The sequence below is a fragment of the Glycine max genome, chromosome 11 (assembly GCF_000004515.6).
Source record: "Glycine max cultivar Williams 82 chromosome 11, Glycine_max_v4.0, whole genome shotgun sequence".
Taxonomy (NCBI): domain Eukaryota; kingdom Viridiplantae; phylum Streptophyta; class Magnoliopsida; order Fabales; family Fabaceae; genus Glycine; species Glycine max.
This window is the reverse complement of record NC_038247.2, coordinates 3,991,171-4,108,456: the sequence shown is the minus strand read 5'-3', so window position 1 is coordinate 4,108,456 and position 117,286 is coordinate 3,991,171. Positions and strand designations below refer to the sequence as shown.

Sequence of the window (117,286 nt, the reverse complement as noted above, 5' to 3'; positions counted from 1 at the left end):
ATTTAAAAGGCCCCCCCCCCCCCCCCCCCCCAAAAAAAAAGGTGAGATTGTTGGCGTTCATGTCAAACTGGGAAATTAAAGTATTATATATATATATATATATATATATATATATATATATATATATATATATATATATATATATATATATATATAACACTTCTTGTAGAAAAGCAAAACTGCTAAGAGAACCTCAAACTTAAAAAAAGAGTAGAAGTAATAATGGTGTGAAATATACCTCACTCTCACAATCATAGTCATCATTCTCGTTCTCACTCACTCCAGCAGAAGAAGAAGACACATTTGCAGCAGAAGCACCATGGCCCTTGAAGGAACTGCAAGCAGCAGAACCGGAGACAAAAGAAGCGGTGGAATCAACGGCCAAGATCTTCCCATCTTGGAGCTGTGACGCCGTGAAAGAAGGGTGGTGTGCATTTACGTTTTGTTGAGCAGCGTTGGAGGTGCAGGATCCAGCAGGCATGGAGTGGGAAGGTGAAGATGAACGGAGCAGAATCTGACGCAGAAAAAGTGAGATTTCGTCTTGTGAGGAGAGGTTCTTGTCAAAGTGGTACATGTCACCCATTCTGTGTGTGTGTGTGTGTGTTTGAAGAATGCAGAGAACTGAAAGGGGTTTCGGTTTGGTTGTGGTGGTTTTGTTTTGTTTTCCGTGTGTTGAGAAGAGGAGAGAAAGAAAGTAGTAAATGGTACTGCAATCACTTTCAAGAACTTGTGGAAAAGGAAAAGGAAGAAGGACACGAACATGACATGATATGGGGAATTGTGGGCGGGTTTTGGATCAGAATTTGTGTTATGCCTTTCACGCGCCATCACCTTTCGCAACGCTTCACTTTTCACTTCAAGCCCGAGTAAAAAAATTATACTACCTCCTTCAATTTGACTCTGACAATGTCAAACGAATCAAAATAAATAAATATTATAATTTTTTACTTTTTTATTTCATGTTAATTTTTAATGGATTTTCTCCTAAACTACGATTACTAATTAATAGTTTGAAAATAATGATTAAAAATATATCTTTTAAAAACTATTAATTACATGAGTTATTATGATAAAATAATTATTTTAAAATAAATTAAAAGATTCAAATAAACATGGTATATGAGGAGGAGAGAATATATAATTAACCTTAATCACCACAAATACGAGGCCTGCTGTTCCAGTTGCTGTTCTTGTTTCTGTTTTTGCTGTGTCAGAAAGTGGAGTGGAAGTCCCGTGGTTGCACGCTCCACTACGCGTGGCAGTGGCACGTGAGCCACATTATCATCTTTTTCTACTCCCTATCTTTATTACTTGGGGTTGTTTTATTATATAAAAATAATAAATAAACATCTCCCTATCTTGAATTTGGTTCTCTGGGTGGAGAAATTAATATGATTCTGACTGATTTTTACTATGAAAAGTGTTTTCGTAGTTAGATGGTGTCTCACAAGAATGAGATCTAGCTCAAAAACTATTCAAGAGTGTAATTTCTCCTCTTAGGATTTAGCGTTAGGCTTATATACCTTTAACCCTATTGACGAGGCAGTCATATTGTATTTGTAGGGACAGTTATTTATAACTAGTGTAACGACTATCTCAAGATTCTCAGACACATCTCAAAGGACGTTATCCTCAAGTTACATAACGTCTTAATAGGAGTCAATTCAAAGCTTCCTTAGTCTATGTTCTATGGCTGTTAAGATGCCCAAGCCGATTGTCTCAATGGATATATAATTGTGCAATCTTGAATGCATAAGTCCCAAGAGATTAGAATCAATGAGTTAGTATTTTGAGATTGATCGAGTGTGACTGAAGGGGTACAATAAGTAACTAATTTTTAAATTGATAAAAAAAATAATTAATAATTTATTATATAAAGATTGGTACAAAATCTCAAACAATGCAAGTATGTTTTAGAATTCTTTCCAAAATTATGTTTAAAGCAAAAATGATTTTATCAATGAATCAAAACTTTTAATTTTTAAATTTATTTTGAATTTACATTCAAAAGCATGTAGTTATATTTTTAATTTAAACTAAATATGTACCTAATAATTTCTTTTAGAATGTTAATCTTTGACTTTTACCATCAATAATACCCATACAATTATCTTTAACCGATAAAAATTAATAATTTTATTTCTTAATTTAAGAGATTTTAATCAATTTGAAATATTAAATTATCTATGTTTTATTATTAATGAGGATCATATATAATATAATAATCTTGTAGCAGTTAATAATTTCTCTATTGAGAGGAGAGAATCAATAAAAATGGACAATTATGTTTCTCATGATTATTAGCGACTTTGATTTTCGTTTCTTTTCTATTTAATTAAATAGAAAATTAAAAGAACCATCTTTCCTTTTATTTTTCTTCTAACAAGATAACATAGAAAAAACATCTTACTTTTTAAAGCTTTCCTTCTTTTCTTTTTTTTCTTTAACCAAACAGTGCACTTAATTCGAATTTTAGTAATTGCTCATTATTTTGAAATTAAAAACTTGATTTTTCCAAGATTGAATTCGAAGCATAGTTTAAAATGGGAATGGTGAGATCAGATATGATTACTTGATCAGACGTCTCAGTCTCTACCTCTATGATGGTCTTGTCCGACTCAGCGTCACCTTAACCCGACACACAACTATGTGACAAATATTTATTAATAATATCTTTTGGCGAACCTTATTTATTCGTAGGAGCAGGTGGCGAATTATGATTAGCTTAGTCTATCTCGAAGCCAGCGCTGCAACGGGAGGGACCACCACAGTATCTGCGTCAATGTCATCTAACGTCACACACAGAACAAAGGGATCAACGATCATACACGGCAAGTAACACCTACCATCACTAATCAAACACTTCTTCTCTCTCTCATCCTCTATTTGCTATCCAAAAACACTCAACAGCAAGAGAAATAAGTACATCACAGAGGAAAATTATGTATTTTTAATTTTGTGTGGCTACATTACAAAAAAGTGAAGGTATAGAAGTAGTTTTTTCCCAAGCTTTATATTTTTATATTTCGTTTTATAAAGAGGTACGATAAACAATAGAAATTTTATATGGATTGATTTATTTAACAAACTTAAATTTCATATTTAAGTCTTATAGATATAAAAATATAAATATTTAGAGAAATCTCCCAAAAGTGATTAACTTAGTGTAGGTTAGATTTGCAAATAAAATTATTATAATACGTGTTTCAATACATATTCAATGGTTAAAAATAAAATTAAAACGAAAAAAAGTAATTTTATTTTTCATCAATAGAAATTAGTTATTAATAAAAGTGATAAATATTTTACACCTATGTATAAAATAGTAATTGAAAAATCTAAAACCAAAAGGTAATATAAAAATATTATATTATAAGTATCTAAATTAAATTATTATTTCTGAAATAATACCATCTACGGGAGTATATAATGTTATTTTTGTTAATTCCAAACGCTTGTTGATCTCTCTCGTGAGGAGTAGACTAGATTAGAGAGGTCTATTTTGCTTTTGCGATGTGAATAATGAATCCCTCGTGATATGTATCCATAAATATTGCGTAAAGTATGATTTGGGTGATCGACGGCGATGATGATTGTTAGTTAAAATTGAACGAGAACTTATAAACCAAATGCTGGACTCAATTGTGTATTCCATTCCAATAGATGGTACAATTGTACAAAGAGTGCGTTATTATGATTTAGAACTTAGAAGACAGAAGAAGGATCCGATGGTACGAACGAAATGAAGGCCAAGGGGGAGGTACTCCAGCTCCTGCTGTGGTCCTATCTAATATTTTGTGGGGTAATGCAACTTTTTTACTCTGACTTTCACGATAGGAGAGATGCGAGTGTTGTGTTGTGCCCAACCAAGGGTGAGGATTGAGGACCCAATTGCCTTACGATATGGGAATGGGGATGTTGAAAGCTTATAGAATATCAATGTTTTTTTTTTTTTTATTGTTACTTTCGTTTTAAACATATCAAAAAATATGCAAGATATAATTGAATAATACCACTAAGATATTTGTGAAAATATGAAAGATATATCATATATGCGTGATGCAAATATTAATATATATTTTTCCCAAGTATCGAAAAAATATTAATATATTTTAACAATGAGTTTTCATTCAGTGCAATATAGATGATAATATATTTAAATATTTTAAAACATCACATATATTAATATTTATTTAATATATATGATATATATATTAACATTTTTGGACTACTTTAACACCCATATATGATATATCTTTCATATTTTCCCCCATCCTCTTTTTTTTTCATTCTTTTCCGTCAAAAAATGACTGCACCTATCAGCAGTATGCTTACTAGAATAACAAGGTAATAAAAAAGTAAAAAGCTATCAAATGTCGATCCATATCTTAATATGTCTGTTTGATTTACGAGAAAATAAATTTGTTAAACATGTTTTAAGTGGTGTTTTAACGATAATAAATATAGGATAAAAAATAATGAATTAGTTTTTTATTTTAGAAGAATAATGAATTAGTTATATGTGCATAAAATAGATAATAGATGTAATGGATTGCAGTTCACCTAGAACCAAATCATAAACCTGGCTGGACAAATTGCATACCCAATCCTGGCTGGTGTTGGGCCTTTTCTCTTTTCACTCTTCATCTCAAAATGGATTGTGAAGTCTCAATTCCCAAATGGTGTTACACTGTTGGTGATTGTGGAGAGATCAAGACTTTGAAACGGTCCAAAATTTTGAGCAAATTTAAAATGCCACTATGTATCTTGCAAATTTAAAGTCTCTTGCTTCCACCATAGGGAATGCTTCAATTTTCTATGGCAACCATCAGGTTCGTTGGACTAGAGGTGGTGCCTTTGTTGGTTTGCTAGGTGCCCTTGTCTTGTTGTTCCTCTACCTCTCTTACAAGTCATTTCACGTGAGTGACTGCTTATGGCCTTGTCAATGTAGACTTTATTCGTTATTGAGTTACAGCCTACAGGAATCAATTAAGCATGTTTAAATGCATTATTAAAACATTTAAAATTATTAGTTTAAGTGTGTAAATTTTGTGTACTATAAACACTTGAAACAGCCGTGCAATCAATACATCCTAAATGTATGCTGCAATTGTTACACGTGTCATTTTGTAGACTCAATCTGACACGGGGTTTAGTTTTCTATTTTTTATATAATGTGCCAAGCAGGCTGTTAGGTCAATTCTGATGGAATGTATCATAGTGGTGCCATAAAATCATGGAGCTACTTAGAGCCTTTTAATTCTACCGGGAATAAAAAGTTATATACTGTGTGACAAGGTTGGAACAATCTTAACTAGGTTGACAGCCTATCAATTATGAAACAAATACAATCACCTCAGAAATATCATTAATAAAAAGAAAACTAACAAGTACATCGGGGAGACATAGACCAAACCCAAACAAGTAATATATACCTTAAGTAATCTACACTTTAAATATGAATTTGAAAAATCCGAATATAATGTAGAAACTTTTAGAGGTAGGCTTGGTGGTTCATTTACCCGCTAGTTGATCGGCTTATCTAAAGGTAAGTTTATTAACTTATTTAAAAGTTTTATTATTAATTGTAATGGTATTCGTACACCCTAATTTAGTGTAATTTGGGTGTATGTGGTTGAAGGAAGAGGAAAATAACAAGGAAGAAGAAAAGAAAGAAAAAAAATATAATATAGAGGAAAAAGTGAATATATATTTATATATTTCCTATTATTGGATGAATTTTTGTAATTGGTCAAATCAAATTTCAAAGAATTTTTTTTATGACAAATAATCAATCAAGTTTAGCAAATTTCCCTAAAAAAAATCAAGTTTAAAATTTAAAATTGTGAAACAAATGAGGCCTATTTAAGATGGCCTTAACTTGGCAAATTTACATGCCCATTAACCTCGAATCCATTAGGAATTTTCTTCTTTGTTCTTCTTATTTCCCCTTTCATGCATTCAGAACCTTACGTTTCTTTTTGCATCCTTTTTTTTCTTTTCACACCTCCTCCACATGTTTTTTAATATGCCGAAATCTCTCTTCTCTTTAACCTTTACCCTCCTTCCCTCCCTACAACCTCTCCGCTGTACCCCATCCATGGCCTCCTTTTTTTTATATTTGCTCTCTCTCTCTCTCTCCCCAAGCCATCTTGGACCATCTTACTCTTTTTATTTTTTCCTTTTTCATATCTTACGGAAACTAGTTTTCATAATGTAGTTGTGTTTTAATACATTATGAAAATTATTTTCTTTAACGTAATTAACAGCATTGGGTCATACCTTTTTTTAAAAATATATTCTAGAAATTAGTATCTCGAAAGAGTATTTTTGTATAAAAAAAAAACAAAAAATACATGAGAACGGTGCAAAAAGAATCTCCTTCTTTTGGATCAACTTTAAAAAAAAAAATGTTAGATGTCATATAAGTAATGATGTGATAATTAGTTTATCAAGTATTTAATTAAAAAAATTTATTACTAACTCATTTTAATAGTGAGAAATAAAATAAAAATAAAAATCAAAATATATAAACATTTTCTTTCTAAGTGTTTTTTTTTCAAAGAAAAAATTCTCAAAATTTATTTTTACTTAATAAAGTCCAAATTATGAATCGCATGTCTATAATTAATTTATATATGATGTCTTACCTTAAAGCCTTTACCTACCATTGAGACTATTAATGCTATACAGCTATTAAAGTTCCGGGGCTGCTGTGGCTTATTGGCACACTTTCTTGGGTATGACTTATGCCCATTGTATGTTTATCTTCTATTAATATATTACTTATTTGGCTGATAAGAAAAAAACTATATAAGTTTCGGACAAACTTTTGTTATGATACCACTAGGAGGTTATCTTTCTATATAAGAAATTACATATGATAGGCCGGAAATGAATATTGAAAGCTATAGAGGAAATGATACGCTAACCAAGACATAACTAACTTACTGAATGCTACAGTGAAAAGTATGAACAAAATGTCACTCCTAATTATATGAGACCGAATAAATTAAATAACATAGGTGAGAAGAATGCATACAAATAATGTTAAAAAATTTCTTGTTAGATATCGGGTTAAATGTACTTTTGAAATTGGTTTACTTAAACTTATCGCATGTTTGGAAACTGGTTAAAAAAGAAAGGAATGACGTTTAAAATATAAGAACTAGTATATAACTATTTTCTTTTTAAAATTGCATACGAGATATAGAAAATCACATCTAAGATGTGGAGTTAGACTTGCTTATAATGTACCACAACTGAGAAGATGTTGCAATTACTAATCCCTTGCAATTATCCAAACCAGTATGTATAGACCGGATATATACTAACCTTTTATCAAAATAACACCCAAAATAAAACTCTTCATCTTCGCCTTTAGCCAAGTCCAAGATCTAATCCTCGAACAATTCAGAAACAATGTGAATATCAAATCCTTGATTTCTAAAAAGAATATTTTTCTATGAATCCATAAAGAACAACATATAGATCGAGCACCCTGCCAATTTAGCTTTTTCCCCCATAGAATGCACCGGAATGTTGAAGAATTTTTATAACATATTCTTTTATCTCATTTCCCCCCTATTTTTATTATATGAAAATGTGCAAAAATCAATTATACAAATATATTTTTTTTTTGTTCGTAATATTTTACTATGTCAGAACAATTTTGCAAATGGCAGGTATGCAGGACAAGATCTAAAAAAGTCTGCACATTGTAAAATATAGGAACCTCCCAATAATGTTTATTATACAGTTTATCAAATAACGGGCATGAATATTTGTAGATTATTCTATCTTATATTATTGCTTATTATTTACCTTAATTTATAAATTAAATATTTAGTTTTTATTCTTGAGAATAAAATATTCTTTATACACTCTCTTCTCACTGCATCATATTTTATTTTTTATAAGACAATTTTTTAAATTCAAAATTAAATTAAATAAAATTGATTTTTTTATTTAGTTAACTAGTTATTTAAGAAAATGAGATTTTTGTTTAATTTATTTAATAATATTTAAAAATATTAAATTAAATTAAGTATAATGAGATTTTTTTGACAGAGTATAATGAGATATTCATAAATTACTAATAAATTTTTTTATTCATTAAATTAATTTTGAAAATTTTCAAAGTTCCTATATTTTTATATTTAAATTTAAATTTATATTGCCAATAAAATAGCCATACATTGATCAAATCATTTTTTCTTATATACTCTATAATTCATGTTTTTGATATTTCATTTATATTTAATATTTCCAAATAATGACGCGTATGGGAGGCAGAGTTGTCCAGAGGTCGTGCCTTACTCGTGGAGATGATGGCTTAGGTTTTTGTAATAAATTATTTGGCTAAAGGATCGCATTGTACAATTCTGGATAGCCAAGGGACAAAAGGGTACCAGAAAAAGAAAGAAAGAATATTACTGAATAATTAAAAAGGTAAAAAACGCTCTATGTTTGTAGCAGGGAAAATTTAAGATTTTCAAATACATTTATACTTAAGACAATTATATGTTATGTTGTCATGTGGATCATTATCAATTTTCATTGCAACTAACTCGTGTTATATTGAATTTTTTTAACAATAATTATAATTAATGACCAGTTCACTCAGATAATGGGACATTTAGTAATAATTAGAGTGAGGTGTTAAAGGATTTTCCAACAAGAAAGTTTACTGTATAAATTAAAGAATCTTTCAAATATTATATATAAAGAAGCCTGCAAAATTCCAAATGGAAGCTTCAGCCTACCGACCCCTTAACTACCGTTGACATTCATTATTTCATCAGATCAAAATGAAAGAATTACATACAGAATACTTGCGCTAATATCTATAAATAGGCGTTTTGGGCCTTTGTTTACATAGCAAATATTCAGAGAATTCCAAAGACAGAGATGACTCTGATTAAGGAATTAGAGCAACAACCAAACCAAATTGCTGGCCACAAAGAACTCGCTCACAAAAGTCTCCTTCAGAGCGATGCACTCTATCAGGTTCGTTCAATTACCAATATTTTCATTTTATTTATCAAACTAAACAATTTTATTTTATTTTTTCACTTCACTATAATTAATACACGTATTGGTGGTGCAGTATATACTTGAAACCAGTGTGTACCCAAGAGAGCATGAGAGCTTGAAGGAGCTAAGAGAGTTGACGGAAAAACACCCTTGGTATGTAAGATCACGATTATGTGTACCAATAATTAATTAATTGATGTTTTCTCACTGAGTAAATGCATAACATTGGCTTAATTATTTTTTATGAAAACAATATTAATTATCACATACTATGTGATGATGTAAATTAAACAGGAACCTGATGGCTACACCACCTGACGAAGGACAACTTCTAGGCATGCTACTTAAGCTTATCAATGCCAAGAACACCATGGAAATAGGCGTCTTCACTGGTTACTCCTTGCTTTCCACTGCCCTCGCCCTCCCTTCTGACGGAAAGGTCCCTTAATTACTAATTTGCTTAATAAGCAATTCATATATAACCTTTGCATCAACAAGATTTTTAAGTTTTTAAATGTATAATTACAATTCTTTTCATGATTTAAAATAAATAATAAAACCAATCTATAATACAAATATTACCCTCACAAATATATATATATATATATATATATATATATATATATATATATATATATGGGATGTATTAGACTTAGATTTTAACATAATTTTTTTTAAAGAAAAATGTTATCTTATTCAATCAAATTTTTAAAATAATACAAATAAGTATTATGATATTTAAATAAAGATTTTTAAGATTTTTGAAGAAAGACAACAAAATTTCAAAGGATTCAATTATGATTTTTATAAAAAAAAAAATCTTTTGATACTAAAAAATATATAAATTTTGATGGATTATTTTTTTTAATAAGAATTTTGATGGATTTCTTCCGACAATCTTACTCAAGATGCAAATGTCATATAAATTTCTCCTATTATTTTGGAATAAAAAATGTCAAATATATTCCTCCCTCACTTTTTCCTTTGTTTTCTAAATTAAATTAATGTCTTATGTGCTAAGAAAAATTATATTTTTCTTATACTAACTATGCTTGTAACATGTTGGGTGTAATGTTTTTATGATTATCACCCTTAATTTCGTCATCTACATAATTCAGTAATTCTTCTACTGATTTTTTATCCTCACTAATTCCTTCTAATATATGTTTATTATTACATTTTATTTAAACATGTCATTAAATTTATCATGAAATAATTGTAATAATTAAAAAAATAAAAAAATCAACGTATAATTTTAAATTTATTATTCAAATCTAAAAGTAAGAATGATAAAATGTTATTGCAAGAAAAGTTAATATAGATGGATACAAAGTTAGAATCGATATAACTATTAAAAGATTTAAAAAACTATTTTGATTTTATTTTTTTAATGTAAATCTCATTATTTTTTGTTATTTTTTCATTAAGTCTTATAATTTTGAATGTATTTTTAAAAATTCACATAATCTTTTTAAATTTTATAAATCTATAAAATATTTTCAATCCTTATGATATAAATTTATTAAAGTTTAAATTATTATAAAAATCTTAAAAAAAAATTTGATAAGTCATAATAATATTTTAACATAATCTTTAAAATCCACAAGAACTTTTTATACTAAAATATTCTTTTAAAATCTTAATCTAATATACCCATAATATACAAGTATTGTTTTGATAAAGTTAAAATTCCTGCTGCCATTACTCAGGCACATAATGCATAAGCAGAAAATCGATATATGTATATTATATATACTATAATATAACCAACATGAGTGTATATATGGCTAATAAATGAACTTTTGTAGAAATTAGATCTTAGCTATGGATGTTAACCGGGAATATTATGAACTGGGGTTGCCTGTGATTCAAAAGGCCGGAGTGGCTCACAAGATTGACTTCAGAGAAGGACCTGCTCTTCCTCTTCTTGATCAACTCATCAAAGACGTGCGTTCAATTAATCATCCCATTTTATTATTAACTTTTTTTAGTACGAAATTATGTATATTTATGTTAGCTTGAAATAAAATTAATATTGTACGCATTGCATGCGCAGGAAAAGAATAAGGGAGCGTTCGATTTCATCTATGTGGATGCTGATAAGGACAACTACTTGAACTACCACAAGAGGGTGATTGAGCTTGTGAAGGTTGGGGGACTGGTCGGCTACGACAACACCCTATGGAATGGGTCTGTGGTGGCCCCACCCGATGCGCCTCTCATGGATTATGTTAAGTATTATCGCGATTTTGTGATGGAGCTCAACAAAGCTCTTGCACTTGATTCAAGGGTCGAGATTTGCCAGCTTCCCGTTGGTGATGGGATTACCCTGTGCCGCCGCATCATCTGATCACTCTGCTCTTTAATTCACTCCCCTTTTACCTGCTGCACATGGAAAAAACACAATTTTCTACTATTTTACCTATTCCATAAATAACATATTGCGTGTCTGCTTGGAAGGATTTGAATATTAGTTACTCTACCATTGAATTTTAGTCCTCTACGTAATTACATTCATAATGTTTGTCTTCCTTAAAACAAACACATGTTTTGAATCAAAATCGTGTATGTATGTGTGGGATATATATGGAATGTGTAAGTAATAATCAGCTAAATTATAAATATGTTGAATAAAAGTGTTATCGTAAATTATATTTAGCTAAACACTATATAGAATACATTATTATAATATATTGTTAAATACAAGTGTGATCACCTACAATATATGTTTCAGATGAATGAAAAAGTTTAAATATAAAAAAAAACTATGTATTAATGATTAATCTCATAATTAACATAAGAGATCAATTTTTTTTAAAATACCTTAATGTTCTACTATAGAAGACCAAAAATCCTAGTAGTTATTGGTTAAAAAAATGCAAGAGTGCTTTTCACGTCTTTTTTTAATTTTATTTTTATATTAGAGAGTTGGAGGGTTGAGCCAATCTCATAAGTCACAAATGGATAAAAAAAAATTCTCAAATCACAACAATCTCACATGTAACGTCTTGTGGTTTTGCGTTAAATATAAATTGACTTGACATTTATTTATCTTGAAGCAACTAATGAAGATTAATTAAAAGACTTGAGTGATCCCTTTACTTTCCTCCTTTAGAGACTTAGGGACAATGTTGTTGAACCAAAAAAGATATTGTTAACCCAATAATTTATACTCTTCTTAATTTATTTAATACCTACTGTATTTTTATTTAATTAAAACTTATAATTCATTTTAAAATAGTTATTTAATTAACAAAGAATTATCATAAATAATAGTCAACATGAAAGTGCCAACAGATACTTCCCTAAAAATTAAAGTAAACTTTTCTTCAATAATACATTAAAACATTATATGAAGACTGAATTTTAGAATTAGTGTAATCTGAAATGTTTCAATCTATGACTTATGGCAGGAATGAAAATAGGTTCAACTTTGTCTAAATAGGTTGGACCTGTTTACAAAATTAAAAATTAATTCGTCTATTATTTATTAAAAACTTTGTTTGGTCCAAGGAGTAAGATAGAATACATTTTTATACTTAAGATTAGGAGATCTCTAATCCTAAGAGAATGCGAACAAGTTGTACCTAATCGGTTATTGGAAATTTGGGAAAAATAAGTTAACGTGTCCTTTAGATATCCGATTGAGTTCTAAGTGTGGAGAGGCTGGATGCTTTTTTTTTTTTTTTAACTGTATTTTTTTCAACATTTGATATACTGATTGAAGTTGTGTCCAGTATTGCGCACAAAAGTAATGATGCGATTAATAATCATGTCCACACTTTTAGAACTCTCCAGACTCGGTACTTGATGCTTGACCACTAAAGAAGTGAATGAAACCTCTTTCAAAGGGAAAACCAACTAAAAGAATAAGTGAGAAAATATAAAATCTTATAAAGCAAAACCAAAATTTGATACTAAAAAAATGAATGTTCAATTCAGAGATCTGTACATTTGGCCAAAAGTAGCGGCAAGTAATGTTCCTACTCTATTTTTTTTTATTTTGAGTAAAAAAATTGGCATGCAAAGACATCACAATAAGGACTGGAATTCCAATTAGGTTAACACCCTAGCCATTATTTATCATTTGAAGCACAGCCGAATATCATTAATAATAAAGAAGATTACAAAGCATGTATGGGATGACAAACCAAATCCATGAACAGTTATTTGATCCTAAAGTTTGGGAGATCAGCATATATAATTCTGGAAAAGTTCTCCACTAATCAATTACAAGAATCGACAAACTTGGATGAAATGTAATCCTCATGATCTGATGAATATGGAACAAACAATGCTGCAATTCCAATGGTCTTTGCTTAGTCTGCTACATGTAGTCCGCATGCACGATCCAGCCACGGGTTTTGAACATCCTCTTGCTTCACCTCACACAATCTTTCCTGAAATAAAATAAAAAAACATAGGCTACAACAGTAACTATTTCCTAAAAAAAATCAAACAATAAGAAAATGCTTAAAGATGCAAAAAGGTCTGAAATTTCATTATCTTAACTATACAATCAACGTAACCAAGCAATGGGAGATAAAGAACACATTCTCTGAACTATTGGAACATGACTAACTCGGAGAGTCCCTAGTGTAAAGAGTAATTGAGTCAAGACATTCAGATATTGCGTCAGATAATTAATTAAGGTTATTCTTTTCACTTTTTACCCTAAGTTTCCCGCACAATCGTGCATGGATCTTCCACTCCTCACACTTGGTTTCAAAAGAGTGCCTGTATTAGAATTATTATTTGTATACTAACATTTCCCCAGTAGCCAATAAATCTCAAAGGAGTGTATATATATACTGTGCATTTTTCCCAGTAACCGATGACCTCAAAGGAGTGTTTAGACATATCTCAAAGTTTTTCAAGTTAACAACATACTGCGCATTTCTCCAGTAGTCAAAAAGTCTCAAAGGTACTAAAAGCTTTTTTCTCCAGTAACCTATTGACCTCAAAGGGGTGCTTTTGACACAAATAATACTCCTAAGACAGACAATTCTCCAGTAACTAAGTGCAGTGAGTGTCACCATGGAAACCTAAGATTTAACATTTTTTTTAGGTCGCTTAGTAATCTTCCCCAAATACCCTAATGTCAAGACTCAATTGTGTAGTGTGTGAAGAGACCCAACAAGAAGTCATGAAAAAAAATAGTACCAACAAATGTGCTCAATACACGCCATTACATAGAAGTAGTGGGATGACAAACCAAATCCATGAACAGTTATTTGATCCTAAAAGTTGATGGTGTGTATTGAGCACATATAATAAAACTATAGAAAAATGATAACCCTGAAAATTGATCTCCCTATCTTTTGCAAGAAAGTAATGATAGAACACACTTTTATAACTCTAGACTCACTAATTGATATATACTTGACGCTAGCAAAGAAGTGAATGAAACCTATTTCTTTAAAAGAAAATACATAGAAAAACTTATAGATGGTGATTGGTAGGGAATTCTTTTAAATTTCTTGGAAATCTTGGATTAAAAATGTTAAACTCTTATGTTTGGAATAAAATTTTTAAAAATAATTCACAGAAATATGAATTTCTATGAATTAATCTAAGTTTCAAGCTAAAACTTTTTCATGAAAAGAGTGAAAATTTAAGATTTTCATGAAGGGATAATTTTTTTTTATAATTATGTCTCTTAATTTAAAAAATATTTTAGACATACCAACAATTTCAAGAAATTAAAACATGATTAATTTTCAAGAAAAATAATTCCAAAAATAATAGATGATTCCAAACAAAATGCTTATAAAATGAAGGAAATTTAAAACATTGATATAAAAAGAATCTGTGTACACTACTCCTATTCCTACTGAATTCAGACCTAATGAAATACAAAAACAAATTAAAGAAGGGGATGGAATGTGATCCATACTTGGTAACGGCTGCGGCAATGGGTTCTTGATGAAAGGGTGATTCAAAAGCATGTGAGCAGTCCACCTCTTGTTTGGATCCTTAACAAGACACTTGTCAAGAAAATCCTTCCCTTGTGATAACTCTTGTGGAATCTCGGGCAATTCTTCTCCTATCCCAATTCCATTCATCAACGTCCAAGTATTCTCGCAGCTTCCAACGTACCCGCGTGTTCTCCTGTGATCATTTCCACGATGGTGCAGCCCAAAGCCCATATATCTACCGGCGACTCGTACACGTTATCGGTCAGCGATTCCGGTGACATATACATCGGCGTGCCCCTGCACACGTACTCTCTATTTATCTCCCCTCTCCTCTTCGCCAGCCCCAAATCCGCGATCTTAACAACACCATTGTCGAAGACAAGAATGTTCTGAGGCTTCACATCGCAGTGGACGTAGCCCTTGGAGTGAATGTGCTTCAGACCCTCCAAGATGGATTTTGTGCGTCGTCGAACGTAAGCCTCCGGGAACCTCCCGCCGTACTTTCTGAGTTGATCGGCGAGGGAACCGCCCGCGGCGTATTCGAGAAAAACGTTGTAGTATCTCTTGCCGTTTTCGACGGTGCAATCGTTTCCGTAACATTTAATGATGTTTGGGGAAGGTCCAAGAATGTCGAGGACGTCCTTCTCGGTTTTGAGCGAATACGAGGTTAGGAAAAGGGAGGATTTGACGGCGGTGGGTGAAGGAAAATTATGCGTGGAAGGGTTTGTTGGTATGGCTATGTTGACGGTGGCGGAGCTGCCACTACCAAGAGACTCTCCGCGAACCCAATTCTTCTTCATGGACGACGACGACATGGTTGTGTTGTGTTTGGGTTACGAAAGCTGTGTGATCGATGAATGATGCATTGATCGATTGGCGCTTCTCTCTTTTAAAGAAGAATTAAAGATAACACTAGTGAATTATCTAAAGTTTATTTGATTGTGAATCTTGCATGTTTGAAATTTGAAATTGAATTCATCTTATTTTTGAAAGGAACAGCATTTCAAACACCTCTCGTGGTGTGATACTGTGATGTGAGTTTGTGTTTGTGTTAGTAAAATTGGCGGGAAGCACGTGATAGGTATAGTTAAAGGATGTTTGCCGCGCTTCCTGATTATTGCGCTGTTGTATCGTACACCTGTCCTCATCGTACTCGTTTAGTTATTTTCATTGTTTTCTTCTAAAATAATCATCTCTTAAAATAGTATTTTATTTTTCTTATTCAGATTATGGAGGGATAAATATAAGTCAACAACAAAAATTTATCTGTCTTTTCATTCTTTTTCTAAGATAAATTTCTAATTTTTTTCAAACTCCTTTGAATTATTTTTATATATTTTTTCTAATATCTATTGACATATATATTTATTAAAATCAAAACTAAATAATTGATAACATATTAAAAATCTAAAATAATAACAAAATTACTCTTATAAATTATAAAATATGAATTTTAAACCCACGCAAGGCACGAGACACAATAGCATAATAATAAAATTAATATACAATTCAATACATAATAGATAAATTACAAAAATATATTAATTTTAGTATATGAAAACACAATAGCGAAATAAAAATGCGGACACACATATACGACAACTTCTTTTTTCCATTAATTGTTGTAATAAGGGTTGAAACATGTAATATCCTCATATAGATCCAAGCGAGTTTACGAATTGAAGAGTTAAGACAATATTTTTAACCAACATTTCAATTTCAGTTTTTTTTTTCTCTAAACTCTTTTACTTTTTTCAATCTCCATTTTTTCTCAAAATCTTACTTTTTCCAATTTTCATTTATTCTAAAAAAATTTAGTATTTCAATCTCTAGTTCTTATTATTATTAGAATTACTATCAAAATTATTATCGAAATTTTTATTAGAACTATTATCAAAATACTATTAGGATTATCATTGGAATCCATATTATCAAAACTCATGACTTTGTTGTTTATAATTTATTTCAATGACTAATCTTTGATATTGATAGAAGTTTAACTCACAAACCCATGATGGAGAGCCTACCAGGAGGATAAGAGGTCTCCAAAGGAAAAATTGTTTCCTTCTTCAAATATATCTATGGGGCACAAACATAATTATATGTCTCTAGAACTATTTTCAACATTTTAAAAGTAAAAGCTTAATTCAAACAATGTAGGCCAGTGCTTTTTGTTAACACTTCGGGCCAACACATAAATATTTTTCTCAAGGTAAACAACAATCAAGTTATTGCATAATTCACAACTCACAACACAAGTATTCTCACATTAAGTATTAATCACATACTTATTCACAATCATATCCCATGTTCACAATTTAACATCTCATAATGTCACAATCCATCATCACACGTTTACGTGTATCTCACACATTAACGCATGTTTAACTTTACAATTATATTCAATCTCAATAACAATATTATAATCTCAAAGTAACATATTATCTCACAATTTATCACTTACACACAATTTCAATCAGAATTTTATGATTTAAATATAACAATTTATCACGTTAATCTAGTAAATTTTGTCCAAAACACAAACAAATAAAACAAAAATTCTTCTCACAACATGGAAAGTAAAACCCCTCAAATAATTTCATATAATCATATCAAAATCATATGTCAACAACACAAAAACACTAAGAGTACTCAATTTTATCAACCAATTCGCATCAAGATATCAATTAGTCCGTCAACCACAACAATCTTGTAATTATAATCATACATGAATAATTACAATACAATAAACATCCTAAAATAAATTCTAATTTGATCCTCTAAGGATCCATACGCATGTTCATTCTAACCACAATTACGATAATTTCATCTCTTATCTTTGAGCGGGCTCACGTGTGTAGTCTAAAAGTGATAGTGACATCTCTAGCGATTCCCTAAAATTTCTCAAATTTTTCCTATGGTTGTTCTACTAGGATTTCCAAACATTAGAGAAAAACATAAAGGATTGAAGTCTCCATTTTACTGTATCTGTGCGAGAGATATTTCTCTCACTAAATACATTATTTCCCAAATTCCAATGGTTAGAATGTGCAAAAATGAGTTATCAACCTAGTGTTCAAATGTCACAATGATCCAGCGGTTAACAAATCCAAGATCATAATTTTACTGGGACTAGTTTGGGTATATGCGAAAAAAAAAACTATGTGCGAGGTATATTTCTCTCACCAAAGAAATTATTTCGCAAATCCCAACGGTGGAGATGTGCGAAAACGAATTTTGAACATGGTATACAAATTTCAATATGATCCAACAGTTGATAAGTCTTAAATAATAATTTTACTGAGACAAATTTAAATATATACAAGAAAAAGAAAGAGAGAGAAAAAAGAGAATTGAGATAAAGAGAAACCACAAAGAAATGTAAAAAATAATATAATATGTCTCCATATATACTCAGCTTATTATTTATTCTATTTGATTTTTATTTTATAAAAATAAATTCTATTTTACTTTCTATCAAATAAATAAATAAAATATTTATATTTTTTTATTTTCTAAGAACATATATTTATTTTATTCACTTTAAACCCTTATTTTAATTAATAAAATTATTTCTTCTTATTTATTTAATTAAAAAATCTTATTATTTTTTTAAAACTCTAAAATCTTTATTAATTTATTTTATGAAAAATGGAATGTTAAACAACTCATTATCATTTCCAAATTCCAATTATTTAATCATGTATTAAAATCAATACTATATGATTCTAATTATTTAATCATGTACTACTATATGATATGATATTGCGAAAAAGAGAGATTGATGGAAACCATAATACACTTATCCACTCACAGACATATTTAGGATCCACAATTAAACAGAAAGAGAATCTGAATGTATAATTATTTAGCAACATATTCCATAACTTGTGTGTATACTTTTTGTGGAGATGACAGATGAAAGGTAGTATATTTTAAGAGAGAGAATCTAATTCTGAGTGAAGGTAAAATTATCCCATAATGGACAACAAAAGAGTTGTACGCCGGCGTTTAGTAACTAATAAAAGGAAGAAAAAAAAAAAAGTGGGTAAACACAAATAGGAAGGACGTGGCAATTCAAACGATGACGAAAACATGAGGACACTTTTTCACTTGGCTTGTTCGGGTGTGTGTATTATTAATTATATTACTTGGCTTTCCATCAGAACAGAACAGAAGTAGGAAGAGTTAAAGGTTTGATCTTTGAGGTGAAGGTCCAGTGGTTTGAGTAGCCAAACCTTAGTTATGGATGTTGAGGCAGAGATTGATCGCTTGCCAATTGACCTGTTGGCTCATATTTTTGTTCTGTTCACTTCCTTCACTGATTTGGCACAGTAAGCACTAAGCATATATGAGTGTTTCATTTCATTGTTTTAATATATAATTCATTCACCAATCGTTTCGTGTGGATGTGGTGTTTGCAACAAGGGCAAGTGGTGTTTGCAAGAAATGGAAACAAGGGGTGAAGGAGTCTCTTGCTCGGAGACACAATCTCAGCTTTGCCGGTTGGAAGATGGATGATGACTCCACTGCTCGCCTTGTTTTTCATGCCTACAACCTCACTAAACTAGAAATGTATGCATATATATTATATATGCCTTTCTTTCTTTCTTTTTCTTTTTCAGACCCTCAATTCCTTTCTGTTCTATAAGGATGGTAAAATGTTTCTGACATCTTCCCTTTGATGTTGATGGTCTTTCTTAAACATCAAAGTGAACTTTCTGTATTGATTTCCCGAGCTTTGGAGATGGATTGTAAATTTGAGTTTATAAATTTTGATTGTACGAGGAGTTGAATTGGCAATTACCTCTGGTGACTGGTAGTATTTGGAGAAGGTTGATAACATGCTTATTTAGGGATAGATGGATAACATGATGCTTTGTTTGAAAGCATAGGCTTTCACTGTGACTGTTGTAGTGATTTAAATTGCAACTGAATTGTGTATATACGTAAAATGGTAATCAGAGAAATGGGATTCTGCTAGATTTTTGAACTCTTAAGTAAAAGCCGTATTTGTGTTTTATTTGAATCCGCACCATTTGCCTTAAGCCATATCTCTAACCTTTTTTTCTCCAGATATGTGGTGGCACTGTGGGAGGGTTAGGGTAATAGAACAGTAGTCATTTTACTTTATTTTCTCTTTTGTATTAAGTTTTCTGATATGGAGATGCCTATATTGAATAGGAGTGAGGGATGTTTCGTACAATAGCAAATAGTGATTAAAAAGACTAGATTATCCATCTTAGGTGTGCCATTGACTTCGATACTTAAAATTTGGCACCTGAAAAAAGCAATAGTTGAGTTTGATAGTTTATCACCGGTTATAAGCTGACGAGTTGTCATGATGTCAAGAATGTAGATCTAAGATGAACAACATTTATTGTCTTTTGTATTTGCAGACCGAGGAGCTGCTGGGGTTGCCAAATAACTGATGCTGGACTTCTCAGAATATCTTTTGCTAAGTGTATCAGCAATCTCACATCTATATCATTGTGGGGTTTGACTGGCATCACAGATGAAGGTGTTGTTCAATTGGTATGTTATTGTTCTGCTTTTGTAACTTAAAATGTTTGGGGTGTGGGAAATATCTGCTTGGAATGACTTGTTAGGAAATAGGATGGGACTAAAACACAATACTTGTCTTCAGCTCCCGGAAAATCTTTATTAATGTGTCACAAGCATATTATACAAGTGAAATTGACATTACATCCAATCTAAAATCTCATAGCGTTAGGTATATTGGTATTCCCGCATATGTTACTCAACTTGTCTTTTTTTACTCAATGAGACTTCTCTCACACTTGTCATTCATTTTTTGTATTGAGAATTTTGGTTTTCTACAACACCATGAATGGGATGACATTCATTTTGCACCAGATTATGACAGTTGGGATCAATTAGATGAATCTTGGGAATTTAAGGCTATTTATGACTAGATTAAGCAGATAGTGTCAGGTTGATGAATTGTTATTTTGGGTGTTTCTACATCCTTTGCAAGGCTAATAGCGTGTTTGGATTTCAGTTGAGAACCCAAAACCGTGATTTGGGCAAAAGTTACAGCAGACAAGCTTTTGCCACCAAACCAATGTTTGAGACTTATTCCAAAGAAAAACCACACACACACTATAAGTCAATGGAAGTATTGTTCTATCTTTAATTCCTTTTGCTTCTCTGATGACAACTATTCTAACAGATATCCAGAACTAGATCTTTACAACGTCTGAATGTTGGTGGTACGTTTATCACAGATGAATCTCTGTTTACCATTGCAAGAAGTTGTCCAAAGTTGGAGGTAAGTTGTAAGAAATCAAATGTTAGGCTTTTCTGTTGAATTATTCTCCTTCTCCCATAACAAAAGGGTGGGAAAAATAAGTGCATTCTGCAAAGGTTTTTCATTGATGCTCATGGTCAACAGAGAAAATAATCATTCCAATTTACCATTGAGTTTCATTTTATGCACTATTAGTGCAAAAGGTTTGACATTGTCATACAATCAGAAACCATGGTGCTTATGACTTGTAAAATAGTTATTGTAAACGTTAATAAATTTATCATACTTGGCAACTTATGATTGAATAATACTGTAAAAATCATTTTAGGTTTATCTTCTTCTTCATACATTAGTGCATCAGACTATTTACTCTTTATGTTGTTTAGAAATGGCATTTCATTCATCTCACTCTGTCTATATTTAGTGTATGTTAGCCTGATCATCAATCTTTACTGGCTTTAAATGTTTGTGGTATTCCATTGCATTAACATGATTGCTTCTTGTTTTTTGTTCAGACCATTGTTCTTTGGAGCTGTCGTCATGTAACGGAGAATGGGCTTTTTGCGCTAGTTGATCAATGTTTGAAGCTCAAATCAATGAATGTGTGGGGAACAAGAGTTCCTGTGGAGTGCCTCAATAATTTACTTATTGTAAGTCCAGCCCTTCAGATAAAAGTTTGAAACTGGACTGCCTTTATAGAATGGAGTTCAAGGTGCTCCAATAACAGCGGTATTTTCACTGCTTAATTTTTTATGTATATGTCAAAATCCACTTCTTATAGGAAATATTCTGTGACAGTGTATATATATTGTACTTAATCAAGTTGCTATTTACTGTAAAGGATCAATTCATAAAACAAGTCATAATCAACGTTTATTGTACTTTATTGATTCATTTAGTGTATATATTTGAAAGTCTCCATCTACCGACTATATATATGGAAGTTGCATTAAAAGTATAGAAGTGTATTATGTCTACATACTTTAGATAAATTGCTCAACAAGTATTTAAGAAAGAAGAAAATAAAATAAATTAACAAGCTAAAATAATTAAATTTTTTCCACAAGGTATTATTAACTTGTACGCCTTAACTTTTTAGCAACTTTTTTACACAAAGTTTGCTTCTTTAATTCATTGCATTCTGTGTTTGTTGAAAAGTTTACTTAACCTGACAAGACAAGTTGATTTTCCCATTCATATACTAGCATATATTGATGATTCTGCATTTTTGCATATTTTAAAAGATCTTTGTCTGATAAAGTCATATCAAGCGGGAAAAAAAATAAAGAAATCAAACACCGAACTTTGGCATAAGTATTTAAGATTATTATGTTATTCAGTTATTACTATGATATTTCTATATGTTATGTTTTTAAAGAAAATTTTATTATTTGAGACACTTATTTTTTAAAAAAATGTAATTAACTGAGATTTAATTAAGATTATTATAAAATATTTAATATTACATGTACAATTAGTTATATTTTATTTCATATATGCTATTGTTTATTTTAGACATTTATTATATCTAGGCCTTATATTGTATTCAACATTGATATTGATACCATTTCTATTTTCTAATCCAAGAGAACAAAAGCCGGTCTGAAATCTGATAGCTGATAGAGATATTGTCCTAACAGATGGAATGGATCAGGTTATTGAGTTGGAAACTCAACTTCCAGATGGTATTTGCTCATGATTAAATAGTGTAACAACAAATCTACACGATGTTCTGATTTTGAAAGCTGCGCAAACCTCATGCAAGTCCCTCTGTTAAACTAAAATATCCATGCTCCATATTAACTGTTAACTATTAACTATAAGGTTATATGGTTAAAATGTAGGAGAAACCACTATATTGTTTCAACATCAATACAGAAGTGGAAAGGGAAAGGCAGGTGATAAGAATCATCATTATACAATTGCAAGAAACCGTAAGCCCGTAACAATGACCAGGAGCTTTCAGCCATCCTGATCCTATATTGCAAATTTCCTATTCTGTCGTTGACTAATGTTACCTTGGTACAAATCCTGAAACACAATAAGGGGAAATATTAAAATTATAATAAGGGGGTGTTACATAACATTAGTTAGGGCTACCAGCTAAGACATCATATCCACTATCACAATGGAGAGCCATCATAGTATGAACCATAAACAACAATGTAAGAAAGGTTTTTCAACCCTTGGAAACTTGAACCAAGTAAACTCAGCCTTCTAGCTATTCGTGTGTAAATAAGGGTAGGTTATCAAATATTGCAAATTGCAGGTTGAATCCCAAACACCCTAGAGAAAAAGAATTCTCTGATCCAACATGATCATGATTCATGAAGATTGGTAGCAAAGCTTAAGCAAGATGATTTTTAACTTGTCAAATTTGTGACATCTTAACATATCCATATAAATAAAATTGAAAGAAATAAAGCACCTAACAAGAGCTTGGTCAATAACTTCAGGCTAACACATGTAACTATTTTATCAAATCATTTTTCCAACCATGTTATGCACCTAAATGCAATAACCGAAAAGGAAATGTGGCCATCCAGAGTTCCAACATCTAGAAATTGAGTTATATACTGAAAAACATACGACATACCTGAACTGCTCTGGATGCGTTCTTAGCCTTTCTTGGTTACCATCTACCTCAGATGACCTCACTGATCCTTGATTATAGCCTCAGCAATTCCAAAATTTTGTTTTATCTAATTTCTAGCCTATAAGCAGTTCTATGACATTTCACTGTTGGAGGCAGTATTTCAGTGTACATACTAAAACACTAGAAACCCCGCTTATAAAGAAAGCTCACTTATGATACATAAATACGTAAATATTATAACACTAAGAGCTTCACTTGAGACTTAGCTTGCATATGGTATACAATAATACTCGTCACAGTTACAATAAAACAGCAATAAGCAGGAAGTAAAACACGAGGAAACACCAGCAATTTGGAGAATGGACTGGTGAAGCTGATCTGGAGAACTGAACAGATCCTGTAAAGCTTCCAGCTGTGTTGGTCACTGGACTTGTATTAGGTACAGCAATGTTCTTGCAAGATCCAAAAGGTGCTCCCTCCTGTAAAATCGCAGTAATTATGTAATTGTCTGCGATAAATTTTTATGATCAAAATGCACAGGTAGAACCAGTGCTATGATAGAAATCCATGCACATCAAGAATTCCACCTTGTCATATGATGCAACACCAACTTATCATACACCCAAAATTCTGCACTTTTTATGTGAGGGCCAGACACCTTGTCAAATGATGCAACACCAACTATACCCAAAATTCTGCAATTTTTATGTGAGGGCCAGACATCTTTGGTAAAGAAAGTAGTTATGCAGAAGCTTATTTCTCTCTTTATTTTAGAGTTTAACATAGAAAAATAGAGGCAGAAATAATAAAACCATCATAAAAGACTCCCAAGAGCTAAAAGTAAATTTTTAGTAAACAGTCAAAGGATACCATGATTTTAAATTTTGGCTACTTTCAACAATAACTAAAACTAAACCTTTCTTTCCCCAACTCTAGATTGATTATCTCTTGCATTATGATTGGCTACTTTCAATAACACACTCACAGAATTTCATATGGGGATATTTTAAATTTGATGACTGACCAACTGTCTTCCTCAAATTCAGACAGAGTATCTGAATCAAATTGATATAATGTTATGTACATAAAGGGTCAGGCTAGAAAGTATATAATCTCAAGGCCTGATGTTTCTTGTTCATGTGTACAATCAACTATCAATCAAAGATGAATTCCATAAAGTTGGCCTGAAATTATTCTAAATTAGGTTCCACTCACTGAGAATACAAGACGTATGAAATAAGAAATTATCAGAATAAAGAAGAAAGTTCACAAACAAATGGCATCAAGCCAATACATATCTGGATAAGAAATGCAAGCAAACCTGGCAAGCAGAGATTGTATTACAGCCACACAATGAATGGCCATTCATTTTATCCACGATATCAAAAACACCACCACCATCACTCCTCTGCATGAAATTTCATTTAGAATTCTAAACTGGATATGCGAGGAATTTTCTGTATTATTGAATTGGAATAAACAACACAGAAGAATGAGGAATACCATGTAAAAATTAACTGCTAGGAAGTTAGGCAACACATTCCCTGCAGCTTTGTAACATGTGTTCACCATATCAACAAGTGGAACCGAATGCTCTTTGCATGAGTCAGCTTCAACTGGATCTGTTGGAAAGTAATTCTGCAAGAAAAGTGATGCACTTCTAGAATTTAGCGGCTTTGATTCTTTTCTATGCGGGCAAGAACCCCCTTCAACTCCAGGATCTCCAGCTGCAAGTCAGAGAAAATTATGAGGTTGTCATTTCATATCATGCAGAATAGAGATATCCATGTTACAATGACATTGCACTTACACTCATTCTCAACCATGTAAGACCACTGATAAGCTATTCCTTCTTCAGCTTCCTTTGAAGCATCCGAAGTGAAAACAAGAAGTCGGTGATTCACTTGAACCATCTCTGTTACAGTGGGCCAATCTTCTCCCTTTTTAGGCATATCAGACACAGGAAACCAATATTTATCAAGTCCAGCATTTCTGAATAGATTAGTCAACCCCTTCGGAGTATGCACATAATCCTCAATTACAATGGTGACGATCTCTGTCGGGTTTTGAGTCAAGAATGCCTCCACTTCTCTCAAAGTATTTATTGCAGGTTGCTGAGAACATTTTCGGCATGACACATTAGACAAATCCCCACAAAAGCAAATTTAGATAGTACATTGAATAACAAAGAGGGGGGTTACAGTTAGATTACAAATGCAGTGAAGTTGAAGCATTGCCCTCGAAATGAATGACAAAGCCAGATATCATTCTCGAAGTCGTACATATCCAACATCAATCCTCTCGCTCCATTCTAAGCAACATTCATCAAACAAATGAATAAGAATCACTAAAGAAACAAGTAAATTATAAATACCTATGTGCATATAATAGTTAATATCACTAAATTTCCTTCATCCTGAAGCTATGTACATATAAAATTAAAATCAGTGACTTCCCTTGATGGTGAGGCTGAAAAAGAATCCAGAAAATGCAAAATGAAGAAGAAAACGATGTGACGTTTTGTTTCTCCGAGGAATCTCACAAAAGAGGACACAAGAAGACATACCCTCAACTGGTTAGTAACAGTGTCTTCTTGATTGTAAAAGGTGAGTCTCTGAACTCCTCCAGGCAAAGGTGGCGCATCCACGATGCTGAACGAATTATGAGTCATGATCCACGAGTACTTGTTGAAGGGCAAACCATTCACCTGCATGTCCCCAACAAAAATAAAAGAGACAGTTAATGCTGTTGTTATCAGTGAGACATGTTATGTTGTGTTGTTGGAGGTTACGAGAGATGTAACGATGGTGGCTTGGCCTCTGGTGCAAACGGGCCGAGTCCTGCCCAAAGCGGGGCAATTGCCGCAATAGAGGCCTGGCCCACAATCGGTGGCAGCTGTACATGCTTCCAGAACCTGCGAATTATGGCAATAATATTTTCATTTCAGCTTATGAATCTTAAAACAAGCAGTAGTTGTAGTTTGCATGGATGGATCATATCATATCATAACTCAGTGGAAACCTTAAATACCTGGCAATTTCCATTAAAGCATGCGGCGGAAGAGGTGAGGAAGAGGGAGAAGAAGAGTGGGGCAAAGATGGTAGGGGCTGAGGCTCTGCATTTGGTACGGGAATCCAACAAACGCGAGCACATGGGCATGGCACCACCACCACACCAGAGAGAGAGAGAGAGGAAAGGTTGAAACTTAAAAGTTGAAAGGAAAAGAAAGAGATTTTACTGTGCAAGAGGAGAGAGAGAGGTTGATCAAAGTTTCGGCTTTGTAACCTTTAGTTTTTCTCGTATTTTGAGGCGATTGCTTAACGTTTATGTGTGTATTATGTAATGCACTTTATTATATTATTTGAATTAAGATAAGAAAAATGTTTATTTAATACAAGGCCGACAACATGGGTTAGCCTTGACACATGGGTTCTGTTTGGTAGGAAAAAAAAGAAAAGAAAATAAATATAAAAATATGAATCTGACAATAATTTTATTCTTATTTTTCATTCTCTTCCTCTTCAAATAAATGCATCCTTAAGTTGCTTGTTCTACATACTCTGCTACTTTCTGATATTGCTCTCCCTAGGGCTGGGATCTCTCTCTTTATTATGCTTTTTCACGTGGTGGGGTACGTTGCTTCTGCTGGTGGTGGCTGGAGGCACCGTTTTATGATAGGCAACAAACCATGCAATTTCATGCCCGTATTCATATGTCACGTGTACGTGTACAGACAACAGGCTCAGCAATATATCATAATTTGGTATTCAAGTTGTTTAATATCAATAATCTCTGGGCAAAAAACAGGTGTTTATTATCAATGTTATACGACACTCCATGCCTATGATTATTTCTGGACTAAACAAGTATTATTTCTAATGGAATTTTTGCATTCAAGAAAGAGTCTCAATTCGATGGTTTAGACTTTTGGATAAACTTTAAGTTATATTATAATTAATGGGTAAAATACAATTCATAAATTCATAATGATCAATTACAAAGGTATTTGAAAAAAAAAAATCATTCATTCGTTAATCATTTCTAACATTCAACTTATTCATTTAAAAATAACTATAGGCTTCAAAAAATTATGTTTAATTATTACAATATTATTGTGAGCAGAGCACCTAATGACGAAGTAGCAAAAATAAGAAATGAGCTTTCAACTTCACATTAAAAAAAACAAAAAAAGCTTTCAATAACATTGGGAAAAAGAACAACTCAGCTCATCTTAAATAATTTAATAATCTAAAAACTTAACATATATATTATTAACTATCGATGACAGCGTTTGTCAAAAATATTTTATGCAATTAAACTATCTAAGCGGATAATTATATCATGCGTATCATTCTCATAATGTATTACGTTAATGAAAATTAGTTTGTACTCCGTTGTAGTGTCTTAAAATTTAAAGCATAAATGCTAATATGATCCATTTGATTATAAAACAGTTATTGTCTTCTTGTTTTTGAAAACCTATATAAAGAAATAGATTGATCAAAGTAATTGTTATAGAAGTCACTAATTGGGTATATACTTACCCAAATGGATGCATGCTAATGTTTTGTGAACTAGGCTATGTTGAAATCAACAGAAAAACTTAAGGATACATATAGAAGAACTTATCTATACTTAATTTAAATTTATCTTATCGCATAAACACTTATTTAAATGTTTAAGAGTTTATAATGTGTTCGTAAGTTATTTTTACTTATTTCAATAAATTCTCAAAATAATATATAAAAAGAATTACAGCTTGTATAAAAATAATTTAATTATATTATTCTTTGATTATAAAATACTTGGATATTTGCAAATAATATTTATTTAATAAGAGCTTAACTAAGTAAACGATGGCAACACATTAAATCTATTTGTTGTACACCAATTTTTTTTTAAAAAAAAAAAACTTACAACATTTACCTAGTATAAAACTATCATACTCATCATGCTTTTACAAGTACATTAGCCTAGGGCATTTTACAATCTAAATATATTTTGGTAATGTACATTATTTAAAAAATATATATATATATATATATATATATTTATATCGTAAAAACATATTTACCACTAGAAATGACTTACAAAATCTTCATAATTTTTTTTTTTTGTTACAAAGAGGGGCAAAGCCCCTAAGCAACAACATAATAATTTGTTAATTTCAACGATTGAATCGATCAAATGTTATTGTAAGAATTGTAAACGATATGCGCATCTCTGATTTGCATTTGCCCATTTCCCTCCGGGAAAGAATTGCATGGAATTTTGATTAAGCTTGTATTTTCCGTTTGGAATGGTGAATATACAGTCGATTAATATTAAAATGAATTGTTTAAATGTAGTTAGTTACCTATGCAGCAACAATTGCACGGCCTTGCTACGAACAAAAAACTTAAAACAATACTTCTTTCCGCTACCAATGAGATTGCTTCCCCTACGTGTTAAAGAATAACTTAAAAGAATTGATTTTTGAAGAACAAACACCCATTAAGCAAGCTTCTTTGCACGACCACTTGAAGGAGCCCCATCCTCTTTTTTTGATCCAGATGCCTCTGGCTTCCGAGCCCACGCAGGAGCCCTATCTGGCTCATAACGATAATCATAGAACAGCTCCTCCCCGGCACAAATCCGTTCCTTGGCAAAAATGCCTACCCTATGATCTCCAGCAACCATAATAACCTGCCAGTTTAAGCATTTAGAGATTGTGAATGACGCTGAAAACCTAGGAATACTCAATGCAATGTGAAATAGAGCTCCAATAAATAACACATTTGAAAAAGGTCAGAACTCATAAATACCTTTGCATAACAATTTGGGTCAGGAGAATGGTTCGCAAACTTCAATTTATCACCCTTTCGGTAAGCATCAAGAACAAACTGCATATACAACAATCTTGTTCATCCTATGTTTGATACATGCATATATATGTAACATAAAGAACTTATCACCCACAAAAGATGCAAAGTCGTAAAAGCTTGCCTGATCATTCAAATTAAAGAGAAAAGATGAATTTTCACGGTCATATATCTTTCCTCGCTTATCTGCTTCCCGATGAGAAATCAACTCTCCAGTATACTCTCCAAGGTATTCATGCTTACCAACACTATTCTGGAGGGTGAACAGATTGCATTAGCAAAAGGAAAAACAGTGCATAACCATATAGGATCATTTACTGGAGAATACCTTTAAGAAGGCTCCCCAGCCGGATACATCAGACCTTCCAAGAAGAACCTGTGTAAGCATATTAGATGTTAATTGCCATCACAGCAAATATAATAGAAAAGAACTGATCTTCAAGTACAATTAGCAAAACAAAGAACAGACACAGAAAATATTGAGAACAAAGAAGATTGTTATATTGGATAGACCAAAGTCCATGCAAAATCACATCCCCATGAGGAGAATTATATGTCTACACAGGGAGTTTCATTTCTAAGCATGATTCCATCCACTTCTCTCAATCATAATAAATGTCTCTTATTTTGATAGAAGCATAAATTTGCCAGACAGAAAGTAAACAAATCTAAATACCAGTGTAAGATTTCAAAGAGGTAAGACAGGAAAAGGCAGTCAAATAATTTTACCCTTTGCTGTTGTTTGAGAAGAAGCTTCATGTTTCTACATTCATAATTGTCCCCTCTTTGGCTAGGAATCCCAAGTGTACCATCGCCACAACTGCAACAATAATAAGACCCAAATAGCAAAATGTATCATAGCAAACAGAGACTTGAGATAGACTAGTAATCAACGTAACAGGAATAATATAGTATAAGCACTTAAGAAGAAAGGCAGAGAAGTCCTGAAAACAGACATAAAATCAATTTTTTTCCTAACAGCCAAATAATTATTCAGATCCATCATTGTGTGAGGAAATTATAACAGACATTTAGTTGACGGAACAATCAATTCAACAGGTTAAAATTATGACTAAGTTTATAATGATGAGGCAGGTCTGAGAAATCTTAAATATACACATAAAATTACTATCAAGGATCAACATAAAAACTAGGAAGTTAAAATTAAAATTATCGGAGCACACTAGTTCAAGATTCTATCTTTTTTATCAAGATCTCACTTAAGGATTGATAAAAATCAGCAAGAATACAAACACACATAATCTGCTCTTTCATAAACATAAATAAAAATTAGCAATGAAAAGCATAAATCATATTATATCTCATCCCAAAAAAATAGCAACGAAAATTAGCTCTAAAAACTTCTAATCAGCACCGATCATTCTTAATTAAGAAACTCATTAGTCAAAAAATTATTTTGATCATTATCGCATGTTAAGATTATATATCAAACTATGTTTTGCAATACTAACTCAGTAATCACCTCTACTTATTTTTCTTTTCATCCCATGAGACCTGTTTCTTTAAGTCAACAATTACATGCTTGTAAAATAATTACTTCCAAGGAATATAAGAAATCATACCATCCATCCCATATATGAAAATTAATTATTGCCATCTAAAAGCAAAAGGTATGAATCTTACAGATGACAGAGCAATGCTACACAAACACAAACAAGTAAATCTCACCTGACCCAACAATTCCTACAAACATCTGGATCACATTCCCTATCTGCAGCAAAACATGGACATTGACGGCTTCTGCATTGACTCTTAGCACAATGACAGCCACGAAATCGATTCTTGCAGCTCTTGGGGCATCTTGATATGAAAAGGGGGAAAAAGGAAATCATCACAGGAATTAACGGATGTTGGATGCATGTGCTGTCAGGTAGGCAAGTCACAATAAAATATCCGTGTAAACTATAAGTACAATAATCCCTAGAATTTGTGAAACCAGCGTGGAATGTAGAAAATCCCCAAACACTACAATTCTAAATGCCTCTCTTTCATCAAGGTTCTATTTAGCAACCTCAAAAGCTTACCCACAGTACTTCTCACAGCAGGTTCCATTTTGAAGACAAGGACACTGCTTTCCACAAGCCGTTTGGCAACCACATGGATTATACTGTCGGCAGGGTTGATCCTTTCTCTCTGTAATCCTTTTCCTAATTGAATGATAAGCAGCAGATTTCCAGGTGTACTTCAATCGACGGACTCTTCCTCTTCTACGTAAGAATCTAGACCTTCGTCTCACTTCATTATTACCCTTACATTCATTTTACCAAAATTGGATCGGTTAAGCACTATTTGCAAGAAAGAAAAAGCAAAGTGAAAAGTACACTAAGTATAATTGCATTAAATTAACCTTGGAATAGCCGTCCATGAGGGAATTTGCAACATCCCCAGGAGGACCAGACATCTTTCCATCTTCACAATTTATGTATTGGAAAACATCCCAACACGTCTTTAGGCCATTTAAGAGATTTCTAGCTATTAAGCAACTGCAGTAAGAAAGCAAAAAGTTGTCACTTAATAGGTGATTTGACAGTCAAGAAAGAGAAAAATTATGTTTAAAGATATTGGGGAGATCACTATTAACCCGTCATAGTTAAAAGAGACAAATTCAAACATAAGCAAGCATCAAACAAGACACGAGTGGGCAAAGTGACGCATTCTAAACTACATGTGATAAAATTAAAGTTGACCCAACCACATGAAGAATCTGTAATTTACCCTGTATTTATAATTTATTAAATCAGAAGTTAGAGCTATAGAGAGAACACCTCATTTATTCTTTAAACATCTTCCCAGTTTTCACTAAGCTATTCAATATACCAGTTTCGTTCACTTTCTCATTAAAGGAATGGACCATCAGCCATTAAATTCAGAATAGTGGCAATAAATACTAATTTTAGGTTCTACTAGAACTTTGGTTTCATGGTTCATTGGAAGGTTCTAGGTGCTTGAAGCATACTACCAACATATTGAGAAATGGAGATAGATTTACAAAATACTTCCAGTCCTTTACATAAGAAAGGAATAACCAGTTCACGAAGACCAATAAAAGTAGTTAATTTTAATTAATAGTGTGATGAGTTTAAATTTTATTCCAAAAATACCCATAGAATTAAATAGTCTGAGTAGTAGCTATATTTAATGACACTACACATAATTAAAGGAATAATTTTCCCACAATGAATGTGGCTTATATTGTTATTAAACCAATAAATACATCCACCTACATGGGTAATGAGTGGCTGTCTCATTAATAGATTTCACAATAAATTAAGGGTATAAAAAAATTACAACTAATACACCTAAAAGTGGGCCCATGTTTCTTATATAAAGGACCGGAAGGAGTATTAATGAAATAGTTTATCATTGTAACAAATACGTAGGATTACAAATTACAATAAGTAAAATAGATGTTTGGTATAGTTAAGTATATGAATTTAATCGGTATAAACAGTTACTTAAAATAGTTTCAAACTGCCATTCACTGATATTTTAATACATCATTTCTTGTTACTACTTCAGATTTGGTCTTTAAGTGAGTCAAATGGCATAATGTGATCTATCTAGCAGATCTCACCTAGTGAGATAAGGCTTTTGTTGTTGTATTATTTGTTGCCACTCCACTCTTTATAAGAAAAATAAAGGTAAAATAAAGAATGACATGTCCTTCAGGTGGATACTGTAAAATTCTTTTATACTAACATATACCAATTAAATTCCAAGTATAGAGGAAATTGATTGTTTAAATTTGATAAATGTTATGCTACCAAACTTTCATTAGGCAAAAATTCTAGACTTCAGAAAATTCAGATTAAGAAAACCCTCAACAACAACAAAAAAAACAGGCATTAGGTAAGTGGTTTTTCTACTTTTACTTTATGGTGTATTGGATTTAAGCAATTAAAAACACACAATCCTAAAAAATTCCACATTTTAAAAATGTTCGACATAAGTATGAACCTGACCTTTTGCTTTTTATAATAGGTGTCAGTCCAATGCACAGATGTACATTTAGACTTTCTTTTCTAAATGAACTAATAATTTGCATAACTATTTAGAATTAAATATTAAATAGGTTCTCTCATAAAACTAACCCTAAACATTTTTGTCTAACCTCCCATGCATCGTGTAGGTTTAATCTGGTTAATAAGTAAGCCTCAAACACCCCTGCCAGTTTCCATTTTAAAAAGCTATTCCTTATATACTTGATAAATAAAAATGAGATATATATTTCCATCATCATGCAGCTTGTGCTTATTTCAAGTAGCCAAGTATAGAGACTGTTTTCAAGAATATGATTTAAAAAAATGAAATCCTATCAACCAAATCAATCTGTGCATTTTGAACCAGAACAATTATGAACAAAGTTGACTCAGTACTTCAAAATGTTACCCATCCATTCCCCATGTAATTGACTGAAGACATGCTTGACTTCATATAAACACTTGGACAAGTGGTCATACTCTTGCATGCTTAATTATTTTCACACCAGCACTAATTACACCATCCATGCATTACGTTATATTATATACTTATAAAGAAAAATAAGCCAAGCATCCCCAATCCAAACATAAGCTAACCTGTTTCTACCAAAAATCTCCATTCCTTTCTCTAAAAGTCCCTTTTCAAGAGCTTTCCAAGATTTATTATCAGTGATTTCTGGTTTACAAACATTGTCATCTACAAACTCTTCTTTCCTCGTGTTGTCTTCACTGCTCATGGCATGTGGGTCAGTGACCATATCATTCGATGAACGGTCAAGAGCTTCACTCTGCATTATTTACAGATTATTATGAATCAATTCCTTCTATATCTTGCCGTCCAAAGAAATTTAACATATTTATGTGGTAAAATATTGTTTCTTCATTATCTGGTTTGGTTATAATTGAATCAAAATGCAAGTTTCTTAAACGAAGGAAGAACATTACTTACAATGGAATCAGAATCAGAAACCATTGTTTTCTTCTGCCGCTTCTGCATGCATACTAGGACTCGTTCTGCCACTCGCTTACTGTTCCTTTTACCAATTCCACCTTTCCCCACAGGTTTAGTTTTAGGAGGTGCTGAGTGTGAGGCTGAGACAGCATCTTGTCCAGGACCATTCTCTGAGTCACTACTCTCTGATATGTTTTTTGCATTAGATGAAGCACTTTCACTTTGGCTACATTTTATCCGCCTCTTAGCAGAAGATTTTTTCCTAGATAAAGCACCACCAGAGGACTTCTGTTCATCAGCCTGGGCAGAGGATGTTTTGGCAAATCTTTCCGACTTAAGTACCTGAATCAAGGTTTAAGAAAATTGAGTATATTGTTAATAATAATAATAATAATAACGATAATAATAATAGATGGATAGATCCCTAAAAACAGACAAATGCATACCGATCGGAAACAATTTGGCCCACAGGATGCATTTTCAGTATCAGGAGGGTTCCATGTAGGTTGCTTCTCAGCCTGTTAAAGTACCAAGTCATGACTCAATAGATACTGTAGACTACATGAAAAATAACCAATAAATAGTAATTACAGGGAAGACAAGATCTTGTGAACATCCATGTAATCTACAATCAAAAACCTGCAAGTAAAATATGGCAACCAGTGAGATATTGAGAGAAAGATGGTGCAAGCTATCAGAGCCTTCATGGGAAAAAAAAACTTACAAGGCATCGTCGACAAAAGAGGTTGTCAAAAGAGTCAAGAGCTGCTTCAAGATCCTTTTCCAGAAAAGAATTGCCACTTTGAGAATTCTCTTCAGAATCCCCAGCCTTGGAACAGCCACCAGCATTGTCTTGAATACTGAGAGTTTCATACTTTGCCTGTATAAGATGTTTGACGGTGTTTCATATCTCTGTAAAGCCAGCACAAAGCAAATGGGAAACAGCTGGACGAAAGCTTACACTACGACCAGTTTTCATCAGAGTAATCGGGAGAGAGATGGCAGAAGCAGAAAATACATGGAGGAACAATTCAATGAATGACAAAAATTTACCTTAATTTCACTAGTGTTTCTAGAAAAACACTGAGCCAACGACTCCAGAACAATGTCAGTTAAACCAAACTCTTTGACAGTCATGCTGTAAAATCAAATCAGACATTATGAAATCCAAAAATCTGTCTGTCATGCAACACAAGAAAAACAATATGTAATATGATGCAACATAATGGCTAAACATCCTAACATGAAATTCATGACGATACAAACATGACAAAAAAAATGCTTCTTCAAAGAAAAACCACAGCAGAAGGGTGCAAAGTAACTGAAGAGTTTTTTATCTTAACAAGATCAATTGGCAGGATAAACCAAGCATATAATATTTCTATTAGTATAATAAGTGTATGCAATAGTTTCTTTTCCTAATAAAGGATTGAATTATACACTCAACTAATCAAGGATCCTCTTTGATCCCTTCTGTAAACAGGAAATATAATAACAAAAAAATAACTGTCAAATCATCCTATCAGAATCTTCTCTCTTGGTCAACTGAAAGGCAACGCAACATATGCTCCAATGTATAAATAATCACAAAATAGTAAACTCATGTGATACTTCAAAGACAGTGAGCAATGGTCCAATGGGAAAAAAAAATGCTTAAACAAACTAGAGTCTTTCTTTTAGTGCATAAATAAATAACTTCAGAATAACATTAACACAGAAAGAGAAAGAGACAGAACAAACACATTGCTTCCTACTCTAAAAGCTTAACCTCATGAACATGACACAATACAGTCAGGCATGCATTTCAATTTTATTTTACACACTAACAGAAAAGATCTGACAAGGAAAAAGAAACGGTGAAAGCAACCAATAATGGTTTACTAAGCTATACCAACCGAAGTATATAATCTTCTGATTCTATAAATTGTCTTTTCTCCTCTTCATCGTCCATAGTTTCCTCTTCACTGTCACTGCAAATAAGTGCTTCTCCACCATTCTGATCATAATAAATTCGTCTCCGGCCTACAACTGACTGATCCTCGGTCATTCTTTGATTTCTGTACCAGAATGAACACAAGTAGCAAATATCTTCAAAAGATCCAATTTTTTGCATCAATATAGAAGAAAACTATAGAGATGAAAAGGTGAAACTACGATAGAATAAAAAGAAAGATGAGTGCTATGTGAAAAGGTAAACACAAAATAAGTAAAGAGACTTGAGTGCTTAATAAAGAACTACAAAAATATTAAGTCCTGTCATGAACCAAATTCTCAGAAAGTACATTTATATCTAAAAGTCCTTTCCAATGGTTTTACCTAGAGTTTTCCTTGGCCCACTCCACTATAGGGACTCTACTCCATCCAATCCACTCTTCTCTTAATGGATCTTTTCACATAACCAAACCACCTAAAGCAAAATTCAATTGTCTTTTCCTATTTTCTACCCCTACTTTCTCTCTAATGCACTCATTCAAGATCCTTTTATTGTCCAATGTCAACTCATCAACCACAACTGCCTCATTTTTGCAACACTGAGTTTATGCTATTGTTGGCTCTTGACCACCTAACATTAAGTACCATACAGCTTGCAGGTGTTATATATGGGAAAGAAAAACAGATTAAGGCAAGCAAACCTGTCCAAAAAAATCCATGTAGTGTAAGGAGGCAATTTTTTTACTTCAGGTAACTTGATAGGACGAACAGCATTCTTTACAGCAACATTAGACCCTAGAAGAACTGCTGTGGAACCATGGCTATCGTCATGATAGCCATTGCTCTCCACATCACCATTACTCGCATGAACACCGTTGTGCATATCAATTGCATCTTTTTGCCTCTTTGTAAGTAGGTCCAGACTTCTATTCGTATCAGTAATGCTGAAGTTCCTTCTCTCCATTGACATTGTGCAGACATGGTTAGTGACACCAACCAGCTTCTGTCTGTTTTCCTCTATTCTTTTCTGATATCCAAATGCACATCATGAGGGGAAAAAAAAGTCCAATAAAAATAAAAAACGAACTACAGCCATAAGTTCATCTATTACACCTTTACAGAAACAACCCGTTCTGCAGCAACTTGTTTCTTCAAAGAATCAATAACCAGTAACACATCTTTACCAGCGGGACTTGAATCCTCCACTTTATTTGACTGCATTGAAACGATAGCAGTCACACTCACAATTCAAACAAATCCGCTAGTCACTCTCAGCATGTAATGATTGCAGGAAGGAATTCATCTGACAACAACCAATGCACAGACTCCAACTCAATAACCATAATCTTCCGTAACCAATAGAACCAAGAAAGTTATAAAAGCTCATTAAGAACTCCCGTAAATGCTGGAAAACCGAACCACATCTCGAATATCCTTCACTATATACAATGCAGGTACATCTCCATTTTTTAGCCTATTTTAGCAAGCATTTACTCAAAAAAAAAAAATGTAGCAAGCTGTTTTATGTTGAAGCAACATCAACAGGTTAAAAACGCAGCCAGAGAGAGAAACGCAAATTAAAGACATAATTAAAACCAGATCGAAGCAAAAACGGAAATAAAACTAAAAATCCGAAGCAAAATCAAGTTAGCTGGCATGAGTTAGGGAGAGGATAAGATAATGAATGCATTGGAGAGATATAGAGAAAGAGTACGGAGAGATCAACGAGAGGCTCTGATCTGGAAGAAGAGGGCGAGGGCGAAGGCGGAGGCTTCGACGCCATTGACGGCGGCAATGGTGGCGGAGCTTATCGGAGCCGAATCGAAAATGAAAATCGGATCGAGATCCGAATCATGCAGGTGGAATTGACGATGGAGAAGGGCTTTGAGTTTGGGGAGTGGATTTGGCGGGGCGAGTTGAAAGTTGAAACCCTAAGTCACGTCTCAAAATCCTTAAAAAACAAAATTAGGGAAAAACGCTTTCAATTTTTTTCCGCCGCTTTTGACGACACCTTTTCTTATTATTAATCTTTTCTTCTCATTTTTTATTTTTCGGTATTTTGGTTGTTGGGGGAAGTGACTGGAATGGGGGGAACGCGATTTTGAATTTATATGCACTGTGGAAACGCAAACTACGCTTTTATCCCCTCCCTCGCTAATTTTCTTCCCTTCGTTTCTCCTCTTTTCTTCAATTTCGTTGTTGGAACTCACGAATAAAAAATTATATCCTTGTTTTTTTTTTTTAGTATATCCTTGTTTTTTTTTTTAGTATATCCTTGTTTTCGGTTTTCACACTTCAGATTATTTGTTTGAATAAAAAATACATTTCTGAATCAAGTCATCAATTCAAATATAAAGGATTAAAGCTGACTCTCTTAAAAGTATTAAATGTCTATATTTATTTGGTTCAAATAAATTTTTCTATTAATAGTTAAATATATTATATGATCCTCTAAGTCCATATGTATGAAATAATATTTAGTAAAAAATCAATTTTATGTATAAAAAAATAATCTCTATTAAATAAATTTTAACACTTCAAGAAATTAATCTCTATCTCTTGATAATACTTTTTTTTTATGTTGTAAAAATACAAAAAATAAGAAGAAGAAAATAAAAGACTAGTGGTGTCGGATAAATAAGATTTCTAATATATCAGTCATTAACATAGATTTCAGTCTAGAAGGACAAGTGTCCAAAATAAGAAAATGATCATTCTTCAAAGTTTCCTTTTTTATGAGTGAATCAGCATAAGTGTTTCATTCACGAATGGAGTGTCTCAAGGTGGTCTTCCAATGAAGGTGGAGGAAACTTTTAATATTCTGAATAAGAGGATGGAAGGAATAAGATGAAATGACTCCATTCGTGATGAGTTGAAGAGCCACTTTTGAATTTGATTCACAAGTTAGATGGTGAACTCCTTCAGGCCAAGCCACATTAATGCCACGGTATATAGCTTGAAGTTATGCATGTGTTGGATGAAATTCCACATGATCCATAAAAGCCCACAATCCAATGACCATGATTGTCGCAAATAAGACCGCCAAACCCCACCTTGTCCAAGTTACCAATAGAGTTGCCATTGACGTTGAGTTTGTGCTCCCCAGGTTGAGGTGGTTGCCACTGGACGAGCCTTTACTGTTGTCAACTAACATTCCTACCGCAGGCCCTAGTAACTATTTTGAGTAAACTATGGATATGCATGGTTCATCACTTATATGACAAGAACAACATGTTTCGAAAAAGACTTTGTTGTTCCTCACCTTCCAAATATGCCAACAAGAAATAGCAAAAAGAACTTCTTGATCCGCCAAGCAATTTCTCTAAAGCTAAGTTGAGCTATTATCATCTAAAGCATGAACTTTAACATCGAGCTGAAGAAATTCCAAATCCTAATAGCCTTTGGGCAATAATGAAGAAGATGTAGGATATACTCTTGCAAATAACCACACTAGCAACAATAGCAATCATTAGCAATATGCATGTTAGTGCTAAAAAGATTCATCGAAAGTCTCTGATGATCAATCAACCAAAGAAAATGTTTAATATTTTTTGGAAGCCCAAGAGTTCACACTTAAGAACCCCTCCCTATGGAGCTAGCAGTGGATTAGTGAGCTTAAGTTAGCTAACGGAATGCATAAGAGGCAGTGTAAGCACGATTAGAGGAATGTCCCCATGTGATCTCATAAAACACTATCATCATCACATTGAGTATCTTTAATCATTAGACTCGTGATCTTGTTTCTTCTTCTTGATCTTTTTATCACGGTCTGGGTATGAAAAAATATTGTATTCTTATTGTCAAGCTCCACCCAATTCTCTCTTGATTTCTTAAACCACAATATTTCTTCTTGAGCTAAGACCTCGTCATAAAGTTTTTGAAGATCTTTTTCAAGCATAACCAAATTAGAAGAATAAAATTTATCAAGAACCTTGTGTATCCCTCTCATTCTTGCCTTTATATGCCTCTTTCGATTGAAAATATTGCAAAATTTTTCAAATTAAACTTTGTGGAATTATCTCTAATTGCCCACAACTTACAAAAAGTGTTACCTGTAGTGTTTTCCCAAGTATTGGCCACCATATGATTATAAATTGGGTTACTGTTCCAAGCTGTCTGAAGTGAAAAAGCTCTAAAGTTTTTGCTCATCTCCTCGAGGAAATAGACAATAATCGAGTTGTTCTAACCCATGGGGAGGAAGGAGCTCCCTAAGTGCATGAGGAAAATGCGATTCTCCAATCTGGATTAGTTAATCCACGATTCAGCTTCTTGCGAACATGAGTATCATCTCTAGTATGTCTCCTCCACATAATAAGGTCGCTCACCAAGTTAGTATCCATAAGACTACAAACATTAAGACTACATATGATACTACAAATGGTTTTTTTCCCATCTATGTTATTTCTCTCTTCATAATTTTTAATCTATACTATTTTTCAATTTAATTCTCAAAATACATTATTTTTTAAAATAAAAAATCAGATTGAACCAAAATAACTTTTTACCTGTGTTGTATTTTTTTAGTTAAGAAGTCAAGTTGGACCAACCTAACTTTTCACTTGGGTTTTTTTAAATATTATTTTATTAAATTAATTTATTTTTTGTTTATATTATTTTTTAAAAAAATAATAATAGTTCCAGTTTAATAATTTATTAATAATCTTAAAATAAATAAAAACAAAGTGATTAAAAAAAATATTAATTAAAAACACAATAAATATATAATTACTACATCTTAGTTATATTATATGAAGAAATTAAAATACTCGAAAAATATTAACAATTAGAGGGACAAATATAATAAAAGAAAAATAATATAACATTAACAACTAAACCATGAAAAATGATGAAATTAATCATAGCTTGCAAGATGTTGTGCACCAGAAATGTTTTTCCATTTGAATTATTCTAGTGAGTTGTTCATCATGTACAAATATACATATGTTGATCGGTTCGAGATGATTGGATTACTTATTTGCTAGAAATAATTAAAATTTCTATTAGACAAAAATGCTTTTGATCTCAAATCGCATTTCCACTAAAAATAAATAAAGAAATTGAACTAAAAAAAAAGAGTAGAATCTACCGACAATAAATTCATAATAGAAAAAATTATTTCAACATACTTTCATTTTTAGTTTTTTCATAAAAAAATATTATTATTTATATATTTTATTTATGATGTATTCTGACAAATAAATTATTAAACTAAAAGTATTATTATTTTTTAAATTAAATAATATAATTAAAAAATTATTTTTTATATTAAATTTATAAAATAACATTAAAAAAACACAGGTGAATCTACCTTGATGATTTTGCTCTTCTAGATTTGCAGCGTCGATCGATATTACATTTGTAATGACCTTCAGCAGACTTCGTACAAATTTCACAAGACTGTCTTTGATTAGAGTGGTTAATTTGTTGTAATTAGTGGTAAAAATTGTCATGAGCCAATTGTATGGAGATGTGAGGTTGAAGCATAACATCATTCCAATTTATGCTTTCATTTTAATTCCTTATAATTTTTCTTTTATCTTTAGTCCGTGTAAATATGTAGGTTCTCATTTTAATCGTTGAAAATATGTTATTTTCACATGATATATATAGGTAACTATCACGTTACCTAAGTAGTCTAAATGATAAGGCTGACAATTAATTTATTAGATACATTAATATTTAGATATTCATTAGTTTCAGTAGATTTTTTTTTAAAAAAAGCTGATTGATTATCTTTAATAAAATATTGTCTTTTAATTATATATTTTTTTCTCTTAATGAAACTTTAATCCAAACTTTACTTAAAAAAATTAAATTTAATTCTAGACAAACTAATGATTTATTAATATTTAAATCCATATTTGATGTAAAAAAATGTTAAACCACAAATAAATGAAAAGACTAATGTGATAAAAAAAAGGCTTAGAAACTAAAAGTAAAAAATGAGACATGTATAAAACTAAAAACTTAATTAATCTTCTGTATATACGTTAAAAACCTAGCATAGAAATTAATTTTAGATGAAAAAGAAAAGAAGCTGTAAGTCTGTAACTTGTAGCAGTTAAAATGGACATGGGCTAACGAAGGCCTAAAGGCTGAGAAGCACACACATTTGTGTAAATATGGATCATGTAATTATGTGGCAATGTTTTTTTCCGAGAAAAAAAAGAGAAGGAAAATAGATAAAGGGAGTGGGAGTGGGAGCAAATGAGGCGAATAGACAATGAAGGTCGGCGGCGTGGTGTTATACGGCGGAGTTCCACGTGGCAGCGTCGTGCCTCTGCTTCTCAGCCGCCGCAGAGTTTCTCTTCGCGCCTCTTCTTCTTCTTACTCCTCCATTTCTGGTAATGCATTCTTCTTCTTCTTTAAACCGTTTTGCTCTTTCCTTTTTCATTTTTCACTCTCTCGTGGCAGACCACGTTTCTTTCGTGAAGGATGTAGCTGCGACTCAGCCTCCTCAGCATCTTTCACAACTCCTCAGCATTTTGAAAACCAGAGGTAAACCATTTTTGTCATCTTACTAGTATTAAAAACTGTACCATAAAACTTTATAATCTCAAGTTTAGAATAATCGTGAATCTGTATTTTTCAATGTACTTGAACACGTGGTTTACATTATTTTGGATTTTTGGTATATCCAATTGTTCTATGCACGTATGTGTACTTTGAATTCCTTCCCTTGAGGATTGATTTTGATAATTTAGTTAGGTTTATTTTTCTTATGTTTTTGTATATTACACAGGTGAATCTATTATCTCTCCGGGTGCCAGGCAAGGATTAATTCCTCTTGCTATACCACTGTCGAAAAGTAGCTCTGGTATGAGTTTAGGCCATAGGGTTAAGTACTTTGATAATTTTTCAAGTTCAGCACTGTTTTTGATTATTTTCTTGACAGGTAATGTAACTGCACTGCTGCGGTGGCCGACGGCTCCACCTGAGTAAGGCTCAATGACTCTCCTCTGCTGTGGTTAATTTATTACTGTTTTAATCATCTTGTTGATATGAACAAATACCTGCAGGATGGAAATGCCAGTGGTGGAAGTCAGAAACTATGGAGTATGGCTTTTAGCTAAGAGTGTAAGTGGAGCATGCTTGGTTATTTGACTGCATCAGTGTGTTTGGTTTTGATACATTGTGATGTTGATTGATTGGCACTGAAGATGGTATTATTTAAACTGTCTGTTTTCTAAATACAGGTAGACCAATTTATACACCGAATGTTAGTTGAGGAAGATGCAAAGAATGGTCAAGAGAGAAATGAAGAAGTATTTTATGCTTCAGGTGATGCTGGGGAGAAACTTTACAGAAAGGGTGATTTTGCAGAGTCTGGAATCTCTAACCTAGATGTCTATCTTTTGAAAAAGGTATTAATAAGTATGTAGACTGTGTTTATGACTGTCGTGGCAAATCATTGCAAGAATCTAAGTTCTTTTCAGGTTGGTCTATTTCCAGATATCATAGAGCGCAAAGTGGCACGGCATTTTGAGGAAGGAGATCTTGTAAGATTCTCATGCATTTAGTTACTTCCTCAAGCAATAGTCATTAATATAAATTGAGACATGTTGGTTATGTCTATGTGGGAAGGTTTCGGCATTAGTAACTGGGGAATTTTATACCAAGAAGGAGCATTTTCCAGGATTTGCTCGACCTTTTGTGTTCAATTCTGAGGTTTTGTTGAGGTTGGTGTAAACATTTATCTGTTACTTTCAAGATGGGTGAGCTTACCGTTTTCATCCTCTAAGAGCCTTTCTTTTCAATAATTTTCTATAGAGTTGGACGTAAAGTAGAAGCTAAAGATGCTGCCAGAGGAGCTTTGAAATCACCATGGTGGACCCTTGGCTGCAAGTATCAGGTATGAAATCATCATCAGTCTGATGATTTTCTGGTTTAAGTGTAAGCTTCTGTACTTATTTTCCTCCGTGTCCCTCTTGAATTTCTTTTGTCATATTCGTTTTTGTTAGGACGTGGCTAATATAGCACAATGGGAAGATGAGCAAATTGAGTACATTAAAGAGAAAGTGACTGAAGAGGGAAGGCAAGAAGATCTTAAAAAGGGGAAGGCCCCTGCACAGGTGCTATATAGTGTGAACTATTTATCGATTTCATCCATGGCTAGGGTGTATGCTGATATTCATCTTAATCTTGCTTTCATCTTCAAATCAATTGCAGGTTGTACTAGATGAAGCTGCTTTCTTGTTGGATTTGGCTTCTATAGAGGGAGAATGGGATGAGTATTTGGAGCGGATTGCCAAATGTTACGAGGAAGCAGGACTTCAAGATGTCGCTAAATTCATACTTTATAGAGATTAATATTAGCAGATTTCTTTCCACCAACAGGCTTCTGTACATTTCCATTTCGGCATTTCCAGTACTTCATAGTTCATATGAAGTTTTGAAAATAATTAGAGGAAAATTATACGATTTATTCCGCAGGCTTGGATATTTTTCCTTCAGTTCTCATTTGTTGCAATCAATTTAACCTGAACTCCTCATATGCCTATTATGTGTCATGCTCTACATATAAGAATAATGATATTTTTACAGTCTTTTTTAATTCACTTGTGTCGGCCTTTTTTCCCCCCTCTCAAAAATAATTTATTATGTGTTTACATGCATTTAGTTTTAACTGGTTGGTTCAACACTTCGAGAGGCTCCTAATAAACTGATATCATTTATCAAAGTGATTATTATTTTTTAAAATATTATTAATAAGTAGATTAGTTTTTGGAAATGTACAACCTTTTTTATGGGGCCCTTCAACAAGGGCTTCGTCGGCCTTACCTTGGGCCAAACTTGTTTTTCATAATCAACCAATCATCTCCACTCCTCCATCCCAACACCCTTTTTCTCTATTTTTCAGTTTTAATGGACTACATGCTTAAAAAAAGAAAGGCTAAAATGTAAAATTTGTTTTTTTATTTTTTCAAATTCGTGATTTTATTCTTATTATTTTTCAAATGAGACATTTTATCATTCATTTTTAAAAATATTGTAATTTTAATCTTTCTATTTTTTAATTTAGACATTATGTCTTTCACTTATTGTAAAAACTTACGATTTTAGTCTTTTTTTTTTTAATTTCAGATTTGACTGATTTTTTTTTAATAAATTAAGCTTGTTAGCAATTAAATAATTAAAAAAAAAACATGTCATGTGAATAATAAAAATCATGTGTTGATTAATGTTTACAAAATATATAGATTAAGGTTTGAAATTAGTACATGATTAAAATTGTGAATTTTTTAAATGTGAGTCTCAATTAGAAAATAAGAAATTAAAATTATGAACTTTTTAAAAATAAAAAATAAAATGTCTTAATTAAAAAATAGGCAACTAAAATTGAACAATTGAAAAAAATAGGAAGATGAAAATTAAATTTTAGAAGAAAAAAAATGGACTACATGGTACTACGCAAAGAGAAATGGGACACGCAAATAAGTTTTCCTCCAGGCATGACCTTAATCCATGAGGAGTGTTTGTCAATGCTAAAACAAAAACATACCCGATGCCCTTTGACATCGAGATTGTAATTTACTTGTGCTTGTGCAAGCCAGATTAGTATTAAGGAAACTTTCGTCCTTGCATGATTTTGGTAATTATTTCGTCAACGAAATTTATATAGAACAACCACTTTCTTATGATGAGCTCACTCACAAAAAAGTATATATGCCACAACAACTGTTTCATGCATCCAATAACTTGAATAATCAGTTGTTAATTTTCAGTCGTATAAACAAGAGTCAAGACACAAACATCACTTCATTAGAAATATAGCAAAGGAGATATAACTGTTACCCCGTCACGTGAAGTACTAAAACAACACTAGAACAGAATTTCACGTGTTCAATGAAAACTGTGTTTTCTTCTTGGATTTCTTTCTCCCAAATAGCCTTCTCCAAAAATTTCGACCACCGGATTTCTTGGCTGGTACAATGGCCATAGAATCAACACTGGCACTGTCATCCTGGCCTTTAAGTTCATTCAAAAGTAAAATCTTTTCCAGTGGCTGTTTGAAACCTGGAATGCTGGTGGGACTGGAGCCTCTTTCACTTGCTTTGCTAACCTTAGCTTTAGTATCATCATCAGCCAACATCTGATCAAATAGAGAAGATCGATTTTTCACTTTCATGTCTTTTAGGGGGACAGTATTTGTGTCTGTAACTGTATGACGTTGAGCAGCAATGGCATTGTCAAAAAGGGACGCATCCTTTGGTGCAGCTAATGCCTTCAACTGCTTCCCAAGGTTAAGGATGGTTTCTTGACACTCTGCCAACTTTTCTGATGCAGCAGTTATCTCCCAGTCCTGCAGCATTGGTAAACAACCTTCAAACCAAAACCAGAACACATTGCAACAGAGATGGATTTGCACACATAAGCAATCAAATCAAAATTTTAGTTACTGCAAAACAGTGATGTTAAACTTGTACTAAATGGCAGTCATTATTTATATACCAGGGTAGATGGCTCTTGCTTTTCTCAGTTATTGTCTAAGGTTCTGACTTCTGATCAATACTCTCCAAACATTAAACACATAATCAGGGCTTCATTTCATGGTATTTCTTAATTTAAGAGATTTGTATATTGGATGTAATTCTGGCATTCAATGCTTCAAAAGAATTTGAGCAATCTATGAACTGATGAAGTAACTTTCTCATCATGCTCCAGTCTGGGATCACCCAATTTAGTTTAAAAATCCAAGTTAAACTAATAGAATTATATACTATTCAGTTCCAAATCTATGTCTAGTTGATGAATAGTGCTTCAAATTGATTAAATCTTCCAGAATACTATATAAGAAGATAGTAATAGTAATCTGATCTGAGTTTGAGCCATTGAGTAAAGTCCAAAAGGGAATAAAATGAGATCGAGAAGAGCTTACAGTTTGCAGTGGCTCATCTTTCTGATAAGCATCATTGTCTGACCACTTCTTTGTCATGCTGTGAAGATAAATTTGATGATATGAGTGTGCCAATCTTGAAATAAGAAATTAAAAGCTAAATGTTTGAAAATCATATCATAAAGTAACAAATATTGAAAGATTAGATTACAGATACCTTTCAAGCTGGAGCTGAAGTTCAATGCATCTGGTCTCTAATTCTTCACAATATTGATTTTTGTTCTCCACTTCCACTTCTAATGCCAAAACCTTGTGATTAGCTTCTTTTAATTCAGTTTCTGTTAGCTGAGTGTCAAGATCTGCATTTATGAATGCATGATTTTGTACTTGCTCCTCAAGCATTCGATTCAATTCTTTCAAGGTTTGCAATTCCAATCTCAAGCTGCCAATAGTTTTCTCTGATTCCTGAAGTTGATTTATAGCTGATTGGAGCCTCCCTTCTTTCTCAGATTCAGAACTGATTACTTCATCTTCAATATTTTTAATTTCTTCCTTATCAACATATTGCATATCTTTAGTTGGAACATCATGACAATCTGAATTAGTTAGCACAGGCAAACATGATAACTGTTCTATGGGAAGATGCAACTTATCTGCGTCTGCAAACATCCCTGTTTCAGCTTCATTTTCACTTAGTGTCTCATCCAAATCAAATTGTTTTTTAATGGCATCCCTCATACTAGAAACATCCTGAAGTGAAAAGCAGTGATTCATAATCCAATTCAAAGATGTCGTTAGTTCTGTGGCAAATTTTTCATGATCAGCCTTGTCATTGAGTAAATCATAACACACATGGAGAAATTGCTGCAAGACATTACTGAGTTCAGACGTTTTCCACTGGAAAACACGGACCATGTAGTCTGTAGGAATTCCTTGATTCTTATGTGCACGGATATTTCCATCTCTTTTGTACAAGGAATCTGAATTATCATAATCCTCAGCAGGCATGCTAATCCCTTCAATAAGCTCAATTATCTTACCAATTGACTGGCTCAGATCTCTTTGAGATTTCTGTTTAGTTCCCTTTATTGATAAAATCTCAGCATCATTTACTTCACCACATGGATCTACCACAGAATTATTCAAAGGTTTCCATGAAGTGAGCTGACTAAAATGGAGAGGCTTAGATCCATCAAATGGATGACCTTTGCTTGAATCAAACCGGCATTGATCTGCATTATTTAGATAGCTCAAAGCCAATCTAATATCCTCACATATGTCATCAAAGTTCTTATGAGTGACACAGTTTTGTTCCAATATCGCTTTTACTACATCCAAAAGCCAACCAGGAATATCACCATTTAATATGTCAATGGAACATGATTCCTGATTTGATGTAGAGAACTCTGACAAATGATCAGAGACAGGAATGATCTCCTTACTTATCACTTCAGAGCTAATCCCATTCGGTCTAGCCTCTGGCAGGCCATCTATTTCATTATTTTCTTCTAAAGAAGCACAAGAAATTTTGGGGGCTTTTTCAACAGAGACCACTGCTAATTTTTCCATTTCAAGGAAGTCATCCATTAGGCTTATATCTGAAGGTCCAACACTTTTGCATGACATTGATTCCTTCTGTTTTACACTTCTAAAGTGCTCCAATTCTGAAATCAATGCAGAAGCCCAGGAGTCGGCACAGCTAACCTTGTCATCACTGCCAATGTCAGACATTGATGACAAAGATATATCTTGCAATGCAGGATTACTTTTAGGCAGCTCCATGTTCACATGACCTCTAGATTCAATCTCCGACTCAAGTCGCATCAGTTTAGAAGCTGTGCGAGCAAGCATTACTCTTGAGAATTGGACTTCATTTGTTTTCCTATTTAGCGATTCTTTCAAAGTCTTGTTTTCTTCTTCCACAGTACATAGTTGATCAGTCAAAGCAGTGATTCTTCTAATGGTAGTCTCAGGAGAACTGTCTAGTGAAGATTCAACCACTACACTGGTTGAGTTCAAGTTTTTCCTTCTCATTTCAAGTGAATCATGTTCCAACATTTCAACTTCATTTTTCATTTTTGCCAGGGAAGCTTGACTTGGTAACCGTTTTCGAACCAGAATACGCAGTCTTTGACATTCTGATTCTAAGTTGGCAATTTTTTTTACACTCTGTAAGTGCTGCTTATGAGAAGCATCAGCTGCTCGACGATTAAATTCTCTTTCCTCATTTCTAATTGCAAGTTCCTTTTCAAGCACTTGAGCTTCATACTTCAAGGATGCATTATCTTTCTCAATGGACTCTAATCTAATCATCAATGCATTATGATCAGCCTCTGCATGAGCCAATTGTCTTTTCAGATCTTCAATCAAATTTTCTTTAGCAATAATAGATTTATTAAGACGAGAACTTTCAACCCCAGATTTAGCAAGCCCTTTACTGGTCTCTGATAGCTGCTCCTCCAAAACTATGCGTGCTTCTTCAAATTCTTTAGAAGCCTTCATGACAGCATCATGAATCCTTTGCTCTTGTTCTTCTCTTACAAAACGTAACTGTTGCATACATTCTTTGAGAGCACCATCCAATTGGGCCACTCTTTCTTTATAAACTAACTGCTGTTGTATTGATTCATCAATATGTTGCTTCATAGACAATATTTCAGCTTCTGCTTTCTCCCATCCTTCAAAGGAATCTTTAGTGAGAAACTGGTAAAATTACTCTTAAGAATAATAAATGATTGATGATTATTATAGTCCAAATTCACGAACTGAAGGGAAATGAGAAACAAACACACACAGCAATGCATGAATAATTGAATATTACCTGCCACTGCTTCTTGTACAATTTTCGTTTGTTTCTTGATCTGCTCATCTTTAGAATTACATTCAGAAAGTGTAAAAGCAAGCTTATCATTTAATCTTTTTAAGTCTTTCTCCAATTTTTCTTTATCAGTTAGAGGAGCCTGTACCTAAAAAAAAGAAGACAAAATACTAGTTATTTTTATCAAGTAATAAAAAAAAGCATTATATTCCACAAAGTTCTGTGGAAGAATTCCAGGTTTCTATCAAATAGGTACATACAGAATTAATATGTCCATTTTGTAATTATAAAATATTTCAAGATAAAGGGCCCAGGAAAAAAGCCCTTCTGGATTAACACTTTTACTAATTAGTACTCTTAAAGATGTGAGACGTTAAAGAGGAAGGGAGACTATAATAGTAATCTTAATCAATATATGAACCTAAAAGTTCCATGGCATTTATGAGAAGAGCAAAATATATATGAGAACAGAAAAAGTTGATGTGAGATATAATCACATTACCTCTCCATTTTCTTTTGAAGTGAGATTTGTTTTGTCAGTGACTAAATTTGTCTTCAGTGTGGCTTTTTTCCCCCAAAGCCAAGACTTGTGATCCATAATGATAAGAATGCTTCAAATGTGAGAAGCCTGCATGGAGATTTTGGTTAGGGAAGTATGTTACTGCAGTCTAATTGGAATGATGAACTAACTGAAACAAAATAACATAATAACTTATTATTGTGCAAATCATTGCTGCTATGCAAATAATCTTAAGTGCTGTACACTTTTAACTACTTTATAAATAATACCACAAGTTCATTGAGCTAAGCCAACCTAAGCCTAGACAAATGCACCAACAATTAACTGAGCTTTATAGCTCAATCAATTGGGTTCAAATTTGTACACAATAAAAACAATTTTTTACATAAAAATGAATGTAGTGAATGCTTGGAATGGCATCCAAGACACACATAAATCAGCAAAGTAAAATCCAAATGAGCAAATGACATAGAAGCAACACGGGGCTACTTCAATTGATGCACGTTAATTGTTGAGGGACATCAAACATCCCATTATTGAGAACAAAAATAAAATCGGAAGCGAATATATATCAAATCAAAACATTGTTATTATCATTATTCTTATAAGGTACTATATTAGTATATATGGAATTAGCCCATGGACGAATAATGAGTCAATCGTAAAAGCTTAATCTCGGTTGGTTTCACAAATGAATGAAAATTCTCAGCTAATTGAACTGTTAATAAATTGAGTCACGAACTGGTTGATGGGCTGTTCAGCTCATTTCTATTACCTAACTAAGCATAATATATCCCTCAAATAAATAAACAACAGATTTTAACCTTGTGAGTTGTGAGTGTATTTGACCAGAAACTTACCATCATACAAAAGAGGTACATTAGATCGCTAATAAATAAACATTTACAGAAATCCATATTTGTAAAAAAATTATAAAAAAAAAACTATAAACTTCTTTCTATGCAGAAAGGCTGAAAGCTGAAAATTTATTCCATGCAACATTGCAGTTAAAGGAAAATTCTTTCTTGATAGAAATGACGGTACAAGATAAGAAGATCATGAGAATGAAGTGTGTGGTTTGGTTTCTGACCTCTTAAGAATGAAGAGTGAGGTTTTGCAAGTACATGGATCATCCAAGACAAATAAAAAAATAAAAAAAATCTGAGAGCCAATGGCGAAGAGATTCAACTCTGCAATGAACACAGTTCACGAGACAGAAAAATAGTTAGAAGTTCGGAGTTGCAAATGTTAAAGGGACAGACACAAATGAATAATGAGTAATGTTTGATCTCTTACCGACGAGGCAGAGAGTGCAATAGTACTGGGCACCACAGCTCCTCTAGCTATCAGCAAATTCAGCTTTCTCTTTAAAGAGGAAAAAAGAGGGGTGTTGTGTTGTGTTGGTTGCCAAGCCAAGGAAAGGGAAATGAAGTAAAAAGGCAGGAAAGTGTACCCTGCTGGACTAAAAGGACACAGCCATAATAAAGAGATTTCATTGCTAAAATTATTGAAAACATTAGTTTTTAAGACTCACTAGATTCAGAGATGAATGAGTTTCTAAACATACCGTGAATCATAAATTATAATAATTATTTTGAAAGTTAATAAATTTATTATAATAAATTATGATTGAATGTATAATTTTTTTTATATTAGTGTATAATTTTTTTTCTCTTTACAAAATATTTTCTTATTACCCATTAATGTGATCAATTTTATAATTTTGCTTGAGTAATACAGTTTTTTCCATTTTATTTAAGAAAAAATAGAATATCTACTTTATAAACACATTTTTTATTAACTTAAATTTATTAAAAATTATAAAATTACAAAATTACGTAGAATCTTGCTATAAACTTTATTCATGATTTGGTAGAACTTAATATATTTTAACTAATAATTTTAAAATGTTTAAAAAGTAGGTTAGATAATATATATATACATATATATATATATATAGCCCTCGTTTTGCTTATAAAGATAGTAATATTAAGGTTTAATTATATTTTTATTCTCATTAAATCACCAAAATTCATTTTTGATCTATCTTTTTTATTTTGCATGAATTTCATTCCTACCATATTAATTATGTAATTTTAATTTATCTAATAACTTATTGTTTAATATTTAGTAAAAATATCGACATCAAAAGTATTATATCAACATAGATTTGCAAACGTGACAATGTAAAATAATAGTATGTTTGGTTGGGTGTTACGTTTGTGAAAATCACATTCAATTCTCACTTTGTATTGGTATAAATTTCACATTTGGATCTACGTTTTTGGGGTTTAGACAAAGATCCAAACACCCACTAAGTATTTTCATTAAATATTGGAGGTTAATTTATTTGAAGAATGAACTAAGATTGGCAGATTGCATAACTGAAACAATCAGGAGATCAAATTCAGGGAAGTATGACTAAAATCTAATATTGATAATAAAAAAAATAAAATAACAGTACAATTAAATCTAATATTTAATATAATCTGGTGAAAATTTTCCCTGAGAGGGAAAAGGAAAAAGTAAGAGAGGGTGTCGGGGCTTGGTACGTCAAAGGGATGAGTTATTTGAACGAGTCATCGGCCACATGTACTCTTTTATTCATCACGCGCTAAACAATCCTTACAAGTTTCAATTTCGTGCTATTATTGTTCATATTTGATGATTCCTCTAAACTTACTTTCATCAATCCTAGGCTACCTGTTCAGTTTTTGTTAGTTAATTTGAGTGTGCTATATTCGAGCTAGCTCCTGATTCATTTCCTATTACTATTATGAAGTAGCCATCTGGATTTAATTTCTCATTCAATAAGGGAAAAGCTAACTTGCTCGTTGTTGTTTTAAATGTTAACAAATAAAGGAACATGGGTTTTGGGATTTTTTATATTTTATTTTGTTTTTTAGGTTACGGGATGAAGAAAGTTGATAGATATGTCCTCTTCCAATTCGAAGGGAATGTGTGCATGGTAGATTAGTAGTTTCCTTATGTGATAAAATGAGTTCCCCGCAAATGACAACCAAAACCATATACTGATAATAGCTAATGCACGCAACAATAAATCCTTATATATAACTTATTTCTTATAATAACCTACTCAAATAGACAAAATTACAACACCTTTCCTTCTCCTAAGACGAAGCTTATCTGTTTTCTTCTTATTTCACAAGGAAAATACTCTCAAAAAAGTCTATCCTAGCTTGATGCTGATCAAATCTCACATCAAGGAAAGGAAATTACTCAAGATCAGTTACTTGTAAAAATCCATCTGTACTTAAATAAGGCTGTAGTATATGGCCGTTAGTGCTTGCCTGATTGGTGTGTTTTCTCTGTTCTATTCAGTTTTCTTTCAGGCTAAGAAAAGGCTTTTTTCTATTTTCTCAACATACAGCTTGCTTCCTTTATCCCTAAAATTATTGTAAGGAAATTAAATAAAATATAAAAAAACTTCTTATAAATTTTCTAAATCTTTCATAATTAACTCATCGCCAGTGACTCATTTGTATTTGAATTTGTTTGAAATACTGATTATCATGGAAGTTCTTTAAATGTAAATCTTTGAGGCTAACTTTCATTTTTTTTTTTACTTTGTTTAGTTTTATTTAATATTTTGTATATATTTTTATATGGTTTTATTTAATATATTTTTATATTTAACATTTTATATATATATATATATATATATATATATATATATATATATATATATATATTACTAATATTAAGGATTTTGATTTGTTTTATAAATGAAAAAAATAATACAAAATACTTAAATTTTAAAAGACTAAAGAGAAACATAAAAAAATAACATAATGCATTAATATAAGTTTGCATAAAATTTAAATAAAAATATTAAAATGTTTTGTTACTAATATTAACTTATAATTTATTAAATAATATTAATTTGATTCTATAAATGAATTTAATATTAACAATAGATAATAATTTAATAATAAAATTTATTATTGAAATAAAAATAACATAATACATTAAAAATAAAATGAATAATATAAATTAAAGAAAAATATAAAAGGTAGAAATAATATTAGTAATTTCTAAATTAATGTATTATATTTTTCTTTAATTTGTATTTTTCATTTTATATTAATGTATTATGCTATTTTTCATTATTTGATTTAAGTATTTTGTATTGTTTTTTCATTTGCAAAACAAATAAAATTTCTTAAAATTAGTACAAAAATATTAAATATAAACATTGTATTAAATAAAATAATATTTAAAAATATATAAAATATTAAATAAAACCATATAAAAATACATACAAAATATTAAAAAAAATTAAATAATTGAATAAAAAAATATTTATAATTTTTTTAAAAAATTAACTTAAAAAAATATTTACAATTATTTTATAAAAATTAACATAAAAATATTTACGACTTCAATAAAAAAAATTCTAACTTTAAAGTCGTAAATTAAAAATAAATAAAAAATTAAAGTTGTAAAAAAGTTATACCAGTTTAGTTAAAACAATAAAAAAAAGTCATGTTACGACTTATAGCACAAAAATGGTAATATCTATTAAGACTCATCTAAAATAGGTAATAATTCAAAAACAACCCTTAATTAATAAATTTGAAAAAAAAAATTACACCCAAATGATATTAAAGCCACAGGGAGATGCGTTGTTTCATACTACTACTAGAGATAATACTCCTGGTATCCTTCTTTCTAAAACTTTCCAAGACTGAACTTCATCAATAATGACTATTTTAATGATCAATGATTATTAAAGTTTACTTGTTTTTGTGGTCCCTAATTCGCCCCTATCTTCCGTTAGTTAGAACCCAACTACAACTGGGCCCAAAAAGAAAACAAAAGAATGTAGCAGCGCTGTTTGCACTCTAATTAGCTTATTTTACAATCTTTTCTTCCTTGCAGGGACATATCTTGTTGAGCAAAAAATCAGAATATTGAAACTTAGAACGAGTTATGATTTTTGTTGTATTTGAATTGGTATAATGAAAAAAATACGAGTTGTATAGTAAAAACTAGACGTAGTACTAGATGTTGAAAACTTATCAAAATAAATATCTGGCTTGTTTTTATGTTTCTTATCTTATTTCTCATTTCTACTTCTTTTTTTTACTGCATTACTCACTTCTAATTAAGTAAACCAATTCATGTTTAAGAGCATCATTTGAAACATCGTAAGACTCTTTCCAAACTTTAGATAATTATCCAGTGTTTGTTTCATTGTCTCATATAAATATTAAAAAAAAACGTTTTGTTTTACCAAAAAAATATTTTGAAACATAATTTAATTAATCTCTCATGTGTCTCCCTGTGCTCTTTTCAAAGATCACAACGTATTCCATATTCGTTGTTTGTGTTGACTTAGCAGTGATTACTGTGTGATTTCATCGGGTTAATTATAACTATATGATCAAATAAAACGAATATTGTAGGTCTTTTTTTTGGATTCAAGACATGTCAAAAATTCATTTTAAGTTTTATTTAATTCAAATCAACTCATGAATTTACATTTAGAGTATGTTTGGATAAAGAATTTTAACTGAGGAAAATAATTAATTTATCAGAGAATTTAAATTTCTGGAATCTAAGATTCATTGTTTGGATGTTTTTTTGTAAAGAATTTAAAATTTTGGAATTTTAAAAGAAAATTTTAAACAACTAAAAATTTACAATTTCAACTTCCTTTTAAAAGGTGATAAATTGAAATTATCTTCTTATCGTCTTTTTCAAGAAATACCGTCTCAGATCGTAGAACATTATTCGGGCATGAGAACGTAGAGAAATACGTATAACTAGCACACCAATTATATCTTTTTTTTCATTCATTTTTTTTTTCACCCTCATAATTTTAATTTTTTTTATCTAAACACAAAATTTTGAAAATAAAAGAATTTCAATTGAAGTATTTAAAATTTTTAGAATTTAAAATTTCTCATAATTTTAAATTTTTCCATCCAAACACACTCTTAAGGAATTAAAATATCTCAGATTGATTTATCCAGTAACTTGTAAGTCACAGTTTTTGAATTTTCTTACCGAACTTTTTCTTCTTAATTCACTATTCAATTAACGGAATTTTTTACTTTCATAATTTTTAAAATTATTGTACAGGTTTTGCGGATCAATGTTATTTACAAATCATCAATCAAATAATATTCTATTATTAAATTAATTTATAAAAATTTAAAGTTTTAAACTCTTCCTTTTTTTTTTTGCATTTTGAAGTCGCTAATTCTTTCACACTTCACGGTTTACAAGAATTAAAAACAAAAAGAAATGATGCGATTTTATTTTATTTTTATGGTTACGTTGGTGGTTGGATACCATACAATATTTCAACTCTACTTTAATTTAGGGTCCATTAATACTTGAATGGCGTTGTTGGGCCATTAATTAATGTAGTTAAGTTGTTGTGCGTCCTCTTCTGTTGCTCTATTCACTATAAGTGTCAGAAAATTACTTTTGGTCAATAAAGCTTTGCTAGACCTTTTCAATAAATCCTAACCCCACAGTTCCTTGTTTTTTTTTTCCTGTCTCATTATTGTTACTCGTTGACGGATTCATTATTTTTTACTTGGATATATAGCATCTGAATACCTCCTTCAAAAAAAAAAAATTAAGCATCTGAATACGCTAGGCGCTAACAATACATTCTTTAATATTTTTTTTTTATAAAATGCAGTCAGAAAATATTTCTTTTAATATTTTTTTATTAGTTAAAATTTATTATAAATTATAAATTACAAGAAAAATTCATTAAATATAACAAAAATATATACAATTTTGTGATTTTTAATAAATTTTAACAAAAGAAGAAATGCATTTGTAAGCAATTCCTAACATTTATAGTAGCGTTGTGATCCTCCTGGAAGTCGTGCTCTTCAAATACTGTATTTAAAAATTGCTAAATGCAGTGAGAATGGGAAGTTGAAGAACTATAAGCGTGTGGCCTTGTGGGTTGAGATTAATGCAAGTTAATCCAAACATCACTCAAACAAAACAAAAGAGAGTCAATTTGGGCGACCAATAGTGTTTGAAAATTAATTTTCTTTTAACAGATAAAGATAAATACTGATATTGTTAAAAAAAATTGTTTAATTGTACTTTTGTTCCTTAAGTGTATTATAGTTGTGCATTTTTGGTTTTCTGGGTTTCAATTTCCATGAAATGGATCTTACAAATATCATAATTGTGTAATTTTCACCATTTCATTAATTTTTCCATTAAGTATTTAATATATTTTATTGACGTGATATTAGATTATAATATATTTTTTTATAAGGAGATGATGACACATTAATAATATGATTGTTGATATATATGTTAGATAACACGTTAATTATTGATACTAAATTGACATGGTTTAATTATACTTGTAGTCTTTAAAGTATCAATAATATGTTAACATATATGTTAGATAACACGTTAATTATTGTTTCTTTATTTTTGTTACATTAACAAAATTTTTATATATAAAAAAAAGTCTAGCAAATAATTTATGGAGGGACTAAAATTGTAAATTACATTACTTGGAATAACCAATTTAGACAATCTGAACTTAAAAAAACTAAAATTGTATAATTACAATATCTTAAGGATTAAAAGTTTAATTAAAATTATTTATTTCAAGAAATTGTTCTACGAAACATATTATCTGGATAGCATGACCACTGCACTGGTGACCCAAGTGAATTTGATTTCCTTTGGGTCTAAACACAACATGTGTTTGTAAAGAGAGAGAGAGCACTGAATGGGCCTAGGAAGCTGATGGAAAACCCAAGTTTTGACTTCACGGGCGGTTTGGGCCTAGGCTGACTTCAGGGCCTGATTCTCTTCGTTGCTAATTTTGGCAGTCGACCTATTCAGCATCTGAGGCTATACCTATAACTGCAAACGCGTTCCTCAAACTTGCAGCAATTAGGTATAAAATCAGTTGAACCTATGCTCACTCCAATTTCTATCTTCCATGGAAGCATGCATAGTCCTAACTAAAGGCATAGAAAATAAAATTGAGTTGTTCAACCTTACACTCATTACGCTTAGCTTAGCAAAAAGAATATGGTCGTGACAACCGACACCGCATTTCACAAATTGGTAAAATAAGTTTGCGTTTGGAAACCAAACTTGTTCCCATAAAAGAAAAACAGTGCACCCCCAAAGTCCATCACACTCAACATCGAACCCCAAATTGAGAATAAACCTCGTGATACATTATTCACCATACAAAAATCTTGCCACTTTTGGAAAAAGTAGGTTCCCATCTCCCTCTGCTTTTTATTTTGCCACTCACCAAGATAAGTGCATGACAAGATACCAACCTCTTTCTTTTGGCGCTAACAATCGGTAAGAAAACTGAGCAGAAGTCTTCTCATTCCCATAATAGAAACTCGTAAGCATCTCCGATTAGCATATGCACAAATGGAAATATATACATAACATGTTTGCTCTTGAAATTTGTTTGACATTGAGTCCACAGCAGTGTCTTTGATTCATTAAATCAAAAATTAATCTTGTCCACCACTTCATCCAAAAGAATTTTACATATATTGAGAATCATATACAATTCTTTTATTAAACAATAAAACCTTACACCTTTAAGTCAATTCTTTGTTTTGCCCTTGAAATTAAGCAACTGCAAATAGTGTTGTTCTTGTTTCACGGTCTCTTTCCTCACTAGCTGGATTCCTAGCTTCACAAGTGTCAAACATCAATGATTGATTTCGAACCTCCGTTCAAATTAGGAGATTTCTTTTTTTCCTCTTCGTGTAGGCACTGATTTTTCTTATTGCCATTATTGGAGAAAGCATTTGCGTAATCACCGAGCTCAAATGGAATGCGATGAGAAATCTTAATCATATAGACATATAGTAACGTAGTCATGTGGCCAATTAAACCTTAACGATTGTAAAAGGAAAAACAAAAGTGATTGAACGGACTGAATTGACTATGGATGTTAGTTAGCAAAAAATATGATTGTGATTCGCGTTTCATGATAAGCCTTACTTGTTAATTGATTCCAAATATTGAATGAGTTACTCCTTACAAGAAAATTTCCTCTTCATAATGATAATATGTTAATCATCTAGTTTTCATGGTAGGCAAGGAAATTTACAATGTCGCCAAATGCAGCTAAAATTAATTCACCTCGATCTTCTACAATTATATATAATACCTTAATTTACGTCAGAGATGCGATGCCTTGTAATGATATAAAACCTATATATGCCTACTTAAAATAACCCAAAGTTTCATTCCATGTTTCCCACGTTCATACCACCTAGATGGAAAGGACAATAATCTTTAGATGGTTGCATTGCCCACGACACAAACTTCTCACACTGTTGTCTAGGTGACATGATCGATCAATTCACGAGTGCCATGCATAGAAATTTTATAAATATTGAAAAAATTACAAGTACAACAATATAATCTTTAATTTTTGTGCACATAAATAATTTTCATAGAATGTTAATCAACTTCGAAGACTTTAATAAATAAAAAATATCGAAAGTTTTGTTTAAAACATGTTATGTTGCATAATATCAATACAGTTAGGAGTTATAAGGTTGTATTATTATGTGATAAATATTGAAAAATAATAGAAGTACAACAATATTAAAATGAGAAGGTAGGGAGAAACTAACAAAAAATTAATAATTAATATTTAGTGGTAAAAAATATCAATACACTTTTGTAGTAATTTTGTTGAGCGTGGAAATTGGTTTTGATCCTTAATTGTCAAATTCTATTATATTTGGTCAAATAGAATTTTTTTACAGTGATCCTAACAACAAATATAATTTTACGTGTGAGGCACTTATAATCAATTATTAATTTTGGATATATAATTACATTAAATACTATACGCTATGCATAAAATATTATAATATACGTTAATCACTTGATTGAGATGTATATTTTTATAAGAAGACAAAAGTTATCATAAGATATTTCAAAATATGAAGTTTTTTTTAATTCAATTTAATGATCATGCTTCATATAAGTTTGATAATTACACGTAAGATTATAAATGAAGTAATAATACCAATAATTTGTTGAGTGAACTTCCATATTTTAAGCAAAACCTTAAATTTGAGTCTATTTTTTATATGAATGAAAAAAAATAAGATAATAAATCTCACTAAAGATAATAAGTGAGATTTTTTGATTTTTTTTTAAAATTTAGTGACAAGTGAATCGACTCACCAAAATCAATAAAAGTTAAAAAATGAAAAAGGAAATAGAGAAAAATAAAAAATATTGACGGAGTATATAATATAAAAAAAAATATCCCCATATCATCGCTTAACTAAAAAACCAACGAGTCAAATATTTTCATGAAGTTAACAAATAAAATTTGATTAAATATAAAGTTAATATCAACCAAGACAACGTCTAATGATAAATTGATTATAAATGATTTTTTTCTAGTGTATGTATTTAGATAATGTGATATGAGCTAAGAAGTGATGGAGATTGGAGTGCATGGGACAAATGCCAGTCTGTGAGAAAAGAGACTGCCCAAGTTGCACATGGGTACAGGATCTAGAACTCAGAAATTAAGATACAAATTCGCGCTAAAGGGTTGATAGAAAATTGCAAAAAGATGCAGGCGAATACAATATCAAACGCCAAAACATACCAGAAAAGGAAAGTGTATATAATCAACGTTATAGATACAAGGCAGAGGCAAACATAAAGGGTAGCACAGTGCAGTAGGTGTAATTAAAATGAGGCTTAGATTAGGAGAGAGAGAATAGTGGCAAGGGCGTCCCAGATAGGGAAACCAAAAGAGTAGTTTGTCTGAGTGAATGATGATAGCGATCTTACAATTTGAGGGCACAATGTATTGTGCATGATAGGGCCATTGCCTCCTCACCCAAGTCCCAGTCCCAGTCACCATCACCCTTCCGTATATAACTATATTTGCATAGATTTATTATCATATCAATTGTATTGTAGCATCAAACACAAACTCAAACGCATACCCCACTCGTCACTTATTGTATACAAATTTAATAAACGACAGAGAAAGATTTCTTGTTTTTATTAAATACAAATTAAACTAGTCCCGATATTTTTCCAACCCTTCAAGAAATCCAACATATGGAAAACACTCATCCAATCATCTTGATAACAAAAATTGGTCTAAAAGACTAAAACCAATCCATTTGCTAAATTGTATACTTTTACTCATGTTGATCCTCATTCTTTTATACCATCTCAACAGAGGTTGTCAACTTGTCATGCACCCTAGGGTAAAATACCAATAAGAAAAATCAGACGACGGGAGAGAAATGAATCTGTGCGGATATATGTTGCTATCTCGTCCCGTAGATCCAACGCAAAGTAAAAGGATAGAGAGAGAGCTTTTACCTACTGAGCACTAGCAGTGAATATCATAGTCTCACTTTGTACTCCATTCTGCAATTTACTACCTTTTTTTTCTTCCTTCATTTAGAATCAAGGCCTGTTGCATCAATTTCTTGGACCACTGAACGTGTTGTCGTTAACCTACCCTGCCTCTCATGGCTTTGATCAAATATTACCATTTCATACGCTTACTTAATGTCATGTACTGGCTTCTTTTGGTAGGTGTGAGCTACAAAAAAAATATATCATTGAACTAAGGGCACCTCTTTACACCTGCATTGCTCATCCTCGTTTTACGTTCTTTCTTTTTTTCCCAATATTCTGGTAGTAACTAGTGAAAGTGGAAAAAAAAAAAAAAAACCAGCATATAAAACTTCAACATGTTCTACCCCCCAAAAAAACTTCAACTTGTAAATTTCAATTCTACGTATGGCATGAATTTGGGCCAACTTTTCCTAAAATATCTACGATGACGCTCGTGATGACGGAATCGCGCATGTTTTCATTTTTATTAAGTCATTTACCCGACCAACACAACATCCTAAAAACAAATGGGTTGGACGGATGATTATTCTCACATTATTCTAGTATTATTCCAACCAACGAGATAACAAAGTTTTGGATCTGGTTTGTCAAATGAAAGGTGTAATGTAATGCTGCGTATTTTAAATTGCAAGTAGAGATTATATATTTTTAAAGTAAACTCCATCCACTTTGAAAGAAAAACATTTTTTTTAAGTAGCACTCATGTAAGATCCAAACGACAAAAGCTTAGCGCATCAAGTTAATATCGAGTCGCAGGTTGCATTAACCATTCAGATGCTGTTTCTGTTCCCTCTCATACTCACAAGTCTAGAACCATTGAACCCAACTACTACACAAACCAAATTACTCCTCTGCTCTGTTCCTATAAAGTTACATCCAATAAATAAATGGCCCAACTCCTGTTTCCCCCCGTTAATTAACCTTTGTTATTATTAGTACGTGGTACACTCAAATTTTCTTTCTCGTAAAAGTTAAAAACTGACAAAGGCATTGAACCCCCAAGCAAGTTAGTCCCTTCACCATTTATACCCTTTTGGTCGCTTCCTTCTCTCTCAACTCTCAAGTCTCAATGCATCAGTGTCCTTTTGAAGCTTTAGACGAACAATGATAGGTCCTTCTCGTCATAATAGCCTTTGTCTGACTGCTTTTGGCCAAGAGAACTGATTCGAAGGACACCATTGATGGAGACTATTCATCACCATCCGGTGATATTTCCGAGACACAAAATTTAACCCACTTTGCATAAAATGTCTCTATCTTATCCCAAGAGTAAATATATTGTTTTCTTTTTATTATTATTTTTCCCTTCACTCAAGCTAGTAAGTGTAAGACATTAATATTTTGCCTCGAAGTTTTATGTCAAAGCTAAACAAAACCTGCACTACCCCTAGTAAGGAAGGAACCAAAGCTAGCATCTTTCCTTTACAAAGTTACTATCAAGGCCAATCCCGATCCGAGTAGAAATAAGGAACAAATTGACAACCATGTGCATGTGATGGCAATACATCCCAAATTAAGAAAACGTATATGTGCTGTGCTGTCTAAATACCATAGCGCAGAAATGCAGTAGTAAATCACAGTTATATAAAGATCAGATCAGAAACTTTAGTCAGCGCCCAGAATATCTTAGTATCTAGTTAAAGATTTTGTCCGTTGGTTAGTTTGACTGGCCTATAACAAATCCAGAGCGAGTTCCCAAATTGGCTTTCCCTATTTTTTTTTCATCCCTTCTTGTCTTTCACCCCAATAGTAAAGTTACAGTTATGTATGGGCTTCCTAAAGAAGGGGGAGGTTGGACATTACATAATAATAATCTAAACTGCATTCACTTTCACTTGTACATGTTCACAAAACAAATAGTAGGGGGAGATTATTTTTCAAAATGCAAAATGGCATGGTAGAAAAAATCTTGAGGATGGTCATGAGGGTCTCATGAGAGAGTGGAACCCATTTTTCTGCAGCCAACCTTGGGAGGGTCTAATTTGCTGTGGGAATCCTGATGATGCTGCAGCAGTTGCTAACAAATGTGGAGGCCCGGCTTGCCATTGTTGTTGATCGGACATTGATAACGAAAGATCGCTTCCAATACGGCCTCCATTGCTGCTGCTGCTAGGAACCTGCATGATCAGAATTAAACTCAACTAATAAATGGGCGCTTCCTGAATCATCTTTTGTCCATTTAAGTCTAATGCATGAGCCAAAACAGAAATTAATTGAAGAGGTACCCACATGAAAACTTGGTTGGTGAAGATGATGTGCAAAATTGTGAGGCTTTTGTGGCTCTGCTGGCGACCTATACGGACCATATCTGTGCATTTCTTTATTGGTAGGGGATTGAAGGTGAGTTTGGCTTAGCAACCTCAAGGTTTCACTCTCACCGTGCCCATAGGCTTCTATGTTGCTTCTACCACATGGTTTTGGAAGTATATTTACCAGCTGAATGAAATATGATGAGTACTCAAATTAGTTGAAGGAAAAAAAAAATGTGTTTTTGATCTTTATACTATCTATCAAATGTGAACAACAACTGTACTCTTAAATCAATAAATTTAGTACTCAAATTTCGAAAGACATGGATACTGTCCCTATTAAATATTTATGAAAATAAAAACTAAATCCAATATAATTTTAAAAGTTTAAGGATTGAATTCATAATATAGAAAAAGTATAGAGACCTTCGTTATGACTGTAGGTATAGAAATTAAAAAAACATTTATCCATTAATCAAACAAAAGAGTGAACTAGCCAGTAAAAATAACGAATTTTATAAAATATTACATGAACCTTAGGCTTGCTTCCCCCATTCCGCCAATTAGATTCAGGTGGCATATGCTGATCGGTTGCAGAATTTGCGAAGTGATTCCCCGATGTTTGACTATTGTTATGTTTAGAGCTGGAATTGCCCAAACTCAAATCCAAATTGTGATCTGCAGCTACACCTCCTGAGGATTCTGCCATCCAATAATTCATTTAAGAAATTATGTCTGGTGAATGAAATAATAAAATGCAAACTTTGATTAGAACATTAGTGAATACGAAAAACTCAATTCATTCCGTAATTACCAGAATTAAGCTCACTATCATAGATGCTAGGATCAAAATTGGTGACAGCCTCCTTGCCATTACATTTTATTGCTGCTTTATCATATGCCCTATATACAAAATGTGCCAAAAAGATTTAAAAATCCTAGCATACATCAATATTGTTGACTATTTTCTACCAAATCAAATTGACAAGGAAAACTAAGTAAGATAAATAAATACCTTGCAGCTTCAATTTCGGTGTCAAACAGACCCAGATAAACATACCTAGTGAATCAAATCAAATCAAAATATTAGTTTAATTTTGTCACGACATGAACAAACACACATAAATGACATGATGCAGAAAATAGATAAATAATAGAAGATAGATGAGGTCCTACTTTTTGCCCAAAAATTGGCCCATTCGAGCCTCCCATCTTCCACACTTGTGCAAAGTTACACCTCTATATTTGGAGCTTCCTCTGGGAAATCCAGTGCTTTGTCGGCGAAGTACGTGGACAAACTCTTCCTTGGTTAAATTGGTCATCTATATTAACATAAACATTAATTAGCTAAATTATACCAGTTCAAGATTGATAAAATACTCACTAATTAAGAACTGTAGAAGATAAGGTATCACGCGACTGTTCGAGATAAGATAATGCCTTTCCACAGATTCTCTCCCTCTCTTTGATGACTCACCTGCTTCAAGTCTTCCTCATAGTCTTCGATGTTGAAGTTGATGTCTGCCTCCACTCCCCGGAATTTAATAGCTGCTCTATCATACGCACTGAGCAGAAGACAGATAAAATAAATACTTTTATAAATTCGAAGTTTCGAACCACCTTAAATCTCTATGCAAAAAAACGAAATTTTATGGGGATTGGTTTCAAGAAGTAGAAAACTTATATTACAAGCTGAACAATAGGTAGAGAGGGAGCAAGTGCTCACCGAGCAGCTGCATGTGCTGTGTCAAATCCACCTACACAAATTTACCCAGACAAAACCATCTCGTCAGTCATCACTAAAAAATTTCGCACAATACTCTCTTGTCTGCCTCCCAATTAGTATCCACAACAAAACATTATTAAAAAAAAAAAAAAACACAGCACAAGTATTCAACAAGAACTACCACATATGCAATCATCCTCGTCGTAATACTTACCCAAATACACTTGCTTTCCACAATCCCTGCAGCACCAAGGACAACCACATCCAAGAGAATCAAAATCTAACCGCTGAGAAATTCAATAAAATAAAACTAAGTGTATGTTTTTGTAGTTGAAATTTACACAGTACTAACCATATATGAGATTCCCATCTACCAGTTCTTCTGTAGAAAGTAACTCCTCGATACTGTGAGCTACGCGAGCGTGGTCCTCGGCGACTTTTCTTCATCGGCTCCGACACTTTCACTGCTTTTCCGGCGCCGGGTGTTTCCGATTGACAAAATTTGACACCTACCCAGTGAGCACGTGGGAAGGAGCTTCCGCCGCCACCGCCTCCACTGCCTGCGGCGGCGGCGGAGACAGGCAGTTCGGAGTCCTCAACAGGAAAAAACTGATGGGTCACGGGTGGGTGGTCACTGTCATCATGGGCTACCGCAAAGCCGAATATTTTGTTGGTTTTCTTGTCCAATGTTCTGCTTCCACCTCTTTCACTGTCTTCTTCTTCCGATCCATCTTCAACTACCACCGCAGAGGAGCTTGAATTGGAAGCAGATCCCACTCTCTTGCCTTTATCATCATTCAGAGAAGAAGAACAGCCTTCAGATTCATAGTCCTTTCTCTGATCGGGAGAGTCATTCAGATTCCACATTCTTCAGCTCCCTTTAGAATGGCTTAGTAGTTCCCCTTCTTACACAAGCATATAGCTGGGCAGAGAAAAAGGAAAAAGAAAAAGGCAAGTAGTAATGAAGCTGGAGTGTGCGTTGAGACTTTGAGAATAAAATAATGGAGGAGTATTGGGAGAAGGAAGGAAGGGAAAATCAAACCTAGGACGAGTGAGAGAGAGAGAGAAGAGGTAGTAGGTGTTGGAAAAAGGTAATAAAGAAGGAGGTGTTCAAAGATCTTTGTATTCCCCTAACTGCCCAATACAGCATAGACGAGGCCAGTTTTAGCAAGCTTAGCCGAAAGCATCCCACCTTCAACTTCAACAATCTCTTCTCTCTTTCTTTTTATATTACTCAAATAAATACAATCTATTTTTGTTTTGCTTCTCCAGGAGGAAACTCCTTATATATATATTGTTTAAAATAATCACCGTACTGTTATTTATTGTTTCCGTTTTTATGTGATTAATTAATAAATAAAAATGCAAGGGGGTAAAAATGGGGGGAAAAGGAAAGGAAAGACCAAAACCAATAAGCATCAAGCATCTCTTTCTTAAAAAACTTTCTCACGTTAACGAAATCGAAAAAGCATCTCCTGTCTATCTGTCTCTCTCTGGGTCGAAAAGGAAATAGACAGCGCGAGGAGTCCAAAAGAAAGATAATTACTCAGAACAACCTTTTGTTAGCGTTGTAGAGTGATGGTTAAAGATGAGTATTAGGAGTGCATCCAAGTCCATGACTAAGTGGGAAAGAAAGTAAATAGGGGTGATGAGGGAGGGCGATTTGGGGAAGAAGGTGGAATATTAATTATTGTGAGTCGAGACCACGGCAGAGAGAGAGTTTGGCATCAGAAAAGGGAAATGAGAATAATACAAGTAAAAGGAAACTCTTTCCAGAAAAGTCCAATCCAAGAGTACGGGAAGAGGGCCACCTTTGCCTCTTTGGTTAGCCATGCGCCCAATGCCCTTGCAACGCTGTACCTCGTATTTATCAGCCTTCCTCACTCGCCTTCATCTGCGCGTCTTCTCACAACTCTTGTATTTTTTTCCTTTCCTTTTTTGTTTTTGCAGATTACTGCCACCAAATCGCTATTTTCTTGCATAAAGATAGCAAATATTACTTTTCTTAATTGAGGATATTAACTTTATATTCTTTTTTTTCTTCATCATTTTATATCTTCAATTTTATAATATTTATGATATATCTCTATAAATAATTTTATCAAAATTTATATAATTAGTATCAATTTTTAAACTTTTCTTTTAAAATAAAAAATCAAACCAAATTACCTTCCAAATAATATTATTTTAAAATTTACTTGATTCTTTTTTTAAAAAAGTAAAAAATTAGAAAGAGAAAATTATGAAGAAAACGATTTCTATTGGAAAAAAAAATGTGAAACCTCAATTTAATCCCTCTTTATATAGAGGAAAAATGAAAGAAAAAAGTTTAAGCTATAAACTTATCTATTTACTTAGTATTATATTGAAAAATTATAAAAATATTTAATATAGTCATATTTTTTTTCTTTGTCATTATTGTTTCAACTAAATCAAATGGTCTAAATTATAAATTTTTATTTAAACGATAAAAGAAAAACATATTTTTTATTTACTATTTTTCATTTTAATCCATATAATCCGAACAGAGTATTTCTTATAGCTAGCTATTCCTATAATATTTGGGACAAGCAAATAACTCGATAAAAACATAACTTCTTTTTTTTCTTATTCTAACTTCATGTTCTCTCTCTTTCTTGTACGCTCTCTCTTTGTATTTTTCATTAAAAATTGAACAAAACATATGATACTCTATTTATTTGTCTATTCAATCTCATCTAACCTAAAAACCTTTTTTTATATATATATATATATTTCATATCAAGTATATCTTAGAATACAAACTAGAAGAACTAATGAGAAAAATAAATCTACAAGCCTCTTAAGTACAAATAGACCAACAAGGCTACTAACATAAACAAGCTAAAAAAAATCTGTTAATTTAAGTAGACCACAATTTAGACTAATAACTCACTAGAACTTTAATAAGTACTTTATTATTAATTGAAATTTATTTGAAATCATGATTTTTTATATGTCATGTATCTTATTTAATAAGTTTTTTAAAAAAATTTAATTAATATTTGAGAGTGTTAAAATAAGTGTAATAAAAATATATATAGCCTCCTCTTACTGTTATAAAATAAGTCTGCTTTGATCCAATTTATGTTGGACGATAAGACATAGGACGTGTTTTGTCTTTTTAAAATGGTGAAAAACAAAAATGCAAGCGTGTGTTTTAGCGTAGGTTGGTGAGCGTGGGTCTACGCGTGTCTGACATTGGCGAAGCCAACTCAAAAACCACAGGATAGATTGTTAGATAGATTGAGGTTAGAAATTGCAATATGTTTAGTTTAAGTTCTTTTTGGTGAGAGATTATTGTATAAACTTTCTATGAGAGATAACATCACGGTTGACATCATTACCATTTATTAGGGATTAAATAAGAATATGTTGTCTGATAAAAAATTTGCAATCCATAAGTTGTGGTTTTATTTAATAAAGCTGCTTTACTTTTAATACTTCTCATTGTTTTTTATTCACCTTACATCTCATTTGAGGTAACGTGGTTCGTACCAAAAAAAAATAAAAAATAAAAAATACTGTACCGCAATTTTAGTTCGTACTGACAGTATTTCTGTCCGATATAAAAGGAGTGTTAAAAATGAGTTGTATAAAAGATCAAATGAAATTTTTATTTATAAATATAGGTTGATATGATATATTTGAATATATAAATTAAAAATTGACACTAAATATATATTTTTTGAAGTGAACTTAGGGATGAATATGATCATGATCTAACTCATACTACTAGTTTGACACGACTTAAGGTTGATTTTATGACTTCGAGTTTTAAAATTTGGCTCGATTTATTTTAAAAATGAGTTTAAGCTATATTTTGAGTTGTTTAAACTTGATTTAGTGTCTTATAATTTAAAAAAAAACATATTTTTTAGCAACTATGTATTAATGCTATTTTTTTATTTAATAACTAATATTTTGAACATGATATTGTATTTAAAATGATATAATTTGTTTAAAAATATATATTATAAAATATTCGTTAATCAAAGTTTTATATTACTTATGTTTTATAATAATTTAACTATAAATATTAAATCATGTTAAAATTGATATATTACATTTAAATATCAATTTAACTCACTGCTTAACGATATTATTTTGGTTCTGAATCAAGTAAAATTCAAGTACAAACACATGATACCATCAAATTTGAATCCGATAAAAATAAATATAAAACTATCTAAAAAATCTCATGCTCACTGCTAATTTTTTTAAATTTTTTTTACACATGCCCACTCCTAAGTGAACATACAATAAAGATGAAATAGTTGATTAACTATAATGTCACTTTTTCCTAAAAATGAAATAAAAATACTATGATCTTTTAACAAAATTACCATCTCATCACAGAAATATAGTTTGTAAGTTTGATTGAATTCATCCATTTGACATCTCAAAGAAAAATAAAGGAAAAATGATACAACGACAATAAGATATTAGTATAATTTTAATAGTTAAATCATCTAGTTCAACTGATCTAACTGAGAAACAGTTTAACGAATAGTTTATTAACTCTAAAAAATTAGACTATTTCAAATTTAGTTAAACCAATCCAAATTCATTTTGAACCTGCATTTTTTAAATAAATGTATTTTGCTTTTCAAAAACATTATTTCAAACATTTAAAACATATAATTTAATAAGGATTACAAATAGGTAAAAATTACTTTATCAATTTCTTTTTTATAATATATATGATTTAGTCATTTATATCAAGTTAAATCTCGAGTTCTTATAATTTTATATTATATTAATTTGTCATTTTATTTTTTATTCTATATATAAATTTGTTGTTATTAAGAAAAATTATTGCATTTTATTAAAATTTAAACTTAAATATTATGATGTATTTAATTTTAACTTAAGAACCAATAAAATTATGTTTTTATTTTAGTTTTTAGTGTTATAAAATCATTATATTAAATTTAGTTAATAATAGTCATTATTAATATTATCATCATTATTATATCGGTTCAATCATAATCCAATCATTAAATATGTGAGTTAATTGTTTCAATTACCGATTTGATTTGTTTCAAGCTCAATGCAGAGTAAGAAATTATGTTAGCCTGGTTGACTTGATAATTAAAAGTATTTTTTTCTTCATGATTTATCATTTAGTGTTGACTTGACTTGCAATAATAAATTTTTTAATTTTTTTATTAGCGTCGGTTGTTGCATATTCCAGTTCCTGATAAAAATACAATAACTTAAAATGAACATAAAATGTGGTGTTGATTTATATTATTATATAGATGTTATGAAAAGGAAATTATGTTTTAAATGACTAAATTATATATATATATATATATATATATATATATATATATATATATATATATATATATATATAATGTAATCGAGATATAAATTAATATATATTATATAGTAAGTACTTTATCAATTACTGATTTGATTTTAGTTTCAAGCTCTATTCTATGTAAGAAATTATGCTAGTCTGGTCGACATTAATAATTAAAACTAAATAATATTTTAATTTTATTTTATAGTGATCATGATATTAGTATAAAATAGTTAAGAGACTATCGATTGTTGTTGATAATATTTTTTTTCCACAATTTATCATTTAGTGTTAACTTGACTTACAATAAAAAAATGCTTTCAAATTTTTTTATTAGCGTCGCTTGTTGCATATTCCAGTTCCTGTTAAAATACAAAATATTAAAATTAGCAGGTGTTATATCTTTTCACTTAAGAAAGTTGATTAATAAAGTTAGCAGCATTAAATTTATTAATAATTTATATTATTTTATTGAAATTATTCTTAAGTTTATTGAGACTTATAATTTTTTTTTTCTTTTCATTTAATTATTTTCACATCTAATTAATTAATGCGTGTTAATTTTTTAATCCAATCCTTACAAGAGAAATAACTATTTATCCTTTAGATATATAACACTCATTGTAAAGTAATAAATGATATTTAAGTAAAAAATATTTAATACAAAAGATAATTTCAAAAGAATGTTATAAAAAAGGATAAATAAATTTAAGTAAAAAAAAAAATCTTATATTTAATAAGAAATGTAAGTATTTATTAGACAAAGAAAAATCTCTTCTACCCATCTATTTTGTTGAAATAGCCATGTATCTAATAAAGATAAAAGAGTGTTGGTGCAAAGTGTGATAAGGGGGAAACCGAAACGTTGTGTTTTATTTTTGAGTGGGGTTTGAAGGTGGGCCTATGTTAGAGATATAGATTTCATTAATTAAAACAAATAAACAAGTGGAGAGGAGGAAGGCCACGTCACATCTCTGGTTGCTGTGTGTTTTTCTTTCTAGTCGAGAGTAATGAGTGGAGGGCAAAAATTCAAAAAGCTAAACCTTCCCATAATGGAAGAGGGACGAGGCTACGGTGGAAGCGCTTCTTTTCCCCAAGTGGAAACAGTACCAACTAAGTGGGCCTCACTCTTTTGTTTTTTTCTCATCCCTTTCCTTCAATTATTCGAGCCCAGGCCCACCTCTTTCTCTCTCATCTAACTTGTACACCCAGTAGCACCACCAGGCCCACTAACTTTATTATCCTTAACCCCCTTTCCCTATGTATCTGACCTAACTTCTGTTGCTCCATTTAAAAATTTACATGTAGTCGCATCTAACTTTGTTTGACTCAAATTACTACTCTAAATTAACTAAAATGGGTCGTTTAGGTTCTTCTCCTTGTGATGTCCTAAGCTAAAGGAATTGGGGGCCCTCCTTAACTTCCCGTTCATAATGATTACTAGTGGACACGGATGATATGCCATGTCTTTTTTGTTTATTTTATATCTTGGTCGACAAACCTTAGTTTATGATGGTTGTTACAAAGTTGAATTAAATATCATGCTCCTACGAATCACTTTCTCACCGTCAAACCTTAAAAGAACAACGTTTGCTTAAGTTTCTGTATGTTGAGGATAGAAATTCCATTGATTGCGTGACATGTTTGCAACGAGAGAAGTTTAGATAACGTGCATGTTAATTGGTTAAATTAATCAAATATCTTCTTGTTGTCGACACATAAAAAAGTTTGTTTTGGAATCTTACTTTCCAATGGGGGAAAAGTTATTGAATAAATCATGCATCATGGACCCAAAGAATTTAAAATACTATTACTAATATTTTTCAACGACTGTGATTAATTACAAGGAAAGAATTATCAATTTTCTTCATTGATTGTATAATTAACCAATGAAATGATCTTACAGCCAAAGGGTGGTGTGGAGGTTTAAGTATTAACTAGAGCTGATTGATTTTTTGTATACCGGTTCTTTGGATATATAAAACTTGCGCTACATCTGCATAACAAACAAAAGAAAATAATGGTAAAAACTAATAAGACTTAAATAACTATATGTTTTGTGATTTTCCAAATATTAAATCTCAAAATGGATTAAAAAATTTAATGGCTTTCCTTCCTTTGCAACTTGCAAGATTAGTTTTTATACTTATTTCACTTATAAAAAAGTAGATGACTTTTTTTTGACAAAAAAAGGTAACTGACTTACAAACCCAACCAAATTAAATTCAGATCTCACGTTGAAAGAAAAGTAGATGACTTTTCTTACACGTTTAGTTTCACTTTTAAATTTTCCAATCTATAAGTTGAGCAAACATTACAAAGCATATTTAATAATCAGTTAAATTTAACTGATTATGTGGACATGATGATCAAATACTGGCTCAAGTGTAAAGCATTTAGGTTCCATCTCGTCCCCCAAAATAGTTACGTGAGCTAGAAGGAGAGGAAGCTATCATAGTTCATTGTATTTGGCTCAAACTAAATATTTTATGCATTCATTCGGAATAATAAATGTTTCACTGTTTAAGTATGGAATTAGTGCACAGGAAAGAGAGCAGACACTGTCTGTGGCAGCATATATCCTTAAAAAAATCACTAGTTTTGCTCAAGAAAGTGCAAAATGAACATATTCGAATTCTAACGTGTTCTTTCAATGAAATTAGAGAATGCGAATATTAAGGATTGATAGTATGTGGTATGGCTAATGGGCAGTGGCTTCACGTGCACATTCCATATATAGGAATATCTATTTCCCAACCACTATGTAATTTGACAATTTTAGAAAGCTGGCAACCAACCAAACAAACATGGAATCCTATGAAATGATAATTATCCCCTTTTTGCCATGTCTTTACTGCTGCTTATGTTTGGCTTTGTTATTTTTACAAAACAACTTCAAAATTTTAGGATTTGATGATTCATGAATCACGAGACGACGATGACAAGTTGTAAAATCTTTTCCAAAAATTTTCCATCAATAAAGACAGAGAATATGGACCCAATTCATATATGACCACAAGTTTGAGTGAATCTCATCAACACTATATATGAGTGACCTCTTGAAATCGACAAATTACCAAAAAAAAAATGCTTCTTTTAAAATTATCAGATCAGAAAGAGATTCACACGCACTTATAGATTGATAAATAGAGAAGAATAATGAAATATGATATTTACAATTCTTTTGCTTTTTAAAATTTAAGTTGTTATTCTAATTTTCTGTAATTAAATTATTAAAAGGAGATGTACAAATATTTTTGGAAGATATATACACGTATGAAAATATGTAAATATCTAGCTAATAAATGTTTTTTATATAATAAAAGAATTTGTTCCTCAAATTTCATCTTGATTATGTACATGTTAAAAAGTTATAAAAAACTATTTTTCATAACTTTAATGAAGTCGACATAAAAAAAGTTGGTTGGGTCGGTTTTGTATGCAAATAAAGAAGTACAAATTCTTATTTACAATAAACAACAACGTAACTCGTAATTATGTCATTATGATTTTTGTGAAAAAGAATCTCATCATTCATTTAATCAACTTTGAATTCCCTCGGCTTAATTTGGTCAAACTTGCATTTTTGTTAAGCTTTTCGTTTTAATATGCGGCTGAAAATTCATCTACAGAGATTAAAAAACAAATTATGTACAGATCAGGAGAAGTAGCCTCGTCAGCATAGACTCATCATGTGGCTGTGGGCCATCCCCAATAAAAGCTTATTTGTGGTGTGAATGACTGAATGGTATTTTTAATGGAGATTTTTTTACGTGAATAAATTGTTTTTTATGATTTTTTTTATTGAAGTAAATTTATTTGATAACAAGAATTTCTTAAAAATAAAATTTAGATGAATAAAAATAATATGTATCTGACATATAATGATATTATGATTAAATGAAAATTAAAAATATAAAAATATGAATTTTTATTTTTTTTAAATTTCTTATTATTATTATTAGATAAAATTGTGTATAAATCTTTTATAATAACGTGATAATGTGAATACTATAAGACCAGAAAAATGACTCAGAAAAAAAAATCAGTTGAAGATATAATAATATGATGAAATCCAGGTGGTTGACTTTTACGAGTCCCACTTTGATACGATTTTTATTTTTTATGGTAAAAATTATCAAAATACAAGGTGAATCATGTGATTATGCACATACTAATTAACTAATGAATTATATGAGCCATTGATAAGAATACGTGGAGAACGAACTCGTTGACGTGTGGATTAGATGGAGTTGTGAGACATCTGATACGATTTTCAACTTTCTAAATTCTGAAATCTAGAGTATTGTATTATAATTAACCTAGTAAATCATCGAAAAAAACTTTGCCAATTTATATTTAAATGAGGGATAAATCTACTCATTCTACTGGGCATCTATCTATCTCAGATACGTTTAAGATTGGCGTATTTGTCAAGTCAAAAGTCAAAAGATTAAAACAATCTCAACTGTTTTAATTTGAAACTTTGTATTGTATTCCTTTAAACAAAATTGATTTACCTTAATTCGAAAAAATGCTATTTAATATTAGATGGGATGATTCGATTTTTTTTATTGACACATATTTACATAGTTATAAAACATCTAAAAACATATTATATTTAGTATTTTTTTATACTCAACCCAAAAAAAATTACAATTGCTAAAAATCATAATTTTTTTACCCATTGAAAAATTATATTATGCCAGGAAAAAAAAAATTTAATCTTTGGCATGCATCTACTTTAATTGATAAAAATATTAGAGTGTTTGATGCTGATATCAGTATAACTTTTTAAGCATAAACTATTAAAAATAAGTTTTCATACTTAGATAATAACACTTATATACCTTCAGTAAAAAAAATTAACACCTACATACCTGTATTTAAATTGTTACTGAACAATTTTTAATTAAATATATTTTTCACAAACTATTATAAGTTACATCAGTTTGAATTAGATTGAATTTGATACAGTCTAAGACAAATTCTACATTACCTTCAAATTTGATACCAGAAATTGATTTTCTTGAACAGACCAATAACTATCATACACATGTACTTATAACTTTCACGTTATAGATAATATCAAATTGATAATATGACTTTTTTTTAGAGAAAAATGGTAATATATATGACTTATTAATTAAGCTTTTGTTATTTTGTAATTGTTTTTTTAAAGAAAGAAGATGAACTCATTTCATTAATAATATGATGAAAGATACAACTGGAAAATCTGATCAAGGACTTGGAAACAAGGATAAAAAATTGATGAAAAATATGTTATTTTATAATTATTAAATAACTGGAAAGTATGTTATTTTATAATTATTAAATAACGGTTGCTCATTCCATTCATACTACCATACTTTTCATGTTTAGTACATCATTAAAAAGTTAAAATAATTTTTAATGGAAAATTTTCCAATTATAAATTTGAAACCATTAAGATTAAATTATATTTATTTATGATGTGATTTGTAATGTGTAAATGATTATTTTTCATTGGTTTAGGATGAAAAGGTACTCATGCTCTTAAAATTCAAGGTGCCAACAGAATGACCTAAATTCCATTAGTTTTTGTTATTTTTTCATTCATACTTAGCACTCTTGAAAAAGAAAAAAAAAAACTGATTCCTCTTTTATTTATTCCTCTTTTATTTTTCCGCTATCGCTCTTTTTCTATTCGCTCTCGATATCTCGTCTCGTCGCTGTTTCTCTTTTATTTCCCCACTCTCTCTTTACTCTCTCTACAAACTTTTAATTCTATGACAAAGACAATTTCTGCTTCTTAAAATTTTCATTGTAACTTTTAATTTTAAAATAGCATTAAAAAAGGCAAAAAAAGAGTTTTATCATGAGACGGAGGATTTCACTTTCTCTTGTACCGTCTTTCTCTTATATTTTACTTAATTATCAATTTTAATCTCTAAATTGTTTTAAATGGTTTAATATCTTCAAATTTTTGGTGTATAACGTGAAAATGATTCATTTAAAAAAAATTATATTCAATTTTAACTATATGTAAAATAAATTAATTTGATATCCAGATTTTTTAAATGTTAAATTTAGTTCTCAAATTCTTAAAATAATTAATTTGGATTCAAAATTTAAAAAAATTTGAACATAAATTAAACTATTCAAAATAATATGATCAAAATTATTTATTTTTTAAAATTTGAAAATTAAATTAAATTATTTAAAATTTTAAAATTAAATTAAATAATTTAACAATGAAATTAACAATTAAGCGTTTATTTTTCCATGCGAATTAGCCACACGAACAAACTTAGGATCTAACACTTTTGTCACCTGTTTTTTATTCGACCTTTAGCCTCGCGAGACTCGCTATCTTCAAACTCGATGAGATAAGGGTGATTTTGGTTTATAATTTTTATTTTTTATTTTTATTTTCTGAAAATTGTTTTGATTTTTAAAAGATTATAATTTTGAAAATATATTTGTTTTGATTTTTTGTTTTTTGTTTTCAAGAAATAAAAATACTGAGTTTTGAAAGAAAATATATTTTTAAATTTACTTAAGACTACATTCTTTGTCAGGTTCTTAATTTAAACACTAAAAACAAAATTTTATTATTTTCAGTTTTTAGTTTGTTTGAAAAAGTATTTTCATTGTAAATGAAAATAGAAATCTAACCAAACACGTTTTCATTACTATTTTTTATTTTCATTTAAAAATGAAGATAGAAAACAACAAAATCAAATACCCGGTAATATTCTATTTTGAATAATTTTATATCATAAAACAATGTTAGCTAAATATAAACAAGATAAAAAACTTAATTTTTTTTATAGAAGAAGATAATCAGTTAAATTAATAATTAATAATACATAAAAAAATTGTATAGATCACGTTAGAAATAGGTATGCATTTAAAAAAAAATTTATACATGTTAATTATTAATTTAAGGTATACAATTAATTATAATACTATTTATATATGTATTTATTACATTATATCAATATGTATGTATGTTTTTATTATTTTTTATATAATTTATTCATTAAATCTCTACTGTTTTGCATGATAAAAAAATTAATATATGCTAGAGTGTTTGTGATTCAATTTGATTTTATTTTTCATAAAAAGTTATAGGAATTAAACTTAAAAAATATGTGTAGTTAAGGTTTGATTTGGTTTTCTTTTAAAATAATATTTAAGTCAAACCAAATCAATATTTTATTATTTGATTCGGTTTAATTTTTATAATTTTTAGTAAAATATTATTTCATTAAAACTTATATATTTGTTTTCAAGTTTTAAACTAAATTACATTAAAAAATTATTAATAAAAATTTATAAAACTTATTAATATGTTAAAATATAGAAAATGATCAAATTTTATCAATTTTAAACCAAATATATATTTAAAAAATCATACAAACAAATACAAAAAGAATTAATTTGGTTGGATTTTCAAGTTTTTTGAGCGGTTTTTGATTTTGATTGTGGTTTGATTTAGATTTAAACGCTCCTAACGTAAACAATAATTCTCTAAATAAGTAAACATTTAAAATAGTATTAGTATATGTTTTAATTTCATTGGCGAATGGAAACTTGGAACTCAACGACAAGCTATTAAGTTTTTAGGCCCATGCCCATCGTAACAACTACTTGATTGGAATGAAATGAAACACTTTAACAACTTAGAATCTCCATATGCCATGTAGGCTGTTGCTTCCTCCTGCATCGAAAAATTGCTTCCTAAACATTTTTGGAATATAATTTTACATTCTGAGTTAGCTAATTCAGAATATAAAAAAGTGTCACCAATTCAGAATTTAATTTCACCTTTCGGATTAATCCAAAATGTGAAAAAAAGCAGAAAGTAATTTTTTTGGTGTAGGAAGCAGCTGCCTTCCATGTAAATGAACCTGGGCTATCATCATGTGTTAAGATGCATCCAAGGCCTACAGCTTAAATCCCTATTTTCTTTATTTTTACATTTATTTTTGTGATGTCAGTTTACTAAAGTTTTATTACACTCATAATTCTTGACTTCTAGAATTGAATTTTTTAAGGAATCAGAATTGTATACTCTAAATTCCTGAATTTTTCCTTTGAGAATTCCACTCTCAAGGTTTATAAAACTATAAAATAAAAGCTTTGTTTTTTTAAATCATTCTGAATTTCAGAAAACAAACTTTTTGGATGTTACGTAATGCCTAAAATACTACATTTTAATTGGGCTGTTTGTTGGGCTCCCCAATTTGACATTGGGCTTACTTCCCAACTTTAAGGCTTTTCTTCGTGCACCTTCTTTTGTGTTTTTTGAAGGTCCAAGAAGCAAAAAGGGGGTGCAGGAAGTAAATTTCCAAATTTAAATAGAGCTGGATACTGACCAAAAACAAAAATTGGAGCTGGATAATGCTTCTGGAACTTGAAGTATTATTTATTTTGCTATAGCTGGAACTTGAAGTATGAAGCAAGGAATCATATATGAATTGAATATTGTTTGTAATAAGAGAATGAATGAATAAAGGCGACGACTGTATTCAGACTTCTTTTAAACAAGAGAACTTGAATATTCTGTTTTGTTGTATCTAGAGTACAGGATTGCTAATTTGCTTAGTTTTGAGTACGCGATTGATTAGCTAATTGCTATTGTTTACATGCCATGTATTAATGTAATGTTCTTATTTTGTGCAAGTGCCTAGACATTTTAAATGAATTATTTTTTGACAAAATATATATATGATTTGAGAATTGTTCATTGTCCTTAAAATTCACATGATATTAAATTGTTGAAGAAAAAGTACAAATTAAAAAAGAATATTAAAGAATAAGTATATCATTGGCATCTCATGTATTATTATAAGTATTCTTTAAATTGAAATAAAAAAGTATTCTTTAAATATAGAAATTTTTTAAAAATTAATTAGAAATGTTTAAGAAGCATCTTGAAAAAAAAGAAATGTTTCATTTCATTACAATAAATAACAGTAAAAGTTTTGATATGCCTTTTTTCTTATACTATTGTTTAAATCACATACATTCTTCACACGAGGTCACAGGAGGTAATATTATTGGAGTTGAGAACATTCAACCACATAATAAAATTACGTATGAAACATGTGGCACTTGAACAATCCAAATCCTCATGGTGCCCAATCTCTGAATTAAATTAAAAAGAAATTAATGAATAAGTGATATTTTCATGGCACTTGCAAGCCAGGCCAAAAATTTGAAGAGATATTTAAGGATATTTTGAAAAGTATATATATATATATATATATTGGTAGGCGTTGAAACGGAGAGAAGAAATTGACGGTGAATTTTGTGTTATTTGACAGTTAAAGGAAGAAATGGGTGTCTCTGCAGATTAGACATTAGAGTGTGAACTCCAAACTCTGAAACCCTCAACTCAAATCCAATCCTTTGGTGGGTTTCGAATTGGAGTCCAACCAAATTCTAAACACATGGACTCAGCTCTGTCGCGGTTGCATCTCCACAATCTCCCTCCTCTTTCCTCCGCCGCTCACCGCCCTCTCTTGCAGCCTCTCGCCGCCGCCGCTTCTTTCTACCGCTCTTCTCCTCCTCTCCCACGCCTCCGTCTCTCGCCGCTTCTCGCTGCTAACACCCTCACCGCTAATGACGTCTCGGTATCTCTTCTTAATTCTTATCTACTCAATTCCAAGCATGCTCTTCTTATCGAATTTCTTGTAACAGCTGTCATGTAAAACCGCTGGGATTTTAGATATCTTGGTGTTTTAGATGATAGATTTTCAATTCAGATTTCGGTCTCTAGCAATTTTACGCTCACTTGCTTTAGTTGCGTAGAATTTTGTTAAAACAATACGAATTTCATGTCATGGAGCTTATAATTTTAAACATGTTTTTGTCATGTTACAGCTAGTGGTTATGGTTAGAGTTAGAGTGAGTGTAAAAATGGCTGAAAGGTTTGAAATAGTATTGATTGTGGAGAGAGACAGAGAGAGAGATGTTTCCCCTTATCCTTCGGATGCTATTCTTATGCCTCCTTCGCTGGTGCAGTTGATGTGCCTATTTATAATCTAGTTTCATGCTTCGACGTGAAGAGTGACATAATTAGAGAACAAGTTCTATCTGGATCTTTTTGAATAAACTTCTTTGTAAGCACTAATAGGAGAATAAAGTAAGAAGAAAAAATGAAATAAATTTCTCCATGAGTTAAAATTATGCATAAATTAATTTGTAAAAGTTCTCTCATATTAACTTCTCCAAAACTTGTTTTTATGTTATGTATAAGTTAATTTTAACTTATGAAGAAGTTTATTTAATTTTTTCTTCTATTATAAGTACTCACTGAGAAGTTTATCCATATATTTGCCTCCTTCAAATGGAGGAAGCCCTTTTGTATTCAGGGTGGCAAAATCAAGACCGGCTTGATTTTTTGTTGTTGTCAGTTTGGCCTGATGTTCTAAGTGATTCACTATTTATAGAGTACATACTCTTATGAGAAATGTAAAAATGTAGCGACCACGTTTTGACGTGACATTATATGCAGCCAAGAAGTGGACTATACACTGTCGGTGACTTTATGACAAAGAAAGAGGATTTACATGTGGTGAAACCCACAACATCTGTGGATGAAGGTATATTTTCATACTTGGTTCATGTCTTATTCCAGAGTAGAAGTGTTTTCTATTCTTCTTCTCCATTTTTCTTTGTTGTGAAAGGAAGGGAGGATTTTTTATTTAATTCCTAACATGTTATTTTGCAACAGCTTTGGAGATTCTTGTTGAAAACAGGATAACTGGTTTTCCCGTGATTGATGATAACTGGAAACTGGTCAGCTGTTCATTCTTACCCATTTGCATTTGAGATTAACTCGGCAGAACATTGCTGGACTAATTTCCATGGAAATTATTTCTGAAGGTGCTTTTATACTCTGCAGGTTGGTGTTGTTTCAGATTATGATTTGTTAGCACTGGACTCTATATCAGGTAAATTGATTTTTTTTTTCATTTTAAAAAAAAGCAATATCTGCTCCTTTCTCATTTGTTGTTAGTTTGATTTTCACCTTATTCAAAAATCAAAACTTAACAGCACTTTCACTTCATGGGATAACAATATTTTTTTAGCATTTTTAATGCGTTTCTACCCCCAAATTAAGACCCTGTAGGTTAAATAAAGTGCGCTATGCTGGTTTCAGGTCACGGGCTAAAGGATAACAACATGTTTCCAGAAGTTGACAGTACTTGGAAAGTATGTTTGTACTTCTTTCTTTGATAGTTAATTCATCTTTACCATCATATTCTACTATTTTCTGGATTTTATATTGTTAATACAAACAAGTTGAGTTTACTGAGCTGATATTTTGGTAGTCAGACCTTAAAGAACTAAGCTGATCTGGATTGGAAAAGCAAAATCCATATATCACTACCATATATAAGTATTTCTAGGCATTAGTACCTGCATCCCAAACAACTTTTATAGGAAATTTTGCAGTTATCTATTCTATCATAGTAACCCCTCCCCTTCTAAAATATACTAAATAAATAAATTAAATATGATTTAGTGTTTCAATGCTTTCTTGTTTTAAATGCATTTAACTTAAATTAGACTTAAAATTTAAACAACATTTTATTAGGTGGGGGGGGGGGGGACAAATATATATGTGTTTGTGTGTGACTTTCCCCTCAGTTGCTGCTGTTATTGTTCATGGAAGGTTTGAAGATATTATTAGATATGCTAAAATACCCACTTTGGCAGTGATATGCAGTAAGTAACTATTGAGAAATTATTACAAATCAGTAATCTCAATTATACTGGAGAGTTAGGCTGGCCAGAAAAATCTGGCCATAGATAGTGTAAATTAAGAAGGAAGCTGCACCATGGAGAAAGTTGTCATTGAGGATAAAAAACGTGTGGCTTACTTTTTGTCGAGATTAACTTACATAAATATTAGTATGCTGCTTAGTAGAACTTTTTTATAGCCAACTTAGATGCATGCTTCTCACACTAGCTGAGTGCTAGATATTTGCTGATATTATTGGCTTTTGCAGACTTTCAATGAGGTTCAAAAGCTGCTAAGTAAGACCAACGGAAAGTTGATTGGTGAATTGATGACCACTGCCCCTATGGTCGTTCGTGAGACCACCAATCTCGAGGATGCTGCGAGGTTCTTCCATCTTTTTCCTTATTCACCCTTAAATACCCCCCTTTGCTTTTACCTTTTTTAACTTTGTTTTTTAGTATATTTTAAGCCGCCTACAAAAAAAGATGAGCATTTTTGAATGTCTATCTTTAGGTTGTTGCTAGAAACCAAATTTCGACGCCTACCAGTTGTAGATGCTGAGGGTAGACTGGTACGATAATCCTCCAATCTGTTATATTTGTTTTGTTTTTCTTTTAATTTTATTTTTAATGTTTCTAAATGGTGATTATTAATATCTAAAGGTTGGGATTATCACAAGAGGAAATGTTGTAAGAGCCGCACTGCACATGAAACAAGCGAACCAAAAGAAAGAATGATAGGATTCAGAAGATCATTAAAAAATTTGTTGCTGGATTTCCGTGCAGTAGTTCGATTCAAGTGTTCACAGAATTTGTCCAAAAAAAGAAAAAAGTGTTCACAGAAACTTGCTTGAATTAGAATTAAAATTTTAGCTTAGGCATGTATATCTTATTGTTTTGGAATTTACACGAATGTTTGTCACGGGCAATATTTTGCAAGGGCAATTATTATCATTCTTAATGATCTCGTTGTAGTTTATATGGGCCACCTTGGTGACAATGATGTTGAAAATGTGGTGAACTCGCAGCATTAATCATATGTCAAAGACTAAGGATAATTCAGACACAAATTTCAACCGGCATTAATCTACCTCTATACTAACTACTACATCGTTTTAAATCGGTTAGTGGTTGAGCTGAAGCGATGGCTGGTCATCTTGGTCCGTCAATGTAATAAAACTCATGCCTAGCTGTTGAGCAGAACGGTTGACAGTAACAGATTGGGACCTGTCTTTTGTTTCTTCATTTTATACGATGAGAAAATTAAGGACGACTTCGTTGCCTAATGTTGATCTTTTGGTCAATTTGGCCACACTACTTTCCCTTCTACTGATCTCCACGTTATTTGGTGCCCTTACGGTCTAGAAAAAAACCAAACTCCTAAATAACCGAGCACGAGGATGTTGTCCTCTTCGCTCATCCAATTCTACATTTGTCTTTTACCCTATCCTTGCCTTTTATATAGTTTTATCTCTTTTGGCTGATGATTAATTAATTAATTAATTAATACCGAGCACGAGGATCTTATTCTTAATACGGGAGATTTACTTTATCATTAATTAATTAATCGCCTACTTACGTCAAGCACGATGTAATCCACAAGACCACAGCTGTAAAAAACCTCAAATAAAGGTTAAAAATCCTCTAATTCTCCGCTAATCATGGACTCGTAGATCGTAGCTAACCAAATATGGGGTACAGCTCAGACTCAAATCAGAAATCCTCCTCAAAGATATTTGTCGATCAATAGAGGAGCTGTAATTTTGCTTTCACATGGAGACATTTCTTTCTCTCATTTTTCTTTTCTTTTTTCCTCTTTGTTTCTCGTTTATATATATAATTTATTTATTTTTTGATACGATTGTTGTCTGAGATTTGACTAGAATTAGAAGCAAAAATGAAAATAAAAATCTGAGACGACAAAACCGATTAACCGACCCCATCATCCATCGTTGTCAAAACAGCAGTGGCCACAACGTTTTCCCTTGGCAGTGGCCCATTCCATTTCCCCTTTCACAACTCAATAATCAGGAAACAGTGTAGAACCAGAAAAATACCTAACTCTCAATCTTATCACTTTTTAGTAGTTATTATTATTACTTTAGTGGTTAGCATGGCTCACTCCCTCCTTTTGTACCCAACTGCTGGGCACAGTAGGCCATTGCTGTCCCCTCCCTCCACCTTAGTATTTCACTTCCACTGCTTCATTCTATTCTTTTTTTCTAACCCTCACCTTCACTTTCATTCCAAAAATTTCTAATTTCCGCCGAATTTCTTTTCACACACCCAAAACAACATCTTTTTTTTCCCTTCTCATAACCAGAAAGACATAATAAACTAAGAAATTTAAAGGTAAAATAAAACCACTCAAGAGACAATAACTCAGAAGAAAAAGAAACTGCTACCGGACTAGTTAATTTACATTTAACATATTTTTACAAGCCAAAAATTCTTTTGTAATATCTAAAAATTTTAAAAAAAAACTACCCAAGAGAGAAGGTTGAAGGAAAAAAGATACAGTACAGTACTCCGCACCACCACCACCACCACCACAGGCCTCATCAACAACATCATTTTGCCTCAGCCGGCGCACGTTAACAACCACCATCACCTGAATATGAAAACATGCACCTTTTTTCTTTTTCCTTCAATTCACGTTCCACTCACAGTCGGAGCTCTCGGGTTCGGGCATCTTATTCAGGTCAACAACCCGCACTGCAAAATCACCGGACCCACCGCCACAGCTGGCAGAGAGAAGCTGCCGTGGTGGCACAACATGGTGGTGATGGTGGTGAAGGGTTGCCTGAAGAGCATCGACTCTAGCACCGACCTCGGAGGCCTTCTTCCTAATAGAAGCTGCTGACATGTCACAGCCGCCGGTGAGGGCGGCGGCGCCTTCTCCGATGAGAAGCTCCGGGAAGTTAAGACGCGCGGAGGGTCCTCGAAGGTAAAAGACGGCGGTGTCGTAGGCACGTGCGGCTGCGACAGGGGTAGAATAGGAACCGAGCCAAATCCTTGAACGCTTATTGGGTTCTCTAATTTCAGCGACCCACTTGCCCCACTTCCTCATCCTTATTCCTTTGTATCTTCTCTGATCAGCACCCTCCACCACCTTCCTCGTTGCTGCTGCTGTTGCTGTTTCTCTCTCTCCTCCTTCTCTTCTTCTTCCTTCACCCTCCATCTCTCTCTCTCTCTCTCTCTCTCTCTATAAAGTTGTTAGCTTTGGAATTAGTTGTGTTTGTCAATCAAATCTCTAAAGAGAGAGAGAGTGAATCTGTTCCATGACGAATGAGAAATCTAACTCGTAAAAGACACGGAAGGGTTATAAGGGAGAGAGGGTCATGCGACTCGCGCACTAAGCTTGTCATCTGGGTAAGCCTCCACGTTGGTATGCTTCCTTTCAACCCCAGCTCTTTTTTTTTTTAATGCCCAAAAAACAATTACCAACCAGATATAATAATTTCAATATAATCTCTCTTTTTTTACGATTTCCATTTAAATTATTAATTCACCGACAAAATCACTCACTCGACCCCTCCTTTCTTTAAAAAAAATTAAAAATTTCCATATTTGTTTCTTCATATATTCATTAGTATTTGGATAAACGCTGTCAATATTAATTTTAAAATCATACCATCTATGTTTTATATTTTATTATAAAATTAAATAAAAAATGAAATTTATTATAAAATTTTAAATTCAAAATCAATCCTAATTTTTTTAACCTAAAAATAAACATATAAAAATATATTTAAAATTAATTCTCAACTCATAATCAATTTCCTAACCATAAACCTAATATACACTAATACTATGGCTAATGCCTTTCCCTTTCGTCCTTCCTTGGATATTTGTAATTTTAATTCAAAACCGTCTCTTTTAAGACGCAGGTTGTGGAAGTCAGACAACGCCGTCGCTTTTCATCAACAAGAACAATGCATGGTTGATGGTATTGTTTTCTCTGTTTAGATTTTTCCATCCCCACGCACATTGTTTTCTCCAAATCTATATAAACTAATACATTTACATCTTCTATTCTCTGTAATATTTTTCCGTTAAAAAAAAACACTTTATAATATTTTTATGCATACGTATTAGATGAATCCAATCAATTACCGTATTAATAAAATAAATTATATAGTTAAATAATTAAATTTAGTTAGATAGTTTCCTTTAAAAGTTTTATATTAACAATACTTACTAAATTAAATTTATAAAAAAATTGGAATATAGTTTAGTAGGCAACTAGGAAAATAATATTATTAATGTAAAAGTAATTATAGTATTAAATAATCATAAACCAGGGTTAATATGAATTCTAAGATAATTAAGTTGACAATCTTTCTATAAAAGACAGTTTGTAATTAAACAGTAATGTAAAATACATTTAAATTATTGGTATATATGTTATTTATTCTTAAAGATAATCAAAACAAAAATACACATGTAAATATATCTATATTCTATGTTTATATGTTTATCGATGTGTACATAATATACAAAATAAAAAGCGGTGAAAAAGGTTTCTTTGAATACGATAAAAAGGTTTTATGATATTTATAACTAGTGCAGGTATTCATTTGTGTAAGATGTATTTATTAATTCCTTTTAAAGGGAAAAGTATAATCTCCAACTCATTTTTCGGATATATTTGTGCGGTAAGAAGAAAGGATTATGAATTTTTTTTAAAAAAAAAGTGATAATTTCAACGTGTGACGGACTCAGTGACTATGATATGATATTAATAAAAGATAAAATTAATTTTTTTATCTTTTAATTTGTCTTCAATTTCAATTTTTTATGTTCTAATTGGATGATCATTATTACGTCATGTTTTGATTGAATGTTAAATACATGGAAGATGAAATACATTGTTGTTGTCATCGATCGATCAGAACATAACACGTGACATCATCATCCAAGAATATTACACATGAGAGTCAATATTTTTTTCAATGTCCAATTCTAAATTAGAAGATCAAGATTATGTTATTGAACAAAATAAGAATATAAAATTCATCACTAATTCTTAAGGGAAATTAAATTCAAAATTGAAGACAAATTAAAAAATAAAAAAATGAAATTTTACCTTAATAAAATACAGTAACAAGAAGAAAAAAAGGAAAAGAGATCTAGGGACAAAAAACTTAAAATGTATTTATAGATACTCTTCATTGAGAATTTAAGATGTTTGTTAAAAAATAAAACTTAACAAATAATATTAATATAATAACTAAAAGGAATAAAGTTAAATATATTTGAAAAAAATTATTTACTGTATTAAAAATAAAATCATTACATATTTATATAATATAAAATACTAAATATTTTTCTATGTTGTTTGTTTAAGTAAAAAAGAGAAAGAATGATCTGAGAAAGGAAAATCATGATTTTTTTTGGATTCTTTTATTGTTTGGAAAGGTTTAGAAGAAAAGAAGGAATATATATATATATATATATATATATATATATATATATATATATATATATATATATATATATTAAAAATATGTTTTCCTTCTAAAAAGAGAAAAGCTATTGTATAAAGAAAAAAAAATAACTTATCCATGTTATATCTCATTTTTTATCCAGAATATTTATCTTATTTTATACATGTATTATTCTATGTTTTTATTTTTTTAATCAAACAACTTAGAAAAAATCATCTTTTTTTCCTTCTTACCTTCTTTTTTTCTTTTATTTCATAAATCAAACTCATTAAATCAATTATTTAGGATTATCTTTCTTTTTTCTCGGTTCATAAGCGTCTCACATAACTTTATTTATTTGGTTTAAATAAAAGTTTAAATGAATTAAATTTAATGGACTCATCATGGTCGAGATAGGTCTCAAAGCTTAATACATGCACTTATAAAAATACTAATAAAGTTTTCACACTAATAGTGAAAATTGTACTCACATTTTTTTGTAAGATATGAATTTTTTTATTAACCGAATCAATTTTTGTTGACTGAGATTACCTTATTTAAATTTCCCATCAAATGAAATCTAATAATTATATGATTGTGTTATTCATATATTTTTTCATGAGTTTAATATTTTTTAATTTAATGTATAAAATTATATCATCAATTAATTAAAATTATAATAGATATAATTTTAAAAATCAATAACTCTATTATACATATGAATTTATTATTAAATACTAGTTAAAAAAAGCACTTCTTGTCTTTATCTTTATTTTTAAAAAAGAAAAATAATAAATAATTAAAGAAATAATTTTTTTTAGGAAAAATAACAACAATTATATCTTTAAAGTTTATGAAAAAATAAAAAATATTATATATTAAAAAAAGATAATTTAAGAATAAAAAATATGTATATTAAAATATACTAATCGTGTTTATATATATATATATATATATATATATAATTTCTTTTACACGTATAGCATATTCATTTTTTTTCATTTTCTATAAGTTTATGAAAATAAACTACTCTTTTGCGTAAAAACAAAAAAAGAAGAAGAAAAGTGTCATTGGGGGAAGACATGATTCTATTCTACCATAACTAGTTGTGTGTTAGTGGTGCAATAATAGCTTGTCTTTGGATAAGCGGTGGTGGACGTCAACCCACATTTAAAGCAATCAAACATAATAATAGTAATTGTAACAGTATTGTTTGGAAAAACAAACAAGAAACTTATTTGAATTTATAATTTTTTTTAATTTATCTACTATTGTGTTTTTTTTACTACAGATTTATCTACCATACTTTAATTTAGAGCAAATAGTATATACGTAAATAAAACACAGGACTTTCACACTGCCATCCAGTAATAAATAATAATATATAATAAATTTATTAACTTCAACAACAATAATTTAAAAAACCAGCTATTATAATTTTCTGAGTTAATACTTAACAGTGTAAGTGACACAGCATTAAAACTAAAGTAACAGAAAAGTTATAGCATAAACTCTCATATAATAGCAATATATTAAATAAATTTTATCAAGTTTTCATATGGACTCTTATTGTATATTTAAAAAATATAATTTTTTAGACATGAATTGTATTCAAAACTTATTTTTTCTCTGAAACTAAATTTTAATACATTATTGGCGCTATCAGGTGTATGATGGTGAGCGCCTGATCAGTAATGGTAATATGGTACGGTTTGTTGGTGTCGTTTGCGGGTTAATGAAATGAGAGAATTTCAAAGGTATTTAATCAGAAAAAAGAAAATTATTTTTTATTTGCTATAAATAATATTTTGTTTCATTTTCATTATTATCCAATATATTTATATTTTTAATAATTCTGAGTGGGCAGATGGGTAGGTCGGTGGTCGGTGGTCGGTGGATAGATACCGTTAGCAATTGACTTTCCCTCCACGCAATAGCGATAGAATTGGATTCCCCATTTTATCCTTCTTAAACATTTGTTGTCATGCGCACATATGGGGGTATTATCGGGATATAATCATTTCAATGGCCCACGATGTTAAGTTGGTGTCCTGCTAATTATATTAATGGGCGGCTTAATTGCCTATTAATAATTTGTTTGTTTATTCTTTATTATTAACAATATCTTAGTTTTTTGGTAAAGAATTTTTTAGTAGAGACTATAAATATTTTTTATGAGGGATAATCCATTCGGCTAATATATACAAAATTATTATACATATAATTTTTTTATTCTTTTGAGTATTTAACATGGTTATATATATTTAAACTTCAGATTTTAAGATCACCAAATAAATTAAAAATAATTGTTTTTAGTTAATTCATTCACTTGATAATTGTTTCGAGTAAATTTATTTCAATCTTATTTGATTAAAATAAAAATAACAATTTGTCAACGTTTTCCCTCAATCGGATTTGCCATGGCGCTCATTTTATGCCACCAAAATTGAAATTAATCTGATAACGCACTCATTGATATATACTGTCCGATTAAATTGTTTTTAAATTAATATTTTTATATTTGAGATTAAAAGAATAAAAATAATATATTAAAGTTTTTTAAAAATATTAATATAAAAACTACTTTATGCAATAATATATACTAAACAAAATTTAAATTACTAATATGATCTGTTCAGCTAAAGAAAATAAATAAAATAACAAATTGCTTACTTGTTGGAACACAACTACTCAACTGAAACAATAATTTAGCACGAAAAGCGGACACGAATAACAAGTACTACTTTACAATTATTTTACAATTGTATTCCATGAAAGTGTTTTTCTTCTTCTCCTGAATTGTCTCTGGATATCTTAGGGTATCAATGATTCAGAATCTAAACTTAGTTTTAACAGGTTGATTTAACTTTAATGAATATCTAATGCGTCTCTATAATCATAATAATAATAAAATAATGAACTACTCGATTTTAAGTATAAGCGAAAACATATATAAAAAAAAGTATAAGAGAAGACAAATACTTCTTCTGATTCTTTTATTTATCTACTCTTAAAAGATATGTTTAGTTCTATTTACTTATCCAATTAGAAATTTAAAATAAAATTTATTGGTATTTTTTTCGTTACGTTTTGCCGTATATAATCTTAAAACAATGATTTAATATTTTAAAAATATATTAGAAATTACAGCGTAAATATGTTGCAACATTAAATATTACATTTTTTTAAAATGAAAAATTTCTACTCTTAATTATTTAATCATTGACCAAAGTGTACTAATTAACAAAGTCGCTACTATTATAGCTTTTTTTCCATTTAATTCTTTAATATCTTAGTAAAAATAAGCGATAGATAATAATTAGAATATTAGTTATATCTCTAAATCTGTTATCTTTCAAAGTGAACAAATAAAAAATGTATACTTATCAATCAACAAATAATGTAAATAAAGCCAATAAGCTGTTTCGTTTTTCCTGAAATAAAGCGGCAAAAGCCCAAAGGAAAGAGATCACACACAAGACGTTAAGGCTAATACTTATCGATCTTCTTGTTAATGTAATTTCAGGGATGTGAAAGCAATGCAAGCATGTAACTTGGTGATGTTGGTTATAACGCTTTTAAGCAATGTTTGTGTATATAACACGACATTATTGAGAAATGGAAAAGTTAGTATATATGATAGTATATATCAATGATTGAATGGGAAATAGAGTAAGAATAGTACATACTAAATAAATTTGGTTTAATTAAGAACCATTGAAAATGATAAAGACAATGATTTAAGCTTTTAGAATACACAAATACATATTACATATATATGTTTCTTCTTAAGCAGCATCTACGCGATTAAATGGTAAATGAGTGCATCATCACGAGATTTTTTAGTCATTAAATATAATATTATAAATTAATAAATGACTGTCTGCAATGAGACTCTTCCACACTGTCTGTTGGGAGTGCATGCTTGATGAAGTCGTTGCACGGAGATCTGTTGTTGCACGAGTTATAGGGTTGAAATTAGAAAGGAAAAAAAAATGTTTATCTGATAATTAGATACCTTCATGGCCATTTTTCGAATACTGAATCATGTAGTGTAAAATAGTAAGCTCGAATATGTTTCAAGCTCTGATGGTAAAGGTACTATTATACCTGTGATATTTACCAACATATTTTGTGTGATATTTAGTAAAAATGTTGTTAAAAGTCTTTGATAATATTTTAAAAAATATTATTAATATGTTTTTTTTATATTTTATTAAATGTTATGGAATATTTATTTATATTTTATAACATTTTTTAAATTTTGTCAATAGATTTGAACAACATTTTTATTAAGTATTACATAAAAAAAATGTTGCTAAAAATTACATATAATGAGACAATGTTGTTACCAATTTCTTCACCAAACAAAAAATGTTGCTTCGACAAAAAAATGGACATTTGGTCTATGTGAGATTATTAAAACAATTATGCAATTACTGATACGGGCCACCTTTAGAATTGAAAACAATCTCCAACATTTGGGAAAGGACCCACCCTAAAATATCGATAATTCTAGCCAGTTTGCTTTAATAACGTAGCAAACTTAAGCAGTAAACTCACTATTTCAAGAAGTTTTAAACTTGTTATAGCAATTTGACCAAGCGACGACTAAATTTAGTAATTAATTGGTTCACAAATGTTAGTCCTCCTATAACATAGCAAGGACTACGACAGTGAAGAAAATTATTTAAACTGTTACATTGATCTAGAAAATTAAATTCATAACCAGAAATTTATTTTTCAATTTAATTCAGTTTTAAGTTTTTATTGTTAAAATTGAACTGAATCGCACCACAGCATTTTGGTTATCTTATACACTTTTGTCATTTTCTATTTGTTTCTTGTTATACAGGAACTCTTAAAATAAATATACAAATGTATTTTCTCATATTGTTATGTAAAATCATACGAATATTACATTCTTGATGAAGATAAATTTAATTTTAAGAAAATAATTATTGATACGGGAAGAGGTGAATCATAATAGTAGTAGCTTAGTAGCTATCTCTGTCCAGTAACTAGATGAGAGAGGTGTTATGACTTTTTCGATGGTTCACAAGAAAAAACACAATTATGCATGCACCTACGAGACCCAGTAGTTGGAAGAAATTGTAGAAGTTTTGAAAAATGTTAAAACTGATTCAAAACAAAAGAAAATACAGTAATGAGCAACTTATTAGTGTCTCTGTGTCAGAATTTGCTCGTTTGTAGGACACAGATCCTAGGGATGTTAATGTAGTTGTTCCATTATTGAAGCAAAGGTCAAATGTCGGTGAAAATTGGATGGGGTAACTTTCTCCTTTTCGGGGAGGTACAATCAATGGGTGAAGTTAATGAACACAGTCAGGGTTGACTTTTTTTTCCTTTTTTTTTTTTTTAAATACTACTTACTCTCTCAAATCTAGAATACTACACAATTTTTTTCTTCTTCTCAAAATAGAGTACTCCTGTGTGAAAATTTCAATTATCAATGTTTTATTTAGTGAAATTATTTTTAAAGTATTATTCATTTAATAAGATTAAAAACTTCTTCATGCTTAATATAAAGTTCCGATAAAAAATAATTTTCAAAAATGTTAATTTTTTAAAATGAGACTCAAACACTTTTAATGAACATAATTAATTCTTTAATAAGTATGATTTTTTTTTACTTATAATCAAGATCACACGAAGTATTTATTTAATTAATTTTATAATAATATCAACTACATTATTTATTTATAACTGTCTTACGTAAATATATTTTTTACAATTACATCCTATCTCTTTTAACAAAAATAATTTTGTAAAACAAAACATTTTATCATAGTAATTTATGTACTAATTGTTAATTTTATGAAGACATGTATGCTACCTCAAAAGACAAATCATATCAGATCTGGAGGAAATATATTAACTATTTTTTCTTATTTACTTTATAAGATAATACACGAATTAAAGCATAGTGTTATATTTATATTAAAATTATTTTTTAATTTTCAGATGTTAATTCTATTATTATTTTATTATATTTTGACAAATATATAAATATTTAAGAAATAAGTAGAAGGAAAAAGTATAAAATTAAATAATAATAATAATAATAATAATAATAATAATAATAATAATAGTAATAATAATTGATGTTATCTTGAAATTTTAAATTATCAAATAATTAGAATAACTTTTTTTTTTAAAAAAAAGACAGATAAAAAGAAACAAATAAGTAATAAAATACGCTTTTGTGTTTTTTTTTTAATTTTAAAACAACACCAATAACTATTTTTTTTTCAATTATACCATTTTAAAAAGAGATGGAAATAATTTTTTAAAAATGGTCCGACATATAAGACCATTTTAACCATTAAAAAATATGTAATTTAGTTAATAACATTAAATTTGTTAATTTTTATAGTTTTTAGAAATTCTTTTAAAATTATTTAGATTTTATTTTCTTAATTTCTTTTTACATTATCAATACATTTCCACTTAAAAGTATTTCTATGAAGAAAAAAAGTATTTAGTGAAGTAGACAATTTAGGAGAGAATCATATAAAAAAGAATAAGACAAATTTTGAAAAAGAGCTTATAAAAAGAACTTAAACCATGGATAAAAAAAAGACAAATGCTTTCTTACTCTAGAGTCTAGCCCACTAGTTAAAGAATGAAAGTAAAAATGGTTATTATAAAATTATTTTTAATGCATTTCCTTGTGATTTCCGATGCACTTTTAACATATTTCTGAAAAAAAGTAGAAGCATTCTATTATTGACTCCTTAATTAACTATTAACAAGAAAGAAAAATAATTTTTAGTTTTCATACAAAATAATTCTATTGTTTTGTAGAGTGTTAAGAGGAATATACATACATAATAGGATATATACTTAAAGAAATGAAAGGTATAATTACCTTGACAATTCTAATATTACATTTGATTTATAGATAGACAAACAAAAATAATAAATAAGTGTATTTTTGGATTAAAGTTTTCTTAAATTTATTTTTAGTGATTACTTTTTTTTTTTCTTATCGTGAACGGTAAAGTGATGAAGCGATTTTCTTTCTATTTTTCTTATTTTTAATATCGCAGCCTTTTCTGGTTTGCACTGTGCACAAGCACAACATTTCACATTTGTTACGTTCAACCGAAAACAATCGAAAATGTGCTGCGGTGAATCATTTCTGATTTCACAGCGAACATTACTCTTTTGTCTTTGTTATACCTTTTCCGGTCATCTTCGTAGACTAGCTTTGAACAGCCATGCAGATAAACTTTTTCAGTGAAAGTTTATAACGTTTCTTTAGACGATAAAAAAAAAAAGAAGAAGAAGAACACAACAATATTATAATAAAGTTTGTTGAATTTTATAATATCTAATTAAAAATTATAAATAATGATTAATTTACAATTAACATATTTTACACTAGCAATCTAGCATGCATAAAAATTACACTCATGAGATATGATTGATTGGCATCAAGTGTAAATCTAGAAATCTACACCATTTTTAAACTGTTGATACAAATAAATCTTACAAGTAAAATGTAACATTTTGTTGTAATCAATTAGTTAACTTTAATCAATCAATTAAATCATTCCATTGAATTTAATTGATCTAATTTCATCAGGAAAAAAAATGGGGAACTAGCCTCCCTCGATTTAAGTACCCTTATGATTACGGTTGTTAATGCTAAAGGGTCATGTCTTGATTGATAATCTACTAGGAAATCATTCTTCCAATTGGAGGAATAAATGATGATCACTAGTTTCTCTAGCTCGAACTCAAATCTTCAAGTTTTCACCAAGTAGGTTGTGATTATTATGGTCATTAAGATTTGTTACCAAGTTGAATATCAATAATGAAGATATTAGTTGGATTGGTCAGTTTTTATTTTAAAATGATTTTGTATTAAAAATCAAAATAAATACCAATATGTAAATCTAAATCTATTTAACAAAGAATTCTCCTTGTGATTATTCGATAAACTTAAATTCAATTGTCATCCTTAAGTTGAATATGTAATAAGAATTGTACATTAAAATATTTGACATCTTAGATCATGGTGGTAAGTTTCTTTAATACGTATATAATAATAATAATAACTATTCACTAATTTATCAAAATAATCATCAATAGCAAAAAGCAAAGACAGATCAAATTTGCATTTGTCACATGCCGATTTTCACTGGGGAAAAAATGATAAAACCCATAATACCATAGTAACATACGAAAGTAATGGTATATTAAATTTTCATATATAAACTTTCGTGACGAATATGGATTTCAAGAGAATTGAGATTTTGGTCAATGACTAATCAGAATGGGCAGGTAATGGCCAACGACTGCGTATTACTGAAAGCAATTATTTAATAGTAAGAATTCATGGCAATGAGTCAAAATGTCAAATGGCTACTATCTCTGTTGACTTTTATCATCATCAATTTTAATAAGCTATAATATACAAATACAAACTACACGAAATAAATTACACCATTGGATAAAATATAACATATATTCACCAATCTTTAAAAGCTGCAAAAGGTAGCTTTCATATAAATTACAGTGGATAAAATACACACCATTGGTAGCTTCCATTCTATTGTAGCCGCAAATAACAATTCATATTCTCGTTGGTTTTTTTTTTATTATCTATTGGGCTTCCTCCGCATGCCCATTCGCGATTTAGCATATCTGAGGTTCTTGTTAAGCAAAAACCAAACACTGATAAGTAATGTGATTCGACCACTAAAAAAACAAAAGAAGTGAATGAGAACAAAGGATACTCCAAACGCATTCCCTCGCCAGATTGTGAGGAGTGAAGAATTGTGCCTTGCAGACTATTTAGAGCGTCAGTTGAGCTACCAACATCCTGCACATTACAAGATATATTTTTTCGTGATAGTTCATGCAAATTAAAGATGGCAAGCAACAAGACCAATGAGGCCCATACACTAGTTTTCTGAATGACTTTCACAACAGGCCAATGTATGTATGCAGCGCAAGAAATAAAAGAACAAAAAGAAACCTGGAAATCAACAAATGCAACTGGAGCTCCATACGTGCTCTGCATCTTCAGTTTCAAGAATCCGGGGTATCTGATAGAAAAGATATATATAAAACACAATCAAATTCAACTTCTGCAGATTTCACAAATAAAAAATACCTTGCATGCGCATATGTCTACTGACCTAGAAAACACTTGGATTAGCTCTTGTTCATTACAAGACGGCCCCAGATTAGCTACAAATAAAGTTGCACATGGGGTTGAGTTTTGAGGAATGTAAGGTGTTGAAGACTTCTTCTGTCAACATATAAGATAAGAAACAAAACAATTACTTTAACATGTATACTATCATGTAAGGCATACTAATGTAAGTTGAACAGCCTAATCATAGAACTAAAGGCCCTGAAAATTTTTCAAGACAGTCTAAAAATGAAGTTTATGAAGAGTAGGAATACAACAGATAAAATTTACACCCAAGGGCATAGCTCAAGTAGGCACCAATTCCCTTTGGGAACTGTTGAATCCCAGAATAGAAACTCTGACTAGCTTACCATCTTCCTTCCCCCACCAGTTTGTAGCCCCCCTTTCATCTCATCCCATTCCGAGGACCATTCAATTGCTTAGTACTCAAGACTCAAGAAAAGAATCAGATTAGTGCAAACAATCTAGGAGAAATTATCAGTGTGTTAGGTTGGAGGGAAAAGGAGAGGAGGGAAGTGCAAAGAAGTTTTTGAATGCCACAACAACAAAAAATGAGATACCTTTCAATTAAAAGCGCCTAGAGTTTAACACAGATATAATCAACTGAAGCATATATAATACTGGGAAAACTTTTAAGGTTATGCAGAAAACAGATAGGACACTGTTATGCGGAATATGACTTAAATTATTATTATTGTTAATATATATTCTTTATGTTGTTACCACAGATAACTGAAATGTATAAAGAGAATAAAAAAGGAAGTCAGACTTCTCAGCCTCAGATATTTATTAAAACAGAAAGGGAAATGCATTCTCACTTTTGGAGAAGCTTTTCTCCAAATCAACAAAAGGGATGGAGAGGGAAAAAAAAATTTGAATTCTGTTAAAGGGTGCCGCAACAAAAAATGAGACGCATTCAATCAAAAGCACTTTCAGTTTAACACACATATAACCAACTGAAGCACGTAATAGAGGGGTACTTTACAACACTAACCAGATTCGCAAATAGACTGTCACTCATGGCACTCCCATCAGCATTCCCAAGACTATTACAGAAAACAAACAAATAAATAATCAGATGAGATATCAAGAAATACAAAGGCTGCTCCCAAAAGAAAAAATAACGGTACTTCAAACACATTAGTTTTTCTTCTAATCGGAAGAGTTCCGCAACAGAAGCTCAAAATAACGCTATAAGTTTGGAAAATGTGCTTTATCGGAGTTAGAAGCAATCAACTTCCACATAATAAAACTGTGATTAAGTAGTGCAGATGACCTTTGTGCAGATGGATAACCAAACGTGTTCGTGTTGAAAGCAGGATTACCCATTCCTGGCATGTGAATGCTGCCAACACCTGCTAGTGCCGAAGAGTGCAAAACACGTGCAATGTGAGCTCATAGGTAAAAGTGTCCTTGGTGTGATCAATAGTTAACTAACCTCCAAGCAACAGAATAGACGATAACACAACAATAGTGAACTTTAAAAAACTTCACAAAAGCCATATGCGCAGGCAACATCAACGCACTAAAACCAAACTAACAACATTATCTTACCAGAATCAGGAGTGGACCATGATGGTGTAAGGCCTCTAGCTTTCTTATCCGCGCCAACCCTCTCATCATCTGCTTGTCAAGATCAATCAATCAGTAACATTTTGATTATTAAGTTTTCTTGAATAGCAATAAAAAGCTAATCAAAACACACACCTATCCTTGTGCGTTTAGATCTAGAGTTTGATTTTGCAAGATCAATATAAAGAGTGGAACCCTTTTCGAGATCAAACACCAGTCCCTGCAAACCACATTAATCAAAATCAGGGATGCCAAGCATAGAAAAATACATTTGAACATATAACTCAAAAACAGTTAAATTACAACAAGATCCTCACATTCAGAGCATGCATTGCCAAGATTGCTGACTTCTGACTCGCGAACACAGCGAAAGCAAAAGGCTGTCAACAAACAAAAAGCAACGTTAGAGAAGCAATTTAAAACAATTCGTAAACCCTAAGGAATTTAAGAATTCATTGTACCTGCGACGAATTAGAGGGACTCCGAAGATGCGAGGACTCGTAACCGGGAAATTCGCGGAAGAGGTTGTAGATTTCGCGGGGTTTTACGTCTTCGGGGAGGCCAGCGACGAAGAGAGTGCGAACCTCGTGGGTGGAGGATTGAGGAGCACCGTAGGAACCGAACACCGCTTGCTGCTGATGCTGAGCCACGTAAGGCGGATGCAGGTGGTGCGCCGGCGGGACAACCGCGCCGGGGGGCGGTGGCACTACCGCCATCATCGGCGGAGGAGGTGGCGGAGGCGGCTGTTGGTAGTACTGGTAAGGGAGAAGGCCCGACGGTTGGGGCTGTGAGTAGTAGGCAGCCATGTCGTCCATGGAATTCCAAGTTCACACTTGACAAGCCCTAGAATTTTAGTTTATTTTTTTTTCAATGGTTTTGTTCAGTTGATGGGCTGCAAATTTTTTTATTTATTGTCAGCGTATTAGTGGGTTTGGCCCATAGATAAAGTAGCCTTGCGAAACTACTGGAGAATAGTTTAACATGCTTATATAAATCTCTCTTCTCCTTTTCCGGTCACCATTTGGCTAAATTACTCTTTTGATTTTTCTTTTTAATTAATTTGTTCAATTTGGTGTAATAATAAATTACACAATCTCATAATACAACTCACTAACACGATCTCATAACACACAAATGTAGAAGTTGGAGAATCCATATTTCAGCGATCAAATGTTTTTTTTTTTTTTAACCAAGCAATCAAATGTATTAAAAAACAAAGAAGTACGAGACTCCATACTTAACATAGTTTATTCCTTGTTCAATGTGATCCACTCCGGAAACCCATTTTACCTTAACCTGACTCAAAATATATTGGACGAGATTGGTTTAACCCGACATTTTAACATAATATATTGTATTAACCTCGGTTAAATTATAAAATAAAAAGTATAAAGCTAAATGAATGAATATATGTATATATTAACCATTATGAACATGAGATTATGTTATACAAAAAATATTATTAAATAGAAATTTATTCATAATATACAACTATTTTAAAAAGTTATATTATATATATATATATATATATATATATATATGGCATTAAACTGGGTTGAGATGAGCCAAAACATAATCCAAACTTGTCTAAAAGCTACACCGTTGGAGAAAATGGCTCCCTGGGCCCCGCATAGCTGGAAGAGGATGGGACACCCAGCAATATTGTTGGTGTATCTAACAATTTTTTATAATTTCCAAAATACCCTTCACTGTGTTTTTTCTGTAAAAAGCTGGTTTATTAATGTGGAAGAAGGTTCTTCCGTGAGATCCCGCGGAAGAAGTTTTTTCGCGGCAATGCATGGAAAAACCTTCTTCCGTGCATTGCCGCTGAAGAACCTTCTTCCGTAGTTGATATTAACACAACTGCGGAAGAACCTTCGTCTTTTCCCTTGTGCGACAAGCAAAACACAAATGTTGTCTAACCTAAGGCCAGCATACACTACAGAAGGTGACAAAAACGCAACAAAAAACCTTCGTGGAAGATGGCAATGGAGGAAGCGTGGAGAAGAAATGGACGCCACAGGAGAAGAAATTTGAATTGCTGGGTGCACTTCAAAACCCTTTTTTTTATTAATTTTTAATAAAGGGCAATTTTGGAAGTTCAGGTAATTGCTGGGTGCACCAGCATTATTGCCGGGTGCACCTAGCAACACCCGAAGAGAATTAAATGACTTTTAGGCGCAAGTCATTGTGACTTTCTTATTTTTAGTCTGGATTAATTTGTTGGTCTAGTTATTGTCACTTGTTTTAAAAGATGATATTAATTTAATTTTTATATTTTGTATAAGTTAAGATCATAGAAAGTATTACTTACTTGATTAATTAGTATAAAATTATTTTATTTTAACCATTAGTCTTGAATATATTATTCAGTTTGTCAGAAAAATTCTAAAAAATTTACCGCCACAAAACTTTTGATGATTTTTTTATATACTTCTTTGGTATTTTTTTGTCAGAGGTAATCCAAATTTAAGGAGATATAACTGTTATAAACGGTAACATGTTTTCTGGAGACCATTAGTTAAATTAAAATAATTCTCTATTAATTAATCTAAATGTTCAATAGTACCTTTTAAACAAATGAGAAAATCTAAATCTTCAGATTTAATCTAATGATCTAAAATGAGGGAAAGCCACCATATTTTTTCCTCCATAGAGTCGCTGATAATGTGTTTGTATAATACTAAGAATCAAATTTATTCCTCAAAATAGCAGCAACTGTTTGTTGCTTTTCTCTAATGATGAAAAAACAACTTATTATTTCACACCATAAATCTAGTACAAATACACATAAATCCAAATCCGAGCACTAGTGAAGACTCGTTTTATAATAATATAATAAAACGAGGATATAATGTCTCGTGTCTCTAGTGTATAATAATAAAACTAGGATATAATGTCTCTCGTGTCTCTCGTGTCTCTCGTGTCTCTAGTATGTAATAATAATAAAATAATAAAACTAGGATATAATGATAATTAGCAGCCTCGAGTCTCTCGTGTTTGAAATTTTAAAATTTATGTCTTACCCTAGAAAGCCATTGATTGAAAAATGACGAAAAGGGTGAGAGGACATGCGTGAAAGTGCAGCCAGCTAACCATGTGAATTCTAAAGTAAAGTATCTAATTTAGTGGTACACCCATGAAGCAATAAAAATAACCGTAGGATATATTAATAAAATGTTCAATGGCTGAGATTTAAGAAAGGGGAACTGGATGAGCAGGTTTTATAATACATTTGTTTTTCATTTTTCTGTTAATTTTTTTTCTTCTTTTTCTATTCGACTCCTAACCATCGCCGTTCTTTTGTTGCTAATTCGTACCAGACTCAAATCTGAATTTTCAAATTTTTTTTTTGTCACGTGGGGAAGTAACTTGAGAGGCGACCAGCTAAGCAGTATCAGTTTTGGAGTTTTTAATAATAATGTTGGGGACAATGAGAATGACATAATGTAGTAGTATAAATGCATCTAGCAGCAAGTGTTGAATACGAGTAGCGATGGAGAAGAAGAAGGGTGAGCTAAAGTCAATTTTCCTTCCTTTCCTTTCCACTAGTCACATAATCCCGCTAGTGGACATGGCCAGACTCTTCGCCTTGCACGACGTCGACGTCACCATCATCACCACCGCACATAACGCCACCGTTTTCCAAAAGTCCATCGATTTAGATGCGAGTCGCGGTCGCCCCATCAGAACGCACGTTGTCAACTTCCCCGCCGCACAAGTGGGTCTCCCCGTTGGGATCGAAGCCTTCAACGTCGATACGCCTCGGGAAATGACCCCCAGAATCTACATGGGCCTATCCCTTCTCCAACAAGTCTTCGAAAAACTCTTCCATGACTTGCAACCGGATTTCATCGTCACCGACATGTTCCACCCTTGGAGTGTCGATGCTGCTGCTAAACTCGGCATTCCGAGGATCATGTTCCACGGCGCAAGTTATCTCGCTCGCTCCGCTGCGCACTCCGTTGAACAGTACGCACCCCACTTGGAAGCAAAATTCGACACCGACAAGTTCGTGTTACCTGGGTTACCCGATAACTTGGAGATGACGCGCTTGCAGTTGCCGGATTGGCTTAGGTCTCCGAATCAGTACACTGAACTGATGAGGACGATTAAGCAGTCAGAGAAAAAGAGTTACGGTTCACTTTTTAATAGTTTTTATGACCTCGAGAGTGCTTACTACGAGCATTACAAGAGCATCATGGGAACTAAGAGTTGGGGAATTGGACCGGTTTCGTTGTGGGCGAACCAGGATGCTCAAGATAAAGCTGCACGAGGGTATGCTAAAGAAGAAGAAGAGAAAGAAGGGTGGCTTAAGTGGCTCAACTCCAAAGCAGAGAGCTCTGTTTTGTATGTGAGTTTTGGGAGCATGAACAAGTTCCCTTACTCTCAGCTCGTTGAAATAGCACGTGCGCTTGAAGATTCGGGGCATGATTTTATCTGGGTGGTGAGGAAAAACGATGGGGGTGAAGGAGATAACTTTTTGGAGGAGTTTGAGAAGAGAATGAAGGAAAGTAACAAAGGATATTTAATATGGGGTTGGGCCCCACAGTTGTTGATACTGGAGAATCCTGCGATTGGAGGGTTGGTTACTCACTGTGGTTGGAACACGGTGGTGGAAAGCGTGAACGCGGGGTTGCCGATGGCGACGTGGCCTCTGTTTGCGGAGCATTTTTTCAACGAGAAGCTGGTGGTGGATGTGTTGAAGATTGGGGTGCCGGTGGGGGCGAAAGAGTGGAGGAACTGGAACGAGTTTGGGAGTGAGGTGGTGAAACGGGAGGAGATTGGAAACGCGATTGCTTCGTTGATGAGTGAGGAAGAAGAAGATGGAGGAATGAGGAAGAGAGCCAAGGAGCTAAGCGTTGCGGCGAAGAGTGCTATAAAGGTTGGTGGATCTTCGCACAACAACATGAAGGAATTGATTCGGGAGCTCAAGGAGATCAAGCTTTCCAAGGAGGCTCAAGAGACCGCACCCAATCCTTAAGACTGGTTCTGCTTTTCCATCTTTTGAACAAGAGTAATGTATTTTGGGACACTCTTATTAGTCTTAGCAGTATCAGTATCCCAGGGAAATCCATCATTTTCTTTTTCTTAGTTTCATTGTTTTTGTAACTTCTAGTACTCAGGATGTCCATCATCATTTTCGTGAGTATGTACTACGAATCTACGATCGTGTTGACAACTTAGCGATTTCCTGACAATGCTTTTAATAAAAATTTAGAGTTTTATTGTAACCATTGCCCCAACAAGTCTCGATAGAAAGGAAGATGTTTGATGAATAACAATGTGTTGTCCAACTGAGAAAAAGAAGAAAAAATATAAATATGATACGATTTGTTACTCCATAGGATACGTAATCATTTTTTAATGTCCTGGCTCTTTTAAGACGGAGAGAGTAGAAAGAAACCAAAAACAAAAGCAAATGCATGAGCTGCATCATCGGCGAAGTAAACACGTAAATTTAGTTAATGTCTTTTTAGAAAGAAAAAAAACACATTTAATTTGATTTAAGAGATAAGAGTAATTACTTAGAGATAACCACGCATAGATAGGTAACAGTTAAAATCTAAGAACAAAAAAATGGGAAAAAAAATAAATAAGAAAAGTGATGATGATGATGAAGCATAATAAAAAAGGGAGGTGCATAAGTAATAAAAAAATTAATATCGAAGACTCCGGTCAATTAACTAAAATATTCAGTAAAAAATACACCCTATAAATGAATCAGAAGAAGAAGCATATAATTTAAATAGAAGTGTTCAGTAAAAAAAAAAAAAAATAGAACACGGGAGAAGAAGAAGAAACAACATTTAAGAAAGCAAAAAAAAATATTAGGAACTAACCTCAAAATTTGAAACGGTTTTTATGTGCAGAGAAGGGAAGTCAGGAAGTGCATTTCTAATGGTTACGACAACCTGTTTAGAATCTTGATACCACAAAAAGTAGAGGAGAGTTAAAAACATTTCTTTCAACAGTAGGCCCGAGATTAAAGACAAATCATAACAATGCATTTCTTTCGTGCTTGCATTATTATTAGGTAATAGGCATTTTTCCAACAATGAGGATTAAAAATTAAAGATATCTAACCTCAAAGTGATAACAGAAGTTTCAGAGTTAACAATGAGGTTAACAATAATACAAAAAAAAAAAAAGTGACAAGTATAATAAAAACAAACCAAAAGGATGATCATTATAATTGACTAAAAAAAAAATAAAGGATGATGTAAAACGAAAAATCAATAATTAAGATATTTTTTACAAAGGTTCAAAAATAAGAATGTTCAATATAATAAAAACAAACTACAGGAATAGTCATTGTAATTTACTCTATCATTTAAAGTCTATTATTATGTTTTAAAAACTATTTCCAAAACAAATGTTTTTTTTAAGGAAAAACAAATGTTTTAAAAACCAAAATATAGTAAAAACCTACCGCATTCAGCCAAAAAAAAAGAGTGAAAACTCACAAGGAATCCACTCAAATTCATCAAAGAAAGACATCGAACAACCTTTTTTTTTTAGTTTTTGAAAAATACTATAAACAGGATTTTTAAAATGGAAATCAAAGGAACGTTTGAACTTTGAAATGCTATTTTAATTTGCGTTTCGAAACTTGTCCTAAACATTCTTTTGAGAACGGAAGGAGTTTTGATTTGAGACAACCAAATGATTGTTTCCAACAACACCTCACCGTCCAAACTTGGGTTTGTGGCCATTCGTTCAGCACTCTTAAAACTTCGGAGGCAGTTCGGATACGCAGAAATGGGAAGCAAAATATCTTTTATTCAATTCTTAAAAAATGAACTGCCGTAGTAGTTAAATTTAGCATCAATCAATAAATCAAAAATTATTTTACAATGTCTCCTCACGAACTTAATAGATGGATAATGATGATGACACATATGTCTGAAAGGCCAAGTCATTTCCCCAGAAATGGGCAGAATTCCATTTCCTTTTAGGATCCATATCACATTCAGATATCAACACGTAAATTTACATCATACATAAGCCAACTCTACCTCTCCACTACACCGTGAATAACGTAATGGGAAAAAAGTGAAAAACTAACATACAAGCATATAACGAGTGCAACTAAGTCATCCTTACACCTTAATGGATAAGAAATTTTGTGAATATTGCTTGGGGGAGGAATCAAGCAGCTTTCACAGCATATGCCACTGAAGCAAATTGTCAGAAGAAAAACCTTCATCATCACCTAGGTAGCAAAATTTTCAGTGATAATTTATGCTGCCATGGGACATGGATAAAGGTGTTAAATGACAAATCAATTGGCTACTAGGTCTAGGTTTGATCTCCATAATAGAAACAGCAAATTCCAGGGAAGGAGTCATAATATCATATAATCCATCACAGTAAATTTATCATTCATATAGAAATGTACCAGCGAACATCAGGCATAGCAAGTGTTGCCAACAAGTATTATTGGTGGACTTTCACATTGTTATATATTAACACGTTATCCAGACCTGAGAGTAAGCAGAAATTGTTAAAACCATGGAGTCTGCATATTATGGCAGCCAACAATCACATAACAGTTTTAACACAGAACAAGAAATAACTGACAACAACTAACATACTATAACAGTTCCTAAAGTGAGCAGATATAACACTAGACAAGAGGTGGATATTGCTTTGACTGCTGTCGGACTCTTCTCTTGTACTCAGCTGCATCCTGTAGAAAGAATTATTATTATATAAGGACACACCTTTGGTAATGCAAAACTAAAATCTGAAACCCCAAGATGGCACCCGCATGGGACAGGGCTAAGAGGAGCCTCCCCATTCTCCATCCCTCTTCTTGGGGTAATTTTGACTCCCATCCTTGTTTGAGTATCCCCATGAGTTCCCAACATTGTAAAGTAATAATATAATAAAATTCAAAAAATAAAAAGTGAAGGTAGCCAACAAATTTAAGTTTCTTTTAATAAACAGTGAAAAGTGTAGGATTTTTAGGTTAGCTACCTGGATGAATAGATGATAACCCTCCGTCTGGGCAGGGTCAGCAGGATTTGGTTGATCAAGCAGGTCTTGGATGCCCACAAGAATTTGCTTCACTGTTATAGCTGGTCTCCACCCCTAAATGTAAAATAATGATTCTATAAATACATCCTCTTGGAAGCATGTAAAATCACATTACTAGTTTCAAGAAGTCTTGCGATTATCAAAAGAATATACTTACACTATCTTCATTAAGTATAGACAAGCAAACAGTTCCAGATGGATACACATTAGGGTGAAAGAAACCTTGAGGGAATTTGCACTTGGGAGGCTTGCTAGGGTAATCTTCACTGAAGTGCATTGTCAGTGGGAAATATCCACCCTCCCAATCAGTCTGCAACAATTGACATGCAGAATAATTACCATGAAGTAAATAACAGTGTCCACTGTTGAACAATTTGCTCATTCATTTGCAAATCTAATACAAGGCATTGAGTCAGAGAACATGACTCACTGAAATAAGCTCATATTAATAAAATATTTGAGTAATTTCTATGACCTTAATTATGCTAAATGCAAAAGGTTAATAATAAGTCAATAATAAGCACTTAGATGGCATTGGTTTTCCTTCCTTTCCCCCATGTTTCCTGGGTGTATGGTTCTCATCCCAACCAGAAAAATTAATTTTAAATATCGTTGACTGTAAAAAAACTAACATACCCCGGTGTCAAAAGGCTCCTTACTGTGCTAAGGTATAGGGAGGGTAATTATACACAGCCTTACTATCACACAAGCAAAGAGGTTGACTTTTGGATTCGAACCCATGTCCAACTAGTCACCAAGGAGCAACTTTGCCATTGCGTCAGGGAACAACTTTACTGTTTTGTGTATTGAACTAACCCTTTGAATTTCAAGGTTATGTGATGCATGATGCACTAGCATAAAATTTGAAGTTTTAATAAAAGTTATTACATTACTTAATTCTATACTTTCAGCCATAGAGATTCTTTAGTAATAATCGCATTTTCTGCAGTAGTTGTAATTGGGTTTGATTTTGTTAGTTAGGTGTTGATGGGTTTTATAAGTCCAAGCTTCCCTTGTGGATTTAATCATGATGAAGAGGAAATAAGTCACAGGAAATCTATTTAAACTTCTATAATGCTTTATTCTAGGATACGATAAATTTACAAATGGTTGTTTATCTCTTTATGATTAAGCAAACATTAAGGCAGAGATAGCAGATGGTGAAGGGGGTGGAAGGGGTTGTGGCAACAGAATAGACTAAAGGAAAAGGCACAGCACTAATGGGAGTGGCACTATCACACTGCAATTCTTGATATTCCAGGAACAATGAACTGATCCGCTATGGTGGCCCATGTAGAGGCCTCTCCGCTGTTATAGCAGCACTATGGGGCACTATTTAAATCCCTGGAGTCATATTGGAAGTAAGGGATTTTGGTGTGGTTCTGTCAAGGTTCTTAATTTCTTATCATGTACCTTCAAAGTTATATATAAGGCTTATGCCGGAAACATCACACACCTAGAAGAGTTTCAAACAACTTTACCATCCTCAAACTATGTGACCACAAATTTACAATTCTGCTGTGTCATACCATCGCTAATTCCACTAACAGTGATAATAAGAAGCATCTGCCATCACATGTAAGGCTCTAAAGCACACAAAACTCCTAGAGGGCAAACATCCAATACTAGCATGTTAACCAAATGGATTCGGTATTTACACCCGGAATCATTGGTTATAGATATAAATTCATGAATGGTAATGATCAATCCCTCTAGTTTACTTCCAATCCTTGTAATCCTCCCCAACCCCAACTCCAACCCCCAATCACCAAATAGAAAATCAATGATACAGAGATATTTAAGCATTGAAGATGGAAGCGAGTGGAGAAAGAAAAGAGATATGAAGAGAAGAGAACGCACCCCGGTCTTGCCAGGAATAGTGCAATGCCAGACCATCAAATTTACGGTGCCATCAGGTAGAGTCTCGGGCTTGGCAACGAAACCCTAAAAAAATTGAGAGCAACAAGCATTGATTGTAACGAAAGGGGGAAATGAAATTGATGAAATAAAAGCAGAGAAAAAAGAGAAGGAAGTAGTGATACGAACGTGTGGATGGTTTTTGCGCCATGACTTTCGTTCCTCAGCAAGGCGTCCACGAGCGATACCAGACATATTTCTCTCGATTGATTCTCCTCAGCTCCTAAGATTTGAACAAGAAGAAGCAGAGAAGAGAGAAAATGATGAATTGGCTCGTTTTTCTCGCTTTGTTTGTTGTTCAATCGGATAATATAAAAACTTGACTTACCTCTCTCTCTCAACTAACTTTGCTTTCGCACCGCCAACCAACGCTCCTGATTTGATTTTGATTTTATCTCAAAATGAAAAAACCACGGATTCATTTGTCTCCTCTCTCTCGCGTGAGAATCACGCAACCCTGCCCCACACGCCATCACGTGACCATTGTTAGGAATTTTCTCTTTTTCTCTTTATGGTTGGAGACTACAGTTCTAGTAGTATTTTATTTGTTTTATTAGAGTAGAAAATAATAAAAAATGAGCCTATTTTTTTATTGTTTAATAAGAAAATAAAAGCATACAATGTTGCTGTCTATTTTTGTTTTATTTAAATTCAAATAAAAAAGTAAAATAGAAAATAGCATTATCAATTTCTTTTTTTTTTTAACAGAATAGATACTTACATTGTTAAATTTCATGACAAGAAAAAATTATCTAATCAATCAAACATGATTTTGTCTACATAATTTTTTTTTAAAAAAAATATTATCAACCGTGAAGAAATCAATCTCTCTGGCAGTATCCTCTAGTCTAAGACCCAAGAGTTTTTGCTCAACTCTCAACTTGGAGTGGGCAAGCCTCCATTTTGCAAACCACAACCCAACCCAGCTAGGCCACATAATTGTTCCATCACCTTGAGTCCTTGATGCCCCCACTTGGATTTCTTTCTCACTATACATGGATTACATTATAGTCTCTCTCTCTCTCTCTTTTTAATAAAGACTATAATATTGTCAACTTGTCCTATTGAGATTGAGATTTTTTTTTTTCATTTACACCAAAGTGTGTTTAGTGTTGTGAAAATAAAGAGGGAGAGGAAGGAAATGGGTCAGAGTGATTTATTTGATAGCCTAAAAATATAAAGAAATTAAAAAAAAAAAAAAACACCAACCACATGCTATCTCACTAAATCCAATTCTCTTTCAGCATATTGTTCGTTAAAAAAAAATCGATTCTAGCATCTTTTCCCTCAATAAACGAAGAGATCTTGATGGAATTGTCACATGAAAATATAATTTTGCAACCCAAAAAAATCCATGCTAAAATGCATAGAAATTGGTGGCACCCACATGCCATAATCGATTATGTGCACTCAATTTTGCTACATTATTGTCGATTTTGTTATAATATTTAAAATAGTAATATTAATAATAAAAAATACTAATACTAATAAATAAATAAAAATATAATTTATTTAATATTAATTTATCTTCTTCTCTCTTTTTTAACTTATCAAACATCTTTTATTCAAATAGGTCCACGTTATTTCACTATATTTTCCTATAACTAAACAACTTGTATTTTCACCCTATTTCTCTTTTTATATTTTTTTCTCTTATTCATTTATACTCCCTTTCCTTTCTTAGCACCAAACAAGATGATAAATAAATTTTCCATGTGCACTACTTTGATCAAAAAGCTTGAGATATAATAATATAAGAAGATAAAAAAGTTTAACACAATTGATAAATAGTCAAATTTTTTAAGCATATTGCTAAAAACTCAATTTTTGACCATGTGAATGAAAAAAACTGTCGAGAAATGTAAAATTTACTTTAATAATCTTTACATTTGACAAAAAAAATTTATCGATAAATATAAATTATTAATAATAATTAGTTTTTTATTAGCAAAACAAATTAAACTTGTGATTTTTTTTCTTCCTTCTCCTTTTACTGTCCAATCAACTTTATAACTCTCATCTAAAAAAGAAATAGTTTTTGACTATGAATTAAGAAATATGCTCCGCAAACAAAATAATAATGTAAGACATAACAATCCATTGTTAGATTGCATTTAATATTTTTATTATTCTATAATATTTGCTACAATATAATACACATTAGTATATTGTATGAGAATTCACAAAAATAAAAAAGTATATTAATATGATGATATAATGCTATATTTATTAATATTAAGATACCACATTTACTTTTGCTTTAACGTAATTAACTTTAAGGCAGACAAATTTCTATTTGCTTTAATATTTTCGTGGTCAGTGTTCAATGCTGCTTTTTCTCCGGCTTCCGACAAGTCAATAGCTTTTCATTTTTCTTGATCATGGCTAGTTTTACCTATTTTTATTTTTTTGTCCAAGCTCTTATTTTTTTTCAAGGACTCAAGAAGGTCCTAGTCAATTAACTTAAAATTGTTGCACAAAACTACAAATTGGACCAAGGGAATGTGAGGCCTTGATTTCCCCAAGGCCCAACGCTCGATCATTTTTCTTATTGAACCGCATTGTTTTCAACGTTTAGAGACAACGCACACCCCTCTTTCGTGGCTCGGAATATTTGGCCAACACAAATAAAGCACAACATATAACTAATATACTTATTTTTGGTGCACTAAACCAAATTATTTCTTCTCTACTTAATTTACTTAATTGTAACCATAAATTATGGTTTATAGAAAAATTATTAAGTGATTCTAAATCATCAAAATCCTGATCTCCGAGATCATCATAGTTCTTATTACTATATACATGATACATAATCAAGAGTTATTAATGCTTTCTCGTAAATTTGTAAAATTTAAATGTGTTTTATAAACATTAAATGATATTATGAGCAGGTGATGAGAACCTAATTGTCTCTCATGTATAATTGTCTCTTAATTTTGAATCCAGGATTCACAAATATCAAAATAGAATTTAAATTAGTTTATCTCTTACATTATTTAGTTTTAATATTCACTTTAAAATTTATTAAATTTTATTGAGGTCATTCAATAAATATTTACTTTTATTATATGAAATGAATAATTTTACACTTTTTTTTTATAAATACAGTAATAAAACTTAGATATTGAATTTCCACTAGTGCAATTACGAACTCCCTAAGCATCATACACATGCATTCATTCGTTCGTAAGATTATTTATTATCTTTAAGTGCACAATTCTGTAACAAACTCTAACAAATTAGCTTAAGCTTATAGAGTAGTAGTAGAATGACCTTTGTTTATATATATTATTTTGGTCAAATTATTAATTAATAAAAATTCTTCAATATATCCTTCTCACGTTGAAGATAGGACATTTTAAACAGAAAATTTACTAACATCCTGTAGACTCCTTTTTCTTATACCATCCTATAGACTCTTATACAACTTTAAAACTTAGATTTTAGCCAAACTCAACTTAAAAAGTACCCTATTATCCCTAATATGTACATCCTTTAAGTATAAATTTGCTCTTTTAAAGAAAGTTGTATCTCGAAAATTAGTCTTCTCTCATTATTGATTTTCTTTTTTTAACTTTTACATTTAATCTTGTACGATCAGCAACTTAAGGAATAGTCATAACAAGCGAGAAGTACACGTTTTTCTTTTCTTTTCTTCGGATTCTCACTTTCATAAATTTATGTTATCAGCTGCCAGGCTGGAAAATCTGCTTCCCCAATCTAAATTTACTTTTTACTTTGAAGTCGCTGCATGTATAACCAAGTACAAAAAACGAAATCACAAGTATTTGAAGGAGAGGAAACGTTGTAGCAGGTACTTAGTCCCCTTCATTGGTAGCTACTTGTTTAATAAGTTGCCAATATTCTAAAGGGGGTTACTTAGAAACCAAAGGTTAAATGAAGAAGGAAAAGCGACCTCCGGTTTGCAATTAGATATTGGGTCACTACACCTTCTCTCTTATCTTAAGTCCAACCACCCCTGCACTGCTCTTCCCCTCTTCATCCTTATTTGGTTCAGCACAAAACCATCCTTCATAAATTAAACAATACATATATTAGGAATTAATTAATGCAAAAATACCAATCACATGCACAAAGATGAATATAAGCAAAACCTATTTCAAAACAACTAAAACAACTACTACTACTCGCTCTCATTAACATTGTTTTCAATTGTAGAACCTGAAAGGAAGGATATGGTCATTGTAAGGTCACTCTCAATATTATTTTCCCTTCCCATTGCTTACACTCTCTCTTCTTGTAATTTAAATCAAACCTTCCACCCCAATTCTCCCTCAGAGCTCAGAATCTTCAGCTCTACTTCTTCTTCCAGAAAACAAAGAGATATTCATTCAAAAATCACCTATCTCATCCCTCTCTTGACCCCTCCAACATGAAGAACACTAACAGCAACACAAAACTAATCCTTCTCCACCCATATATCCAGAAACAAGGAAGCTCAAACCGCTTATGGCTTCTAGCCTTCATATCCTTCTTCACCTTAGTTTTCCTTGCCACACTCATTTACACAAGAGACACAACCTCATCTACCACTACCACTACCTCTTCCACCCCTTTATCTAGTTTCACCAACACCCTTTTATCATCCACTGTAATAAACACCCTCCTCCACTATGCCTCAAAATCCAACGACACCTTTCACATGCCCCACTCAGACCTCAAAACCATCTCCGACATGCTCCGAAAGTGTCCCTCGCCATGCAACTTCCTCGTCTTCGGCCTCACCCACGAGACCCTCCTTTGGAAAGCCCTCAACCACAACGGAAGAACCGTCTTCATCGACGAAAACCGGTACTACGCCGCGTATTTCGAAGAAAAACACCCCGAAATCGATGCTTACGACGTGGCATACACGACTAAAAGGAGTGAGTTGAAGGAGCTGATAGCTTCGGCGAAAGAACAAGTAGGAAATGAATGCAGGCCAGTGCAGAATCTTCTGTTTTCTGAGTGCAAGTTGGGTCTCAATGACCTTCCGAACCATGTTTATGAAGTGGATTGGGATGTGATATTGGTGGATGGACCGAGGGGGGATTGGCCGGACGCTCCCGGAAGAATGTCGCCGATCTTCACCGCCGGCGTTCTTGCCCGGAGCAAAAAGGGTGGGAACCCGAAGACGCATGTGTTTGTGCATGACTTCTCGGGGAAAGTGGAGAAGGTTTCTGGGAATGAGTTTCTGTGCAAGGAAAATTTGGTGGAGGCTACTCATAGTTTGGGACACTATGTGCTGGAAAAAATGGACGAGAGTAGCGTTCAGTATTGTAAGAATCACTCATCAGGATTCGCTTCTTCTTCGTCTTAGTTGGTGTCTTTAATGTTGCTCTCTATATATATCGACCATCTGGGTATTTATATAGTTGCACTGTTTACTTCTGGAGCTTGTAAAAGATAATTCTTTCTTTCTTTCTTCTTTTTCTCGTTTTTCGTTTTCTGGCACTGAAGATTGTAATTTCTTCAAGAAGGTCATGCTTTCAAATTTCATTTAGGATGTTTATTATAATGTACATTTAAGGTGGATAAATGTAGTAGACTATGGGAATAAGAAATTGGAGTTGGTTGAATTGTGAAGTATATAGCCACATAGGCCTATCAGTGCCACGAATTAAGTTGATACTTTGCTATTGACGAATACTGAATAATATACATCAGATTAAAGATTTGGACTAGACACGCATAAACCAATTGCACCACTTGATTGACGAATTTTGGTGATTAAACTGTAAATGCTGGTCTAGAAGAAAACGGATTCGAATTGCCCCATTGATATTTCTAACACAAACTAACATTTAATGATTAAAAAAAAAAAAACAGCTATAACTCGGGTCCTCAAAGTTGTCCCTCTGAGATGGCTGTTGTGACTATTATTGCAAGTCTTTGCCATTAAGATAATAGTATTGGTTCTTTCCTTAATTTAACTTTCATCAACGTTTGAACATTATCCCACCCTTCTTTAATTTGGAGAAGTACTTGCTTGCTCCAGGCCAAAAGATTGGAGTGGAAGCTACTGCCGGGTCCTCAATTTCTTAGATCTCTCTTACTATGCAGATGGATGCATGCGGTGAAACTTTTGGTTAACTATATTATTTTTAATACATCTTTTATTATTAGTTCAAATAAGAAGTAAAACTTGCATTATTTTGTGAGTAGAAAATAAAATTAATTTATAATAGAAAATGGGTTTAAAAAATATGTTAAAGGTGTTACTACCATTTCTCCGCTACTAATTATTAGTCATTTTGGAGAAATCCATGGAATATGAATAATTTTCATGAATATAAGGATGTAGGAATCAGTGCTTTAGCATTATATCAATCTCACCGGAAGAATTTGAAGGTAAAAAATAAGGATTCATTTTGGATAATGTGACTTATGATCCGTTCAGGACAAATTCCAATTATTTGACTCCTTTGTGTATATTTTTCTCTGTACCCTGCCCTCTAATACAAAAATTATGCTTCAATGAAAAATTAACAGATAAGAAAGAAAATATTGCTTTCAACACTACATCATTCATCTGTTGGAAAGATAAAAAAGAGGTTAGAAAACAAGGACAAGTGATTTCCATTTCCATCCGTCATATTTGGGTAAATGAAACAGTCATTCTGAAAAACGACAATTGATGGTAATGATTTATTAATATCAATGGGCCTCACATTGCTGTTTGCTACTTTGTTGTTGTTTTTCGGTTACTTATTTTCATAATTTCTTTGGATCAAAACCAATCCAGTGGACCTCACGCTGATTATGGCACATTTTACGTCAATACATCATCATGATTCTCATAAGAAGTGTATAGTATCTATGGATTATTCTCGGTAACGTTAATCTGTTGCTTAACATGCTTGTTGACATTGATTAGTGATTAATTATGGTTTTTGACGGAGAACCTGATATTTTTCCTTCAAAAAAAATAAAAAAATAATCTTGTTAGTATTTTTTAAGAAGGTATTTGATAAAAGTTTAAGTTAAAATGATGAAACTTTATAAGCTTACCGATGGAATTAAAAGTGCCTTATAAGATTGACTAATAAACTAGCTCAATAATATAAAATGAGAAAAAGATATATTTACTTGAGGTAAAAAGGATTTTCAAATAAATTAGTGAGAATAAAAATAAAAAAAATTAACTTATAAGTTCATTTTACTTTTTATAGACTATAATTTATTTTACATATTTTTTTTTTCTTTCTATTGACCTTATGAGTCTATTAGCTCATATAAAGAGAAGTAAAGAGCCTAAGAATAAAGTCTATAATAAGAACAAATCAAGCTTAAATTTTAAATATTTTATGCAATCAAATTCTCAAATCTATTCAAGTAAAGCCTTATTACTCTTATTAGTCTAACCTATTTCCATCCCAATCTATCATATGACCAGAATTTAAGCCTAACAATGTTTTTGACTTGGACTGCGAGAAAGTATGGAAAGAAAAGACCAAAAAGAATTGAGGAGGCCACATGCATGTAAATGGTAAGACGAAATGCATGAATGAGCAAAGAAGGCTTGAAGCTATACGCACCACAAATTAAAGCTAACGTTAAGGCAGAGGCAAAGGAAAGCAAAGCAAATTAACAAATTAACGAATGAGGTAGGATCCTTCAGTGTTAGAACTTATCAACTGATTCAATTCCACACCTCACGAACCCCTCTCTCATCAAGTGTACTAAATTTCTAGCCAACCTTTATCCTAGAAGCCGAACGGTCCAAACAAAATTGCATTAAAAACCCTCTTTATCGTTCTTTCCCTCTCCTTCACCTATCGCACACACCTCACCTTCATTCACTCACTATAATTTGCCGTCCCAACTACTCTCTCCTTTAGTCAACTATCTTTAACACGACATGTCCGTCCTCTTCTTTGACTCCGTTTCTTTCATTGAAACTCCCCATTAATGCTGAGAGAGATTTTGAGC

At 31.6% G+C, this 117,286-nt stretch overlaps 14 protein-coding genes and 1 pseudogene across 26 annotated transcripts in view; 6 read left to right on the top strand and 9 right to left on the bottom strand.

Annotated features, from left to right (window-relative positions):
• LOC100793754 (transcription factor SPATULA) overlaps positions 1-774 on the bottom strand; it is a 3,903-nt gene extending 3,129 nt beyond the window's left edge. The window contains exon 1 of one of the 2 annotated variants that reach the window (XM_006590591.4): positions 239-774. In XM_006590591.4, coding sequence (XP_006590654.1) covers positions 239-583 — 345 coding nt within the window. In that variant the 5' untranslated portion in view covers positions 584-774. The remainder of the gene's footprint in view (positions 1-238) is intronic. The other variant, XM_003539307.5, reaches the window with a different exon arrangement.
• An 8,033-nt stretch (positions 775-8,807) lies between these two features.
• On the top strand, positions 8,808-11,531 carry LOC100795858 (caffeoyl-CoA O-methyltransferase 5). The gene is made up of 5 exons (XM_014763844.3): positions 8,808-9,009; positions 9,110-9,189; positions 9,331-9,475; positions 10,852-10,983; positions 11,093-11,531. Exons 1-5 carry the CDS (start codon positions 8,911-8,913, stop codon positions 11,384-11,386), a joined length of 750 nt encoding a protein of 249 aa, XP_014619330.1. The 5' UTR covers positions 8,808-8,910; the 3' UTR covers positions 11,387-11,531.
• A 1,824-nt stretch (positions 11,532-13,355) lies between these two features.
• On the bottom strand, positions 13,356-15,769 carry LOC100810902 (mitogen-activated protein kinase kinase kinase 20-like; annotated as a pseudogene).
• A 3,276-nt stretch (positions 15,770-19,045) lies between these two features.
• On the top strand, positions 19,046-22,183 carry LOC100791638 (F-box protein At5g67140). The gene is made up of 5 exons (XM_014763843.2): positions 19,046-19,288; positions 19,383-19,529; positions 20,354-20,489; positions 21,148-21,246; positions 21,741-22,183. Exons 1-5 carry the CDS (start codon positions 19,200-19,202, stop codon positions 21,903-21,905), a joined length of 636 nt encoding a protein of 211 aa, XP_014619329.1. The 5' UTR covers positions 19,046-19,199; the 3' UTR covers positions 21,906-22,183.
• Positions 22,184-23,024: 841 nt separating this feature from the next.
• Positions 23,025-27,134, bottom strand: LOC100810371 (PI-PLC X domain-containing protein At5g67130). Of its 3 annotated transcripts, none has more exons than XM_003538763.5 (9): positions 26,852-27,133; positions 26,613-26,735; positions 26,388-26,528; positions 26,034-26,132; positions 25,632-25,935; positions 25,325-25,548; positions 25,143-25,229; positions 23,822-24,300; positions 23,025-23,256 (listed from the first exon to the last, which is right to left on the bottom strand). In XM_003538763.5, exons 1-8 carry the CDS (start codon positions 26,978-26,980, stop codon positions 24,121-24,123), a joined length of 1,287 nt encoding a protein of 428 aa, XP_003538811.2. In that variant the 5' UTR covers positions 26,981-27,133; the 3' UTR covers positions 23,025-23,256; positions 23,822-24,120. The 3 variants fall into 3 exon arrangements, with proteins under 3 accessions (XP_003538811.2, XP_040862554.1, XP_014619328.1); XM_014763842.3 differs by lacking the exon at positions 23,025-23,256 and adding an exon at positions 24,409-24,516 and having other exon boundaries at positions 24,158-24,300; XM_041006620.1 differs by lacking the exon at positions 25,143-25,229 and having other exon boundaries at positions 26,852-27,134.
• A 1,987-nt stretch (positions 27,135-29,121) lies between these two features.
• On the bottom strand, positions 29,122-38,708 carry LOC100809840 (histone-lysine N-methyltransferase CLF). The gene is made up of 18 exons (XM_006590589.4): positions 38,282-38,708; positions 37,681-37,782; positions 37,269-37,594; positions 36,531-36,692; positions 35,689-35,773; positions 35,360-35,515; positions 35,227-35,274; positions 35,082-35,153; positions 34,633-34,977; positions 34,281-34,471; positions 32,051-32,186; positions 31,728-31,951; positions 31,372-31,503; positions 30,412-30,502; positions 30,011-30,058; positions 29,807-29,935; positions 29,626-29,703; positions 29,122-29,506 (listed from the first exon to the last, which is right to left on the bottom strand). Exons 1-18 carry the CDS (start codon positions 38,348-38,350, stop codon positions 29,315-29,317), a joined length of 2,586 nt encoding a protein of 861 aa, XP_006590652.1. The 5' UTR covers positions 38,351-38,708; the 3' UTR covers positions 29,122-29,314.
• Positions 38,709-42,713: 4,005 nt separating this feature from the next.
• LOC100809304 (protein IN CHLOROPLAST ATPASE BIOGENESIS, chloroplastic) lies at positions 42,714-44,992 on the top strand. Of its 2 annotated transcripts, XM_003538761.5 has the most exons (11): positions 42,716-42,911; positions 42,982-43,065; positions 43,310-43,384; positions 43,463-43,505; positions 43,587-43,644; positions 43,764-43,931; positions 44,004-44,066; positions 44,152-44,246; positions 44,338-44,419; positions 44,529-44,639; positions 44,737-44,992. In XM_003538761.5, the coding sequence occupies exons 1-11, from the start codon at positions 42,791-42,793 to the stop codon at positions 44,875-44,877; spliced, it is 1,041 nt and encodes a 346-aa protein (XP_003538809.1). In that variant the 5' UTR covers positions 42,716-42,790; the 3' UTR covers positions 44,878-44,992. The 2 variants fall into 2 exon arrangements, with proteins under 2 accessions (XP_040862559.1, XP_003538809.1); XM_041006625.1 differs by having other exon boundaries at positions 42,714-42,911; positions 43,310-43,505.
• Positions 44,993-46,152: 1,160 nt separating this feature from the next.
• LOC100808759 (filament-like plant protein 7) lies at positions 46,153-52,210 on the bottom strand. The gene is made up of 7 exons (XM_003538760.5): positions 52,039-52,210; positions 51,833-51,932; positions 50,725-50,850; positions 50,226-50,370; positions 47,622-50,082; positions 47,447-47,504; positions 46,153-46,870 (listed from the first exon to the last, which is right to left on the bottom strand). Exons 3-7 carry the CDS (start codon positions 50,818-50,820, stop codon positions 46,403-46,405), a joined length of 3,228 nt encoding a protein of 1,075 aa, XP_003538808.1. The 5' UTR covers positions 50,821-50,850; positions 51,833-51,932; positions 52,039-52,210; the 3' UTR covers positions 46,153-46,402.
• Positions 52,211-63,719: 11,509 nt separating this feature from the next.
• LOC100786333 (floral homeotic protein APETALA 2) lies at positions 63,720-67,685 on the bottom strand. Of its 4 annotated transcripts, none has more exons than XM_041006614.1 (11): positions 67,175-67,459; positions 66,485-67,054; positions 66,347-66,372; positions 66,133-66,163; positions 65,884-65,971; positions 65,583-65,728; positions 65,422-65,466; positions 65,221-65,309; positions 64,936-65,108; positions 64,387-64,593; positions 63,720-64,274 (listed from the first exon to the last, which is right to left on the bottom strand). In XM_041006614.1, exons 2-11 carry the CDS (start codon positions 66,997-66,999, stop codon positions 64,077-64,079), a joined length of 1,518 nt encoding a protein of 505 aa, XP_040862548.1. In that variant the 5' UTR covers positions 67,000-67,054; positions 67,175-67,459; the 3' UTR covers positions 63,720-64,076. The 4 variants fall into 4 exon arrangements, with proteins under 4 accessions (XP_040862548.1, XP_040862549.1, XP_040862547.1 ...); XM_041006615.1 differs by having other exon boundaries at positions 64,942-65,108; positions 67,175-67,448; XM_041006613.1 differs by having other exon boundaries at positions 66,485-67,685.
• Positions 67,686-80,532: 12,847 nt separating this feature from the next.
• Positions 80,533-84,161, top strand: LOC100527375 (CBS domain-containing protein CBSX1, chloroplastic). The gene is made up of 8 exons (XM_003539301.5): positions 80,533-81,084; positions 81,969-82,056; positions 82,188-82,252; positions 82,359-82,407; positions 82,617-82,669; positions 83,470-83,585; positions 83,715-83,772; positions 83,864-84,161. Exons 1-8 carry the CDS (start codon positions 80,902-80,904, stop codon positions 83,936-83,938), a joined length of 687 nt encoding a protein of 228 aa, XP_003539349.1. The 5' UTR covers positions 80,533-80,901; the 3' UTR covers positions 83,939-84,161.
• Positions 84,162-85,599: 1,438 nt separating this feature from the next.
• On the bottom strand, positions 85,600-86,664 carry LOC100783682 (ethylene-responsive transcription factor ERF011). The gene has a single exon (XM_003539300.5). It carries the CDS (start codon positions 86,379-86,381, stop codon positions 85,848-85,850), a length of 534 nt encoding a protein of 177 aa, XP_003539348.1. The 5' UTR covers positions 86,382-86,664; the 3' UTR covers positions 85,600-85,847.
• A 10,422-nt stretch (positions 86,665-97,086) lies between these two features.
• Positions 97,087-100,349, bottom strand: LOC100780983 (uncharacterized). Of its 2 annotated transcripts, none has more exons than XM_003539297.5 (10): positions 99,853-100,349; positions 99,709-99,771; positions 99,527-99,611; positions 99,374-99,442; positions 99,096-99,174; positions 98,814-98,865; positions 97,803-97,915; positions 97,640-97,709; positions 97,398-97,483; positions 97,087-97,305 (listed from the first exon to the last, which is right to left on the bottom strand). In XM_003539297.5, exons 1-10 carry the CDS (start codon positions 100,204-100,206, stop codon positions 97,260-97,262), a joined length of 1,017 nt encoding a protein of 338 aa, XP_003539345.1. In that variant the 5' UTR covers positions 100,207-100,349; the 3' UTR covers positions 97,087-97,259. The 2 variants fall into 2 exon arrangements, with proteins under 2 accessions (XP_003539345.1, XP_040862561.1); XM_041006627.1 differs by having other exon boundaries at positions 97,803-97,912; positions 99,853-100,332.
• Positions 100,350-102,830: 2,481 nt separating this feature from the next.
• Positions 102,831-104,671, top strand: SGT2 (soyasapogenol B glucuronide galactosyltransferase). The gene has a single exon (NM_001317455.2). It carries the CDS (start codon positions 102,888-102,890, stop codon positions 104,373-104,375), a length of 1,488 nt encoding a protein of 495 aa, NP_001304384.2. The 5' UTR covers positions 102,831-102,887; the 3' UTR covers positions 104,376-104,671.
• Positions 104,672-106,747: 2,076 nt separating this feature from the next.
• Positions 106,748-109,744, bottom strand: LOC100305922 (uncharacterized). Of its 5 annotated transcripts, XM_041006374.1 has the most exons (7): positions 109,680-109,744; positions 109,481-109,574; positions 109,295-109,378; positions 107,592-107,744; positions 107,375-107,488; positions 106,990-107,084; positions 106,748-106,878 (listed from the first exon to the last, which is right to left on the bottom strand). In XM_041006374.1, exons 2-6 carry the CDS (start codon positions 109,544-109,546, stop codon positions 107,022-107,024), a joined length of 480 nt encoding a protein of 159 aa, XP_040862308.1. In that variant the 5' UTR covers positions 109,547-109,574; positions 109,680-109,744; the 3' UTR covers positions 106,748-106,878; positions 106,990-107,021.
• Positions 109,745-113,651: 3,907 nt separating this feature from the next.
• On the top strand, positions 113,652-114,985 carry LOC100817866 (xylan biosynthesis protein IRX15-like protein). The gene has a single exon (NM_001254414.2). It carries the CDS (start codon positions 113,748-113,750, stop codon positions 114,672-114,674), a length of 927 nt encoding a protein of 308 aa, NP_001241343.1. The 5' UTR covers positions 113,652-113,747; the 3' UTR covers positions 114,675-114,985.
• Positions 114,986-117,286: the final 2,301 nt, after the last annotated feature.

Excerpts from the sequence above, each read along its gene's own strand:
- LOC100795858 (XM_014763844.3), top strand. The coding sequence starts at position 8,911 with ATGACTCTGATTAAGGAATTAGAGCAACAACCAAACCAAATTGCTGGC. Across the intron at positions 9,190-9,330 it reads TTGACGGAAAAACACCCTTG|GAACCTGATGGCTACACCAC; the intron begins GTATGTAAGATC and ends TAAATTAAACAG. Across the intron at positions 10,984-11,092 it reads TTGATCAACTCATCAAAGAC|GAAAAGAATAAGGGAGCGTT; the intron begins GTGCGTTCAATT and ends TTGCATGCGCAG.
- LOC100791638 (XM_014763843.2), top strand. The coding sequence starts at position 19,200 with ATGGATGTTGAGGCAGAGATTGATCGCTTGCCAATTGACCTGTTGGCT. Across the intron at positions 19,289-19,382 it reads TCCTTCACTGATTTGGCACA|GGCAAGTGGTGTTTGCAAGA; the intron begins GTAAGCACTAAG and ends GTTTGCAACAAG. Across the intron at positions 21,247-21,740 it reads GAAGTTGTCCAAAGTTGGAG|ACCATTGTTCTTTGGAGCTG; the intron begins GTAAGTTGTAAG and ends TTTTTTGTTCAG.
- LOC100810371 (XM_003538763.5), bottom strand. The coding sequence starts at position 26,980 with ATGCCCATGTGCTCGCGTTTGTTGGATTCCCGTACCAAATGCAGAGCC. Across the intron at positions 25,936-26,033 it reads GCTTCAACTTCACTGCATTT|CAACCTGCAATAAATACTTT; the intron begins GTAATCTAACTG and ends AAATGTTCTCAG. Across the intron at positions 25,549-25,631 it reads TTACATGGTTGAGAATGAGT|CTGGAGATCCTGGAGTTGAA; the intron begins GTAAGTGCAATG and ends TCTGACTTGCAG.
- LOC100809840 (XM_006590589.4), bottom strand. The coding sequence starts at position 38,350 with ATGGCGTCGAAGCCTCCGCCTTCGCCCTCGCCCTCTTCTTCCAGATCA. Across the intron at positions 36,693-37,268 it reads ACATGGATTTTTTTGGACAG|AAATCAAAGAATGACCGAGG; the intron begins GTTTGCTTGCCT and ends ATTCTGGTACAG. Across the intron at positions 35,516-35,688 it reads GAAACACTAGTGAAATTAAG|GCAAAGTATGAAACTCTCAG; the intron begins GTAAATTTTTGT and ends CATCTTATACAG.
- LOC100809304 (XM_041006625.1), top strand. The coding sequence starts at position 42,791 with ATGAAGGTCGGCGGCGTGGTGTTATACGGCGGAGTTCCACGTGGCAGC. Across the intron at positions 43,645-43,763 it reads TATGGCTTTTAGCTAAGAGT|GTAGACCAATTTATACACCG; the intron begins GTAAGTGGAGCA and ends TTCTAAATACAG. Across the intron at positions 43,932-44,003 it reads ATGTCTATCTTTTGAAAAAG|GTTGGTCTATTTCCAGATAT; the intron begins GTATTAATAAGT and ends AGTTCTTTTCAG.
- LOC100808759 (XM_003538760.5), bottom strand. The coding sequence starts at position 50,820 with ATGGATCACAAGTCTTGGCTTTGGGGGAAAAAAGCCACACTGAAGACA. Across the intron at positions 50,371-50,724 it reads CTTCAAAAGAAAATGGAGAG|GTACAGGCTCCTCTAACTGA; the intron begins GTAATGTGATTA and ends TCTTTTTTTTAG. Across the intron at positions 47,505-47,621 it reads CTTCAGCTCCAGCTTGAAAG|CATGACAAAGAAGTGGTCAG; the intron begins GTATCTGTAATC and ends TTATCTTCACAG.
- LOC100786333 (XM_041006613.1), bottom strand. The coding sequence starts at position 66,999 with ATGTGGAATCTGAATGACTCTCCCGATCAGAGAAAGGACTATGAATCT. Across the intron at positions 66,373-66,484 it reads AGATGGGAATCTCATATATG|GGATTGTGGAAAGCAAGTGT; the intron begins GTTAGTACTGTG and ends TTGGTGCTGCAG. Across the intron at positions 64,594-64,935 it reads GAAGCAAGCCTAAGGTTCAT|CTGGTAAATATACTTCCAAA; the intron begins GTAATATTTTAT and ends TATTTCATTCAG.
- LOC100527375 (XM_003539301.5), top strand. The coding sequence starts at position 80,902 with ATGGACTCAGCTCTGTCGCGGTTGCATCTCCACAATCTCCCTCCTCTT. Across the intron at positions 82,670-83,469 it reads AAGTTGACAGTACTTGGAAA|ACTTTCAATGAGGTTCAAAA; the intron begins GTATGTTTGTAC and ends TGGCTTTTGCAG. Across the intron at positions 83,586-83,714 it reads AATCTCGAGGATGCTGCGAG|GTTGTTGCTAGAAACCAAAT; the intron begins GTTCTTCCATCT and ends GTCTATCTTTAG.
- LOC100783682 (XM_003539300.5), bottom strand. The coding sequence starts at position 86,381 with ATGGAGGGTGAAGGAAGAAGAAGAGAAGGAGGAGAGAGAGAAACAGCA.
- LOC100780983 (XM_003539297.5), bottom strand. The coding sequence starts at position 100,206 with ATGGACGACATGGCTGCCTACTACTCACAGCCCCAACCGTCGGGCCTT. Across the intron at positions 99,612-99,708 it reads TGGCAATGCATGCTCTGAAT|GGACTGGTGTTTGATCTCGA; the intron begins GTGAGGATCTTG and ends TGTGGTTTGCAG. Across the intron at positions 98,866-99,095 it reads GGTTATCCATCTGCACAAAG|TCTTGGGAATGCTGATGGGA; the intron begins GTCATCTGCACT and ends TTTCTGTAATAG.
- SGT2 (NM_001317455.2), top strand. The coding sequence starts at position 102,888 with ATGGAGAAGAAGAAGGGTGAGCTAAAGTCAATTTTCCTTCCTTTCCTT.
- LOC100305922 (XM_041006373.1), bottom strand. The coding sequence starts at position 109,546 with ATGTCTGGTATCGCTCGTGGACGCCTTGCTGAGGAACGAAAGTCATGG. Across the intron at positions 109,379-109,480 it reads GGCGCAAAAACCATCCACAC|GGTTTCGTTGCCAAGCCCGA; the intron begins GTTCGTATCACT and ends CAATTTTTTTAG. Across the intron at positions 107,489-107,591 it reads CTATACTTAATGAAGATAGT|GGGTGGAGACCAGCTATAAC; the intron begins GTAAGTATATTC and ends TTTTACATTTAG.
- LOC100817866 (NM_001254414.2), top strand. The coding sequence starts at position 113,748 with ATGAAGAACACTAACAGCAACACAAAACTAATCCTTCTCCACCCATAT.